Below are 144179 nucleotides of genomic sequence, written 5' to 3'. Positions count from 1 at the left end.
AGGCAAAATGGTCCAGAACTTTAGCTAAAATATGGCTTTGCCTTCATAATCCAGAACTTTAATCAACATTTGCCAACTTCTCGACAGCCAAGCTCATGAAAGTAGCTTCTCCAATTTCCTTCAGTATTGTTATACATTTATGTCACACAAAATCACTCTGCTCCCATTTTGCTATGCACGAGTCTGCCTTCATAGCTTTCACCTTAATAATGGCTACAGTAACTGGTCAAAGGTGAGTAGAAAATTGACCTTTCTTACTTGGGTGTTACTCACTAATAATATATTACTGTATGCACGTGTGGTGCACAATTGCCATATTTAATTATATACATCACTATGTGCAGAATACTATCCTATACTTTTCAAGTAGTCCATGAACTGCTACTGTACTTTCAAGGCTATATTCCAACTAGAAGCTTGTGAAATTTCAGTGTTCGGGCTTCTAAAATGTATGATCTAAATTTACATTTTACAGTTATACAAATTCATTCTAAATTAAAGCCTCTGGAGACACATTTGTAAAATATAGCTTTAATATTTCTTACTTAGAATTCTGATATATTTCAATGTAAAAATTAAGTTTACAATCTTTGAGGAATGCAATAGGTCTTAAAGCCGTGTGTGTGTGTGTGTGTGTGTGTGTGTGCTTTTAAAATAGTTTACCAGTTCGAGTGATATCGCAAACATATATAGCAATGTGGCATCATGTCGCAGACATGTAACATTATGTCCCACCCGGTCACATTATCCAGACACCAGGCTGATCAGTCCTAACACTAACCTCTTAACGCTGATCACCTATTGAGGCTGCTGCTAGTACAAAATTTTTAAGTCTGTGATATGACTCGGCTCGGGTTAGAACCCGCTACGTCCCGCATCCGAGGTGGACGCTCTAACCACTTAGGGCATTGGAGTGGTCATCTTAAAGTATACAAGTCTAGGTGAATTTAATTTTCAAATGTATTCAGAAATTACAAATATCTAATGGAATCAATTTTAGTAATTTTATATTCAACAAACAATGTCAACAGATTATGTTCACAACAGCTAACTCAAGTTGTTATTAGTATTGTAACACAGATACTCGACTCTCACTTTACTTGATCTTTACCCGACAGTGCCCATGAGCAGATTTGAAATCTATCTGATCTTACGCCACATTCAGCCGGTTCCCTTACACAGCCAAGATCAGTATCTTAATTTTCTGCCACTCATAATTATACAAGCTTTACTAAAACCAACTAACTAATAACAAAGTCTCTTTGATTGATATATACGCTTCATAGTCAGACACAATGATTAATGGTTATGACAAAAAATACATTATCCCCTACCAAGAACTCAAATAATCTGCATTCAGTGAGGTGTTAATTAAACAATGACCTCTCAGCTCCGGGGACATGATCACATTGAAAATGCCAGTAAACAGTTAAAAATATGCCCATGGCCAATAATTATATCTAAATGCACATGCATAACTTTAAAATATAAACTCAAAAGCAATGTTGGATGCGGTACGTGATCCTTATGCGATATTATTCTAGATTACTTTGTTCCAAAATTAAATACATTGTAAATTAAATGAAGGAAACAGAACAAGCATTTGATCTATGATATGTGTAAAAACTTATTTAATTTTCAACTTTTCAGATCGGCTACTTCTCTTTCTTCCCCCTCGAATCATTTTGTCCACCATGCGCAAATCTTTGTGTTATTCGATTAGACACTTGAGGAATTTGTCGAATGCAAGACGTCACTAATTTTGGAGCACTCCCGAAAAAGAATGTAACTACGAGCGACTTCAGCAACTAAATTAAGAGGTGCACCTTTCAAATCGAAACTGACTAACTGAACGTTATTTAAAGCTAAGATATTGGTTGTTTCAAAATAACGATTAATATCAGAGAGTTATTTTTAACAAAACATCTGTTTGAATTCAAACCATATTTAGATTAGAAGAATTGTAAAATTTATGAAAAACGGCGGCACTGGAACTTTAATGCAAGTCCAAAGAACATCTCTTACGGTTAAATCCCTGTAACTACATCAGTCTGTGCATTCGTCGAACATTTGAAGATGAAAGGCGTCCAGGTCTATTCTTGTAGAATAAGTTTTAGATAATAAATCTTGGGGTAATATTGCTTTAATTAAATGTAAAGTCCACCCCTCATCTACTGCCTCACCTTCCCCTACCGGTATACTGGTGAGGAGTCAATCTCAAAATGGGGTTTAGAACCTCTCTCAATTCATCAGAACCGTTTTAAACATCCTTCCAGCGCTCTTTTCCAGATACACCACGAATCTGATCGAATACCATTTCCTCATAGTCGGCATGGAAGGCTTTTCTTTCGTTTCCTTTGGCGGTGCCTCTTGCAAAATTGTAATATACAAGTTTAGGCATCCAACCCTCTTCACTGCCGTCAACCAACGGCTCCAATTTAAACCTTTAATTTTGTGTATTTGATACTCCAATGGCGAAACAAGTTTTTCAAATAAGACTGCACTTTGGCTCGAGGGCGTCTTTGGGACAGTAATTAAAAGGCCAATTAGAGGTTTAATCCATCCCAGGCTAAGCTGAGATCTTCAGTTACAAATGTCGATTATTTCGAATATCCCTTTTGCTGCTGGGGATTATTTCAAAACACCCCTTGTTGGTCTAACATATACTGGCAGGAAATGTAACATTATGAACTTATTTTATCTTCTGTAGTGAGTTTAGAGATATGGTGCTTGCAAGGACAAATGAAGACAAGCATGGAATTACTGAGGAATACAAGTATATGTCCTAGCTAAATCGGATAAGTCGGTTCCAGACCTTTGTTTAGATCCATGGGTTACATGGTTGCCATTGACTTTTGGAAATTCTGATAGAAACTCAGTGCATCATATGACCATCCAATATACTTAATCATCGATTTCGTTTATTTTTTTGTCTCTAAATGCAGACTTAAGAAAAAGTGATACATAGTTCTATTCGATGTTTTGGCAGTTGTCCAGTATGGAGACGTGACATTTTTTTTAAAGGTTTGTTATATTTTGAGCTATAATAGCTGAAGTTGCTTTAAACTGTAACTCTAGTTCTAGTAATTCCTGTCTATACATCTATTTCTAATGCTAGAGTTCAATTCTAAACATTTTTACGTACGTCAAATTAGCCAGCGTTATGATGTCGCCATCTATACCGATTGCGCCAACGATACAAACCTCAAAAGGTTATGTATATTTAATTTGTTATGTGTAATTAACCTTTGTCCATAATTGAGGGTAGGAGTTGGGCCTAACTGATTAGTGTCGTTTTTTATAAACAACATATTGCATGGATAACCTTTATACATGATAGTAGATTATATATGAAGATTATTATTATTTGAAGGTAAAAAAGTTTTATTTGGTTTTGAGTTCTAGATACAGCTTTGATTATGAACATATAATATTATAGAAACGAATTTCATTTACAGTCCGATGGAAATATCCAATAAGATGACCATCAATCTGTAGTGTACATATTCAAGTGAACGTCTGAGTGAAGGGTGAGTTTGGCATGGTATGTAGTACATAACCTTTGATTATTTTTATTGTTGTTGTTCATACTACATTCAACATTTGGTTAAATGAATGGCATATTATTAAATTGCAATGTTTTAGTGGTGTGTACATAAAAGTTACTAAACACACTTATAATATATTTGTTTCCTTCGTCGTTCAGCAAACAGTAAACGGAGTTTATGGTACAACGGATAGTTTATTTCCTTTTCCTGGATATAATGAGTCTAGTATAATCTTTTCTTGATTTGGAGAATGTGCGCATTCTGGACCTCTCCCTCCCTCCTTCCCAAAAAATCAACAAATTGCATACAGATTACACATTTTCTTCTTAATACGGAATGATTTCAACCTTATTATAAGATTATTTTGACATTTATCTACATATGTTATTTGAAGCTACAATCTGAAACTTCCCAGTAAGCTTCGTTTCTGTCTTGTGCACATGAAGATTCATATTGCAAATACATCTCAGAAACTATTTGAAGATGACATCTACACTCCTTGTTATATATAGATGCGTGTACAGACAGATGCTATATAGCGTTATTTAAGTACAAAATAGAATGCCAAGTAACAGAAAATTGATTCTAATGTGGACCAATTAATCTGTACAGCAAATCAAAAAGTGGTCCTAGAGGTTGGATAGAGTTTTGAAATCCATTTTAAATCCTTATGTGAAAGTATATTAAAGTTGTCAGTATTTACTATGAATGTAACAACTATACATACATACACAGGTACGTATAAAGGTACACGGATACATAACGCATATATACCCGCTCATAAAAGTCATCTTATATGATTTTTCTTTTCGTTTTTATATGACATTTCGGAATTAATGGTATGTCAACCAACTGACAAAATGACAGACTTTCGTTTTTGTGCATAAAAAGTATAGAACATTACTATAGTGTTCATTTCCAGTTTCGTTTACTTGCAAATATTTGCATATACATACCCAATTTAAAACCATAAATAAATATAAAGATCAAAAACAATAAAAGCAAACTTCGCACTGGAAGCATGTGCAATAGTACTAATACCGCTCTGGTGGCCTTGAGGTTAGAGCGTCCGCCTCGGATGCGGAAGGTCGTGGGTTCGATACCCGGCCGAGTCATACCAAAGACTTACAAAAATGGTACTTACAGGTGCCTCGCTTGGCGCTCATCATTAAGAGATTAGTGTTAGGACTGGTTGGCCTGGTGTTAGGATAATGTTCTACATGTCTGCGGCATGATGCCACAGTCCATAAGCTATGAACTCACACTGACGACATCGTAGCAATATGACTGAAAAATCGTTAAACTACGTAAAAAATCAAACACACACACAATAACACTAATAATATTAATAATAATCATATTAATAACAATAACCACAACAACAACAGCAAAATAGAAAAAGGTTAATAAACCATATTTTTCTCAGGATATGAAAACATAATGGAACTAATTAATTTGCATGAGAATTATGCAGAAAATATATTACTCTGATTTGTCATTCATTTATTTTGATCTGTAATTTATGGTATTGTTATCATTACTTCTGACTATTAAGACATGCATAATTCTAAATTACCATTACCTCATGCTAGATCCTTGGTGGGCAAAGGCAGTGAATATGCCTTGCTATGTAAACGATACTAACATACCATTATGATTTTGCAATTTTGAAATTCCTATGCTTGGTCTGGAAACTGCATTCGATATATCATCTATCCCTTTTCTTTAATGTTTCGTAGCCTTGGTTTATACGTATTAGATTGTTCAGTGTTTAAATTCTTCTTTCTTTCTTCTCTTTTTTATGCCTGCAGAATATAATCATATCATAATACGAATGCATTAGAGTCTAGTTTATATCTGAGAATTATAATTACAATATTTAATTTTGAATGATACAGGCTTTGAAAATGCCTAGTAACATATCATATCTCACACTAGAGCTGGGCATCACAAATTATTTTGTACCGCGCTATTTCTTAACATACGGCGATACGTAGAACAGAGAACCACAATCATATTAAGGACCAGCGATTTAATATTTTCTTCAGGATCCTCGGATTTGTTTGAGTATATTTACTGCTCTCAAAATAACTGAAACACTTATGTTGCTCTGATTTAAAGCCAAATAACATCATATTATATACATTATATTGTTTTAAGAAGAACAAATTATCTTGAGATAAAAGAAAACAAAATATCTCGGCTAGAAATATCATCGCAGCTTACCCACCCACTTCTGGAAAATTAAATTGTCAGTTTGTTATTGTAAATGACCTTTCTATGTGATTGTTAATTGTGTATACTTTGTCACCTAAACACTATAACAAAATGGAGACGATTAAGTTTACACCATAATTCTCACCTTATAAATGACTGTGTTGACGATAGAGCTTTTTGATAAAAATATAAATTGCTTATACGGAAACCAATAATTTACTAGCTATTATATTGATATAGTAGGTTGGGAAACTTGAAATGTGATGTCAACACCCGGGCATGATAGTTATCAGAGAGGACCAGTAAACATAAATCACACTGTCTCAACAAACGAGAAATTTGTTAGTGGACTAGAAAAATTCTTAAAATTCAAACAGAAAACAAGTGATCTGATGAAAGCTATGGGTTATTATAGGTCTTTAAAAGGAATGCATGTACTTCACACACCAAAAAAAAAAAAGATATTAATTCCTATTTTTAAGGTCCGAAATAATTCCAAAATTTGGATATGGTCCGAATATCTTTTGAAACATCACTTGCGGTAGCCACGTTGTCACACGTGATTCGTGTCAAACATGTCATTAAAGGTTCATAAGTAAAATTATATTTGTTATATTCAAAATTAATGTGAGTCAAATGTAACTGTTTTGCAAAAATGTTTTAATATTTTGGAATCATTTTGTCCTGAGAAATGAAACCATGCTTTGAATATAATGAAATTTGTAGCAAGATCACTCACTAATTTCCGTACATTTCTTGTTGACGGAATCGACCGAGGTTCCACTACAGTGAAAACGTAACATGGTACCTACCATTGGAAAAAAGAAAATATTCCGCGTTAGACTGGTATACAGGTAATACGGCAAACCTCGATCTCACACAGTTATTAAGAATATTGAGAGCGCACCTATGATACCAACACACCATGTACATGCTTGCATACAGCTGACACTTTACACCACATACTATCGAAGAGGACCCACTTATGTGTCTTAAACAACTGTAATACTACCCTATGATTGAAAAATCGATAAAACGATCGTGTATTAAACTTCATTTATACTAATTCGAATATAGAGAGTAAAATAAGAGAGGTAATGAAAACTAAATCACTTTGAACACGTTCAAATACACGATAATGTCATTAACGGATTTTCCTGATTTAATTGAGATAAATTGAACGTCGATCATTTAAGAAATATATATGCATAACATTATTATTATTATTATTTAAAAGTGTAAGTAATTAAAATTTCTTCTGCAAGATTTTTATCTCAGGGAAAGGATAAAAGTTTCATTCTTTTTTGCTCGAAGAATGAGAAAGTAATGATGTTACAGGGATTTTACCGTAATCGATTATACTTAGACTTCCATATAACGAGGAAGTATTAAAATGGTAGCAAGCCTTACGGCAATTTCAAACAAGCGCTACAATAAATAATAGATAAAGAAATAAAAATATAATAATCCACTACGTTGCGGGGACCCTGGAACAATTGTTCTATTTATTTTGCGTTTAATCCGGTATCGCATTCAATTCTCTCTATATTTGTAGTCATTTTAATGATCTGGTGCTCTTTAACGAACAGTAGAGAATATTCAATTGTTGGAAATAAGGTAATCTAATCCATACATCATTATATGTTTTAATAGGCCTCGACATGAGACAGGTATAACATATACCACTTTAGGTACCGATGCAATAAATACCAGTCGAGGGATTACATATTTTCATTTGGTATACTGCGCTAAGAACAGACAGAACGTACCGCTGACAATAGGATTCCTCTGAGTCGGTGCCAGTTCCGACAATGATTATATTTGTCTTTTGTTTTTTCATACATGGAACATCATACGAATTCAATTTATTTCTAGCGTTAAGAACCGACTATTTAGCAAAGATAGTTTGGGATTTTGTTTGGACCAAATTTTTTTTCGCTTCATTGGCTTCAAGATAAACTATTGTTTTCTTCAACAATTATATATGATATATAAGTTCTTGTTTTCTAAACAGCAGAACAAGAAAATTATTTTGAAGCTATTTGGAGGCCTAAAGGTTTTCCCAAGAAAAAAAAATAGAACGCCCTACCTCCCTCCCAAGTTAAAATATAAGTTCAGTAGACCCTCTTATTTTTGATATATGTCTTCGGCATAATTTGTCGTGAAACTGACATTGTCAGGCCGTCACCTTGCTGATTGTCAATTAAATAATATAGCCAACATTTGAGACCTAGCAGCACGTGTTTCTCATGCTGAGCCTGAGACAAGCTACCAATCCAAGTCAAGAAAAAAAGTGAAAATGTCGCAATAACGAGGGACGAATGTGTCCTACTGTTGAAACAAGGAAATCCCAGTCTGGGAGTTAGATTAATTATATTTTGATTGACAGAATCACGTTAAAGATGAATATTAAATTGTGAATTCATTTTCCTTGTCACAATGTCGACTATGATATTACTGTCGTAGCAATTACCCCCGCAGCCACCATAACTGTACGGCCTAACTGGGGAATAAAATTCCAATCTAACTACTTAATTTCATGGCGGAGGAGTGGGGGGGGGGGGCTAATTAAGTGTTGTTAGAGCCGGGAGTGGATTCATTTCGTGCTACCCTATTTCATAACTTAGATCATATCACCGATTTGTCATTTGTGATGCTAATTCATGTTAATTAGTGCTAGTTCCCAGCACAATATATATATATAGTGCTGGGAACTAATAACACGCACATATCTATCTATCTATCTCTCTCTCTCTCTCTCTCTCTCTCTCTCTCTCTCTATATATATATATATATATATATATATATATATATATATATAATCAAGCCATTCAGTTGAGTTCTGTAATTAAATTAACAGCTATTGGAGGAAACTTTTCAGGACTAGAAGAGCGAAACAAATGACTTGAATCGAGATAAATTAAAAAGAAAAAAGAAAAAGAAAATCGACACAAGGTAAAGTTAGACGTAGCAATTGGCGAGATTCTTTAGTCACATGGGAAAGAAATTGAGTTTTTACCATTAATTCCACAGTTCCTTATATCTACCTTTAGAGCTAAATCACAATTATTTCTTGATAGTTATACTGTTGTTTTTAATTGTAGTGTTTTATTGTTAGACGCCCGGCTTGCACAGCAGTCACATATTCGTATTCCATAGAAACAGAGAGAGAGAGAGAGAGAGAGAGAGAGAGAGAAAGAGAGAGAGAGAGAGAGAATAAATATAAGATATAAATGACAATATTTGTGGCACTAGTTTCGTTACTGACGATCGCCCTGCCCTCCCCATAAAAACACGTTAAGTTCATATTAAATTATGATCGATACATTTTACAAATATTTTAAAGATATCTGGTCAACAGTGCCAGGAAACTGCAAAAGAAAGGAAGATCTCAGAAAACATGAGATTAAACATCACAGTTCAGTTGATGCCTGTTATATTGGATCCCATGATCGAATTTTCGCGGATACAGGTACAATTTGTAATCAGTTCCAGTTACGATTTACTGCGATCTTCCAGTAATAGTTGTTGTTGTTGTTGTGGGGTTTAACGCCATTTTTCAGCACACGATAGGCTATACATGGCGGCCAGTATTAATGGTGGAGGAAGAACCCGCGAAAACCCCGGAAAGAACCACCGACCCACGAGAATCCAGTAATAGTAACACGCTGACAAATTCAGGTACACTGTATGAAGGTTTTGACTGATGAGTCACATAAACAACTGATAGCATATTGTGCCTTTGAAATGTCCCTTTAATCCTTCCATTTTGTTTAAATAATTACTTCGCATAAGGAATTGACCGGCGCTCTCATGAATACCAGTGTTTAAGATTTAGTGGATAAGATGTAAGGTGATTCTACTCAAAGCAAACTTTGGTCCATTGCTTGTAAACACAACATTTCACAGAGTTGAAAGGATTTATGAAACTGATTTATTTGTATTAACTGTATTTGTTGAACATACTTTTTGTTGAAGTGCAAATAAGTAAAGAACTAGTCATGCTCTTTTATTAATAAACTTGATAATATGATTTGACCCATTAAGGCATATTTCTGAGATTGGGTGGGATTGATCTGCGAGAAATATATAAAATGTACTCTCAGACAGAATTCACTTTTAAATGAGCTCCAAGAATGGTTATATCAGGTGTGACACGTGTTTTGTTTAAGAGCAAAATATATATTTAGGCAATCAGATTTTGTTGATGGCTCATACAAAGTTTTGCATGGTCCATTGTTTCTAGTAATTGTGTTGTATTAAAGTGGGGAAGTGGGCAATTTAACAATTATGAAGACTCATTTATTTTCATAACTGTAAAGATCTCAGTTCTATTTATCAATACTTCATCTAGCAGTATTTGTTTTTCTTAACCTTGATGCAGTTAAATTGTAAGGTTATGTATCTTGGTTGATGTACCTCCTACACAATTTATAATATTTAATTAATTTGTCACTTAGTAATTCAGAATACTCTAAATGTCGAGTACAACTACAGACAACAATGACCCTGATGTGCAATCACCTAATTCGCTGTCAGATCCGTTTCTTTGTTGTTTGTTGTACTTATTACTGTCCAGGATCTGTCTGTTCATGATTGGAAGGCAGATATGGTTCTGGGTATTTGTGGTTGGACTGGACTAATGAGCCAGAGCATATTGTAAATGTTTCTTCTTTATTTGTTTTACGTGTTTCCCTTCAAAGATGTATATAAACTTGAGCTTGAACTGAAGTATCTCATTGTTCGTTTGTTTTAAACAATTCAAAATACATTTCCGTGTAACTAAACTGATGATTTGTTTCTCAATTACATTTGAGAGAAAAGATGTAAAAATGTTATATTTACTTTAAAAATGTAATCATAGTTCATTATTATTTATAAAAGGGAGTTTTAGAAATCGTTAATTCTCGGTCACTCTGTTAGGAAATGTAGCCTCTCTCCTCATCCTTGTTTTGTCATTTAATAGTACTTGCTGGGCTGTCCTCAATGTGGTCTGTAAAGGCTATGATTATTTACTCATTGGTATGATTTGTTAGATACGTTAGATAGATTCAGATTGTGATATAGATGTTAAGTCAGGTGCACAAGTTATGCCACGACGTTTTAATATTGTTTGCATCTGTTGATCATTTCTCTCCCCCACCATAATATTTGTGGTGGACATATTGCTATACATGTATTCATTCGTTGGTCCTCTGACGTTTTGCATTAGGTCACTCTTGTATGACCGTAATGGGGCACCTATGTTCCATGAACACTTTGCCAGATTCGGTAAAATATTAATCTTGAGGACATAATGTAGTTGTTATGACATTTTTGAAGTGTGTCGAAAAATTCGCTTAGTAAAAACAAATTGAATTATATAGATCATGTAAAGTTCATTCTCATGATTGGATCACAAAGGACAGAACCAAGTGGCTGCAGTTTAGAAAATAAAAGGTGTGCTCATGCAGGTTCACCGTTTCTTTCTGTAGAAGCTTTGCATCAGTTTCACATCAAATATACAACCTTTTATGTCTACAACTTGTAAAAGACTTAATGTAGCACAGGAGCCATCAGTGTTTACAGAGCTGCACTTAAAACCAAATTGGTGTGGCTTTAAATCCCACCGTCGGATCAGTTGGGGTCCACTATCATACATTGTGAGATTTACATTATTTGTATGAATCTGAAAATATATGGTTTGCTAACTTTCTTTGCTTAGAACAGAGTGAAGTAGGATATTTGTTATATTGGAAATAAAATATTGTGTGTATCACAGCCAGATTTATATCATATCACAATCAGATGGGTATTTCTAAACACCGTAGGCATATATCAATTGAAGGAAAGCAAATTCCAGGAGGTTTTCGTACATTTTGTATAACATGTAATTGCGGAGAATATCCAAGCAAGTAAGTGACATATTTCTCTTATGTTTGTGTGTGTGTGTGGGTGCGCTTTTGTGTGTGTGTGTGTGTGTGTGTGTGTGTGTGTGATTTGGATTTTTAACATAGCTTTAACAGTTTTGCAGTCACTTCGCTTCGATGTCTACAGTGTGACATTTTATAGTGATGTCAGGCACTGGCGGATCATGCCACAGACATGTTGCATCATGTCCCACTCAGTCACAATATCCTGACACTAGGCCGACCAGTCATAACACAAATCTCTTAATGCTGAGCGCCAAGCGCAACCTTCCCTATCCGAGGTGGACGCTCTGAGCACGTAAGCCAGCGGAGCGATCATCAAAACATATTCAGAAATTATAAATATATGAAGAAAATATTTTAATAATTTTATATTCAGCAAACACTATCAAGAGATTATTTTCACAACAGCTAACTCAAGTTGTTATTAGTATTGTAAAACATTTCTTTCTCACTTTATTTGATCTTCACCATTAAATGCCCATGAGCAGACTTGCAATCTATCTGATCTTACGCCACATTCTACCGGTTCCTTTACACAACCAGGATCAGTGTCTCAATTGTCTTCCACTCGTTCTTATACACGATTTGCTAAAACCAGCTAACTAATAACAAAGTCCCTTTGATTTAAATGCACGCTTCGTAGTGGTTCTGACAAATATTGGCATCACTCCCTATTAGGATCCCAAAAATACTGCATTCCAAGAATTGTCAGTTGCACAATGTCCTCTCATCTCTGGGGTCAATCACACCTTTGAATACCAGTATACAGTCAAGAATATGCCCATGGCCAATAATTATATCCAAATATACATGTATACTTTTAAAATAGAAACACAAAAGCTATCACTTCGCTTCGTGGTATTGCTCACCATTACTTTATTCCAAATATAAATAAATTGTAACTTAAATGAAAGAAAAAGATCAAGGATTTTGTTTATGATATGTGTTCAAACTTATTTAACTTCAACCTTTTCAGATCCGCTTAAGAAGAGGGCATACTTCTCTTCCTTCTCTCTGGAATCAATTTGTCCCTCACTAGCGGAATTTGCCGAATGCATGACGTCACTAATTTTCAATCCCTCCCGAAAAAGAATGGGACTATGAGCGTCTTCGGTGACTGAATTAAGAGGTGGCACTTAATTTTACACTGAACATTTGAACATATTTTAAACCTAAGATACTGATTATTTCAAAGAAAGGTTAATGTCAGATAGCTATGTTTAAAGAAATTATTGTTTTGGCTTCCGAACTTTCATTAGATTGGAAAAATCTAAATATTTATTAAAAACGGCGGCATAGGGTCTTTAACGCAAGTGCAAATACCGTGGCTTACGGGTATATCCCTGTGACATCATCAGTGTGGCATTCGTCGATCATTTGAAGATGAAAGGAACAGAAGCTTATTCATGTAGAATACGTTTTAAATAATTAATCCTGTAGTAATATTACTTTAATTAAATGTAATGTTCACCCTCATCTACTGCCTTACCTCCCCCTTACATGAATACTGGTGAGGTGACAATATCACAATATGATTTCGGACCTACCTCAATTCTGCAGAACCCTTTTGAACATCCTTCTGGCTCTCTGACACTGCTAATCTGATTGAATGCCCTTTCCTCATAATCGGCATTGGAACGCTTCTCCTTCGTTTGCTCTCGAGGCGCCTATTGCAAACTTTAGCACACAAGTTTTGGCATCCAATAGTCTTCCCTACAATCAACCAACGTCTCCAATTTAAAACGCTAATTTTGTGTATTTTGTACTCAAACGGCGAAACAATTCTTTCAAACAAAACTGCACGCTGGCTGGGGGGGGGGGGGGCCTGTTGGACAACAATTATAACGCTCCTTAGAATATCAACTCAACCCGGGGGGAAGGGTTACGCTGAGATCTTCATACATAATACTCGATTACTTCGAACACACTTATTTCAACTGGGGGTTATTTCAAAACTCCCCCTTTAGGTCTACTATATACCAGCATGGAATGGTGATTTTAAAGATGTGTTGCTTGCAAGGACAAATGTAGATAAGCATTAAATTACTGAAAAATAAAAGCATTCGTCTTAGCTAAATCGGATAAGTCTGTTCCAAACCATTGTTTAGATCCAGAGGATACACAGTTGCCAGTGGTGTTTGGAAACTGTAATAGCAACTCAGTGCATAATATGACCGTTCAATATAGTTAATCATTGAGGTTGTTTATTTTTTCTAAATGTTGACTTTACGAAAAAAATACATAATCGGGAATCAGTCCAGAAAATTAGAGTTAATAAGCCACAATTTGATATCATTTGTGATAAAATGTAAATGCACACGTTTATCTACCTGTTTATCTTTCTTGCTGGAACGGATTAAAGCCAAACCTTTAATGTAAATAATCAATAATATAATATGTGTAACAAAGGAAAAGAGGTCTTTTCTCGGTTTGAAAGTATTTATAATTTTCATATCTGCATACACAATAGTCTATTATACAAATTATTTATAATATTCTAAAGGTTACAAAGATGGCAATTTAAGCAATAGTCCCTATTATAACAAATTCATTGGCTTCGTCTGAATAAGGAATTATTTCAACCTATTATGAAATTTCCCGGTATGTTTCATTTCTATGTCTGTTCCACATTAAGATAAATATTGCGAATATATCTCATAGACTATTTGAAGATGACCGCTGCAATCCTTGTTATATAGATATGTTATCTATAGGCTCTTAAGTATAGCGTTATTTAGATACAAAATTAAATGTCAAGTAACAGAAAATTGATTCTAATTTGGGACAATTAATATGTACAGCAAATCAAAAAGTTGTCCTAGAGGTTGGATAGAGTTTGAAAATAATTTACATCCTTAAGTGAAAGTTTAATAAAGTTGTAAGTATTTACTACGTACGTAACGAATGTACATGCATACACAGGTATTTATAGATGGACACGGATACATAGGTGATACATAAACAGATTGAAGGTCTACAACATTAAGTTTTTATTAAAGATGTCGTGATAGACAGGTATTGTTTTTATAAGTCATGTAAGTGAATAAGGTTTGCTAGGTTAGTGCTGCTCTACTATAGAAAATAATTTTCGTTTAAAACCGAGTATCATTATCTTTATTAAGATGACTATGCTTCGTATTTAAAATGTGTTTAATTTGATGTTAAGCTCATACAAGAGAGAGAGAGAGAGAGAGAGAGAGAGAGAGAGAGAGATATCTACATGTTTTGTGTGTGCGTGTGTGTGCAATGATATATGTCAAAATTGCTAGAAGTGAAGTGTTCTATTTTTTATTTTATTCAGGCAACCTATACCTAAAATATTTTTTGGAAATGGAAAGAGGAGAGAATTATCATGGTCTAAAAAGCTATACTGTTTTTGGTGTTTTAAATTCTTTTTTGTCGTGACAGTTTGCAGTAAGATTGAGAACTTTACATTGGGTTTTGTCGCAACATAAAATATAATGGAATAGTTTAAACGGGACTTGTTTCTGATTGCCACGCACACATATACATCTCCTCAGTTTTTTATCTTTAATTTGTGCAAGTCCGAACACGTTTCATTAGGTGATTATTATAAATTCATACCAAGTCTGTCTACCTCTTTGTGCCAATATAATTATGTTTTGTTGACAAAATAAAGCACTTATTTTCTTTTCGTTTAAGGTTTAAATACGAAACGGTTCTCACAGTTGTTTTGCATAAATTACTTGTCATGTAATGAGTGAATAAAAATAATAAGACAATACGTTGTAAATTTTGAATTTACTTATCAAATTCTTTCTTCTATGTACTTAACTGTCAATTGCAGCACGCTATTCGCAACTATTTTGTAAGAGATTTTCATTAAGCCACAAGAGTCAGGATGTTTATTAAAGGCACACTAATCATCATAAGAAAATGAAGTTACTAGCGTTAAGATTGTATATATAATAGGTTGGCACTAAAGGTTTGTCAGTTGATGCCACTAAAACACTTGTATGTTCATTAGTATTTTCAAGACTGGACTATGGTATCAATTCTGTCTGGTTCATCTCAATATCTACTCCAGAAACTTCAAAAAGTTCAAAACACAGCTGCTCGGATCATATTTAGAGTACCACGATCAGAGCACACCTCCCCGATGCTCTATACCCTACACTGGCTATCCATTCGATCCCAAATCAAACACAAAATTTGTTCTCTGTGCTACGTTTCACTGACGGACTCCAGTCCAACATACCTATCCGAACTCACCCATGTGTACAAACCAGCAAGATACTTACGCTCCTCTTCTGACAATCGTATTCTCATTATTCACACTATGAAAACAAGGTCATATGGACAGAGTCCTTTTGCATACCAGGGCCCAGCAACGTGGAATGATTACCCACTGAACTTAGGCACAAAGACACAGTGAACCCATTCAAGAGTGCTCTTAAAACTCACTTATGTCGAGTGCAAGAACAAACTTTAAGACCTAATAATGTTTCCTACCTTAAATATTTTCAGCATGTTTTTTATGTTTTCTAATTTCATGGTGTTTGTTTTTTGTAATGATATCATTATAAATGTTCTTTTTTATGTTATGTGTGTTGTCTAATGTTGTAAAATTCTTTGAGCTTCTAAAGATTAGGCGCTATACATAGTCCTCATTATTATTATTATTATTATTGTCGGCCACAAGTAACTGCACTCACAGTTTCCATGTCCTGTACACGACAGACCACCCTCTGCCCTAAGCATGCCACTGATACTTTCGCTGGATTAGCCAGATAAACGTTTGACTGTAAGGCAATAACGAAGTGTTGCATCCCACGAGGTGTTTGATCTTCAATCAATTTTTCTAATGTTGAAGACATCCGGTAATGTATTTGATAGAGAAAGGAAAGTTTTTAATAAATTATATGGCTATGAAAATGCTTACCAGATCCCATTATCAATCCCTTCCTCCCATCCCGCAAATCCGAGCTTGCTGTTACAGGTTTCGCTCACTTTTAAATTGCTTATATCTGGTATACAATTGATCACCTAGTGGAAACAGGAGGAAATCTGGAAGACTTAAATCCCTGTTTCTATATGATCCATAGAAAGGTATTTTTCATCTCTTACGATCAGCTTGATTATGAGGTAACAGAGAGTAATGTCTGACTAATAATATGATCAGGTAAGTATTTTTAGGACAATTTGCTAAAATGTTTCCTAAGTATGTTATTTCAATCAGATATCCCTTACAATATTTCACATGGTCCGTCATTTAGGCTTATACAGAACGTACCGTTTTGAACATTTATTGATGGAATTAAGATTTCAAGCAAAAAATAGAAAGGACATAGTTTTTGTATAGAAAATGGAGCAAAATTTCTGCATCAAAATGTAACATAAATTCCCGTAAAGTTATATGACAAGACCTATCAGACCCTTCTTATTTGAGAACGACAAGTCAATTGTCTGCAGCTATGAAACCACTTGACTTCCACGCAAGAATAAAAGCACACCTCATGGATATTCGTGATAATGAGACTTGATTGTCTAAAGACCTTATACAACCTTACAACAACATACATTGTGTTCCATATCAGATAACAGAAACTACCCCGCCTGACCCAGTACAATCAGATAGAGAACTTGTTTTTATCTACACCAATTACATGCTCTACGACAAGTATGGAGCAATATCTCTGTTCAAATGGGAGTCCAGGCATTTCAAACTTAATTTATTGTTTTTCCTCGCAGAATAATACAGGTGCTCAGGCCCCAAAGTCTTTTGCTGGAAGTAAGCTGTCTTTTGAGGAAACAGTTTCCTCCAAGTACCAACCTTGCTTTAGAATGCTTAGGTCATGTACCATAACATGATTTTTCTACATCACAACTGCTACACATAATAATGAATAATCATGTGCCATATGTGAAACAATGTATAAACATAGCCAGTTTGTAGAGCCACATATACATATTATTAAAATAGATTTACAAATGTCTCCCCGACAGTGCCAGAAAACCTGCAAAAGGAAGGAAGATATCAGAAAACACTAACATTAACATCACAGTTCAAGTGGATCCCTCTTGTCTAGGATCCCAATATATAATTGTTATGTATGCAGGTACAATTTGTAATCCATTCCAGTTATATTATACTGTGTCTGATATTTCAGGCACTGTGCAAATCAGCTTTGACGAATGATTCTCTTGTGATTACATAAAGAGTTCTACAAAAACATAATGCCATTTTTAACAATTTACCTGATTTGGCCTCTGTATCCCCCAAACTGTTGCGGGAAAGGAGGTACCCACATTCATCGATTTATAAATCGTAAATAATCTCATGATCCCACCAGGATTGGTATTACATAAATATCATACTATTCCAGCAGACACAAAAAACAGCCACAAACCTATATAATACCATGACAGCTCTATATGTTTATTTACAGATAAAATTTCAAAATAGTTGTCCAGCGATATTATTTTAACTCCTATATTTACGAAAAGGTTAGTTTGGTTCTTATGTTCTACTGGTTTTAAGTCAGTCACGGCTGCATGAAACAATAATGTCATTTAAAAATCGGTTACATTAAACATTAATAAGGTTCGAGAAAGATCAAATCGGTTGCAACAATAGGTTGTGATAATATGAGACACTAAAATTGTAGAAAGCAACCGTTACATGATCCAAAAAGGGGCGGCACCGCGGCAGTTGGGGTATACGTAAGCCAACAAGACAACCGTGTTCAGCTGAACAAATGATTAAACAAGATGAATTCCTTTTGATGATTTACAAAGATTCTGAAGCCAGTCAGGGACTGAGGGTGACTGGACCACCACAGCATATTCCAGGGGATTCCTCCACATCCTATCAGACAGTACTTCCTTTCTGATTTTGGGTTTAAAGTTCAGTGTAGAGAGATTCACAAATTTATCTGGAATATGTAAACCAAACATCATACTATTTATACTGTTATTTTTTTGTTCATCAATGTTAGCTAAATTAAATGTGTTGCTGTGCTGTAAAACACCAGAGCAAACAATATCTACTCTGAGCTGTCTGTAACCATCTCTTAAACTGTGAGGTGGAAGTTCAACTAACTTAGTAAATAGGTGGATCTTATTGCAATTCTTTTTAAGAAGTGTATTCTTTATTGGTATCTCCCCTTGTTCATGTGATGGGGTCCGAGATATAAAAAACGTTGGGTCATTGTTGAGGTGGAAGGGGTAAAAGGGAGATGGTGTCAGGACATTCTTGTATGTGGGGATATTCATACAATAGAATGGAAATTTGCTGTGAAAGTTGCCCTAGATTTGTTTGCAAATATCAATCCAATCAGGGTTTTATACGTGGATGTCAATCAAAGTGTAGTCAAATTCCGGCTCAGATGTATCCACGTTATCCACACTGTCAAGATAAATGTTTCAAGTCAGATATATACATGGTCATTATGGCCCAGCAGTCATTTAATTCATTTTTTATCAGTGATTTATAAAACTTAAGAAACAACCATATTGTTTTGAAGAATTACAAATGAAATAGCTAAACCTAGTTGTAATCAATACAACGTTTGCTTGATGGAAACAAACAGTACCGGTTATTACACATGAACATGGTTCAACGTTTTGGAAAGTAACGTAAGGAACATGTCATGTAACTTATGATCAACAGCAAGTAATAAAATTAGAAAAAGGTTTACCAAATATGTTATATTGAAATTGAGTACAGGGACAATAGTTTGAGTTCAGTAAATGCTGAACTTGAGTGTTCTAAAAGCACTATGTATTTTAATCACCTAAAAAATTATTTACATACTTTTAAGTTCAAATAAGGAGGATTATGTTTGCACTTTGAAATTCATATTGATATGGATTCTTCGCCAGAAGACCTCTTTTGATGTCTCTTGGAGATAAATGAAGAGTTTACTAATCTAGCATCCAGCATAACATAGAGCGCAACCAGCTGAAAAATCATATCATCATTGCATCTGAACAGAAAGTCATACTGAGACAGATATTTCACCAGAAGAGGGAGTATACATCCATACCAAATGATACGCCACCATCCATCCCATCCAACCGTGAGTTCAAGTCAAGGAATATAAAAGAGTCTGTAATTTTGCACCATCTAACCGCTCACTAATCTGCATGCGTATCATTTACGAATTTAGTGGGAGTCATTTGTACCAACGCAACAAATGTTTAATGTACTCATGTTGCTCTACAAAAGGCAACAACAGTTTGCAAATTAAGAATTTTCACCAAATTGAACCTTTAACTAATGGCATTTATAATCGCAATGATGTCATATAATTAAGATTGTATTATTGTTACTACATAATTTCATCTTTTATGAGACTTTTAAGCTTCAATTACAATTTTTTCAAAACCGAAAGTTAAGCAAATTATCAAGCGCATTTGGAGGCTTAATGACTTTCAGAAAAATCAGTTATCTACACTTGTACAGTCATTGCATCATAATACTTTATAAAATGTTCTTGTTAATGTGCTTAGTTCATACATACAATATATTCAAGATTTTATACATTAGATGTAAGGTGGTCCTACTTTGATCCATTACGTTGCTTTTGGGCCTAAAAATCGCACAATGGTTTCTTTACTCAGCTGTAGTCTTTGGTTTCTTTCGTACCTTTAAAGCCAGACTGGGTGGCATCTTTGCTACATTGCTTGTTCTTAGAAACATTAGTTGCTAAATAATGACGTAAAAAGTATGATAATAAGGAGAACATTTTCATTTTAAAATTCTATTATTTCAAGACAGTCTTATTATTATAATTACCTTCTAAAAGTCCATGACATTTAGAAATCTCAAAATAGCATCGTCGCATTTCATCGTCGCATTTCCATTAACGATAGACTGTTAATTTGAAATTATAATCATCGGAATATTAAATGCACTCACACTAAGAAAATGTGCACATATAAGAAATCACTAAAATATGAAGTGGCTTGTCATTGAAGCTAGAGATAGCACCCCTTCACTGTGGTCTTTCAATATTACCATAGTGGTAGCAGTTTGAATAGTCCTGGTCCTGACATTATTAATGCAAAACACGTCTGTAGTACACACATGTATTGTATCCTTCCAATCCATCGCTAAATATCCACCAGTTCTACTTCTTTAACACCCCAACTCTACTACGTGAAGAATTTGTAAATGTTCATAACGTATATGTGAGACACAACTGAAAAATTGCTTTTAATAAGATTGAAGCAGTAGTACCCATAGTTATGTATTAGTTGTTCTAACAGTGCACATGCATATATTACCGCTATTATTAAAAATGCTAGATTAATGGATAGCTTTCAGTAATAGTAATCAATAATTTGAACCTATGCCCATCAGAGTGAGTTTTGAAGTTTGTGAAAACATTATGATGATTATGCATATCTTTGTATAATATTAAAATGACTTCTTAGTATTAATTTCACAAATGCCATAAAAATAAAATTTACCATGAGGCGTTTGGTCCATTAGCCATTGTTTAGTTAACTAGGCATCATTTTATTCAGATTCCTTCATATATCTTCTTTCACTTGACAGATTGGATAGGAAATCCATAAGACTTTATATAAATTTGAGTTGCACTTTCAAAATCTGAAAATCACACAATGACCTTATACTCCTTGGATATAATGATACCACGGTCATACCACTGTAACTTTAGTGGCAGTCGCTGATGTGAGGAGAGGCCAGTTGGAGGCAGAGAAACGTGAGAGAAAGAAAAGCGCGGCAGCAACCCTAGCAACTCAGGCTTCCCAGTATATCTGCACCAACTGCAATAGGGACTGTCACTTACACATAGGCCTGCACAGCCACAGCAGACGATGCCAAAACCCCAGAGACAGGTAACGCTCCAAGGGCGCTACTCGCATGATCTCTCGATACTGAGCTGCCAATGATGATGGTGATGAATAACCACAGTTTTTCTGAATACGCAGACAAAGCCAGAAAGAGTGCGATCATTTCCGCCACTGTTTCTCTCCGCAGAAGCCACCATATTTAAAATCACATCATTTTCAAAATACCCCTATCATAGAGCCCTTAAGGCATGCTCAATTCCTTTACTGCCCGAAAAGATTTGCTATTACGACCTTTTGACCCGACAAGTGGTTTGCGAGGGAGTGGGTATCACGTTCAGAGCACATCCTCACCTACAATCTCGGAAAACTATCAAACTCAATGAACTCATTTCCACCCTGGTTGACAATGGTTTTAAATGGCCTCCACTGGATAGATTACGCAATCACTGTGGACTTGCAAAATGCGTGGCTTGATATCCCAATCACGAAGCTTCCGGGATTTTTTTTTCGACTCGCCCACAAAGACTACATTCTTCAAAAATAGGGGTTGAGTTATACCTTGGAGCAAGAGATGACATTTCCTGTTGCTGTACTTCTCTACCCCGGCTTGCGTTCAATAAAGATATCTCCGACCTTGTAACATCTGAAGAGTCTGTTTATTTATGTCTAGCGTTCAACACGCAAGTAAAGACGGTATGTCTCCCTCAGGGACAATCCACCCGCCGAAGAATTCTTTCACCTGCTGGGCTTGATCAATGCGGTAGCAGGATGTCTTAGTCCTACGTTACTTCTTATGCACTCATACAAGTGAGTATGTTGTCCAAATGGAGGCGGAGCCTTTTCCCATTAGATCAAGTTCTCCCAATCTGTACCTATTGACGTTCCAGATCGAAGCTAAAGAAACCTCACTTGAGTCACGAAATCACAGTCTGTATGGATTGAGAAAAGAACACTGGCGACACGCCTCATTCCGTCATTCAGACAACCTAGTTGAGTGTGGCCCTCCTCGGGATCGTCATTTACATATCAACATTCTAATGATGAATACCATTTCAAAAGCTATTCATTTGTGGCAGGAGAATCAACATACCATTATTTCAGAAAAGTCCACTGTTTGGTTGATCTCAAACGGCAAGTTGGAACCGAATTCTCGGACCTTTGCAGTCTTGTTTGACATTTTCTAAGTAGTACCATCAACGCCAAACTCAATGTCCATGTTTGTCATATTCTTGGCTGACGAAAGGTAATTGCGGACCCGTTTCGGAAGAACCAACTAATATAAATTGACTGGTCTCTTCTTCGCTAGGTTTTCACGCAATATATGCCCGATAGTATCAATCAATGGTGGACTTATCTGCAACAAGACAGAATGCCAGACTACCATCCTTTATCTCAAAAGTCTCGTATAAGAGGGCCTGGATAGATAATACCTTTTCTATATATTTGATCGTCCTGGACGTATCCAGAGGCGATACAGAAAGCAAGAGAATCGGAATGTTATCTCATCCTGATTGATCCGCTCAACTGTGATAAATATTGGATGGACGACCCGATGAATCATGCAACAGAATCATCAGGTAAATCGAGATATACTCAAGTAACCATGACTCTTGATATTTTATCCCAGTCCAGAGTTGCTGAACCTGCACGTCTTGGTCTTATGTAACAAGCCTTCGGGAACAATGAGTTCTCGTAGTCAATGGTGGAGCAATCGCTCAAGCGATATGACTCTCCAGTTTAAAGGCAAAAGAAGACAAATGGAATATCGTCAGTGGTGGGCACAACAACACTGTATACCACTGCAAGTATCAGTACCTATGTAGCTACCTTCCTACAATGCCACTGTCGGACGAGAAAACGATAATGTTAATTACATCTACCGTTCCATGATCACTGGTACCCTCCATCAGACAGAGACGATGTGTCAAATGAGATCACTCATCTTCTCACCTTTCCCCTCCCCCTCATACGGAGGGACAGGACAGAATAATAACATGGTCACTTTCGCTCTGGATAAGGTGAGTTATTCGTTCTGCATATCGGAAAAGAACACACATCAAAGGAATTTGCTGCCTATATTGGCTCAAGGAGTTAGGCGGTCGCTACAAACATTACATATGAGTGAAACTGTTCTGTAACTGGTATTATCCATTACTTGGGACGAGAATCATTTTATCCAGATTTTATCTCAGAGATCCACTTTAGAAGATCAATTCGATCTGATAGGACACTTAGCCGTGGAGCAACAGCCTACCTTCCCTGGTCGTCCTCTGAAACGGAAATATATCCACAGCAGTGGATACGTTAGATCAGTAAAATGCAAACCTCTTGCAACAACGAAAGCCGAACAGTAGCCAGTTAGAGTTGAATGTATAGCTGTGTAAATATTGCTCAACATTTTGCGGGCTTGACACAAATTCTTTGTTGCCTGGATTCACTTCTTTTCACTTCCATTAATGAATTTTTAATGACATAAAAGCAGACGTTGCATTATAGTCGAAGATGCATGTTTCTAGACTAAAACAGCTTTTCAGAGTTATAGCCAGCCCTGATCAGTATCTCCTATTCATGAGTCTCGGTGTCAAAGATAGAAATTTTACATTTTTTATTTCTGGTGTGATTTTAAATTTAATACAAACAAATCCACCATGCTTAACTGCGCTGCCAGGGAGCAATCTTCGTTAAAACAAAACTCTTCTCCATGAGCTACCAGATACTCGTATACATTGCCAAACAATGTGAAACCTAAAATAAAAGGAAGAAAACGGATCATCCACCCCGGCTAGATTTCAAGTTAAATGACAACATTTAACGTTTTAAATTCGTTGAATCTGACATAATTATAATTTCAAAATATGAAATAAACGTTAAATGACAGATCAACATTATATTTTTAGGTACGTCAATATTTATAAAATAGCATTCGATAGTGCATCTAAACAAATTGACACGAACTTAATAAATATAAATATGTTCATGTCATTCTGATCCGTTTTTCATTACCCAAGTTGGGGAAATGACAAGTAAAACATGCACACCTTGGGCACAGTAATGATTGATGTTGTTTTGCTTTCACAAAAAAATATCCAAGTCTCCTTGATTGTCCCTTGATTTCCTGGCATCAAAACAAATACATCTGCTTCATTCATCCTCCTGAACCTCACATTTATTACACACACTCATCTTAAGTGCACCTCGACCAATAATTCAAAATAGTTTATATGAATAAAATACACTTTTTTCTCGAACGGTCATCTGATGTGTTTCCAACAATTTCAAGACACCCATTTATTCTTTATCATTCGCAGACGTCGTGTCACACCGTCTTGTTTATGTATCACGTTCTTTACATAGAAACTCTTACATTCTACTGTAAAGTTATATGTGTAAATTAGAAAATCTGCAATCTATCGTGCTTATGAATCTGAGTTATAAATTTTACGTTCTCAAAAGATTTGTAGTATAAGGTAGTACTATGAGTTTGGAGTGTATTCTGTCATGTCTTGCTTATTAGCGATATTTATGAATCTTGATAATCAACGGCGCTGTCTGCATCTATTTTGCGTAAATCCGGCACACATGCGCAGCTCTGGGCAGAAACACATAATAAGCCCATTTCGTATACGATACGTTTTAATTTTGTTCTTATTCGTAAGCATGGGCCTTATATATTTGTCATAGATAGGTGAACTGACAATGGGATTCTTGATTCTCTGCATCCTTTTTTCCACATTGCCCTCGTTAACTGATGAGAGAACACAGTTTCCGAAAAACAGATCTGGAATAAAAATTGCGTTCAAACAGAGGGAAAAATTGAAAGCAAATTTGGCAATGGCTGGTAACACGTGAATATCTTTCATAGGCATTCCAGTGTAAGAAGTGTCTGTTTGCTTATCTGCCTAGAATATCATATGATCCTCTTCAGCGTTGGCTAAGTAAGCAGTGTCCATTTTTCTGCTCTTTTTAACAGTATAATATCTGTATAAGTACACACATATTCTATCAATCAAAACAATATGCCAACTGACAACACATGCAAAAAGTCTTAAGTACCTGGTAGAGTTGACCCTGCTGTCACTAATTCCATGTACGAACTGATCTATCACATCACCAGTGATTGCTGATAAAACCGCATTAACCACACAAACCGTAGACATTTAAAAAAACTGTCCGTGTTTCACTTAAATTATATACTACTTTTGAATCATAGAATCTTTAAGAAAACATTAAGGTCCAAGTGTCATGAAATATATAAAATAAACTGAATGTCCTCGGCATTATCGTCAATAAAAATATTATATAAAAATGTTTGACATATAAAGCACGAATATGGCAGTGAAGGAGATGCTAGCACAACGACTTATGACATAGCGTTGAAAGCCTCCCAGCTGTGAGGAAAGTGGCACTGATAAACATAAGCAGGAGCAGATGGGTGAAGTTTGAATATGACTGAGGTTCATATTACAAGCTATATAGAAAAGGTGGCACAAGCATTATCGAGTTTAACTCTATGAGTAATGGTTCAGGATTCAACGTGCATAGCTTCCAGGTCCAGTTCCAGGTGGCAAAATGTCCTTTGGAGGAAACCATATTCTTTGATAACAGAATTACATTTAGTTTAGATTATATGAGCTACAATTACATTTTTGTATATTAAGCCTTTTGTTCAAACTTGAAAGATCATACGTAGAAGGAAGTGTCATGAACTATTTACTTATATTGGTGGAGCACCGGGATGTTGATGTTGACGGTTGCTCGATCCTGACGTCAGAGTAGATCTGTAACATTAATGTTAAGCGCGTCTAAGCTATTATGTACAATCTGCTTCTCTTTCAGTTGTTTTTGATTGGATTTGAGACCGTAATACGAAAAGTAAGGTAGGATCTAGCCAATACGCGAATGTACTGGTGAACAGGGAATATGGATCAAAATTAAGATTATGCAGTCGTCAGAACAAACGTATTTCAGCGAAATAATGTGAAAGGGTGAGAGCTGTCTACAGCAAATTAATGTGGCTGTCTGCCATCCCGAATCTGCTAATTTCGGCATATTATAACGGGAATCTACAACTCACAGATTTTTCAATTTTGTGAGATGTATGTACATATTGTTTAACAACACCTCAGCACAATATTGGCTATATGGTTATAATTCAAAGTAAAGTTCTAACAATGTACCGACGAAAAACGGCATGAACAATTTAGGAAGATCAGCCCTTCCAAATGACTTGTAGTATAAAGTACAAGATACCATTTGAAAGTAAAAATTCTTAAAAAGTCCATGAGAAGTATATACCATAAAACATGTACTATCATAATGTGCAAAATATTTACCGAATATACTCGCCTGCAGATCATGGTATATGTTGTTCTTTCTGCTGATTGCTCCGTACAAACTGCAATGACATATATGGGTCTTTGCAGTTAGAAAGACGTACAAGGCAGTATATATTGCATATAAACGGCATGACCCCTAAACTTTAGGATTTATTCCGCTGGTGCGTCATAATAAGCTGTATTGGGTGGGGTTCAAATAAAAATGTTTCTGTCTTACCAGGTGGAAGTCTATACTCGACCAGAATATGCTTTACTGTCTGTGGACATTGGCAGGGTAATAACTCTGGTCGAGGTTCACCCTACATGAAGTGTACAAAGTTCAGATATGTGGATTGAAAAGGGGAGGATTTGTAGAAGACTGTTTAACTGGCAAACACCAAATATTAAACCTAGCGGATTTAAAGCGATGCTTTTAGAAAATAGAACTTTACGGCATTTCCAACAATAAAATGTGATTGCTGTTTCTAAGACTGGATAAATTTGCATGCCAAACAGTGGAATGAATTTTGGTTCTGAGAGCAACGTCTGGTATGTTTTCCTAAAGTTGATATCTCATGCGGGATTAGATTTATTATAAGATAGTTCGGTATTGCATTAAAGTCTCACTTCTGCTCGTCGGAGGTAAAGCAAGTGACCGTTTACTTCAACATGATATTTTCTCAAGGGAAAGTTATGAATCCACACATAGTATAACTTACTGATTGTGTATTTCATCAAGCATATGCAAGAAAGATTTACAAGCTGGTTTGCAAACAATCAAGCCATAGTCAAATTTAGACCTTACTAAAACCTTATGGTCTGCTCCTCAACCTGAGTTTCCCACAACTCATACTAAATCTTGGTTTTGGTTTTGTTGTGTTTTTGGAATTTTTTGGTTTGTTTTCTTTTATTCCCGACGTTTCTAATATAGTGACAATCTTCAGATTCGTAATTTCCATAATATTAGGTTGTAAAAAAATAATTTTCTAGGTTTTCCTCAATGGTTATACTCGTTATTTAAAAAATCTTGTATATCCTAAGTTATAAAACAACCTTATGGAGATAGTCATAACTGAAAACAATAAATTTATTGTAATTTGGGAATTTTTTGGTTTAATATTTGGTGTTTGCCAGTTAAACAGTCTTCTACAAATCCTCCCCTTTTCAATCCACATATCTGAACTTTGTACACTTCATGTAGGGTGAACCTCGACCAGAGTTATTACCCTGCCAATGTCCACAGACAGTAAAGCACATTCTGGTCGAGTATAGACTTCCACCTGGTAAGACAGAAACATTTTTATTTGAACCCCACCCAATACAGCTTATTATGACGCACCAGCGGAATAAATCCTAAAGTTTAGGGGTCATGCCGTTTATATGCAAAAAGAACATTTAATTAGCTTCATTATTGATGCATGATTGATGGTTGTAATTTGGTTATGGAAGATACAGCTTGTCCTTACTTCAACGTTGCATCTACGCAAAAAAAGCTGCTAGCTTCGCTTGGTCATTTTCATTAACAGTTCAATGCATTAGTAATAAAAAACCGAGAAAGTTTGCACATTACTCTGGTGCAGAAGGGTTTCAGTTTAAAATATACAAAAAGAAATTTATAGTATCAAAGCTAAAATATATTTCTTAGAAACCAAAATATTCAACATTTTTCAAGCACGGAGGTTCTGTATAAGATGTCAATAGTTTGACGTAAATGACAAAGGGTAGAGATGCTGAAACCATTCTACTTTTGAGCCTTAAAACAGTAAATGATGTACGACTTTGATACTTTTGATCGCCCCTACTACGAGAACGCTACTAATGCGAATATGGTATCTCGCATGTAGAGTTACTTTTACTTGCACCGACCCTCCAAATTCACATCGATCGCACATATATATTGCAGCCTCTTCAGCCTCAGTGGCCAAAATAGTGGACGCCAGAGTGAATTAATTAGAAATCTTTTCGTGGGGTAATAATTTTGAGACAAGGTTTGCGAAGTGCCCCAATTCATCCTGAAGACGGTTATCAAGTATCTGGATAGGAGAGGTGGCCTAAACACATGCTGTAGAGACCAGGGACATCCTTTGCACATCGCAGGTGAAAGTCACACATTACTATGGAGAGGTGACAATAGTCTACATGAGTAAGGACACGTTTATGTAAGACCTGACGAAGAGCACGAGGCTTCAGTCAAACAAATTTTAGCAAGCTCAAGCTCAAAGCATTGTCCACTTGTTGCGGCTGGGATCGCATTTTATATTAAAACGTACAATAATTACATGTTATAAAATATTCCCTATTACAATAAATTTATTGTTTTCAGTTATGACTATCTCCATAAGGTTGTTTTATAACTTTCCTCTTTAACACGAATGTAGCGTAAATATTGTTTTAAAAAGAAGAGAAAAAGTAGTATAGAAGATTGGGAATTCAAACACAGATGACCCAACGAGACTGCTGCAAGGGAAAACAAGGGCTTGGGGGGAGCAATGAGAAACCAAGTAGAATGAAAAAATAAGAAAACTAGATGGATATACAAGGAGACCTAGATTAAGGAAAACCATGGGGGAAATGAGAGGAAATCAAGAAGGAAATCGATGTTGGAAACAACTAGGACAACTATGGGAAAGTGTGAGATCTGATGCTGCGATGGGAAAACAGGTGATTTGTATGTATGAGAAACCAAGTATTAGAGAAACGGATATAAATATATACATATAAAAGATGCACCAGACAAAGATGTACGAGTGCTATCGAACTGTTGCTGAAGCTGAACAATCATTGGTCCGAGATGGGAAATTTACATCGAAACCGATTGTGCAATGTGGGCGAGAATTTCATGTGTGGAACGGAGAGTTCACCGAACGAGAATTCAATGAGTGCTATCGCGGAAAGACATTTGTCAATGAAATCATTCCGAGATGCTGTCGACGGCGGCTAGTTGTTGATCTCGATGAAAAGAAACCAACGTTGGAAGTCAAGGCGATGTTCGCGGTGGAATATCCGGGGAAGAGAATCGAAATTGCTACGACGACGAAAGGCCATCATGTCGTTGTGCCTGAAATCATCGTTGGTTACCAGCGGCATAAAAACATATTGGAAATGCTGGCGAGGAAATATGGCGAGAAATATGTTGATGCCAACGCGGGGTTAAACAGTTTGAAACTGATGACAACGAAATCTGGGAAGGCAGGCAGTGTATGCAAAACATCATTGGACGGAGTATCGGCGTGGGACTCATTGGTGACCGTGCATGAAGAAGTAGATTATGTTGACTGGCGAGCTGAGCGAGTTATTGACACGGAAAAAATCGATCGGGATGACATTGAGCTGATATCTGCGGCGTTGACTGGCGAGCGAGGGCAAATAACTGGGATGATTGGGACGAGTGGACGATCGCTGGTATATTCGAAACGACCAGGGCATTATTGTGAAATTTGTAAACGGAGACACGGATACGAAGGAAACTATATCGCGGATAAATGTGATAATTGTATGATCTACGTTTACGATGATTGCTACAGAGTGAGATGCTGCAGAAATGGCACAGGAAAATATGTAACTGTTAATCGGCTGGAAACTGGCGCTGGAAAAAAGCAAATATGAGAAATACGTGCGAGGCTGGTCGAAATATCCTGGGGAATTTACGTCGAGAACACCTGATGAGGAATACAGTGAACCGCCAGCACATGAATCCGGGAAAGGTTGCAAACGAATAGATGACAGAGACTACATCGATGGATCTTACTGAGGTATGGGAAAATCTGAGGCAGCATGGGATGTTATTCACGCGAATGAATCAGCGGTGATATTCACGTATAGAAAAACACTGTCGAGCAAGATCGCCGCAGACAATAAGTGTGAACACTATCGGGATATTATCGGTGATATAAAATTTAAACCAGGCAGTAATAGACGAGTTGTGGTACAAATAGAATCAATTGGGCGAATAAGTGGAATTCCTGATAACGTTTATGTGGATGAACTTCACGGAATTTACAGGCATATCTTTGCGAAACGGGCTAGTGAGAGCCGCCGAATATGGGATGGATTTAAGACACTTGTAATGCTGGCAAAACAATTTATAGCGCTAGGTGTTGATGCTGATGATGTTGATGCTAAGATATTTCGGTCAATGGGAAGGAATGTGACATTTGTAATCAATAAATATAAACCAGACCACGGGAAGAAGTTTATTGTAATAAATTCGCATCAAGACAACATCGATGCGATGTGGAAATATCTAGAAGATAATCTAGAGGCGAAAATAGTTGTATTTGCTCATCGGAAACATAAAAATAAATTCTCTGTAGAGGAAATTGCTAAGGAAGCACAACGACGAAGAATAACAGTGAAGTATTATCACGGAGACACAAATAGGGCACAAAAACACGCTGATTTCAGTGACACCACGCGGGCTTTTGATGAGGCAAGAATTGTAATTTACAATCACACGCTGGAAGCCGGAGTAAGTATCGTAAACGAGAAATTTAATCGGTGTTATGTGTTTTCCAGCGAGATGAATTCGGCCGAGGCAACAAAACAAGCTATTCATAGATTCAGAAATGTAAGTGAAATATATTATTCGTCAGCACGAACAGGACCAAAATCGGGATATTTGGATCTGACCGAGCAGGATATCATCGCGCGAATTGTACAAAATGAGGAAATGATGCCAGTGGAAAAAAGAAACATAAGAATACCAAGAATCGCAGACATCGAAGGCAGTTATGGAATGGCCTTTATCAAGACGATGATAGAGCTGAACAACTCACGGAAATACTTCACTGCGAGATTAATCAAGATGATGGCGGAAACGGGATATGAGAACATAGAAACACCGCCAGACAGTTATGAGGTTTGGCTGGAAAAACAAAATGCCGCTAAATACAAAAAAAAATGTTTGGTGACTGGCAAGATGATATCAACGTTGACCCGTGGCTGTTAAAATCTGTAGGGGAACGAATAAAAGATTCCATGAGCCCAAAAACGGATGAGGAATTGACGCGATATGACGCTGATGACGAATATGATATTTTAGAGGATCTTGACAACTACGTTGAGCCACAGGAGAAAATTGGATATTACAGGTATAATCCAGAAAAAAGGTATGATGATCCGTATCAGGACAAGCATATGTTTCTGTGTTACTTTTATCAACGGAATATCGACAAAGATTCGCCGGAAAAGATTGAGAAAATGTATAAGGAAACTAGCATCGTAACAAGAAAACGTAATAAAAGGATTTCCGAATACACGGGCAACGATGACATTTATGACCCGGAAGATGATCATAGTGTAAAGCTCTATACAGGAGCCATAAATAAATTAGTCAAGAAAGTGCTCGATGATTGTGGACTTCCCGACGAGATAAGTTGCGGCCAAGAGAGTGTGAAAATTGACCTTGATAATGCGGCGAAAAAGATAATCAGTGAACCCGCGGATTATCAGCAGTTAATAAAATATAGAATCATCCCACGAAGAAATATAATGTTAACGGTGAATTCTGTTCGTGGCGGACTGAAGCAACTATACAAGTATTACGGCGGAAAGGTCATCGGGGAAAGAATCGATCATAAAAGCGCCGCAGACTACACGTTATACTATATACGCGAGCAAAAACCAGATTGTTTTGATATGAAACTCTAGCGAGAAACTCTCATCGAGGACGACACGGGAAAGGCAGGAAAAGACATAATTGCTGTTGATGACGAGACCGCATGGTTAAAGTTTTATATCTGGATGGCCAATAAGTGGTTTCAACAATATGATGATGACAGAGAAGGGTTTGTTTATTAAAATAATATCGGGGAAAAGTGCTAAAATTAATATTTTTTATAGAATTTTACACTTTTCCCCAAGGGTCTGACGGTGAAACTGACCCTTCGTTGATCGCCGAGAAATACATCGCGAGGTGACAAACAAAAATATGTTGATGACGCGGACAGCAACGCTGTCAATGACGAATAGACACTTCGTTGGCCATTGATGACTCCGGGAAGTGAATGTTTGTCGAAATCGGGGAAAAGTGCTAAAATTAATATTTTTTTATAGAATTTTACACTTTTCCCCTTTTATGTGATAACTCTAATACTTGTGGTGTTCTGAGGCCGTTATGTCGGCGGAATTCCTCGATGAAATGTCGCGAGGTAACAAGCAAATAACCCTTCGTCGTTGTTGACGTCGCGAGGTAATGTGTGTTGATTAAAATAAAGCGGGGCAAAGTCGCAGAAATGCAACATATATATGTTTTGCGACTTTCGCCACTTTGATAGAGGCCTTATCGCGGTGTTCTGACACCGTTATCACGGCCGATGACGTCATCAAACTGGCGTCGTCGCAGTGTTCTGACGCAACGATGACTGCTGGCGGCGGTGAGAGAATCATTTATGAAATTACCTCGCGGTCGTCGCCGTTGTTGTAATTAGATATCACATGTAATATAAGAGATAATGATGAACCCAGCACACCTCATTGTTCATCGACCAGGTGAAATCCCGCATGAAATTCACAGCAATCTTAGCGGCTATGATTTGTCTCATGTGAAAATAAATAAAGATTCTCGAGACGGCCCCGTCGCTGAAAGAAAAATACCCGATGGTGGAAAACTCAATTTCTATCCTGTCGTTGACAGATCGGTAGAAGCAAGAAAAAGACTGGCGTGGAAGAATTATGTAAAAAATCTCAGTTGCGTCGACGACAAGGACAAATATCGAAATAGTGTTCCTGATGATAAAATGTTTCTCATGTTTCGATTTAACGTTGATGGGTCTTGTATTTTAACTTATGAACCCGCACCGTGGATACCCAAGCATCAGCGCGCGCTATGGACGAGTGAATATCGCAATTTCATTACGCGATGTTTAGCGGCGCGAGGCTAAAAAAAACAAAATCGCGCGAAGATTAATGAGCAACAATTTCAACTTGTTGCTGTTGTGTTTTTTTTTCGGCCGATAATTCGCGAGGAACTCTTCCACGGTCGGTGTTTTCGTGTTCCAGTCAAGTGATCTCAATTTTCTGTTGCTGTAATAAGTAAGCGCTGCCCGGTAAGCATGACGACCACAGCCGCCACAAATTGGTATTTTGCCGCGGACTCCAATCCCGCATTTCAAGCATGGTTTCGCGCCGGCGTTAGCTCCCGTTCTCATCGAATATGCGTGAATCGCACAATATTCATTGACGCATGGTTTTTCACATACAACTGTCGAACCCACAAATAGCCATTTACATCTGTTTTCAGGCATCCTTTATAATAACTGTTATATATATTTAATAAGAAATATGGTATAATAATTATTCACTATATTTCCGAAGCAACTATTGCCGAGGTAAATGCAATTCTAGATCAGCAAAATATCCCGTGACGACCTTACATTGGGAACTTTTTGTTGGTGATGCTGTGTTGTCGTTGATAGCACTATTCGCTATCCGATCTGATGGATCAAATAGATATTTGAAAAATGATAAAATTCCATTTGAATAATAGTATAACATATAATATAGAATGTCAAGTGGAATCAAGGCAGCAATGCAACGTCGCCGTGACGCCGTAAATGCACTATCAAACCTTATTCCTGGTAAACCCGAGTGGCCAAAATCAAATGCCCAACTTGCAGAAATGCTGGCCAAGATAGAATTTCTCAGAAAACAACGCCGTGTTGTGGCCGAATTCAAACATCAAGAGCAACACAGACTTGATAAATTTCAACTCAAACAATCATTCAGTGGTCTGGATCAATCTTTTAAGTTTATTCCTGATTCGGCGAAATATAACAGATTCGACAAGCGAGATCTTCGAAAGATCATCAAGACTGTGCTACCTCCGGTGCTGAAGAAGCATCCAGTGATAAAAGTCAGTGTCACTTACGACGTTGAAATGCGAGCGCTAAGTGATCCGACAAAGAAGATACAACGAGATCTTAACGCGAATGGTCAAACCGTTTATTCAGCAAGTGATCTTGATCGCGTTGCTGACGTGTTTCATCACAAGATTGAAAGACGATTTGAGCAACATCAAATACCAGGATCTGGTTGGGCTGTCGACGAAGTCAACAGTATTAACGTTACCACGTCTGCGTTTAGTATGACCCGTGTTGGAAGTTATTTGCCGTTACCAGATGTTATAATTGCAAAACGAGCCTGCGTGAACGTGAAGAACAGCGACCAGAAGTGTGTGATGTGGGCACTTTTATCTGCGCTATTTCCCGCGGCGAAAAATGCTAATCGCGTCAGCAAATATGTGCAACATCAGCACGTGCTTGATTTGACAGGAATTAAATTTCCGACGCCTGTAGAACAAGTCAAACAAATCGAAGCACAAAATCAGAAGTTATTTCCCAGTGGTATAAACGTTTATACCCTTAGTGAGTCGCTGAAACCAGTTCCGTACGATATTTCTCCTACGGCCAAGCATGTCATTGATGACTCGGCGATTAATCTACTGTTGTGGAACAATCATTACTGCTGGATAAAAGATTTTAGTCGATTTGCAAGTTCATCAGTGACAGCTCATCACGGTAAGATGTATTTCTGTTATAGTTGCTTGACAGGACATGCCAGTCCGCAGAAACTTGCCGAACATAACAAATACTGTTATGAACAACCCGCAGTGGCTACTCCGCCAGTCAACAACAATATTCTATGTTTTCGACGACAACAGCGCGAGATCAAAATGCCATTTATCATCTATGGCGACTTTGAATCGTTTATTGTCCCGGTGAATTCCAACCGCAGGTCGCGATATACTAGACGCGTTCAACAACATATTCCTGCGAGTTATTGTCTGAATACAGTCTGCGTCGACGACAAATACTCAGCGCTATCTCCTGCTTATCGTGTCAATCACGGCCACGATTTGCCGCCAGAAGTGCATATGTTGAAATATCTGTTTGCGGAACAGGCGCGAATACAAAAGATACTTGACGTCGGCGAAAAGTATCGCAAATTTGGATCATACAAATCTGCAAATACGTGTTATTGCTGCAGAAAACTATTGGCGGCAGCAGAGAAAGTTCCTCTTGCTGATGTTTTCGCGGACAAATATATCGGAGCTGTTCATGAGCGCTGTAGGCAATTTCAAAAGTTCATTCCCGTTGTATTTCATAATCTGCGAGGTTATGACGGACACTTCATTCTTCGCGCGCTTGGTCATGTTGAGACAATCAAATACTGCAACGACAACAACATCAAGATTAGTTGTATTCCAAACAATTCTGAGAAATTGTTATCGCTGACCATTGGCAAGTTAAGATTCATTGACAGTATACAATTCCTGAATTCTTCGTTGGATAATCTGGCGCGAAACTGTAGTAATTTGCGATACACCAAGAAGTATTTTCCTGAGCAATTCTGCGACGAAAAGATCTTCAAGGGAATATTCCCTTATGAGCATTTCACTGGACCTTGGATCTTCCACGAGCGTTCACTTCCGCCGCGACTAGCATTTTATTCTTCGCTGTACAACAGTGATATCACCGACGAACAGTATCAACGAGCACTTACCACGTGGGACAATTTTCACTGCGAGAACTTCGGCGATTATCACGACGCTTATCTGCAGTTGGACGTGTTGTTGTTGACTGACGTTTTCGAGGAATTCAGGGTAACATCAGCGACGCAGTACCGACTTGATCCCGCGTATTATTTCTCTGCGCCTGGACTTTCTTGGGACGCAGCGCTGAAACACTCGCAGGTCAAGCTTGAGCTGCTCACAGATCCTGACATGTACTTGTTCATCGAGAAAGGGACTCGCGGGGGAATTTCCGTGATAACAAAGAAATATTCCTGCGCCAACAACAAATACCTGCACGACTTTGATCCTGCCAGCGACAGCAAATATATTTGTTACATAGACACGAATAATCTTTACGAAGCTGCTATGTCGGCGCCGTTGCCATACGGCGGTTTCAAATGGATCACCCCGGAAGAATTTAATGCCGCGACGAAAGATGATCCCGACGTTGGTTATTTCGTTGAGGTCGACGTTGAATATCCGGCCACGCTATATGATTATCATAATTGTTATCCATTTTTGCCAGAACATCTTGTAATACGAGATGATATGTTGTCGCGGCAACAATTGGCGCTGCGAACAAATGGAGGTTGCCCGTATAACAAATTAGTCCCGAGTTTATTCGATAAGCGCAATTACATTTGCCATTGGGCGTTGTTGAAACAGGCACTAGACGCTGGTCTTGTTCTGAAGAAAGTTCATCGTGTGCTGCAGTTTAATCAGCGTTGTTGGCTGAAATCTTATATTGACGCGAATACCGCGCGAAGAACTGCGGCGAAGACAGACTTCGAAAAAGACTTCTTCAAGCTGATGAACAATTCTGTGTTCGGGAAGACCATGGAAAACGTGCACAGGCGAGTCAACGTCGAGATCGTAAATAACGTTGTCAGGCGCAATAAACTAGTTCGTGACAACAGTTTTCAGCACACGAAGATAATATCTGATGGACTGACGCTGATCACAAGAAAACAACGGACAGTAAATCTGAACAAACCGATTTATGTTGGCGCGGCGATACTAGATCTGTCAAAGACAATTATGTATGATTTTCACTATGGATTTTTCAAGAAGCAGTTTCCGGCGTCAACGTTGTTAATGACAGACACTGATTCACTCGTGTATGAGGTTGTCTGTGACGATCTTTATCAAGAAATATTTGACTGTCGCGAGTTGTTTGATTTGTCAGACGTGAACGGGAAATTTCATGATGCAACAAATAAGAAAGTAATTGGTAAATTCAAAGATGAGCTTGCGTTTAGACCAATTCGCGAATTCTGCGGACTCAGGTCAAAAATGTATGCGATTGTCACGGAAAATTCGCCGGATTTTCGCGGTGATGCCGTCGTGAAGAAGGCAAAAGGAGTAAATAACTTCTATGTCAAAACCAAACTAACTTTCGATGATTACTTGGACGCGTTGGCGAGAACTCCTGGTGCTGCATTACAAACTGTAACGACGCGAGGTTTCAGATCATATCGTCATGAAGTCGTCACCGACGAAATTACAAAAGTTGGACTAAATAACTTTGACGACAAGAGATTTACCCGCGACGGAATTAACACAACTGGGCCATTATGGCAACGCTGAAACAACTCCCAAAACGCCGACATAACGGCCTCAGAACACCAAAATAACAAAAGGGGCAAAGTGGCAAAAACATATATATAATGAATTTCTCCAACTTTGTCCCGCTTTATTTTAATCAACAAACACTTCCATGGCGCGCTAATTCATCATTGCCTGGCTCTGATCTATCAACGTCCACGTCAGAATATCCTCGATTGATTCTTTTATTAGCACCTGTTGTTGTGTTCGCTGTTTCCAATGAAGGTCATCAATAAATTTCTGATTTTCTGCGATTATTTTTTCTCCGTCGTTGATTTTTATTGCTTGCTTTTCAATAATTCCCCGCAGTTTACCGATACGACTTTTATTCGCCGTTTTCTGCTGAAGAAGATTCGCAATTTCATCATTACTTCGGTCAATATCGCCGCGGATAACATTAATCTCGTCGCGTTTCTCATGTGATATCTGCGTTAACCGATCAAATTGAGCCGTGTTATCGATGAGATCCTCTTGTTGTTGCGCTATCTTCGTGGTCAGCGCAGTCATCCGTGTGTTTAGTTCATCCGCGGTTGATTCACTGTCACGAACCCGTTGTTGTAACGCAGCAAGTTCCTCAATGGCGCTCTTGGCCGCAGTTAATTCACGCGCTACTTGTTCTCGGTCGATGTTAAGTTGTTCAAGTTCGTTGATTGTAATTTCTCGCACAGCAATGTTATTCTCCAACGCGACCTTGCGCAAGTTCATCGCGGCAAGTTTTGACTGTTGCAGCGACAATATTTCATCAAGGGAATTAATGGCATCTTTGGCCGCATTGGCTCGTTCGCTGCCGCCTCCGGTAATCCCTTTCTACGCAGCAGGAAATTCAACAACGCTGTTATCGCGCGCCCATATTTCGTAGCATCGTCGCGTCCCAATATGATAGCGCCTACAAATGTCCATAACTTTGCATTTGCCGCGCAGTTGAAATATTTCAAGCTCTTGTTTCGGTGATAGATATGTTGCTCGGGCAGGCATTATAAAAATCATAAGAAAAATTATGACAAAAATTACGGCAACATCAACAACGATGAAAATTATCGGCGTTTGTTAATCACGTTGGAAAAATCATGGAAATATTATGAAATAATCATGTGGAAAATTATAGCGAAAACATGACGGCAACGGCAATTATGGAGTTGTGAATAAAACCAGTGTTTCACGGAAAACCAGGTTTTTCATCAACGACGATAAAACACTGGAAATACTTCGACGCGCTATAATTTCCGAGGATTCTATTGTTTTCGCCGATTCCAAGATTTATGCTATAATCTCATCACCGCGCGATATATAACTCAGAATAAGAAAAACCAATTAACGATATAAATCCCCGCGCGAGAAATTATTATTGTTATTTCAATTAATGCCGCGATTATCATAAAATGCCCTTTCGTGTGCTGTTAAATCAAGATGATATCAACGATATCATAGCAAGCAAAAATAAAATTTCAATATCGACAATCGCCCGTAAATATAAAATCAGTTTTGATCGGATTTATCAAATTTGGAAATCTTCTGTGGATCCTCCTGTCGCCGAAAACACAACTGAGGCCGACTTACGACGAGAACCTGCCGAGAGCAAAGCAATAATCGCAGCGAATAAATCATCGTTGGATGCCATCGATGAACTCATCGAGGCGTTAAAATACTTGTCAGCGGAAAATGAGAAACTGCGGGAGCTAACGCCGGCGCGAAACCATGCTTGAAATGCGGGATTGGAGTCCGCGGCAAAATACCAATTTGTAGCGGTTGTGGTCGTCATGCTTACCGGGCAGCGCTTACTTATTACAGCAACAGAAAATTGAGATCACTTGACTGGAACACGAAAACACCGACCGTGGAAGAGTTCCTCGCGAATTATCGGCCGAAAAAAAAACACAACAGCAACAAGTTGAAATTGTTGCTCATTAATCTTCGCGCGATTTTGTTTTTTTTAGCCTCGCGCCGCTAAACATCGCGTAATGAAATTGCGATATTCACTCGTCCATAGCGCGCGCTGATGCTTGGGTATCCACGGTGCGGGTTCATAAGTTAAAATACAAGACCCATCAACGTTAAATCGAAACATGAGAAACATTTTATCATCAGGAACACTATTTCGATATTTGTCCTTGTCGTCGGCGCAATTGAGATTTTTTACATAATTCTTCCATGCCAGTCTTTTTCTTGCTTCTACCGATCTGTCAACGACAGGATAGAAATTGAGTTTTCCACCATCGGGTATTTTTCTTTCAGCGACGGGGCCGTCTCGAGAATCTTTATTTATTTTCACATGAGACAAATCATAGCCGCTAAGATTGCTGTGAATTTCATGCGGGATTTCACCTGGTCGATGAACAATGAGGTGTGCTGGGTTCATCATTATCTCTTATATTACATGTGATATCTAATTACAACAACGGCGACGACCGCGAGGTAATTTCATAAATGATTCTCTCACCGCCGCCAGCAGTCATCGTTGCGTCAGAACACCGCGACGACGCCAGTTTGATGACGTCATCGGCCGTGATAACGGTGTCAGAACACCGCGATAAGGCCTCTATCAAAGTGGCGAAAGTCGCAAAACATATATATGTTGCATTTCTGCGACTTTGCCCCGCTTTATTTTAATCAACACACATTACCTCGCGACGTCAACAACGACGAAGGGTTATTTGCTTGTTACCTCGCGACATTTCATCGAGGAATTCCGCCGACATAACGGCCTCAGAACACCACAAGTATTAGAGTTATCACATAAAAGGGGAAAAGTGTAAAATTCTATAAAAAAATATTAATTTTAGCACTTTTCCCCGATTTCGACAAACATTCACTTCCCGGAGTCATCAATGGCCAACGAAGTGTCTATTCGTCATTGACAGCGTTGCTGTCCGCGTCATCAACATATTTTTGTTTGTCACCTCGCGATGTATTTCTCGGCGATCAACGAAGGGTCAGTTTCACCGTCAGACCCTTGGGGAAAAGTGTAAAATTCTATAAAAAATATTAATTTTAGCACTTTTCCCCGATATTATTTTAATAAACAAACCTTTCTATGTCATCATCATATTGTTGAAACCACTTATTGGCCATCCAGATATAAAACTTTAACCATGCGGTCTCGTCATCAACAGCAATTATGTCTTTTCCTGCCTGTCGTCCTCGATGAGAGTTTCTCGCCAGAGTTTCATATCAAAACAATCTGGTTTTTGCTCGCGTATATAGTATAACGTGTAGTCTGCGGCGCTTTTATGATCGATTCTTTCCCCGATGACCTTTCCGCCGTAATACTTGTATAGTTGCTTCAGTCCGCCACGAACAGAATTCACCGTTAACATTTTATTTCTTCGTGGGATGATTCTATATTTTATTAACTGCTGATAATCCGCGGGTTCACTGATTATCTTTTTCGCCGCATTATCAAGGTCAATTTTCACACTCTCTTGGCCGCAACTTATCTCGTCGGGAAGTCCACAATCATCGAGCACTTTCTTGACTAATTTATTTATGGCTCCTGTATAGAGCTTTACACTATGATCATCTTCCGGGTCATAAATGTCATCGTTGTCCGTGTATTCGGAAATCCTTTTATTACGTTTTCTTGTTACGATGCTAGTTTCCTTATACATTTTCTCAATCTTTTCCGGCGAATCTTTGTCGATATTCCGTTGATAAAAGTAACACAGAAACATATGCTTGTCCTGATACGGATCATCATACCTTTTTTCTGGATTATACCTGTAATATCCAATTTTCTCCTGTGGCTCAACGTAGTTGTCAAGATCCTCTAAAATATCATATTCGTCGTCATCGTCATATCGCGTCAATTCCTCATCCGTTTTTGGGCTCATGGAATATTTTATTCGTTCCCCTACAGATTTTAACAGCCACGGGTCAACGTTGATATCATCTTGCCAGTCACCAAACATTTTTTGTATTTAGCGGCATTTTGTTTTTCCAGCCAAACCTCATAACTGTCTGGCGGTGTTTCTATGATCTCATATCCCGTTTCCGCCATCATCTTGATTAATCTCGCAGTGAAGTATTTCCGTGAGTTGTTCAGCTCTATCATCGTCTTGATAAAGGCGATTCCATAACTGCCTTCGATGTCTGCGATTCTTGGTATTCTTATGTTTCTTTTTTCCACTGGCATCATTTCCTCATTTTGTACAATTCGCGCGATGATATCCTGCTCGGTCAGATCCAAATATCCCGATTTTGGTCCTGTTCGTGCTGACGAATAATATATTTCACTTACATTTCTGAATCTATGAATAGCTTGTTTTGTTGCCTCGGCCGAATTCATCTCGCTGGAAAACACATAACACCGATTAAATTTCTCGTTTACGATACTTACTCCGGCTTCCAGCGTGTGATTGTAAATTACAATTCTTGCCTCATCAAAAGCCCGCGTGGTGTCACTGAAATCAGCGTGTTTTTGTGCCCTATTTGTGTCTCCGTGATAATACTTCACTGTTATTCTTCGTCGTTGTGCTTCCTTAGCAATTTCCTCTACAGAGAATTTATTTTTATGTTTCCGATGAGCAAATACAACTATTTTCGCCTCTAGATTATCTTCTAGATATTTCCACATCGCATCGATGTTGTCTTGATGCGAATTTATTACAATAAACTTCTTCCCGTGGTCTGGTTTATATTTATTGATTACAAATGTCACATTCCTTCCCATTGACCGAAATATCTTAGCATCAACATCATCAGCATCAGCATCTAGCGCTATAAATTGTTTTGCCAGCATTACAAGTGTCTTAAATCCATCCCATATTCGGCGGCTCTCACTAGCCCGTTTCGCAAAGATATGCCTGTAAATTCCGTGAAGTTCATCCACATAAACGTTATCAGGAATTCCACTTATTCGCCCAATTGATTCTATTTGTACCACAACTCGTCTATTACTGCCTGGTTTAAATTTTATATCACCGATAATATCCCGATAGTGTTCACACTTATTGTCTGCGGCGATCTTGCTCGACAGTGTTTTTCTATACGTGAATATCACCGCTGATTCATTCGCGTGAATAACATCCCATGCTGCCTCAGATTTTCCCATACCTCAGTAAGATCCATCGATGTAGTCTCTGTCATATATTCGTTTGCAACCTTTCCCGGATTCATGTGCTGGCGGTTCACTGTATTCCTCATCAGGTGTTCTCGACGTAAATTCCCCAGGATATTTCGACCAGCCTCGCACGTATTTCTCATATTTGCTTTTTTCCAGCGTCAGTTTCCAGCCGATTAACAGTTACATATTTTCCTGTGCCATTTCTGCAGCATCTCACTCTGTAGCAATCATCGTAAACGTAGATCATACAATTATCACATTTATCCGCGATATAGTTTCCTTCGTATCCGTGTCTCCGTTTACAAATTTCACAATAATGCCCTGGTCGTTTCGAATATACCAGCGCTCGTCCACTCGTCCCAATCATCCCAGTTATTTGCCCTCGCTCGCCAGTCAACGCCGCAGATATCAGCTCAATGTCATCCCGATCGATTTCCTCCGTGTCAATAACTCGCTCAGCTCGCCAGTCAACATAATCTACTTCTTCATGCACGGTCACCAATGAGTCCCACGCCGATACTCCGTCCAATAATGTTTTGCATACACTGCCTGCCTTCCCAGATTTCGTTGTCATCAGTTTCAAACTGTTTAACCCCGCGTTGGCATCAACATATTTCTCGCCATATTTCCTCGCCAGCATTTCCAATATGTTTTTATGCCGCTGGTAACCAACGATGATTTCCGGCACAACGACATGATGGCCTTTCGTCGTCGTAGCAATTTCGATTCTCTTCCCCGGATATTCCACCGCGAACATCGCCTTGACTTCCAACGTTGGTTTCTTTTCATCGAGATCAACAACTAGCCGCCGTCGACAGCATCTCGGAATGATTTCATTGACAAATGTCTTTCCGCGATAGCACTCATTGAATTCTCGTTCGGTGAACTCTCCGTTCCACACATGAAATTCTCGCCCACATTGCACAATCGGTTTCGATGTAAATTTCCCATCTCGGACCAATGATTGTTCAGCTTCAGCAACAGTTCGATAGCACTCGTACATCTTTGTCTGGTGCATCTTTTATATTTATATATTTATATCCGTTTCTCTAATACTTGGTTTCTCATACATACAAATCACCTGTTTTCCCATCGCAGCATCAGATCTCACTTTCCCGTAGTTGTCCTAGTTGTTTCCAACATCGATTTCCTTCTTGATTTCCTCTCATTTCCCCCACGGTTTTCCTTAATCTAGGTCTCCTTGTATATCCATCTAGTTTTCTTATTTTTTCATTCTACTTGGTTTCTCATTGCTCCCCCCAAGCCCTTGTTTTCCCTTGCAGCAGTCTCGTTGGGTCATCTGTGTTTGAATTCCCAATCTTCTATACTACTGAAAAAGAAATGCTTACACCAAAGTGGTTTGCAACTCTAAACTAATTTTGTGGAACCAATTAATCTGTACCGATATGTACCGGTGTGATATATAAATTATACAGTTATTATGTTCTCCAGTTCATGATGTTATACTATGACTTATGGACATTATAGAAACCATTAATCTGAAATACACGAACCACAGCCGCAGTTGGCAAATGGAGTGAATAGACCTTGATCAATAAAGACAAAATTGCGTAAACTGCAACTGGCCTATCACCCATCCCTTTTCTTGTATTTACCTCGCCCTTGTTACTACATCTTACAACGTTTTTTTTTTAGGTTTTTTTTATTTTTAATCTCTTTTACATTGTATTAATGAAACCTCAAAGTTACAGTTACATCCTCAAGATAACTAAAGCAAGGTCTAGTGTATATTGAAGAATTATTTGCACATAGTTTCATTTTCAAATATGAATGCGTGAAAGAACAGATGTAGTACAGCTACAATATGTTGATACGACTGAAAAAATCGATAAATAGATCATATTAGTAGACTTCATGCTTCATTTCTACGAATTCGAAGGTATAGACTATAGTGGAAAGGAAGGCTATCTCAGTTTTTTATCACGCTCCAATACATGCCAATTTCCTGATTTAATTCATGTAAACGTAACGTCGGTCTTTTAAGAAAAAAAAAATGTGATAAACGGTAATTTGTAGACATCCGATTTACAATTTCCTCACAATCCATGGTGACGAGGCATCGTGAATCTTGATTCAAATTAAATATGAAATTATGGAAAAGTAATTATGCTCTCAACTATGATGAATGTGAATAAATCAAGATTATGCTACTTGAGGCAATGGTAGAAACAGTTGATGTGTAATGAAAAGAAGAGAACAGAGAAAATGATAAACGTTATTGAAAGAACGATACTAATGTCATATATGTATATCATGCGAGTCAGAAATAATTAACGTTATATTATATGGAAAGTTATCATAGTAAAATATAAATGAGAGAGGGAGAGAGGGAGAGGTAATGAGTATCGAAACATAATATTGCCAGTAAGTATAATGAATTGGCCCTTTCAAATGCTTAGTGTGATGTGTATACAAAACTAATATGAATAATTTAAACGGAAAATATTTAATATTTGAATAATATACTAACATATAAATGTTTCAGTTCAAATATAAAATTAGCATATCTAGTTATAGAGACCTATATTTAGCTCTAATTTGCTCATAAATTGTTATTTACTAATACACATTCTAAAGATTTTCACTATTACTGATTTTAATTAGATGTGGATATTCTGCTATATTGGAATGTATGTAAAATAAGTCTTATCAAATTCATTCTAAACTCATTTAAAAATAGGCCTATCACATTCAGAGCGGTAAATGTGTTCGTCCCCTGTAATGTGCGTTTATTATAGATCTTCAAGCTCCCTGGTGGAAACTAAAACAACCAAGAAAACCAGAATTTATCAGAATGCCTACAGCATAACTAGAAAATTAGATAAAGATGAGGTTTTATTTTCCTAAAAGAAGTGTGTTGACGTGGCCCGTCTGACGCAGCAAAGCACGTTCATAACAAATCTAGTTAGGACATCGACAATTAATTTTTATCCGAAATGTATTTTGTCATATCAAAAGGATTAATTAAGTTGTTTGTAAATGGCGTTATTTTGAAAATAAAAGTTGTGAAAGGAAAAGAGACATTACTAAACGTTTTGTTTGGTTATGACAAAATGTTCAATAATGGGACTGCTAAGTTTTATATAATATATTTTCTGATCCTAATCTTTCATACAGGTTTATACGAAACAGCAACAGGTATACTCTAAGCAGCATGAGAAATTTACTTTACTAAATATAACGTAAACTCTTCCTCTGACGTAACCACCTTGTTTTTGTCGAGTAATCCTGTTCATGATTGTGTTACTTATTAGATTCGTTTAATACAAATTGTGCCGTACATGTACAGGTAGGTTCCCGGTTCACGTTCATATGTTTTGCATGGTGCGTAGAATATTTACAGCATTTGATTACGGGCATATGTACTTGAGGGTGCAAAAAGACGTACATATTAAACAGCACATTGAATGGTACTTCCCCAAAACATATGTATCTACTCCAAAGAGAGAGAGAGAGAGAGAGAGAGAGAGAGAGAGAGAGAGAGTGAAAATTAGTTAGGTTATAGTGGATGCAGTAAAGTCTCTCAGTAGCGACAGCTAAAAAGTTCAAATCACTTTCAACCGTTAATTCTAAACATTAACATGTACATTAGTAACAGGACTGATAGTTTTAAATTAGCGAAACAAACTAGAAAAGCAAACCAAAAAGGAGCTTTATGTTCGGATTGATGGTGTTGAATGGGCAGACAGAAAGTTAACCTGAGTAATAGAGAGTTTGATACGCTGAGAGAAAAAAAATGTTGGGACCATGTAGATCCCGAAACTTAAACTTCATGAAAAATATAGAACAATGATAACTGGTTGGTCCTACAGGGACTTTACCAAACAATAATATTTCTTACATAATTGCTTGATTGCTTTAATATTAGGTATCTGAACTGATATACCAGATAAAAGATCAGACTAACCGTATTATTGCTGTATAATATATACATTTCTCGCGTTTCACCTTTTGCTGGATAGGGTTTTCCTGTGTAGAAATATTTCAATCTTTCATCACATGACTGATGTCTTTCATGATGTGATCTTATACTGCGATCATAAGTGCTTATAAACCTGCAAACATTTTCTGATCTCTACCAACCAAACCTAACTTTGTAAAACGTGAAGGGTTGAACTAGTGTCACGCAAAGAGGACGTTTTGCACTGATGGACCAGCTACATGTAGATAATCATATTGTCCGACATCGAGTCGAAAAGGCCGTTGTTGAAACTTATTTATTTCTTAAATAGCATCTCATTAGTATTTATCAAATTAATTATAGATCAAAGGTCACATTTCTATCATCGCACAATTTAGTATCAGTTCACAAAGAAAATCAAATTCGAACCACCTCGGTTACTTATGTGTACAGCCCAAATTTCAAGCAAGTAATACATTTTGAAGTGTTTTGTTATTACCTGCTTGAAGAATGTACACTGATGATATCACAGGGATTTACCTGTAAACAATGGTACTTAGACTGGAATTAAGGTGATTGTCCAGAAGTCCAGGACCCCCCGAAAAAAAGGAAAATAGACAAAAAGTATTTGTATAATAAGAAAAGAATAACATTTCACTGCTTTGCCATACCTAGAAGGAACTATTCCACTGGCTTCTTCGTTAATGCGGCCATGCATATAGCCCCGAATACTAGTTATACATTTAATGTTCTTTAGCGGACAAAGACGATAACATAAGTCTACTCAATAAAGTATTATACATTCTCAGTGAACCTGACATAAGATACGTATAATATATGTTAGTTTTGGCACCAAGACAAGGCACTCCCATTCAAGGAGTTATATAATTTGTATTTTGGTATGTTCTGCTCAGCAAAAAGCAGAATACACCGCTCTGAATAGGATTCCCTTTACTCGCTACAACCCTGTACAATGATAATATGTATCACGTTCTTATTGCTTTCCTTATTATCATTGTATGAACCAGTCATATGAACTCGTTCTATATCCATTGTTAGGGGTCGATCATTTAATTTGGGTTTTGGTTTGGTTTTGTAGGCTTAATTCAATTTATCATTAAAAGCTAGTCTATATATAGCGCCCAATATAGATGTTTGAGAAAGAACCAGACCATGGGGATAATTGCCGACACATGGGAAGCTAATGATGAGATATGTGACTGATCTGTAAAGGAAAGACCATGAGACCACTTCGTAACACCGGTAGCAATTTTCAAGTGACCAAGATATTGTTTTCTTTTTACTTCGTCTCAAGATAATATTTTTTTCGTAAATTAATTTAAAGAGTATAATAAGTTCTTGTTTTCTAAAATCAGAGGAAGAAATTGTTTTCATGCTATTGGGTTGGAGGTGGGGGCGGACTTAAAAATATACTAAAACAAAACAAAAAAGCCCAGAATCCCCCCACTGAATTGGTAATTCCCGTAATGCTTTTAATTGCTGACATTGCACAACGGCATCATTTTTCATGAAACTGAAATGTAGATATCCCAGGCAGCCTTTTATCAGTTGCATAATATAATCGACAACTGCGACTTATCATGACGTGCTGCTCACGCGAAGACTAAACCAAGATACCGAACCAAGGCAAAAGGTAACGGTCTCAATCTCAAATGATTGTTCTGTCAAATGGAAGATACTATGATATCCTATTCTCTGAGCTAAATTACTTGTATTATTATGTATATATATCTTGTGAGTTTAACTTTTTTCCGTGATTGTAGATTTGAATGATTGTTTGTAAACAACATATTAGACAGCTATTTTGTATCCTTGATTGTAGATTATGTTTTAATATCTTAATGATTTGTAAGCAGCGTGTTTACTTGAATTTTGGAAAAGCATTGGTCTAACTTCATAGTAATCATTGGTCTAGAACTTGAGCAAGATACTGTCGATTTTTGTGTGTAGAATGGCCCGTTTATCGTAATAGCGCACTGTAATATGCCCCTAGTATAGGCCATTCATGCAGAACTTTCTCACGTCGATAATTGCCTGCCCGGTGCAGACAGGCTGACCACGTTTTACGAGGTCGTTTGTACAATTAACAGCAAAACGTTTTCCGAGTCATTAACGCTGGGTCTGATTTCACGCGGCGCAGCTGTTCTTCCCTATCCTAAGGCATCTAAAAATCCACCCCAATTCAATTCTGCGGTCACTCCATGGTCTTTTCAAAGACGGAGTTGTTCATGAGTCTGAGTATTCGTTTTCAAGATTCGACGTCGCCCTGGTCACCAGGTCAGAATCATCTTGATTCCGTGGGCCATCAATTATTACCTTTATGAAGACGAGCTCAAGCCTCGAGTACAGGCGGACGTTGCAGTTGTGAACCACATATCGTTGCTTATTACGCATGCATGAGACTAGTTTGCTGAACTCACTGAACTTACCCATCCACCAAGTTGGCTCACTGGACCACTGCCGGTAGCCTAGCTAATCCTCTGGCGACCAACGCTACCGCGGTCAGATGATAAAAGCTGTGCGCATCGTATAACAACTCTGGATATTTCAGGCCGACTCTGATATGGAGCTCTTCGGGCGGTCCACTAGAATAGCGTCTATTGAGAGTGCTGTAAAGTTGTCTACACACTTAAAATCAACAGTTGGAAGGCTCTGCATCATGGTCCAATCATAAAGGTGTTGAGATAGGTGATCCATCTTGTGGACCTTCTTCTTTCATAATTGGGCACTTCGGGTTGTTTGCCCTCGCCTGGCGCCTGCTCAATAAAGGAGTTCCGCGATTGATTCCATTTTCAATAAAACGGTGTATGTCGATGTCCCTTAGAAGCTAGAGTTGAGTGAGTTGAGGCTTCCATGCACAGCTTTAGAAGGCCGAGTATTTGCAATAAGTTGCAAGAGCTGTGTCTCGAAACGCCTTGGAAACATCCTATAGCGGCGGTTTTGAGTTGGTGTTGATTGCCCATGTCATGGCCACCAGCATGCTAACTAAACGGTCCTGGCGTGCCTGTAGTCTTCTTTGTTCATGCTCGCACGTCGATCCGGCTGTACAATGTTTATGTTGAAAGCAGCTGCGTTTCGTCGATGACATTCCACTTCCTAGCTGCCGATCTTCTCGTATCGGCGTCGAGCACTGTGTGCATCGTTGTGATATGAAACGACCCATGTGTTATCTTTTTGACCAGGTCTACCGGGCTGCTGTTCATAAACTTCTCGTCATTGCAAAGATTCTCCACATATATGGCAGTCAGTTTATTTCTGGAAAGCATTGATGTCATCTCCATGTACAATAACGTCAACCAAATTTTGAAACACCTATTAGATGTCATACAACTCGCCAGCAAAGCTCCTGATGAAAGCGGTGTTAACCGTATTTGCACTGCAATATGGAGGTTTAGTGTCAGAGGATGATTTGTTGCATTAGCAGTAGGTCTGCAGTGTGTTGCCTGGCTTCTTCGTTATTACTCAGGAGATATAGGCCATTTTTCCATCCAAGTAAGTTAACTGCATTAGATTCGTTGTGGTGTTCAAACTTGCTAACAAAACTGCATCTAAAGTCAAGCTCGCCAAGGTGTTGGCGGTACATGCCAAACCAATAATCATTGTTGACTGCTGAGTAGAGAGCCGATAGGATAGGCAGTGAGCACTTTGGTGTTGGAATGTAACCTCAAGAACAAAATGGAAGGCACTGCAACACAAAGAGGTCAAGCATAAAAACGCATCCAAACATATCGCGCATATTTTTCAAGTGTGCTTCAATATGTCTATGTTAGCTTGGGCAGCCAACTGCTGTCATCAGTTCCCAGTATGACGCCTGGATCACTACGAATGTAGGCTGGTTTCATTTATGATCTATTGTTCTTCTTGTTCGTCGTCGACGCTTTGCTAGCCTAGTACGGCTTCCTCCATTTGCGCATTTTGAACGAGACTTAATTAAGTCAGCTCAATTCCCTAATGTTGTCTGGAGGTCCTTTTGCTATAGTATTGCGAAGTGCAAAGGTATTAATTTTCAGTATAATAGTTCTGACATGGTGGCGCAATATTTTTTACAACCTCTTCAACTCTGTCCTGACGACATCCAAAGTCGGGCAGGACTGGAACACAATGTTCAACACGCCGACCCGTCTGTATTGGAGTAGGAACTGTATTTGGTCCATGAATGCGATGGTTAATACAGCCCTTAGATGCAGAAAAGTTCAAGCTTGCGCCCGGGAATAGGAACTGGCTGATGGTATCTACTCGCGAGTAATGCGTTCAGCCAATTCTGTATTATAGAAGCCACTCATTGAAACGTGCGATAACAGGCACAGTGATTAATATGCTCCCAGGGAAATATTACTCGAAATCAACTTACAACCCACTCCTCAATTACGGCCTCACCTTTCCCTGACCCGTATACCAGTGGGGAGACAACCTCAAAATCAGGTTTCGTACCTTCCTTATTTGCTGAAGTACTTATACAGATACCAATATAAAATGTTAAAATTTCTGATAAAAACGGGCACAAAGGTTTATATATTTGTGTATATATATTGTTCGAGATGTATTAAGGCCAGTATTCATTTAATACAAATAATCAAGAGCATCATGTGTGAAAAGAAAGCAGATAAGATATGTTCCCATGATGAATTAATGATATAACAGTTTTCGCATTTTAATACAAAGTAGCCGAATATAAGAATCCTAAGCAGTATTCTAAAATGTACAATGTATAAGATGTAATTACTTTAATCATGTTTTCTCCATAACATCGTGTTATGACTTTCCTTATTGTCAGATATGTAGCGAACATTTTTAACAAGACAGTACAGAGTATGGTATTGCAAAAGAAATATGATCAATCTAGACATTTTGTTAAGTTTAGATAAGGGCTAAGTTTTGTAAAGATTAGATTATTTTACAAATATAACAGCGGATGCTATAGTAAATAGTAACTCTAGTTTTAGTCATTCCTTTTTATATATCTATCCCTATTGCCATGTACCTAAGTCACCTTGGCCTAGCATTGTGACGTTCGGCGTGGATACCGAAAGCGTCCACAAAACATACAGTAAACGGTTGATCAAATGGTGTTAATATCAACACACATATGCACATATATGTATCACTCTATCTCTAACATTTTACTACCTAACCTTGCAAAGTTATTGATTTCATGTTTGAATAGTTGCCAAAAAGTCTCAAAACTAAATTAAAGAGACATGGATATATACTGTCTTTCCAATGACGTATTATGAATACATTATGTAACAGTCTGCTTATCTACATTTAAAGATATTTACAGCATTTATATCATACCTGGAGGCGACATTAATATACCATTAAGCATTCACAGATTCACCTAATTCGGATAGTTGCCTGTAGTATTTTCAAGTGAAGGTCTTATCGTCTGATTGAAGAGTGAATTTGACAAGGTATGTATTATATGACTATCTTTTTGGTCTTACTGCACTAAATATTTACGAAAATGAATATCACTATATTAAATTGTAATGTGTTAGTGGTGAATGTAAAGTGGTACAAAATACACTTTCTGAACCATTATGATAGTAACAAATTAGCCTGTGTAATATATTATACTTGTTTTCAATTTTCATCCAAGAAAACGTAAACTGAGTCTATGAAACAATGGAAAGATTGCCAGTCTGGAAAAATCCCAAACAAATAGGTTACGTCTTTTTCCTAATAAGGAATAATTTCAATCTTGTTCTGAGAATATTTTAACATTGCAATGGCTCCATGCAAATACAATTTTAAACTTCCCACTAAGTATTGTTTCTGGCTCGCCTCAACGTTATAACACAATATTCCTAAAGTCAAAAATGTTATGGTCTCATTATTGGCATGAATGAAGTTCAAAAAAGAATGCAAAGTTAACGCAATTTGGCACCGATGAGTCTTAATTAATAAGTACAGCAATTCAAACCGTGATTAGAGTTTTAAATTGCATTTAAATCATAAGATAGTTAAATAACGTTCATTGAAACCCATGATGACTCCGTGCGGTGATGTCTTATTCTTTTCAAAACCCATCTAACCCTTTTAATCCATAATGTGGGGAAACCTAGGTTAGCCACGAAATGTGTGAGTAATACGACATTGCTGTAGGAAGTTTCTTAAGAAATACATTCTTCAAAATGATTAAGAGATTATTTACGCTCATTTCTTTAACTTTTGACTGCTCTTTTGCTTCCACAGATTTTTCTTTTATAACTCAAACTATCTTATGTGCAAACTGCTTTTGACATTTATCACCCTGATGACAGAGAAATCTACCTATATTGCTAACCTTACTTTTGGTATCTCAATCTGGTTGTTTCAGTCAGGTCATCTCAGTTACGGCGTCCACGCTCTAGGAACTACGTTTGAAAAGAAGAAATCCGTGTTGTTTTCTGCTGTGCCTGACGGAGTAGTTATAAAATCAAAGAACAACAACATATATATAACAACAATAAATTCACTCATAAAACAACTTAAGGTCTCCAACTTTTATAACACGCCCTACAAAACATTTTGAGAGAGACAGACACATGCGTAGAAATTGTATTTGGAGTCGACTGGTTACTCCACTGACCTCAGTAATATATTTTTATTAATGTGAGTTTACAAACATCAGCACGTGGCTGGAGATACACATGATGCAATAATCGCATCGCGTAACAATAATAACTTGTTATTGTTTCCTTGATAACTTGCTACTGTTTCTTTTGTCGTTTCTAATATATATATATATATATATATATATATATATATATATATATATATATATATATATATATATATATATATATATATATATATATATATATATATATATATATATATATATATATATATATATATATATTACTTAGACAATTATTCAGATATTTATAAGAGTGCAGGACCTAATGACCTATATACAAAGTGAGAGACAATAGTAAGTGATTAATACTAAATGTTCTGAAGCTGCTAACTATATAGCGAAAAATCAGGTTTATTTTAAGTGAAAAAAATGGGTGAGAAAAGTAGTCTAGGTCGATGTTTGTACCAAGACAAGGGAATCCCTATCGCAGTGTTACATTGTTTGTCTCAGAGCAAACCCCAGTATTGATTCTATTGATCTCCTAACACTTTCTGCGCCTTGCTTTACACGTCTTTAAGTATGTTTTCCATTTTAGCAGCAGAGAGGGCGAACAGACTCTAATTGACTCACCTACGAATTGGAAAAATAAGCCTTCCTGAAAATCGCAAATAAATCACTATGGGGGGTGATCGCGGTGACTTGATGCCGAGTAGGAGATTTCGCCCTCTCTGCTGCTATTAATTAAAATCATTGTTATAACAAATAATAGTTTATCCGGAATCTTACACTGCACGTCTAGCACGAGAGCGACTAGAAGCAATTAAGAAATTTCTTTCCGCGAGAGATTATATCAGAAAAAACTACAAGAACGGCAAGAAGTCCAAGTTGAATACGCTACAGGCACATAACAATTATTTAAGCCTATCACAACAGTTCCTGAAGAGTCGCAATGGCTACTGAAGGTCTACTTGCGCCAGTACAACAAACTCTGAGAAAACTGAAAAAAATAGCGGCGAGAACTAAACTAACAAAAAAGATTTTATGAGCACTTCCAACTGAAATAGCTGCAGCTCAACCTCATGCAGGTGAAGAAACACCTATTGCCGGCATACAACAAGAACTTTCTCCTAAATCCAAAGTAAAAAAAGAAAATATTGAATTAATTTAAAAATTTAAGGAGGGTGTTATTGAAGATATCAAAAATACTAAAGAACGTGATTTACCTAAAAAAATGTTACTTGGCGTGTATGATAAATCTAGAATATTAAACCGCGGTTATAAATGATGACAATTTTATTAAATGTTAAATACGATGCACTTGTTGAAGAAATAAGAAGACTTGATACAGAACTGAACAAACAACCACAACCTTCTCGACCTTCTTCTCCATCACCACTGCAGCAACAAATAGAAGAACAACAATCTTCTTCACCGCAGCACAGGTTGATGTCGGAACTTGAAAGGTCTAGAGAACTGCTTAAGAAAGCAGAAGTAGAAAGATCATCCTTAAGACTATTTAAGAAAAGCGCGGAAAACAACAAGGGATGAGGAAGGATCAATCGGAAGTGGTTTTACTGGCAGTGGTCTTGTTACTTCATGCCTTAACAATATTCTTTCTGATGTACGCCGACTAGAAGTTCTCATAGGAGGAAAACGTGCTGGTAATAATTCTCCAGAAATAATTAGTGAAGCAGCTGATATTTGTCAACGATTACTCACAGATGGTATCATGGATATTAGCATTTACCGGGAACTTATTGATGAACTCGTAGACGACCTTGACTAAGTGACTAGTTGTCACAATGATTAGATAAATGGCAAGTAAAATAAGATGATCGTACACAATAGTCAACGTGGACCTGTAATGGTCAGAGTAATAAACTCACGATTACCAACCTACAGAGCGATTTACGGAGATGGACTTGATGTTGTTCAGGGATTATTCAGAAGGTTAGCTCCAAAAGTAGCACCTGTTGCAAAACAATTATCAATGAAAGCTCTTGACGTTGTTCCTGAAAAAGCTCCTGGTGCAATCGTCTACGTTGCTGGTAAAGCATTCTCGGCAATTAAAGAAAGACTAATACGATTAATACGACGAAAATCACAAACAGTGAAATTACCAAGCACTGAATTTATGCCTGCAAATGTCAGTAAAATAATAAATCAAGCTGCAAATAAAAAACTGGTATCGCTAGTAGAGCAAGGACCCAGTGAAGCAGGACGTAATATTTCAAGTTTAATATAAGGAAGCGAAGTTTTCCGAAGGCGGTAATCCTCGTGTTAGATGAAAAAATTATAATAAAAATGTTTAAGCGCATACCCGACACAGCATCTAATACCGAAGCACCAGTCCTTAACGATGAGTCTGAACGTGATTATCATTTGTATTCTCACGGCGCACGACTATCAAATCAGCGTGGAAGAATTGAATTACAAATCTGTTATACAAGCATATACATTTTACCCGCTGAGGCTTTTAGTGAGGTAGAAGAAGAAATTACAAAAACAGATGATAATGTATATGCAAATGAGGTACGATTTGGTTTTGTCAACAACGGCATCATGACATTGTTTGATAGCGCCACCTATACGATCGATGGAAAATACATCGAGACAATTCAGAAAGATGTTGACGTTGCTACAACAATAATAGAATTGGCAAGATACTCTGATGATAATACAAAATCAGCAGGCCCCACAATGATGACAGACAATTCTGATAGCCCCAACGACGATCAGTATGTTACAAGACGACAAAATAAAAACAAAAACAATGCAAATAACGCTGACGCTGATGTGTGGCCGGTGGTTCATGGTAGTAATCCAGAATTTAACCAAGGATTTGCAACACGCCGTGCAATGTTGGAGCAAGGTCGTCATATATCTTTGAATATTGCAGAAATGTTAGAAAAGTTAACTTTGGAGCTAAACACACGGTTGCTCTTGCGAGAAAGGCTATCGACAACGATGCTATATGGAGAGCTCTTGGTCCTGGTAAGGTAATACTGATAAAACTTTCGTTGTGGATGTCAATAATGACTCCAACGATCGCAGAAGAACAGCGACTATTATCTTTTATGGACACAGGTGGTATATCACTAATGTCATGGTTGACAACAACCCCGGATAGTATACAAACTGATATCAACGGTCAATTTACAAGGCAAATAGCATCACAGCAAAGTGTTTCTGCGCCACGACATATACTAGTTGCATTTCAGAATTATGATCGATTGAACTCACAAACTCACCCCCATACGATATTTGACAGACTGGGTGTTAACGAGGTTTCTTTACGGATAAACGGACAACAAGAACCAACAGAAACATACTAATGAATTATGAACAAACTCGTATAGCACGTGCATACCATCGGTTAATAACGTTTATGGGACGTGATCAAAACATAGATACTGGTTTACAGATCTCACAGCATAATTTTAAAACTCGATATGCGATCTATTACTTTCGCTGGAGCATCTGTATCCAAACACTGCAAAGCCAGCGTGAATACAGGTGGTGGTCTTAATTACAGAGCAATCACGGTCATACTCAGTGACAAAGCAATATCCTTTGAAGGTAGTAGTGGTCGAATGAGACTCGTTGATGCACCAGTGGAAAATCTTAATGTGTTACCTTAATCGACGTTATTTAGAAACACGAGTATTTTATAAAATGTCATCATATCATCTTGTTAGTGTCAGTCTGACTCCTGGTCAGATCAAGAAGCTACAAACCGCATCAGCAAAAAAAATGTGAGACCACAATAACGGTAAAACACAAATCACAGGCGGTGAAAATAAACTGTCGTTGACGGAAAGTCAGCGCAAACATTTTGATAAAGCTAAACAATCCGAGACTGGAATACGACTTAAACTTTCTGCCGGTACCATTAAAGATATTGCTAAGACAGGCGGTATATTCCCACTTCTTGGAGCAATACCAGCACTGATAGCTGCTGCAGCACCAGCCGTTACAAAAGCAGCCGCGTTAGGTGCTGTTGGAACAGCTGCTGAAATGGCATTAAAACAATCAACGGGAAAGGGCTTAAGACTTCCCGGAACTCATCGAAGAAAAGGTCTAAGACTTCCGTGAACACTTCGTTGATGGGACTGCTAGTGATCCTACCGATGTCAAATTTTGATTTACTTGATGCTGCTAAACAAATAAAAATAATTTGTTTAGAGGTGTTTTTATGCGAGATCAATTACCACAACGACCAAACAATATTGAAACCGGTATTATTAATCTCGATAACAGCACTGGACCTGGAACTCATTGGGTAGCATACGCGATTGATCCCCGTGGAATTGTTTATTTCGATTCGTATGGGTTAGCTCCACTGCAGGAATTTATCAACAATGTCACGCCGTACAAAGTCGTACACAGAGTTCCAATCTTTTACTCAACGCTACCAACATAAACAGTAACCGATCCACCAATATGCGTCAGTGAAGCAATTGCTCTACTTAACGCTGTGTCAGCGACGCCATCATTGCCACCTCACACAGTTGTGCACAATTATACAAGTCAACAGTTTGAGAAATCATTGACTTAGATCAGAAAGAGAAGAATAATGGTAGATATTTAAGGAAGATCCCGCGGTGATAATACTAAGAGTTTAAAAAATTCGACGAAATAGATTTGTCAAATTACGCGACTAAATACGAAGTCGCTGATATCATGAACTTCTATGGGGTTGACCGAGACGAGGTTGTTGTTTTTCAGGATAAATACGGCGTTTTGAAAACGAGCAATATCAAATGGAATGATATAATTCGTAGAGTTCTCGGTGTCACCACGGATAGCATCCCTGTGTTTACTGACGGCGGTAGAATCAGAGATTCAAATATATCGTTTATAACCATCAGAGATGAAATTGCAAGAAAAGTTGCTAATCGTTTGAAGAATACCGGCGACACAGGTGAACTCAGCATGAACGGAAACAAAATAGTAGTGCTCAGACATTCAACATCCGACGAAGATGCCTCAACAAAAAAATATGTAGACGTTAACTAGTAGTAGATAGTAAATTTTCCACGTTGCGGGCCGAGTATGATGTTCATGTAAGTCCTTTTACTAAACTCCGTAGAAACCATAGAAAACTTAATGAAATCGCAGATCATTTCTTTGGCACCCCTTGGACCGCTGACGTGAAACTCTCTGATTTCAAGACGAGCATTGAAACAATTAAAAAACACTAGAAGGTATCGTTAACAAAATTAATCTGATTAAAATTCCTCACAAACAGATTACCAATGTAGTATCCAGTGTCTTCCGGATTCTCAACATGGTCACAGCACAATAATGCTATCAAACATACGGCAGAAATCACTGGTGTGTACAGGCTGTCTGTGTTCAGCGCTGCAAAATTTAGTTTATACACTACATATCCCTGGCGGCATTCAACCGATAAGTTTAGCGGGGTTGTGTCTGTTGTCTTAAATAGCGGCAACAAATAAACATTTATACTGGAAGCAACTGATAAGAAATTAACCGCAACATCTTACTGGTGGTGTCTGGAATTTGTTGCTGAAACGCCTCAATTGGTTACTGTGTAAAGTATAATGAACGTTCAAAAATTTAGATATGATTAAGTACGTGAATGGCAAACAGCAGTAAAACCATCGTTGTCAAGTATACAACGAAGGTATAAAAAATATACCGAAGACGTGTATGTGCCATCGATGTTATTGTGTACTCGGTATCTGCACTCGTTGTGCCCACTTGCGTAGTGTTATCAGGCTAACACCATTAACGGTAGCAATAGCGACGATATGTGTTTCATCATCGGCGGCCATCGCTGGGGTTTTTAATATTATCGCGAAAAAGATATCCACGTGCACGAGTACAAAATTGCACGACTATGTTGTAAAATTACACACGGCAACAAACGCGTACTTTAAATTATCGTTGCTGATATCATCAAGTCTTGATGATACTTGATATCAGATTATGAATTTGATATAATGGTTAAGACATAAAATGAAGTAATTGATTTAGATAACCCCCTCTTGGAAAATGGAAATTTAAATAATGACATAACTACTTCAGCAGATAGTCGCAAATACAAGTCCATTGAGAACCACGATGATATCAACGAGTTCAACAAACCTGTATTCAGTATTAATTTTCCAACCGCGATTCCAGTAAACGAAATCGCCTTTGCGCAGTTGCGAGTATAGTACAGTTGGCCAAATATCAGGTCAAGATCATTCGGCGATCTACAATCGAATAATTCGTTGGTATTTGCACAATAAAAAAATGAACCAGATGGAACACCTGACTGGGTAGTTGTCAGAATACTGAAAGTCAGTTATCAAATCGAACAGATCAATGATGAATTCCAGCGCAGAATAAAATATATTACCGAGAAAGTATCCAAGATAACAATAACAGTTCATGAACCAACAATGTGCACCGTGATATAGATAAATTCTCCGGATTACGTCGTTGATATCTATCAGTCATTGATCAAATCAGTTCTAGGATGGTCTGAAGCTTCCCCGGAGGCACCACAGTGAATACCTGAACCAACCCGAGCTGAATTTACTTTGGATAAAAGCTCGTACTGGGGAACTCTTCCAGAATATTACCTAAAAACTTATTATAAAGCAATAATTAATGATTCTGATGGTAACGGTAAATTATTGTTCAGTGAGAGGAATTTAGATTGGGAGTACATTACCATTGACGGTAGCACCAATAGAGCGGGTGGTGGTATTTCAAGTTTTGACTTCTTATTCGGTGTAATTAAAGAAAAACACCAACAATATCAAGAAAAAATATGAGAGTCTTACAGAATATCTTCTTGATTTGTCATCGCCGAGAAAATAAATCATCAAACAGATAGAAATATCAAATCTAATTTTATTTGATTTTAAATTTATTCACGAAAGCCTTGTGAAAACTGTAGTTAAGTCAGAAAAAAACCCAAGCTAGAATTTCTTAAAGGTCACCGGTCATACTCCAACATTTTCCTATTTATATCAGATTTGCATTACATGATTCAAAATAGTTATACTCGCACAAAATTAACAAAAAAAAATATCAAGTGTAAAGCATAAATAATAGAAGTATAGAACGCTGTTACTTCCCCTTAGTTACGATTTCCCACCTATAGATGACGCAACCGGAAATGACGTACACTTATCCCTACAAGACGAAATGCAATGCTTCTTGTTGTCAAAAATTAAACACTATAAACTACGGATAGGGAATATTTTAGATGAAACTAATGAAAACTAATTTACTGTTCAGCCTTATATTGGTATGCGTGCACGACGTACTAGATTGAATCGCTTTCAAAATTGTTCCATTGTTACAATTTATTTTCAAAATTCCAGTTAATACAGGTAAAATGAATCAATCCTGGATTCCCTGTGTCGGCAGACTTTAAAAAAAAAAAAAAATGAAAGAAATCGGTAAAGAATCCAAAGGAACCAGACTTGACTTATTTTTGTCGGCCGACTTCAGAAGAAAAAATCGACACACTAAAAAGATACCAAAGTCAAATTTCTGAGGCTGGTTTGCATTGTAATAAAATAACCTATGTATCTGTCGGTAAGTTTAAACAATGAGTTTATTGCTCCCTGCCAGGTGTGTTTCTATTTGTTTGCCATATGTAATCATAATTGATGTTTGCAGGGCAAATAGTATACACAATAATAACTTGCTTTAATAATACTTTTGTAACTCATGCTAGCAAAAAGATTATTATTTGCACTTACAATGAATGTATTTTAAAATAATGATTTTTTTATTTGCGAGATACGGACTTATAGTTCACCTGGATATAATACAATCTGGATCAGTTTGCATTAAGTAACTTATCATGCGTAAATGGCAGGTGCCTTCAAGCAATTGGGTGATACTTTTGTCTCATTTGCGATTTTGTTATTTGACATAAGCGATACACTAAGGATGCATACGCAAGCTGGCATCAGCTACATATACGGAGTTCGTGGATATATGTTTTAAAAAAATAATTTTCGCATGATGAAAAAAGAAGGAATATATGATAACAATGCAAGGTTAATTTCTTTCATTTTATTTTCAAACAAATGTATGTTGTATGTTTATCCATTTATTTTGTACCGTGAGTGTGTTTGTGTGTGTGTGTGTGTGTGTGTGTGTGTGTGTGTGTGTGTGTGTGGAGGGGCACAAATTAAACACAAAATTATTTCCTTTCTAACTTGCACGGAATAATGGAGCAAATATGATTGACGATATTGATCAGTAATGACAAGCTTTTAATTTACGCGCGCAAACACTAAGACAAGTTGAAAAAGAAAAACAAACAATAAAATTAACTGGTAAGAGGTTCGTATTGAAGCAACTAAATACTGACAAAATTCTCAACATTATTTTCTCTCTCATGTGTAATCTAGTTTGTTTTGTATGCAGCTGTGTTACAACGTGAAACCTAAAATTAAGGATATTTGTTATAATATCTCTTGTACACTACCCTTACCAACATTTATACGTATTCTGTAGAATATTATCTGTTACGTATTTTTGTTTTATAAATGATTATTGATAATCTGACCGGAGGACTTAAATTGAGAATGTCGTTGTGCAGATGCATATATTTTTTAGCATAACAAAATGTATATAAATATTTTAATTAGAACAAGCAATTTATGTCAGTTTGTGTTTTCTCTCATAAATATGTACGTTACGAAGTATGATTATTTTCTTTCAAAGAATATCAAAATAGTTGGCTTAAATTTAGTTTTTTCCCCTAAAACCTATCTTACGTAGCATCTACTTTCTTTGTTGTTGAAGAAAAAGAACGTACAAACTATTGTTAAGTTTGGCAGAATTGCATTTCGAGTTGGGCTGAATTGTCTTTGGGCCAAATTAACTATAATCCGGCATAAATGATACAACTTTCCCATCCCTCCCCTATTCGATCCCACAGTTTAAATACACTTTTTTCTGATAATCATGGTTTTTCAGAAAAAGAAAGAACGCTTTTTCCCATCATCACTCTTTTGGTTACATCCATATGCAACACAGTGCACCATATTTGCTGTAAAAAAGCACGATCTACCGAATTTTAAACTTCCCTGGTATAACCCAGACGAGTTAAAAAATCAGTCAATAATATCGTCGATGTGTTTTTCCCTAAAATACTCGCCGAGTGCAGAAAGATAACACCACCCCAGGATAACATTCTCAGATACAACAATGGACAACACGGGCCGTCATATTTCTCCGGGAATCGTAAATATAACCTTGGTGATCGCGGTCAATCTTGTATGTGACGTAATTGATGACAGCTATCAGACAAACACAGACATATCAGCGCAGGCACAGCAAAGATATATTCTTTATACTTTTACTTTACGTTTCCGTCTGCCAACACGATCTGAATTTCTCGAAGACCTACAACTAAGTTGCTGTGAATACGGACACGGTGGATTGTGGAATACTAAGTATAATTACAGCGAAGTTATCTCAGTTGATATGGTCGCGTGTTATCCGGGAAGTTTTCTTGGTTACGGAGAATGTTCTAGATATTTTAAAAGATTTGGACACCCCACACACGAGATGACTAGAGTATCGATTAATGGACCACTACCTGAGTTTACTCTGACTGGATTCTCTCGTATTGTATCATTCGAGTTTGCTATAATTATTCATCCTATTTGTTAATGTTTGGTTTGGTAGGCACTGTTCAGAAAAACGCTGGGTACTAATAGTGCTGTTACGATATATGTTTGATTGTAAAATATTAATATCGTTGACTGTAAGTGAAGCAATTATATCATATCGGAAGCAGACCAAAGTTTGGTTATCACTACCTGATGATAAAACCGCAAAAGATCTCGGTAGAAGAATAATCGGTAAATTACTCAAGGTGGGGCATATGATCATAAACGACATTATGCACGATTAATCATAGACGATGTTGCATATGATTTTATAATCGCCAATGCAACGAAGAGAGACATATTTGCCAGTCGGGAAAATGCCTACTTTTCTAACGTAACACGATTATATACAATTGTTGGTTATATGATGGTGAGTCACCTCAGTTTACTCATTTAAGATCTTGAATGCTCGCTTATGTTTCTATAAATGTATTATCGATGATAATAAGATTCCCTACCACTGCAGTCAGAGTTCGTACGGATTCATTTTATATCGAAAAAATATACAGAATTGCTGACACAATTTACAACCACTGATGCATCATGGGGGAATGGAGAATAAAACAAGAAATGTTATATAATTATTCTGAATCCGCATATTTTACGATTAAAGATATTTATTACAAAATAACCAGACATCAGAACTATCGTCTGCGTCATCTGTGTATGATCCAGTATACAAACACAAGACTGTCTATCTAAACGGACCGGGAGGTCAAATTATTTCGGCAGAGTTCGGATGATATGGTTGTTTTAACACCTACACACAGACTGGCAAGAGCAATGAAACAACGATGAGTGCAATCATGTACTTATCATAGCTGTTTTCGATACAAGGGTGACACATGGACTCCTGACCGAATGGGGGAGAAATATATTCCAAAAATTGTTTTTTGGGATGAAGTATGCACATTGTCGCTTGATACATTACAAATGTTTCTCGATTGGTTGTTATTGAAAAATACAGCTGTGATCATGTGCGGCGATCATGGTTAACCACCGCCGTTTGTTGGGTTGTCTCCGCACGGGTGGTTAAACAATTTAGTGGATTATTACGAGGAGATCACTGATGATCATACATATCTTGATGTAGAATTAAGGGAATTCAAAACAAGAATCAGACTACAACTGAATACAATTCAATGTGAAGTAATGCGTAAAATAATTTCAGAAACTTCTATGAATGATTGTCTGCAAACGTGGAGACCAAATGATTTAATAGTGGCAAGTAGTAAGATAGTTCGTGATACACTTCAACAGCGGTTATTTCAGTTGCATAAAGAAAAGTTTTTAGATCTACGTGTATCATTGTGTTATAGACCAGCTGATAGACGACGACAGCGCAAACATTTTGACAGAATATCGACGTTGAAATACCAGGACAGACTGAAAAACAGAATCAATTATTAAATGATGTTGTCGCAGTTGATGCCAGTGTTGTTGTGGATGCGCTGAGTACGGATAAATATCCATGGACGTTAGGATATGCAATAACAATTCACTCATCACAGGCGTTAACCATCTCTGATACGGATGGGTTTGGATTGTCGATGATCGTGTCGAATGGTCAAGCTTAGTTTATCTCGCAGTGTCTCGAGTCAGAAGAACACCTCAGCTGCGGCGAATTGTCATAGACTCTACAGAAACCATCAATGATGTCCTCGATGAGAGTGATATAGTAAGAAAAAAATAGTTGGTTATAAATAAAGTGACCAAAAAACCCCAACAAACGCGACTTTGATCTCGATGTTAAATTTGTCATAATGCTAAAACAACAACAAAAAATCATCATTGTGCAAGTTGTAATTGTATAATGTTGTGGCAGTACTCGAGTAATAATCCAAAACAATTAACCGTAAATAGAAAAGATAGTAGTCTTGGCCATACGCGCGAAAATGTGATGCTGACCTGTCTTGAATGTAATCGACGTAGGGGTGCTAGTTAAGTGATCGCGGTGGTAACTGTGTATCTTCAGGAATTACTTGTAAATGTTCACGTGTAAATCTACGTTGAGGAGCAGTTGAATCTAGTCTGTAGATTGCGGATCTACCCGTGGATCTTGTCACGCTGGAAAGTTCATGTGTGATAATACTCCAGATAGGACCACTCGCTCTTTTTGTACCACCTTTAAGTTCACAGGTTTATATAAATACCTGACAGTCACATTACCCAATACCGGTTGTGTTGAAAAATCACTTCGTTGTACAGGTATATGTTCTTTTGATTTTTTTAAATAGTTTCCATGGCAGTTGTTCAAATAATTTCATTATTTAATGCAGCTATCACATTTGGTAATCTTGCAACCCATTCCCGAGATCTTTTGTCTTGGATTATTTCCTTAGCGTATTGATATCCAAATAACCGCTCAGCAAGTGTTTGATTAAGTCGCTCAACAATTGCCTGATCACAATGAATTGCAGTATGTCCTCGTCTGATTTTGACATTATTTTTTTTCATCAGCGATGATACTACGCCCTGAATTTCTCTGTCATGATCAGCTTGTAGCAGCTGTGGCCATTGCAAAAGTCCACGTCGATAAATTCGCTAAAACGCAGAAGCTACTTCAGTCGCTGTTTTTGTTGATAACGGATCTGCTTCCTTGTATCTACTTGCAACATCAACGACAGTTAATGCATATATGTACGTTAATCGACGTCTTCCAATTTTGATAGCATCATGATGTAAAAATAAAATATTAGCCTGATGAACTTCATTTGGCACGCTAACATGAAAATGTGCATATTCTATTGTTTTGGGTGGTGGTAAATAAAATTTGCCATATTGCCTGACGTGCTAACCATTTTTCAGCAACAACACGTTCGACACCTGCTGCTTCAGCGAATTTAATAATCGCTGCTCTACCCCTCCACTATCCTCTTGGGCTATAATAAATCGACTCCATTATAATAATAATCGGTTTATTAATTACAAACTCCTAATACAAGCTTACCCTTCATCGCAGATCCCACCAACCAATTAGCTAATGAGTCTTTGAAAGATTTGTTTTTATGGAATTTAACGCATGAATTAATTTTACATCTGCAATATGTCTATCTTGTAAGTTTTTACTTTTATAAGCTACATCATGAGCGTGACACGCTTTATCAATAGCGTTAATTGGATACTCACCGGGTTTTGGTTGATCTTGGCTGTCAAGTCGGATATCAAGTCGAGTACCAAGACCACAATACTTATATCATGGAAGGTGTTTTTCTCCTGGGTATTTCCCCCATGGAGTTCCTAGTAACATCGTTAACTGGGCGGCAATATCACCTCCTCTTTTTATATTGTTTGGATTAGAAATAAATTTAAATTATTTTGTACCACATTGTTCACACTTACCTGTAACTGCTGATCTGTTATTTTTTGTTGTAATATTTGTTAGTCCACTTGTGGGAGTACGCACCCTGCATTTCACGCAATATAAATCCATATTATTTATTATACTTCTACAACATGGATGTAATTGATTTTTCAGCGACAAGAAAACAAGAGTCTGTCAAGCATCATTCTGCGTTACCAAATTCTATCCGAATGATTATCATAGGTCCACCTGGAAGTGGTAAAACACAACTGCTGCTTAATTTGATAATGAGGTGGTTGAAATGGGATACGTTGTATTTAGTAGCTCCACCTGCAGATGATCAGCGATGCTACGAAGCGATAAAGAATTTAATGAGCGCGCAAAGTTGTTAAATGAAAACGGTAATGATGTAATTAAATTTATTACTGATATTAATGAAGCGCCATCTGTAGATGATATTGATATTAATAATTTAGTTGTATACGACGATGTAATGGTGGACAAACAGTCCAATCCAGCTAGAATATTTTCACGCGGTAGACATAAAAACGCATACGTGATTTATGGTACTCAGCGGTATACTCAAATATCAAAAGTGATCAGAGATAACTGCAATATTTTAGCGGTATTCAACGGAGTTGATACACATCCTCTGCGAAATATTCATCAAACTTGGTGTAGCGGTAATATGGATTATAATCAGTTTAAAAATTTATTTAGTCAGGCTCAGTTATCCCCACATGGTTTCATAACAATAAACTTGTATGATCCACGGTCACGATATCATATAAGTCTTGATACAATTTATAATTAATAGCAGCAGAGAAGACGAAGTCTCCTACTCGGCACCCAATCACCGCGACCCCCCTCCCCCGCGATTATTTTTTTGATTTTCAGGAAGGCTTATTTTTGAAATTCGAATGTGAGTAAATTAGAGTCTGTTCGCCCTCTGCTGCTATTTTTTAATATTCAATATTTCTAGAATGAATACTAAAGATTATAATTACATCTTGTCTACAACGTTCTCATTTATATTTTGAGAATTATAACTACATGATTTCATTTTGGAAACAATTGAGCTTGGAAAATACCGACTAACATCTTAAATCTCACACAGCTATGAAGAATATTGCTAATGCAGCTATGTAACGCAACCCAGCACGTTGCATTCTATTAGAGAGCATCCGGTTCGGTGAGTGGCCCAAATATTACAGTACTACCATATATCTGAACCTCCCCCCGAAAAAAAGCGGACACATGGATCGTGTATAAGACTTCATTTTTATAAATTCAAATGTATAGAGTAGATTACGGGTGGCGATGAAGACTAAGACACGCTGAACACACTCAAATGCATGTAACACATTCTCTTCTCTCCTATTGAAAATCTCAATAAGTAAAGACCATTTCACGTGAGGTTATTGTGCAAACGGTTTCTATATGATGAACTGAACAAACCTGTTTTGAAAAATCATACTAATGCATTACCCGTACAGGATCTATATCAAGATCAAAGTCCTACATATAGTAAGTCAGTAGAGAGAGAGAGAGAGAGAGAGAGAGAGAGAGAGAGAGAGAGAGAGAGAGAGAGAAATGTACTATCGAATTATCATATACCTTAGATGTATGTAGAGAAAATGAACTTCACCTGTCCATGCTCAGTCTGATTGATATACAAAACTAATATCAGCAATTTAAACCCAAAATTCATCGATATATTTCATTTCATATAATAATTATCTTAGTGCATCCAGCATAGCTTGACAATGGAATACATTTAACTTGTTGTTTTTGTTTTAAACGAAGTCTCATTATCAGGTAGTCCGACGGATGGAAACCCTTTCCTAACAACATACCAATGACTACCACAATTAGCTTCTTTTATCATTTAATTCGGGTTGTCCCTATTAACTAAAATGACACATTGTTTGTAAATGACATGATGTTGCAAAAATCATATTGTGAAAGAACAAGAGATATTACTAAACAGTTGGTTTGGTAATGACCTGATGTTAAATACTGGGATTGCCGAGTTTGATTCGATTGATACTGATCCTAAACCTGCAAAACGGTACATACGAACCAGCATAATACATTTACCATACTCGATATAAGGTAAACACTTCCTATGTCATAGCCACCTTGTTGTTTTCGATTATGTCTGAACATAGTAGCATTACTTATAGGGGAGGTTCTAATGCAAGTTTAGAGGTATTAGTACATGTTGGTTTCAATTCATATCCATAGGTTTTGCATGGTGTGCAGACTGATTAGAGCATTCGATTACACGCACTTGTACTTGAAAGTGCTTCATACGTACCTATTGAACAGCACACAAATTGGGACTTCCGAGAAAAGTCTATATGGACACCAAAGAGAAAATGCCAACATACGGACAGACAGGCAGACATACAAACATGATCATTGAATAAGGTTATAGTGTATCCTGTAAAATTAAAATCACTTTCAAACGTCAACTCAAGATTTCAAGATGTATAATATTAACAGGACAGGTTGATGGAATGAAATAAACAATTAATGAAACAAAAGACAAGAGCAAACCCAACAAAAACTGAAGTTTCTGTACGGACTGATAATGTCGGATGGACAGAAAGTTAATCTAAGTTATAGAGACTTTGTTATTTCAAGAGGCACACATGTTGAGGTAATGTAGGTCTTGAATCATACAATTCATTTGTATGAATTTACAGAACAATGACAGCTAGTAGGTCATTCAGTGGCTCTATCAGGCCTGTATGTGTCTTACATAATTGCTCCATTGCTGTTGAATTGTTTATCTGAGCTTATGTGTCAAATACTATATCAGAATATCCAGAGCGATGTTATGAAATATAGAAATTTCTCACATTTCAACGACTGTATTAAAACAGGGAAAACAATTTTGAAAGAACAGGTAATACCAGCCTCTCAAATGCAACGACTGGATTACAATTTACGTTTGAAGTCAAGGAAGTGAAAAAGACCAAGCAGTGCTTGTCGTGTTTTTGAGATGGGGACATCTGAAGTGAGGCAAAGCTGTATACTCTATAACATAAATTATGCCCATCAAATCATAAACAGAATTATGTTAATTAACTGTTCCTTTAATACTATCTAAGATATGCAAGGTCTTTTGTTTTAAAATAGCTACGATAGCCATTGAGGAGAACCGAAAAAATTACTTTTGTTTAAAAAAAATTAAGCGCTATGCAAAGTACGAAATTGTGAAGAGCACTTTCAGTAAAGGAAGACAATCTCATTCGAACCACCACGGCTAATTCTTTCGTTGATTGGCAGATTAACCGAAAAGTTTTGGAAATATGTTTGAACATTATTTACGCTCTATCTTAGGGTGTGTAAATTTACAGAGAGTGTTTTACTTGTTTCAAAGTTGCATCATTATTCACTGTTTTGACTTTGGACAAGAAAAATCTGCATTTTGTATACGATGTATAAGTCTTTGGTGTAAGTTTCCTATCCAACACTGATGCATATAAATGATTCCTTTCTCCCACCTGATAATATCAAGAATTATATCGTTGTTATCATTTTTACTGGGCAAGTATAACATTTATTCGTTATAAAATGTTTATGCCATCAATACTAATACTAATACTAATAATAATGTGTTTATTTGCAATACAGGTCACTGGCCCCTTATAGAAATCCATACATCATGCGGTACAATAAGATGTTTAAGTGAGTAACAAAAGAACATCATATATGTTGGAAGTGATATTTATGAAAGTGATCATTATTTCATGTTTCGAATTGGATGGGATACAAGAATATATTACACAGTCATCACATAGGGGAACCAGTAGAACCTGCATGGAGCAAGGTTTTGAAATTGATCTAGAATCGCCCCCCACATCATATCGCACCCCCTTCTAAAAATAAATAAAGAAACAAGCAAATAAATACATAAATAAATAAATAAATAAATAAATAAATAAACAAAATAAATAAATAAAAGGGGGGCTGACCAAAATATAATGAAAATAAAATAACCAACACATTACTTCATTGTGGAACCTATAACAGTTGCTCCATTTGCTCCTCCTTTAATGAAGCCGTGATGATAACCTTTCCTATTAGCAATCCGTTTAATGATCTCGTAGTATTTAATGGACAGTGTGAAATATTATATTGTTAAGACACTAACATAAGTCTAGTCCATGTAAAAGTATAAGTTTTCATAGGACTCGACATAAGACAGGTATGATCTAAGTAAGGTTTGGCAAAAATACGAGTAAATCCCATTCGAGTAGTTATCTAATTTGCCTTTTGGTATGATCTGCTGAGCAATAGGCATACTGTACAGCTAATAATAGAATTCCCTTGACTCGGTTCCAAACCTAACATTGATTATATTTGTTACCCATTTTCTATCAATTTATGATTTATTGTTGCATGAAACAGACATATAAATTCACTTTATTTCTTCCTTTAGGAAGCGATCATTTAATTTTTTCAGAGGGATGTGGGGTGGGTTTGGATTTTTCTTAGGATGTTTAACGCCATTCGTTCAGAACATGATAGGCTATACATAGCGGCCAGCATATTGGGTGCAGAAAGAACCGGCACAAACTTGGGAGGTACCACCAACCCACCGGAAACTACTGGCAAACTTTCTCACATTTCCACGTGGGTCGAGCAGTGACTGGAACCTAGGCGGAGAGAGGAGAGAAGTGTGAGTGATCTGTACACTCGAGACAGTTGATGTAGCTTGGAATTTTCTTTTGAGAAGGAGCGCTTTATTTTTCATGACAATTCACGTGTTAATAAATAAGTTCTTGTTTTCAGCAAATAGAGAAGTAATTTTTAAAGCTATTTGGAGGCCTGAATTGCAGAAAAAAACGCCCATTTTTATCTCCAAACGGAAAATTAAATGATCCTAAATGTTTCCAATTGCTGACATGCAAATCGGCATCGGTGTTCAAGAAACTGACGTCAGGTTCTCAGGCGATGGTTTGTTAATTACATAATAGCCTGCATCAGAAAATATCAGCACACGCTGTTCACGCGTCGACCGAGAAAAGCTACTAATCCAAAGGAAGAAGGAAGTAAGGGAGTCAATTTCTTCATATGGATGATACAAGGAAATCATATTATAGGGGATTCGTCGTTTGTCTTTTGGTTAGCAGAAACACGCATAAGATTATTCTCAGATTGGGATTTTAGTTTCAACAGTTATATAAGTCATATTTTGTTACCCATTAATTATTAGTAAAAGGGATAGATTTTTGAATCGGTGTTATAAACTGTTGGCATACAATCGATGCATTGTTTCGTGAAATTGAAATGATCAAGCTCTTAGAGCTGAAATTGGATGTCACAAATGTAGTATTTTGCTGGAACTTAGAACGTTGGTATCTCGAGGAGGTCGACACAAGTGACCTGAAATAACCGACCCAACAGAAACAAGAAATAAACCTCTTCAAGTGTTACCTAAATTACTCTAACGTCACGACCAATGATGAAGTGTGAAAAATACGACAATGAAAAAGATGAGGACAATTGTGCCATTTATAAACTAAATTGTTATTCGGTAGTTTTTAATGGATTTAAATATATTTCAAGTAAATGGGACCCGTGGTTGCTTTTACATTATTTCACACTATTCATTTGTATATATATATATATATATATATATATATATATATATATATATATATATATATATATATATATATATATATCAATGTTACATCAGCTTAGTTTGAATAATAATTGTCAACACAAAAGCCATGTACATTCTTGACTAATACACTTATAGGCATTTATTTCCTGCACACACACACACAGATATATATATATATATATATATATATATATATATATATATATATATATATATATATATATATATATATATATATATATATATATATATATATATATATATATATATATATATATATATATATATATATATATATATATATATTAGTCATAATTTCACACTAACAGGGGAATGACAACTCAAATGTCTTTGAGATTATGAGGAAAAACCATTGGCATAACATTTATTAATATTTTTGTTGTTATAATTGGCTTTTCCTTGACGCGTTCGATGTAATAAAACTATAATTGATGGAAGAAAATCAATACAAATTGTATTAGCTGTATTCTTCCACTTGTAAAGTTGTATTTAACTTGCAGAGTTGACAACGGAGTGCAAAGGAAATCATACAGAGATCACTGAACATATGCTGTTATTTCATTTAATGGTTTTGATCGTTTTCGTCAGAGATGCTGATATAAAATGTTAAACGATCTTATGCACGGATACAACTTTTAAAGATTTTATCAGGGAATGTCCTGGCATAGCCTTTATAATATATAACATGCAGGAGGATTTGTCAGGAATAGTTGTCTGCCCTGCGATAAGGGGGCTGTCTTTTAAAATTGGATTATGATTGCAGTATCGTATCAGCTATATGTTTGTCAACACAAATGCATATCATCTTTCATAAGAGTTCATGAAACCGTTCACAAAGATTTGCAAGTGATATATGTTGTTAAATATGCAACATACAATTGAATGATACTACTACTACTACCACTACATCTGTATTATCAATCTTTTTGTAACTCCTCGTACATCATTTTATCTAATTTGTATAATTCTTATTCATTGCTGTAATGTATACAGAATATGTTTAGTTGTCTGGACTACGTGACTTGAGTATACTATTGCCTAGGACTTATAAATATATGTTTTACCTATATGTTGAAAATTAGCAATAATAAACCTTAATAATAAACTTAAAATGACGCCTATGGCGTAGCTTCTCAGTGACTGATGGGATATCCATGTTTTGAGAATAATTATGTGGCTTCCCACTGGTTGTGCTTGGTCACGTGAATATTCCTGTTTCGACGTACAATCAATAGTGTAAGTCGTCACGTGGGGTCTACAGCTAAGCACAGTCTCAATATACGGCGTATATAAAGGGAAAGATAAACAATCAGATTCATTCCAATTTATCATTCACATTTATTGTGTTCCAGTTGTAGGTCTGCAGACGTATTTTATGTTATACCTATTTATTATTCGAGAGTAAAAAAAATAAAAAAATAAAAAAATAAGAAATTGTTTGGTCTGTTTAGTGGAAATAGAAAGTGCTCATTATTTTGACTATAATAATATTCTGGAACTGTTATGAATTTATCGAAGGAATTCTAGACAATGCCATCTTGACAAAGTCACAGTTCTTGGAGGACCAGTACTTTCCAGTATTGAAATTCATAAGGACGTTTACATTCATTTATGACTTTCATAGACCTTTAACGTTCCTCTACCATTTTTGATTTATAACTTTGATAATTAAAGTTTTATTAAGTTTTATAAAGTCTTATTTGTTTTGCTTCTTTTCTGTTTCTTAAGTTTGTGACCATAGAGTCGTAACACATCTAATAATAATAATAATAATAATAATAATAATAATAATAATAATAATAACATTAATAATAATAATAATAATAATAATAATAATAATAATAATAATAATAACAATATTCTTATTATTGTTGTCATTATTATTATTATTATTATTATTATTATTATTATTATTATTATTATTACTATTATTATTATTATTATTAGTAGTAGTATTACTTGCAATATCCATAAGGAAATGAATTCAGATTATATACAACGTTACTGCATAAAAGCCGGCAACGTTTCAATCAAGTGGATAGATTATGCAAGATACATAGTCTATATGGCGATATGTTCATTGCAAGGCACCTGTTATCAATAAAGTCATTTGCTCTTAACTGTCATCCGAAATTTTTAACTAAACCGGTGGATTCTTAGTCTCAGTGTAGTTATGTTTTAGTTGTAAAGCTATATTCCAATTAATACAAATACACGGAAAACAGTTTAGGACTTACTACGTTTAATAAAATTTGACAAAAATTACAATGCTGTTAAAAACGATGATATTTCGGGTAAAATAAACAACTCAGGCAAATAAAATTATATTAGATGCTCTAATGCAATTGTTAATGATGAGCTTAATATAGTTTTGCTGAGCTCATGATCTAGAAGCATGGTCTAAATACATTGTATACCGAATTTATATTTTGAAAGACCATACTATTTATTTTGTAGGGCGTTCATCATGTATAAAGTATTCTTTCGAGATGTTATATCTTATTTTTAACGATATATTTCCTATTCATGAATGTTTACTCTGCTAGGTATAGCTGTTGAACACAAAGTACAAAACATTCAATGAAGGATTATATAATAAGAACTATGATATTGATTTTATCCCTTGCAGGTTTTGGTATGTGCGTAGTCTTGTCAGATTTGAGAACATACTTAATCCAGTCAAGTTCTTGTAAACAACAAGATCAATATAGAGAAATAACAGAGCTAACACGAATAACAATATAATAAACATTTATTACATATTGCATTTATGACCATATTTTTAAATTTGCAAATAGCCTGAGTCCTCAACTTGTGTAAGCATTGCAAGAAGAACCTATGTCTACGCACTTTTACAACATGAGATTTAATGATATACAGAGAGCAAAGTAAACAAGTAGAAACATTAAAACAGGAGTGATATCAATAATTCTATTATTGCTATTGATGTCGAGTGAATTTCCTTTCTATCCTTCTGACAAATACATGAGTTTCTAAGACCTTCCTGTATATATTGTTGGTCCAACATTTCATGAACATAACATATAACAACAGGCAATATCTGTTGTTATTTACTTTTTCATTTCTTATAACAAAAAAAATTGTTAAAGACTTTTTAAAAATAGAGCATGGATTATTATTACATTTTATTCCATCGTCTTCGTTATATAAATAAACTAGGTGGAAATTTTCTATCTACTGGACACTTTATCCCATCTCGTATAAACAAACAGGAAGTTCAGCCAATGGAATGTAATATCATGTCAGATAAGACTCTTATCGAGTTATGCTAATTACATAGGGTGATAGAGACAGTTCCAGTGAACAAATTTGGTGCCATGTTCAAAGGTCTAAAATAAAAGTAAAAAACATAAAAATGAACAATAAAGTACCTTAATAATGTCAAAAAGGACTATAAATTTGGAAAGCTTCAATAAATCAAAATATGTCTATATAATATTTTTGCCTTGAAAAAGTCAATGGAAGCTAATTGAAAGAGAAGTTTACCACAGCCCCATGTTTTCACACGCATTTCATGGCCGAAAGTCATTTGTGACAGACAACTATGCTTACAGTGCAAATGCAATCAACTTTTATCTATGATAAAACATATTGTGTCTGAAACAGCATCCTGCAATTCAAAATTGATTTTTATCCGGATCGTATTCGAGATATTCAACTTGATTTACACCCACATATATGTTGTTATAGAGGTGCTTAGCTCCGCTTTCTCGACGTCTACTGGTATCTCACTCTCTAGATACTTTAGAAAAAACTATGCAAGGTGTACATGCCCAACATCGTTGTCGAGTACAACATAAGCCTAAGACACTTAATTCACAAATATGTCAATATCTTCATTATTATACAATAATAGCGAAAGAAGTCACAAGATCGCCTTAATTTAAGAAATTTGATAGGTACTAATTTACGAATCTATGCATTTGTACTATATTCCAGTTGAGAATGTCGGTATTATTACACAAAGTCATATACACAATCAGATTTTACCCAATTTCTACACTGGAGCATCCACATATCAAGCAGATAATCTCTCTATATCTTATTATTTATGGTGGTTGCTTCAAGCATCAAAACTAATACAAAGATTCTTACGTTTTGTTACGACTCTAAAGTCTTAAACTAAATAATACATGAAAGGGGAAAACAACAACTTTTGTGCATTCAACAAATAATTTCTTTCTATAGTTTAGAGAAAGTTGAAATTTAAAAAGAACTTGCAGATTAGCGAATTGAAATCCCAAACAGTCCAAAACGTTCTATGAAGAGTCCTAATTAATACAGTTCTAGTTAAATTCCAAAGGTATTCGAAATAAGATCCAGCGCTGAATGTGTTGATTTGCTTGTAGTCTTGGATTATTAGCGTACCAGTGGCCTGAAGTGTCATGATGTGATAACAATCTTCTAATTAACAAGAGTTGTATAATTCAAGATGTCCTCGTCTGAATTCACTATAATTCTAATTAATATTTCTGTCCATGAATATTATTGAGCACCTTGTAATTTCAGAGAATAATAATACTTCCACCCAAATAAAAATACAACAATACAAATAATTCTGCTTCTGATGTTATCGCATGAATGAATAATTTTTCAAGGTAACAAGGTTATATAAAGTATAAGACACAAAAGGAGAGCCAGGTTATGTGTCCAAAGGTAATTTTTAGAAAATTCTAAATATTAAACATATACAATCTGTTACTAAAACTATAATAAAAACACGTGAATCGTCATGTACAACATCCCTGGGGAATACCCAATAACCTCAACACAGACGAAAATAAGCATGTTTACCTCTATTGATAATTGGCTAATATTTAACTCACACTCGTAGGGAGGTATTAACTATGTATTATTTGATTAAAAAATATATAAAAAATTAGTGTCCCTAGTAAGGTACACAATAAAGTTAATTTTGGAAATCATGGGGGAAAAATCTAAAAAATAATACAAATTAGATGTACATGACAGATTGTAACACTGAAGAACACTTAATATGAACACTTAATATTGGTATGAAAACGTATCCTGTATCTTTTTCAAAAGTGGAAGTATGTCTCATTTCTGAGAAAATTACCTTTTGGCTAGGCCGCCCCTAGCCCCCCAACGGATAAACATAACAGCACATTGATCGACACCTATAAGCTGATTCCTACGGTATGTGGTGTGTAGGAATAGCATATGAAATAAGGTAAATAGAAGGTAAACTGGAGATAGAAATAGCTCTCTGCTGATATGTACATGATAATGAAAAGCAGTATGCGAGTGCAGAAAGTGTATTGTGCGTTTTAAATGTGTATAAATTAGCAATTAGAGTTAAAATCTTAGCAATGATGGAATGAACGAAGCACATCATTTACGTGTTTAGATTTTGCAAAATTTAGAATGGAATAGCAGAAAACGAGATGGAAAATTTACCAAATAAATGAAGAGCTATATGATTTGTAACAATATCAATACGCGGCCCAAATATGTACATACTATTTCCCACATACATTTTCCTAATATGACATAAAAGACCTCATAATATAATTTGTCATTTTCACTTATCTAACTCTAATACCCAATTATTATGTATGGCTAAGTCGGTGGTTTCAATGTGTTAAGACAGCGGTATGCTAATTATTCAAGCTGGATACGTAGTCTGGTACAGCGTTTATTCATACGCCTAATTCTGTAAATCAAATCTGCCTTTCAAAGGTATTTACTTTAGGTGTCCTTGGGACTGTCCGTCTAATGGTGTTTGCAAAAATGTTAATTGTCATGGGCGGCCAGATGTAACCTGAGACGCAAAATATTGTAGGCATCAATATTCTCCGAAAGGGAAGTCTTACACAACTAAGCAACGAATTTATTTAGCAAAACTTAAGATAAAACCGACAAACGTTTGCAACACACGGGCAGATGTAACACATATAGAAGCAGCTGCTTTAATTGTGAGACTAATCTAGAAGAATTAAATTAGATCAAATATTGTTGAGACTTTTTAATCGCTTGTAGTTTTGCTTTTAATTTCTTGCGACGGTCCAAGTAGAAAATTAAGAGAAGAAAGCAGAACGCTATTGTTTAGAATTTTCTTTTAAATGGATTTAAAAAAATAAAATAAGCTAGACGGCTTGCTGGAAAGGAGCGAATCTTCGTCTTATCAAAAAATATATGCTTTAATTATCACGATTAAATTCAATGCATAAACAAATCCTTGTATTAAATAAATGCATAAAGCTAGAACGGTTGAAATTATTGTAAATTAGTGATTTTTCTGTATAAAATTTAATGTATTTAATTATTGTTTTTCTTTGAAATTTGCCAGAAATTTGCTAGACTGTACAGTGTATTCAGTAGGTATGGTGTAAGAAACAGGATCTCTTGTTGGTTCAAAATTATGCTGCAATTGAAACGTAAGGAAAATATCCTTAGTTTCATGTGTTCTATACAGCATTTTTAAAAATTCAAAGCCGGATAGTAAATAAACATATACAAGACAGACCGATGATGCAAGTACGCAGCATTGATCTAGACATAGCCCCGGTTACGCACATAAGATATTTCAGAGGTTTGTACAATATCCTTCATAAAATGCCAAATTCTTAATTCATTCTTTCGAAAAGTATTCATTAACAAAAAGAATGTGTGAATACAAAGGGGATAGGATATCAATAAGTAAGGGGAAATAACTCGTTGGTATGGCCTCGGAACATACAACTCGGAGCAAAACACACGTGTACCTTTTGTCTCTATGCTACGTAACACTTTGCGTTTCCAGTGCATCTCAAGCACAAAATCAATGTTCGCATAATTACCAATGTAACACACACACACAAATATATATAAATAACACGGTGGCATTAAAGTCGAATAGAAATTATATTAATCTCTTCTTGCCCAAACTTTCGTAAAATGGAACTCAAACTTTGACTTGATTTGACTCAATGGTTACTGTACAAACCGCATTGTTTCCTGCTGAGAAACACCGCCTTGAAAATTTGTTTTAGATTTCTATCATTATTGGAACAATTTTAATTACTGTCCTCTTCATGCTCATGCACTTTTTATAGGCTATCATAATGGAAATCTCATTGTCGAGGGAGATTGTCTTTCTAGCTTAAACTCCTAAGCATCGTGTAGGCAATGTTACAAATGGTCGATATTAATGTTTTGTAATTACTGTTTTTAGACTAATACTAACTACTTGGATTATTATCGATTGCTGTTTTCAGTTTATCATATTATAGGTTTATTGTTTTCGTTATCAGCATCCAACTAGTCAAAATTGTATTTGAATCTGCACATTGAAAATTGTTTGAATGACATTTATATTATCTGTCGGTTTATGCACCAAAGACATCTTTAACATATTTGATTGTTCTGGAAAGGATTTGTAGTTATAACGGTGTTAGACACGTATTACTGGTGCAGGCGTTGTTGCTTATCTCTCTTCACGACTTATTAGACTATAAATTCAGTGTTAATTCGACAAATGCGAAATTTAAACAAGAACAAAAACAATAACAAAGCAAACAAAAGAACAACAAACAAAAGAAGAAAAGCCACCCTAAATAATAAACCATTAAACAAATGTGACATTCTTAAAGATCTTGCATTAGCTTCTGTGGAAGCGTACATTTGCCTCTGTTTAAGCGTGCATTCACCTCTCTGCAAAGCCTCCATCTGCATATGATAAGGCAACGAAACTATAACAATGGCGACTGCCTATTTGCTAATCATTTTGAAGCATCATCCATATTTTGATTAAAAAACGCATCAGAAAGTCAATATTTTTTAAATCACAAAAATACACACTATACTCAGATGTAGGCATAACTGAATAATCATATATTTTGTGTTTTATTTTGTTTTAGGAGACATGAACTAGTAATATAGCAGTACTTCCAGGTGTTCACTGGTTCCTCCTGAATCGATCTTTATCTTTGTACACTACACATCCGTAGTATATGAGAAATGTCTGCAATCGGCAATAAATCAACAAAGCATCTTTCTAGAAATTATTCAATCTATCTCATGCTCTATTATATTATTATTATTGTGTTGATATTCACCCTTCTTATGCATTCGGATAAATTCCTTGTATATACTAATACGTCTCGAATGCTTGATTGTTAATTTTATATCCTGGCACATACATTTGAGCAGAACTCGAACCAAATAAGGTATATTCTGCACATGAAAGATTCACGTTTTGATACCTTGAGCACGTATCTAAGGGGATAACGCTCATGAATTTAGTTGTACCACACATACTACAGACTTCCGGTGTCCCCCTGTATATCATGTGTGTATATATTATAAAGACAGTTAAGTTCTACATCCACTTGGTATATGAAGCACACATCAATCGATTCATCAGAGTTTGATAACAGCCTTGACGACTAGATGTTCTGTTGGATTTATTTGATTCACGTGCTGTTAGAACATGAAGCCGCTTGTCTGCACATAAGAATAAACCTCGAGTTCAAATGGTACTTTGTCATTGGAAACTTAAGTAGAGGATATCAAAATAAAAGCAGATATTTTGTTGTCAAATATGTTACATACACTTAAGTTATAAACTTACGAGTGGAAAAAAATAGAATCCATTTACTAGCCAATTGGTACATGTGAAAATATTTAGTACCAAGTTTATTCGTAGACCAGTCGACTGGTTCTCTTGCTGTAAAACAATTAGTGATCAGATACCTATAATAAACATCAATTTTTACATGTATGGGAATTGACAACTTTGGACACCAAGTATGTACTATACTAATAATGGCGGTAATTTAAAAAAGCTAAATTATAATAATTAACACATATGTAATTCCGAAAGATGACAGGAATAACAATTTATTTCCAGAAATGTCTAACATTTTCAGACACTATAAATGATGTACACAACCGAATGAATGCATTGATTTAAATCGTTTGTCTCATGTTGTTCTTTAATTTCCTGTGTGTATGCTATTCAGATGAGCATGCTGGATGTGCACATATGGGATATACTCAGTACGTGCTATCAAATTATATAACGTATGTTTGCAAAAATATCTGGCGATAAGTGGATATCTTGGATGCCTAAAATGATCTTTGAGTTTTAGTTTTCATCAGTCATGTATATAGAAATGTTTATTGCAGCTAAGAGGTTCATTATGCTCTGCGTCACTTGTCACGTGAGTCTGGAAAGAACATTAGCTGATGGTATCTTCCCAGAAGCAGCATAATAAAATGCGGCATTCACATTTGGAAGCCAAATCATAATTACCGTAACATTACAGCGTCAGCTATTCCAAAAGTTTAAAAGAAAAACAAAGGTTATTGTAATATAAAACATTTTAAAGCAGGAAATATTTCTCACAACTATGATGTAACAATTCATGAACTTGTATAAAGATGGATATCACAAAATTAACATATAAGACTTTTTCTGGGAAAGTATAATTTTGTTACAAAAATAACAACAACCGGAAATAGCAATAACATCAACAACAGAACAAAGAGGTACACACCCTAGTACTGATAATGAGAAAAGTTTGGTACAGTACAAGTTCCGAAGGCTGAATGATACCAAAGATATATAGTTGATCTGCATTCTAGTGACGTCATTGAAAGGAGATAAATTGAAATTAATAATTATTTAAACTCACAAAATCTATCATTCAATTTATCTGTTTCACACACACACACACACACACACACTCATATATATATATATATATATATATATATATATATATATATATATATATATATATATATATATATTGTTATGTATATTTGATTTAATTCAATTGTTTGTAAGTTTTAAAATATTTTTAGTTTTTAATTTCATTACATGTCAAAGTAATGTAATTTCGTTCACTAGGAATTTGATATTTTCTAGAAATTAGTTTAACCTGATTGTTTAGTCGCAAACACCGAACTTTGTATCTTTTACTGACCTAGTTCCTGGTCTTAATAGATAATCAAGTAAATAAAATTTTTATATTCATTTTTAATGTGTGAATGATAATAGTTAAATTTAGGCTGCACTAGAATACGTGCTCTTAGACATGTAAATAAATCCTAAAATGTTCTGGAATGTGGTCCGTGGATATCCATACATCATGTAATATTTTCTTGCATTATAGATAAATAAAGATGTTCGACACGCTACATTGTGGTTTGATCTTACTGATAGCTTTACATTCCGGATCTTCTTCAGGTATGTACTGTTACTACATGTACCTGTTGATGTTTAGTTTTAAAGACAAATGGTTATGATCTGTTACGTAATCCAGGAGTTACATGAGCACCAAAGAGAAACGCCTTTAAAAATTTATATACGACAGACTTTGATTTGCATGAATAGAAAATAGAGACAGCACTGTCCACGTTCGAAGCGGAATCCGTGACTTGTAAGTGTTAAATTTTCTCTTTTCAAAGATAAAGGAAACGATTATGAAAAAGTACCGCAACTACCCAAAAAGGCAAGAAGCAAATAACGAGGAGGGAAAGAAAAAGAATGAACTGGAACTGACAAAGAATATCGTGACGTTCGAGAACTAGATGAACATCATATCAGTGTTCCTGAAGACTTTCCATAATATACAATGTTTTTATCCCTTCTTCATCCAGGTCTCGAGGGATGGTAACGGAGCGTTCTTTTTAAAAATAGAACTAAATACATGTTCAAGAATGTACTGCAGAGCATTATACATATAAACGCTAAGGCGGGATCTTGATGTGGCCAATTTCTGCACTTGATGCATGGTGCATAGAATAATATTGAAATTAAGTTCCTAATCGGGAATTTGTTTTAAAAGAAAATTGTCTGGATAACAGTCTAATTAGGATTGCACTGGTTTGGTTTGATTTATGTGACTTTGACATATTAGTTTGTGATTTAGGATTGTAATACAATGGATATAAATAGTGTTATTTGTTTCATAAGTTTGTCAGAAATGAAGGAATTAGGTCAGACGTTAGCATTGCTATGTATGGAAATAACACTTTACGCGTAACTTAAACATTTATCAACTTGAAAGTGAATACGAATATATTGCTTGGTTGACAGTTTCAGGTAATGTTGCAAACCTTTAGCATGAATTAATTTTCGGTGTTGTATGTTACATGAATACTGGTTGTTGAGTGCAGAAGAAGACTTATTTAACGTAATTGAAAGGGAATTTACAAATTATAGAGTTATGTATCCAAATAACAGGTTAAAGTCACATATTTCTAACCGGAATAACATTAGAATGTCCTCAGTTATGTACACTATTTTATGTATTTTTCGTTGCTTTTGCCGGAATCTTTCTTCAAAGGGCAGAGAATGTTAAGGGAATTAAAAGATTAGTGCGACAACTGAAATCTAAAAGAAAAGCATCGAGATGATTAATATCGTAGGTTTTAGAATAGATGATATAGACAGGTTCTGACGATTGGGCATTTGTTGATAACCCCTATATAGGCGCCATCATATAAGTACACAGTATCCATTATATAAAAAACAGACATCGTAAAGGATATGTGTCTAAAACCTTTCGCTGCACAAGAATAGAAAGCTATTTATGGACTGAAGGTAATTTTAAACCATTTTTTGTAAGCTGTCCGAATAATTTGTATAGCACCAATTTTGTGTTATAAGGAAGACGTTTGGACGTTTTGACAAAGCAAATGAAATGGAATGCAGATCCGTCGTTTTGTTAATATGTTACTGACATTAAGAAATACAGTACAGATGTTTTTTTTCTGCAACTCAATATGGTAGAATGGCAATACAATTTGCAAGATATAATATAATACGTATGTAGTGGTTCAAATTACTAAAGATGACTAATGATAGATCTTCCAAAACAAGGTTACAATCCAGTTGACTTCGAGCGAGCACTGTGAAGGTAGAGAATCAGGTTAAAAATGTCATATTTAAAAACAAAGTGAGGAACATTAGGAAAAACGATCATTATATTTAAACAACGATTTAAAGATATTCTTCAGCAATAACTAAATGTACGCTTACAATCGGTGGGTACATGACGGTTAATCAAGGAAACCAGAAAAGACTTTATTAGTCAGTATAGATTGTTCGAATTATTCATACCTATTGTTCGTTTACTGTGTATGTATAGAATTGACCGTTCCTTATAAAGGCAAACATAAGTAGACTTCAAAATACTCCTATGTTGAGAGATTGTGTCCGTTTCTGCTGGTAGAAAAAACGATTTTAACTTTCTTCTTTAGTGTCACATATATAATAATTTGAGAAATGCTTATTTGACTTCGAATATTTACAGTAATGCAAACTAAATTAAGTTACATACCTTTGCGCAGAGAACAAGCAGTATTAATCTCTTACGTAATTTCCCTGTATATATCAAAATATTTTAAAGAAATATTCCATGTATTGGTGCTAAATTGTTGTTTTGTTTAGTTGTACCATATTTTCATACATGTATGTAAATTACAGTAATTGCTATTTTTATTAGTAGTAGATGTACTTTAGATGGTGTATAACAGGCTAATTTTAAATATGGGATGTATGATTATCCCTTTCAGTTTCAGGTACAGAAAACGTTTCTATATCCTGTTGCCAAGGGAGTTCCATTCAGCTCTTTGTAAACACTACATTTAACGACACCGGACCAGTGAACCTTTACTTAAATGGCATCGGACAAACGCTGATTGCCACTTGGGAGTCTACCCAAAATCCTATAATTCTACCAGAATACAATGAAACGTTACATCAAGACGCAAATGGAACCCTATGGATACGAAATATTCAACCTTTGCACGAAGGGAACTATATCCTTAGTTACAAAATGAATAACTCGATCGTGAAATCCCAAGTGCATATAGAAGTAATGGGTATGTAATCATAATTGTTTGTTTTGTTCTGGTATATAACTACTTACGCTGGTATGATGATAAACGCACTTTGGTATTTCCAGCATTCAATCTGTTTCATACATTTCTCAAAAGAAATTCCTCGAAGAAATAACTGATCCTAAATATAGTTGTATAAGCTAAGTAACAAATGTCCTGAGCATTACAACGTTGCCAAACCTCCTGGTTAACTCAGTGGCAAGATTTATGCAGTAACATGCAAATATTGAACCATAACAGACAATATCATAAATTTAACAACCATAAGATTAGTCTCGAGGGCAAAATCATGACACGATTTGTTTTATCACTGCCATACAGGAAAAACGTACATATTATTGGAAAGCTTTACAAGTTAATCCACGGGAAGGCAGTGCCTGTCGTCTTCCAGTTCAACACGTGGCAGGACAACATACGAGACATTATTATATTTTACTACATATCTCAGGGTACAACCATAGCTATATTAAAATAATGCATTTAACTTAGAAATATGTATGTTGCGACCCCAAATATGTATCTGAAGCAGCCCAAAGGAATATATATGACATAAATCTCTTTTTTAATTTCTTGTGTAGTAAGTCGATAGTGTTCGGTTGGCTATTATTTCCCTTCAATGAGTTTCTTATTTTCTATTTGCTATCCACCCCATTGTTGCACACATGTGACTGATATTTCTGTAAGCATCATGACTGTCTTGATATTAATTACGTCTCAAATGCTGTTAACAAATATGCACTATCTCTTGATGCCGCAACTGATGACTTGTTTAAATCAGGAAACAATACTATCACTTCCCTAACATCTATTGAGTTGAACAAAAAAGTGTGTGCCATTATTTACAGTGTAAGCAGTTTTCTCTGTTTACAGATTGGCCTAGACACGATTAGAAAATATTGTTCTGATTTGTGTTAATTTACCGTGTTTCTGCTATTTCTTATTAGATTAGCTGAGAAATAATACCATCGAGACATTAAGTAGTTCTTCCACTGGACTTACAAATTTGATTAATTGAATAATATTAATGTGTTCAATACGTGTGTGTTAGTATGAAATGGGAAACGGTGCTGGATGTCACGAGAATATCTATATGGGTTTATATATGGAGGTTCTGTCTGAGACGGATATCTGTATGTGATCTTCAGTTGAAGGTGTATTTAAGTTTGAAACAGATCTATTTTGCTTTTAGCAACTGACATAACAATACATATTCCAGCAATGCCACTCACTAAAATTTTGTAAATTTGTTTAAAATAATACCGAAAATATACGAATGAAAAACATTTTCGTTATGAAATAGAGCGGTGAACAGTAAAACTATATTTGAAGCAGACATGTTTGTTTAACACAATCTTACCTGCATCAACATTAAGCTTTTGCAACCAAAATAATTTATTTTACAAATTACCAGTTGCACCAAAAAAGGAATGCAAACCGAAGATCAAGAAAACGGACAAATTTTTGATTGCCTGTCTCGAAACAAAAGAATGTGGCAGACCTGCAGCATATGTGGATTGGCGAAACCAGTCTGGTACTTCTATAATAGTAAGTATAATGAACGAATCCTTTATCTATGAATTCTACAATCAAACATTTATTTTAGTTATGGGTATTTGTTTTCAATGACAAACTCTGTTTGCATAATTGATGTATTAGGAAGATACATTCGTTGCAACACATTGATGATTGACCAGCATCGCTTGCTGAAATCCAGTGTTAATCTGCGTTGAACGGGTACAACTCACATCTGTCCAAAACAGATCATTTACTACTGAACCTGTCCTAACTACATACTATGATGAAGATGCTGCGATCATTTTCAAGTAAGAAACACTAAGATTAGATAAGTTTGGTATCTATGTTTCTATATATTGTTGTCTCAAACACACATGCTAAAGCATGAGGACTCGAAGTATTATAGTCAATATATCATCACGATGAAATTATCATTTTGCAGCGGTTTATCGAGGAAAATAAACTCTCGAATATTATTATATGACTCATAATTATCAATGCTAGTCATCCTTGCTCAATTTATTTTATTGTGCTCTGGTCTTTGTTATCTCCAGTATCTCTCCTGTGCTTAGTTTTGCATCATTTATCTATATTCCTTAATGAACCCACTGACCAACAGGTACGAACATCAAGACGTAGCGAAATTAAGCTAAGTGCTTTTCAGGAATTGCGTTACTTAAATGTAATAAAAAAATGAACTTACGGTTTTATAGAATCAAATTAAAAATAATCAGAGAATTAAAATTAGGTTCCCATTGTATTGACAAGAGTATTTTATGTCTTGGTAGGTTTCATCCTTTATAAATCTTGTATGAAGTTCAAAGGGGGAACGGACTTCCACTTATCCTAAGTTTAATCATTGAACATTAATACTTATTACAGTTGCAGGATGTTTTATTTCAAACATACGGAGGATCAAGTCACGGAAATTTTCTTTCATTAGTTTCTGAAGAACATTGTCATGTTGCTTAGTTGTCCTAACCTTGGCTTACAATTTTGGCACATGTCACAATGGAATAACTGCGTAAGAGGAATAAAACATTTTCTGCTTGGCTGTTGCAAAATATATCTAATTTTTTCCCCATTTATTTGATAAATATATGAACAGAAATTACAAGGATTTGGGGTAACATGGATACATTTCATGTTACAAATAATCATATTTTAGGCATCATGCAGCCTTCGGGTGTCAAGGTGGGAACTCCTATGCTGAAAATGTTTGTAGGTTTAATAGTATAGGTCTCTAATTCATATTAATGACGATGATAGTGCATCATTGTTAATTGTAGTTGACCTGAAATGGAAGCCTAAGACAAATTACTATAGATATTCATGGTGCTATGCAGGGGTAAATATAATTATGTTGGTAACAACTTTGATTGAAATTGTCGAAGGGTTGGGATATAACCACAGGAATCCCTTTTCTGATTTCAGACAACATAAATACACGAGTACTGCCTCTTAAGATATACTAAACACTATATTAATTTAAGCGACAGTTTAATCACTACACACATTTTATGCGCGTACTTGGAAACAACTTTAAATGCTCGTTTCATGAACATGAACCAATAACATCGTTCATCGTGACAAAGGCAGTAATCCTAATTATTTCAGAAGATGCAGCGGAAGAGTTTTGTGGGAATAATGACGGTTTCCTGATATATATATATATATATATATATATATATATATATATATATATATATATATATATATATATATATATATATATATATATATAAAGATATCGTTGTTCAGTTGACGGAACTCTTCTGGTTTTGAAATAGTCAAGCGGAACATGGAGTAGTGACATTTAGTCACTCTCTTTGTTACAAATACATTTGCACATCGTGTTATTATGGATTTTCGGTTTAAAAGATAATAGACTGAATTATACAATGCCCTGCAATTGACCATTTCTTCGAGCGATGCAATACATCACATAAATATCAAGGGACATTATATTTTTAGTGTCCATAGTTTCGTTCAATTTACTTTTCTTACGGTAGGTATTTAAATGTACAATCTGTAACAATCTCTGTGTTTAGTAGGGATATGTTAATACTAATTAAAAATCATAATTCGTTCTCTGTTGGAAATTGAAACGTCTACACCGGCAACTGTTGACTTCAAACGATCTATAGTTTTTATTTATAGGTTATAAATAAGTTGAGTTGGAAGAAAATGCTAGATGAAGCAATATGAAATTTCGCAGTTGGAGAAGGCAGGTAGGAGGGTCATGTAAATCTGTCGTTATTGTAGGAGGCCACTAACAAGGGTCAGTTGGCGAAAAAGAATTCACACATAAATAATCACGGTTAACGGAGTCTCAGGCTGGGACATTAGAGACAGAACTCTCAAACTGGATTCAACTTAACGCTATAGAAGTTAGAAAGAAAAGAGAAACGGAAGATCACGAAAGCTGAGATGGGGAGAGAATAGATACACTATTGGAATTTATTAAGAGACGTCCAAAAACAAACTATTTGTAAGAGACAAAGGATACTCCTTGTATCAAACCCACCCTAAATGATCGCATAGTCAATATTTTCAATCAATTGAGCTTTCGATCGATATTTGACGGTGCAAGTAGTCAAGGTAAAGCAACTGACAGTACATTTGAGCATCCTTTAATGGATAAAGGTTTAGAAGTATATGCCAACTTTCACAAGGATAATCAATTGATGATCATTGTATAAACGAAGCTTTGCATATAATTTCTCACAGTGTATTTAAAAAAGTGTCTGTCCAGCCCCAAGATTTATAAACTTTCTTTTCCCCTGTTTATTGTTCTGCTCACGAGGAATCAGGTTGTTCACTGTAACTGTGTAAAAATGTACATGTTCTCTCAGCACATTTTGTAGTGGTCAGCTTGAAAAGTAACAACTAACGTTGACGGGCTAGGATCGCAATAAATCTCTACCTGCGGAGGATGAAATATGCTCTGGTTTGAGGGCTTGGTTGGTTTTTAATTAGGACCAGCTAGGATAACGGTTAGAGACATAGAGATGGTGAGGTTAACGTTGGGTTAAGTAGTGGTAAATGACAAAGCTGAGACAAGGCAGAGACGATTTTGGGTCATTGGAATTAAGCGTCATATAACATTAGTATGAATTTGTTCAAATTTATATGAAAGAGAACGGAGGTTCAATCAACGGTCGGTTGATGACTTTATGATTAACTACTGGGTTACAAGAACTGTGGCATGAACAACCAGTTCTCTATCTTTCCTGTATGTCATGGAAATGAGAGTACGAGATCACTGTCACATGTCAGGTAAAGGTCACCGTCGCTCATGAAACATGAAAAAAATGATACAAAATTGCGGTAAAATGGTCGATAAATCTATATCCGGAAACATCATAAGTGGATAAAGTCAATGGCAACAATATTTGAAGACAGTACATTTAACGAAACAAATGATAAAAACATACAAGAAACGGGTACGCGAAAAATATGTAGCAGTCTCTTGCATTCATGATGATGATGATGATGATGTTGATGATGATGATGATGATCACGATCATCATCATCATAATGAATACAAAGTTCGTTCTTGACAAGCCAAAGAACAACAATGAATATAGTAGTGGAAGAAAGGGGAAGATGATGACACAATAAATCATATTTTACCGATTCTTTCTCAAATGCGGTTGCAATCATTAATGATACTGTTTATATAGTTCTTTGGGGGTAATTGTGTGTCTTTTGAAAATACAAGTGCATATTGATATGTCCACAGCGTCGTAATCACATTCTTAGGGTGGCCTCTCTCTCTCTCTCTCTGTCTCTCTCAACCACTGACACACAACGCATTTATTTTGACGTTAGGTGGATACAAATTTTACCAGTCGTATCTTATTTTACGTGATGTCAAGAGGGAAAGGACGTACTCCTACTATTACATTTACCAACTAAACGCCTCCTTCCTTTGATGCAGTCAGAAAATAATATATACAAAATTTCATACTCCACCGCAGCAGAATAATGATGATTCTCAATGCTGAGATCCATTGTTGTCGACACTAGGACTCGAGAAACGGAACAACCGATGTTGTATATCACCAAGGGGATATGCTGATATGTTTATTAAAACTGAAATATCTCGACAATCGTTTATTGTAACGAATCGAAACTGTACATATATTGCATAAATCATCATTGAAACATACTTGTTCGGAGCTACAGAGGTTATAGTCTGTATTACCAGAGAGGGAACATTAGTCTAGTATTTGTACATCGCATATTCGTGGATTAACTTTTTTTCATGAAATGACACTTTACTTATGATCTGAACATCCGTTTCAGTTCAGGCAGTTTAAATGGTCAAACATATATTGTAGCGTAATCGAAAATGCATGTTATTTAATCACTTTTTATTGGTTTTTGCGATTTATAAAAACATAAAACAAGGCACATATACGGGTTGCACGAATCAAATATATATCATTTCGTCGTACATGTATTCTTGAATTCGAAGTTGAGAATGTATGTGACAATAAGATATTTAGAAATTTGGAAAGAACGCTTGTTTGGTTGATGTTATATGTTATCTCTGTCTGTCTCTCTGTCTCTGTGTGTGTGTATATATATATATATATATATATATATATATATATATATATATATATATATATATATATATATATATATATATATAAACAAGTGGTCAAATACACAATTACGCCAGTCATGAACAAAGTACACAAAAAACAATTATGGGCCAGTGGTGCGGAACAAGCAGGTAGCTGGTAAAATCACGGTGCAGCGGTATGGAACCAATGGTGTAATCATGAATCGTATTTGACCAATCATGGGTTACTGAAGTGAGGTTTGTAACTCAACTACGCCAACCATGAAAACAAAATACACATTATATGCCTGTGATACGGAAAAAGCAGGTAAACACAGAGTCCGATGGAATAGAAGTAGTTGGTGGAAAACAGGCCATATTTGACTAATCTGAAAATCGTATGTCACTGTAGTGAGGTTCCGAACCTAATTACGCCAATAATGAAAGCAATAGAGAGAAAAAGAAACACAGTCCAGTAATGTTGAAGCAACTAGTGGAAGCAGAACCCAGTGATACAGATAATGCAACAATAGCTGGAAATGTCTTAACTGTGTGCCAAGGAAACAGGGAAGAATGATTTTTTTGATGCTGAAATGAAATAATGCATGAAACTATGAAAATATATTCATATATACCTTTACTGTTGTTATTGTGTTGGTCGGTCTAATGTTTCTCAGCCTCAGTAATAACAACTTTGAGCGATTTGTATTAATGGTATCGACCTCTGTTCGACAAATGAATGCCTTCCCCACTAAAAGTTGGTTGCAAATTCTCGACTCCTCAGACGACGTTATACGTGTGTCACTTAGCTTGCTGCGCTGCCTTAAAATGCGGCAACAGGGCACAGATGACTATCTTTCTGACCTCGTACTTACGCTGCAAGAAAGATGCTTATCTGAAATATTTTAAGCAACTTCCAATGGTGAAGTCGAACCATCCTGCTTATAATCGTTGATACCAACCAAACGAACAACTATGTCAGCTTAACTTTACTTACAACCGAAAAACAGCGCCTGATAATTTTTTCCACAGCCCTGAACATAAATTCTAGTCCGACGAAGCATATTAAAATCGGAGCGCTATCCAGATTTTGTTTCCGATTAAAAATGACTGTGTAATTCATTGCAGATGGAATTGTCCAGTATAACTGTGGCGTAACAAATATAAAGGTAACAACAAATTTGGAATACCAAAGGAGAATATAAATAAATACTCAACTTTCAGGGCGATATGTCAAGGAAGAAATTCAGAGAAAGGAAGAAAAGCTGTCGTCTAGAAACGAACACATCCATAAAGAATAGTTACTGCACAAATAGACAATAGGTTCAATTTAGAGAGAGAGAGAGAGAGAGAATCGTTCCTCGCGAAGCTTGTGCGAAACCATGGTGATAGGATTTTCAGGTCATTAGATCCAAAATTGAACTATATTGAATTATTGGCCCATAACAGCGGGATACACGCAAAATCATCTTGCGGAAACATGTGGACCCAATCATTTCTCCCATAAATGTCCTTACTCGAACGTTGAAAGCTTTAGAGATGATTTTAATTGTAATCAGCAGATTTAACTTAAATGATCTTCAGATTTTCAGATACTTAGTATCCTTCGAATTCGCAAGGTAAAACTACTAAGTTATCAATCCACGTGTAGATAAGTAGAGGCATATGAATTATTAGGTTATAATGTACCTTGAACATAAGTGACGCATGCATCTCCTGTTATTTACATTCAAATTAATATGTTCAAGACAGATAGTGTTGATGATTAGATGCCTAATTTGTCTCGCGTACAATAATCTATAACTGATCTTGAATTTACAACAAACAAACACATAAACAGACATCCATACTGATTGTATGTTCGACTATGGATCGTATCAGTGTATAAAAGAGCTAGAGACTGAAAAGAAATAAAGATTTAAAGGAGAAGCAAGAAAAAGAAATGATGCAGTCTCATAGTAGTACTGAGCGTGCAATTTTCCCAGAAAGAATGTGTACATGTTAAAATGTACATTCCATTTTCAATTACTATAATGCTGATATCAAGATGTGTAAAATTGAAAATTTGCACATAAGCAACAATAAGAAAACGAAGTCTTAGTAAATATTTTATTTTGCAGGAAAAAAATGTCTTAAAGCTACCTCCTGAAAACGAAATTGGTACTTATTCTGCTTGCGCTGAGACTCCGGCCCTGAATTGTGTGGAAACCTTAAATCTATCTGACTACTGTACGACCTTCACAGTAGAAGGAGGTAATGCATATACTGTATCTCAAAGGTTGTTTCACTTTGAAGGCATTTCGCATTGTCCAAGTGCTAATAACTAAAATAACTTTGTTAAATTCCCCATAAGGCCTCAAGAGCTTGTGGTACGGTGCAATTTCTCTTCGTGATTATGGCTCCTGCTTAGCTTTATAATGTTTTCGTTGTTGTTGTACAAAGCAATGTCATTGACCAAACTAAAATAAACATACAAAGTAAAGGAATCATAAAGATCCGTCGTGCTAAACACATTGAGCGTAGTGTGTTGTCTGTTCTTAGAGACAAATTTTTGTTTAAGAATAATCGTTTGTAAAATATCTGAAGCATCAAAACGTTTATAGACAAGTGAAACATTAGGCCCAGAAAGAATATTGCATCCAAAATAATTGAAAATGATGTTCTGTCACTTTAATGTCCATAAAATGAAGAATGTAGTAATATTTAAAATATCGTGAAAATCATAATAATTAAGAATCATGATTTAAATTTGATGAAATACATGTGGATAATTTATAGAGAATATTTCTCTTTGATTCACGCATTACAATCCTGAAACGGCAGGACCAGGAATCTAGATGACGATAGGTCGGTAATCTCAAAAGCTTCCCTTCGTGTCGCATAAGTTTTATTTAATTTTATGCTTTCATATACAATCATTGCAATTACTGTTGTGGTAAACTAACATTGCAACGACTATCGTACTGAGTCGAAGTTATGCAGATAAAGAAAACAAAGGAAATTAAGACGTTCATTTTTCCTAAGCGACTGACCTAATTATCACATAAACTTAGATTCAATGTTCGGCACTGTTTATAACTTTACTAACAAAAACTTGATATCCTAATGATCTATTACCATAGTCACGCAAATTACGCTATAATAGAAATTACTGCGAATTTGTTATTATTCCTGGGATAGCCATTTTTTTGACTTCCTTTGTTTGCTGTTGTTAATGCCAAGAATATTTCTACTGCTAATAAATATGTTAGGATACGAATAAAAAAGACAAGAAACAATATAATATGTGCATCTACAATTTAATTCCAAGGCAAAATCACGTGAATATGAGACGTTTAATAATGTAATGAAGATACTTTATGCAAATCATGAAAGGTAAATAACGTACGGTTTGTTTCATTGTCTGCTCCTGAAAATGTATTTGTCCATTTTTGTGAACTTGTTCAAACTGTACTAAAATTTGGATACATATGAAAACACTTAATATAATAAAGCTCAATAAAGTTATATTTTCATCAGAGTTGGCAGACTTTCTTAAGCTTACAAATCCTTAATAATGTTAAACATTATTTATACATGAAGCTATCAAATTTATTATATGGTTAGAGAAAGCAGTGCATTATATTACTGTTAAACAGTGTTCAACATCGAATAGACATTTTAATGCTAATGTAATTTCCATGTTTGACGCAAACATTAGTCGTTTGATAAACAATAAAATGGGTTTCGTTGCGTTTGTTATTTCTATATCACTAGTATCATGAAGAATATTACTGCGCAAACAGAAAACAGTGGTTTATTGTTGCTACCAAATACCCCTTAGCACATATAACTAACGGCTGCTATCAACAGATCGATATAGAATTGTAGAAGCAAATTCAAACCACGTCCATCGGATGTTATCTTGTATTATTTGTTGAGTACACTTTGCCTAAAGTGGTATATGTTTATCTTTTGCTAGGTCAATATTGAGCATATCGAGAATAAATAAGACACAAAGAAATCTGTTTAATTTTAAAATATTTTGTTCCAAAATTTTGTCGGATGCAAATGCAAACATATGATTTTGGTGATTCAAAATATATCATTACAGAAGTTGCAATATATATATATATATATATATATATATATATATATATATATATATATATATATATATATATATATATATATATATATATATATATATATATATATATATATATATATATATTCCGGGAATAGTTTACTAAAATGTTTCACTGAAGATGGCGTGAAAGGTTGTGATTTTATGGACTACTTAAATCGTTTGTTCATTATGATTATATTCGTTTTGTAGAGACATGCATTTTTGTATGTTGTGTTTCTATGGAGCACATAGGGTTATCAAAAACAAAGTTTCAATTGTGAGAAAAAAAGGAGTGCATACAATATGCACCCTCTCAAATTAAAATAGCTTAGACGGCCTAAATGAAAGTGTTAGTTATCTTTATTTTTATACAGAATTTGGCATAAAGTGGTGCTCTCAAAACTGTTAAGCATTTGCAAACTGAGCATTTGGACAACTGGAAGAAGAATAATATGGTGCTGAAGCATCAAGAAAAAGAAAAAAGACAAGCTTAACTTTCCTTTAGTAGTGATCCATCCAAGTAACCTTGTCAGGTCAAATACCTAACATTATTGTGTACAATCAAACTCCCTCTGGATGCTGATTGATTTTTTTGAGATCGCTAGACACACCAAAATTGATCTGATTTGATAATTGAATAATGCCACAAAATAAACCATAATCACTGAACTCATTAAAGACCATCTATCTTTGTAAAACTTAATGTGCTATTTATCTTTTTTGAGGAAGGCCGTGTCGTATATATTGGTTCTACGAATAGCAGTTAAACTAGTATTCCATGAACTATGCAATATACTACACTTCACGATGGAGACCAAATAAGTCAACGTTTTACGTTAATAGGACATTATATACTGACGACTTTGTCTAATTTAACCCGATAGACCGAGAAAGTATCATTGCTATTTCTTACAATAGTATCATTGATGCAGCATTTTAATGGATCAGGTTATCTATTGGCATGATAAGAACGGTGAATAAAATAAAAGCTACTACGTTGATCAAATTCTTGTTAAATGGTTAAAGGTATGACCATTTTTTCTGAATATCCATGTTACAGATCTAGTTAACAAGCAATACTGTCTGGTTTGTTCCTCGTAGTCTGAAGAAGCAGAAGGAGTTATGTAATCTTTGCCAAGAACAAACCTCATCAGTAATAAACTAATATTATACGAGACTTACTGATATACCAATTAAATCTAATTTGGCTTAATAATGTTGGAATAACTTTCACAACTATTTTTACTATTGTAGCAAAGGTCATGGATGCCCGTGAAAATTTTTACGTATTTCTTTTTAAAAATGAAGGATGTTGATAAATACAGTATCTGCAGATCTAATGGGTTTATCGAAAGTTTTCATCTGTGTAATATCTTCTAATTCTTGAATAATCTAGTATATTTAATTGTCAGAAAGTATATTTAGTGTATTTTAAACATAGTAAGTTATTCAAACACGTGAATACAATTCTTTTCTGAATTTAAAGTTTCTAAAGTCATTTATCGATACCCACACGCTTTTATGGTTGGTATTTTACCTTTATTACCAGGTTTTCTTCACTGCCTCATCTCCATGCACTTAATTCAAAGACTACGCTTGTAATTCTTCAAATTTAATAGTTTTTTTACCACTGCAGAAGTGTCAAGACAACGGCCAGAAGTTGCAGTTGGAAATGATAAAGGTATCTTAGTGTGTCAAATTGTTTGGTGTTGCTAATCTTTGACTAATACGCCTTAAGACAAGCAGCTGCCTTTGAGCATTTCTGCAAATATTGTTAACGTGCGTATCATATTGAAGTTGATAACAATTATTATTTCATAGCAGTTTGATAGTTTCTTCACAGTTTATAACAGTAGTGCGTATGTTAAGTGCATGCTTTATTTGCACTGTATTTGAACAATCAGTCACAGTTTTTCAGTAATGGCGTGCGTTGTGTTCACAGCGAACGTGTCCGTAGGAACAATGGCTTATTTGTCAGTCTCTGACAGGCCCTTTCTTTTATCCATCCATAAGAGCTTCCAGAATATAAAAGTAATTTCTTTCTTATCCTCTGTAAGTGAGTTTTAAACTTTTGTACACACAATATCAGGTTTAATAAGAAGAAGCACAAAACGTTTTAAAGTGAATCGTGTATTAGTAGTAAAGGTAGTTGTCTGTTACACCGTTAATACCCAAACATATGTAGTAACATTACCCTACTTCCATGTGCTGATGTTGTGATCTCCAAAACCTGATGTACTAAAATAAAGCATATCTATCCCTCTATCCCCCAAAACCAATTAGGTAATATAACAATTATTTCCAGGCACTGATTTAATGAACCCACAAACCTGATGTAGTAACAATACGACATTGCTTTCTCTTTAGCCTCCAACCCCGTGTAGTTACATTACCCTATTTCATGGAACTGATTTTGCAACTCCATAACATCATGAAATAACAATACTTCATGGCTATCCCCCAAAACCCATGTAATAACATTACCCTATTTCCAGGCACTGATTTTGACATCTACACAACCTAATATAGTAAAAATACTACATTGTTTATTACCAAATCCATGTAGTAATATTGCTACCTTGATCTCAAAACCCTTGTAGTCATAATATTATATTTCCAGGTGATAAAGCCTGATGTAGTGACATTACTACATAGCTATCCCCCAAACACATGTAGTAACATTTCCTGGTGACTGCAAACAATTCATTTTGTGATCTCCAAAATCCTGATTTAGTGATAATACTATGTAACTATCCCTCAAATACATGTAATAAAACTATCCTATTTTCGGATAACAGTGTACAACTTATTTTTATAACTAAAACCAGATTTAGTAACAATACAATATATTGTAGCTAGCCACAAACCCATGTAGTAACATTACTGTATTTCCAGGTCGCAGTGTAAAAGTCTTTTTGCAATCATCAAAACCTGATGTAGCAACAGTAACACAATGCTGATCACTAAACCAAGATAAAAACATTGTCCTATTCACAGATAACAGTGATTTTGTGATCTCGAAACCATACTGTAATTTAAATACTACGTATGTAAACACCAAAACCATGTAGTCATATTTTCCTATTACATTGTAAAAGTGTAGCATTCATTTTGTGATCTCCAAAAACCTGATGTAGTAACGACACGACATCAATAATCACTGAACAAGTTGGTACTATTATATTATTGCAAATGCAACAGTGTAAAACTGTTTTTGTGACCTCCAAACCTGATATAGTGATAATAATAGCTTGCCCAAAATCCATGTTGTGCATGACCCTGTAATTTACAGGCGAGAATGGAACACTGATTTTGTCTTCTGAAGCGCCTGGTGTAGGAGTATTGCTCTCAGAAGGAAGTTTAATGATATGAGCTAATGTTGTTTATTCATATAGTAACATTACTACATTACCGATGTTGTCTTGATTTGATATTACTTGCTGATGATGCTTTACATCTTTGTTAATATCAAAACCACTACTTTGTTAATATTATAACGCTTGTAATAATATTACCCTATTTAAAAGATAATAGTTTAGATGAATTGTTTTGATCCCCAAAACTATTAATATGTGCTGCTACTACATGTCCGAAGTTTACAGGTATGACATATTATTACTTGCTAATGAAGCATTTCTACATTGATAATCGCAAGTCCATTTTGTAATTATGCCCTGTTTCCAATGAAAAATGTAAGAAAATTAGAATTTGGGAAGCTCAGTAATAACAATACGCATTAAAATGAAATTGTGGACGAAGCTTTTGGATACTTCGGGATTATATCAAGCAATAAGTGTACACAACTTTCTACAACCTTCTCTCCCGTAGACCTTCTAGACCTATTTGCAAATTTCATCCTTGGCAAAGTTTAATCCATTTAGAGATAAGCTTGACAATACAGTTATAATAAACCCATTGCCTCCATACAGTTGTAATACAGCCATGACTTATAAATATTAACAGTACTTATGGAGAATTTACACAGGAGAATTCCCATCATTTATCCAATCTGAAACTGTAAAGCCTCTGTTGAAGAAACCATCACTTGATCCTAATCATTTAAAGACCTATTGCTCTGTTTATAACCTCTCATTCATTTAAAAAATCTTAGAACACGTTTTTCTGTACCAGCATATATCTCATCAGAATTCAGTATCATTTTTAGCAATGTACAGTCTGCTTATCGCTTTTGCTATAGTACTATATACTCCTAGGACAGGCCCCAGGTCTGAATATCTCTAGATTCTGTTGCTTGCGTGCCAGTGTTTGCTTTATCTGTCATCACCTTGTTATCAGCAAGTGTGACTTTCACTCATGTCAAATATAATTGCTTTTAGACTCCCAGCTAACTGTCCAGTTATAATGCCCCTATTTCAGTTCCCTGTGTTTGAAAGCTAGCTTTAAATATGGGATTTCTATATTTATTGTATTGGGCATAATAAATGGTAGGTCTATATTTTGTACCAAAATAAGATTAGCTGACTGTTGTTGTGATGTATTTGATTGACAGATGCTTCAAATACATTGTCTAAATAGTTTTGTGACTTTTTACAAGAATACTTACAGTTTTATCTTGAAGACACGGAGTATGTAATATCATCAAGAATTTGAAGAGGAAGAAATGGTAAGAATTCTATATTACCTGCATTCAGTAATTTGTATTATCACTTAGTGTATCACATACATAAACTTTCTATTGTGAGTTTCTTTCCATTTGAGATACTTTATATATATATATATATATATATATATATATATATATATATATATATATATATATATATATATATATATATATATATATATATATATATATATATATATATATATATATATATATATATATATATATATATATATATATATATATATATATATATATATATATATATATATATATATATATGTATATGTATATATATATATATATATATATATATATATATATATATATATATATATATATATATGTATATATATATATAGATATATATATACATATACATATATATATATATATATGTATATACATATATATATACATATACATATATGTATATATATGTATACATATGTATATACATATACATATATATATATATATATATATATATATATATATATATATATATATATATATATATATATATATATATATATATATATGTATATATGGAATTGTAGAAATATAATAGCCTTATACCACGGTCATTTGCAAAAGTTTATAGAATTAATGTATCAATCCAGTTTAAGTTCATTGACAGTTCAATAATAATAAGTTAAGTTCAATCTCCAAAATCCACAAAATCAAGAAACCCAGAGTTCATGTCGCTTTAATTCTCATGTTGGTCATTTATTTGTCTAATTGCAGCAAGAAGTAATTAAGGCATAACATTGTCTATGTCGGTAAATTAGAAGTGTATCATCATTAGATAGTAGTACTTTTTTGCCTAATGTATATTATAAGTAGCATAGATAGAGACTATGGTAATTAGCATATATGTTTGTAAATGATCATGGAAGTGTATAAAGCCTTTAATCATACATTGGATCATAACTGACACCAGCCTTGTGTAAATAGTATTCAGGCAACAAATTGAAGCAATTGATATATGGTCATATGTGTTTGTAGTTTATATTTCTATCCATCTCTCATATCACTGATCAATCATACTTGTAATCTTTTATCTTCCAATACATAAAATCTAGTACCAAAATTCTAACTTTATATTTTATTATCTAGTTTGACAGAATTGTTGACATCAGATAGTTAAATAATTTCATTCTTCAACAGGTTTCCATCTGTATACCATCACTCGAGTCTCTACCTTTCAATAAAATCGAAGATGGAACTTTCATAGCCATAGATGATCTTGTAAAGTTCCTTAAATCTAACCATTCGATTCATGACAAGAAAAAAATTGTGAAGAAAGAAAATATTGTACAAGAATTACAGCGACATGATACTGGGATAATCCAGAGAGAAGAAAAGAATTTGGTTTCTTTGTCGTCTTTCTTTCGATATATGTTCCATCACTATGATGACTTCCAGGTTTGCAATGTGGTATGTGATGAACTCTTAGAAAAACAAACACAGTCTATATCTTCAAACAAATGGAATAAATCAACATGGAACCTTTATCAACAACTAGCGTCTGTTGAAATTTTAAGTTTGGGTCTGTATGAAGAAACAATTAATAAGCTACAACTTGAAGGGCTGAAGATTCCATCTTTAATTATTGATTATAAAACACAGTTCACCGACAGCGAATGGAATAAAATTCAATTGTTCGAATGGCATTATAGTTCCTTTTGTAAGAAAGAAGCATCAGACTATGAAGATGAGCAGGAAAGTAAATGGGAATTCTTTAGATTATGTAAAGAGTTGGCAGAAAAAGGACAAGAACTGAATCAGTTGTGCTTGAAGGTATGTCAGCGGAATGTTGCTCGAAAGTTTGCTGCTGATGCAATAAATGGAATTACTATCCATCTTGAAAGTATCCATCGACCTGAGAAAATAGAAACCGACACAGAAAATGCTCTTAGAGACATACCTGCTCCTCAGTTTCAAAATATTATTTGTTTTCAGTGCACAAATGTGTGTGCACATAAAGCAGGAGTACACATTGGTATCGAATTGCAGGAATTGCAACATAATGTTGAAATGTATGATGATATGTCTCTGATAGTTCGTGCCTCTCTGAAGAAAAGTCACATTGTTTATGTGCCTGTCATACTCTTCTTTCCCAAAGGCTGCCTTCCGCCTGGTGAGCGTTTTCTTGCAAGAAGTCATCTAAAATCTGGAAAACTCCAACCCCATTATGTGTCACTTTCATCTTGTCTGGATGACCAAGATCTCCCAGAGGAATATAGAATTCTTGACTCCTTTTGCTTTCAATGTTTTAAAGAGGAGAAACATTGGCTTGCTGATCCCTTAGATATGAACCACTTTCAAATAATGAGAGAATGGCGCTTGCACGTTCCTTTACCATTCCAGTGTTTATTAGAACAAACACTACTGAACAAAGACAGCCTCAGGCGTCGATCATCAGATGATTTCTACACATCAAAACTATCCTCTTTATATTGCCATTTCGATTCATCACTGAACATACTTAACAGAAGTTACAGTGGTCTCATACAATATATTGTCACAGATGAGTTGTTCATCAACTGCTATAACATCACATCTGTTTTTTCCATCACATCAGCTACCAATATGAGTCAAAGTCTACGAAATGGAGACAGACGTCTTAAGAAAGCTGCAGATCCAGAACTTTGTCACTTTAAAACGTATCTGAAACCATATCCACTTTGCTATATAAAAGCAAGTGATGTCTCATCTTCTGAACATTTGGTTTGTCTCAGAGACTGCCATCTTATATTTTTCATGGACAATCTGGTCCAGCTCACCATGAAAACTGACCCACAACCTGGTGAAAGGAGAATAAATCAACTATGCACCCTGCCCATTACAATCAAAGACATTCCAAAAGATTGAAACGATGTATTAACATGGCATCTTCCACTGTGTGAAGAAAAAGAAGATTGTGCATGCAAGGAAGCACCACCGCTGGAAAAAGAAGATCTAGAATGGGTTATACTAAAGATGACCTCTGATGAAGAGTGTGCTTTTGAACGTTTTCAGCAGCAAGCCAAATGGGGCCTGAAATACATATGGACAAGACTTACAACATTACAGCCCTTCACAAACATTCTAGGCAAAGCGGCTTCGATGGAAAATTCAGAATTTCAGGAAGAAAACATGGATCTAGATGAAAGCTTTTCATCCTTGGCCATTCATGATTTGGAGAAAATGGATAAAATTAGTAATAATGATAGAACTGAAAACTTCCCACTAAACATCTCCAGTGAAGATATGGAGAGCATTAATGGAGCCATTACCTCCATTACATCCATTGACAGTAATGGGGATACAGTCGAGGATATGAAAAACATCCAGGATGATCCAAACGTATCTTGTGATTTGTTACCATATATTGATGTCAGTGATATAGATGAGGAGGATGTACATCCAATGTATAAAGATAAAATGAATAAAAAAAGAGGACAAGAAGACGAAGAGGAGGAGGAAGAATATTCAAATATTAGGATAAAAGTTGGTGCTAATAAAGATATTCTCCAAGATGTTCAAGCCCTCCTTGAAGAAATACAGATACCATTTATGACAAACAAAGATGAAACTGTTGTCTGCAGTACTGATAGTAGCATACTAGAGTATCAGGATCTAAACAACACACCATCACCGCCACTATTATGCCGCCATCCTCCACCCTCCAGTGGTAGAGATGACGACATAACCACATTGAAAGTGGTTCTCGATGATTTTTTGGAGAAGGCTGAGCTGAGTGAAACAAATGATAAGGTTCTGTTTGCACCTGACTACAAGATTGCCAGAAATCTTTTTAAGCTTATAGATGGGAACAAAACGTATGCAACATTTCTTCCAGAATTTCCAGTACTGCACTTGAGAAAGTCTAAAATCATGAATTTAATATCAGCTTATGAAACATCAGGCCTCATTCATATACTGAAATATATGAGAGATGATGATATTGAAAAAGACTGCAGTAAATTGGTAAGTATCGAGAACATCGAGACAGCCACGCGAAATGTTTGGCGATTGTCAGCAGCTTTGCATATCTCGGTTATCATCACGTTTATCAACTCGCTACCACATTCACATGCAGAGGAGCTGGAAAAAAATTTGTGTGATCAGGAGTTATCCGTCAGCCAGCTTGAATTGAGATGGGGACAAATGTTGAAAGAATTCATTAAGAAAACATCCACTGAGAATAAAAATTTTCCCTGCATATTGATATAATGAGGCATTGTGACGAAATTGTAGCCATCGCCGTTGCTGAAAGACTAGGAGGAAAAGATGGATACAACTTACTACTGGCCGGTGTGAAGTCTTCACTTCCGTTCTCATTCTTAAATGGAGCTTCCAGTTATGCTGGATTTTGCACACGGCTTTTGATAGACCATTACAAATCAAGTCACTTTCACAGACAAATGAAACATACTCTATTCAGTACCTCTCACAATGGTAGTATTGTCAGGTTTGGATTAGACACTGCTCGAGAGATTGACCACAGAGATGCAAAGAAATGTATTCGACCAGGGGCCACACTAAGCAATGTAATGATAAGGATGTCCACAGTAGACGAGCAGAGACAAGTCCATAAAGTAATCCAGTCTGTCATCTCAGGAGAGGATTCTTCAAAGATTAAGCAAGATGAGAAAAAAGATGAAGAGATAGCATCCAAGATTTGATCCCATTCTAAGAAATGTATATCACAAGGAGAATCCAGAGGTTCAGCAAGAGATGTTAGATTCAACCACAGAAGAGATAGGAACATTCATGATTCACAGATATGCAGCAAGAGAGTGTCTATTGGGTATGACACTTAGTGATTGTCCTAACATTGAATTGATAAACGGACCCAAACATCTCATTAACAGAATAAAAAGATCAAAAAGGTCAACAATCAAGAGGACTAAAGGCGTACCAAAAAATACATCATGTAAGAGCATGAAAGAAAAAAGCGAGGAGAAAAGAAAAAGGACAGTAAAGAAGATGACAACGATTGTGGTCTGTCTAAGCTCTTCCATGAATACTTGTCAGTCAATCTTTAAGCCAGATGGGACAAAATCATCCACAAATAAATCAGCTGGTGTGAAAAGAGCTCTTCTCGAGTTGATGAAGAAAATATCTGATACCAGAGCTACAAGTGAGCAAAAGGACGATTTGCCAGACTTAGATGAGTTCATCCTGACAGCTTTCAAAGCTGTTCCACCGACCATAAAGGAACAAACGAAAGCTTCAGTTGTAGAATTTGCCGGTGTGAAGTTCAAGACATCAGTTTCGACTGGAGACCAGTACTTAGAGTACGTATCAAAGGCAATTCTTCACAAGCTGATAGGACACCTTCCAAATTTACGTCACATTGTTATATGTGAGGAAAAATATTCCTTCACACCAGACACACTAAAAGCACATACAAGAAAAATGCGGGATTCTAAAGGAAAAATATCTATCTTACATTTGAAGGAAGAAAAAGAGGTGATCAGTGAAGATACATTTCACAAGCCCTCTGTTGTGGGAACAGCGACCGGCAAGAAACTTGTAAGTTCCTATTTAGGCAATCACATTGATCAGCTTCTTCTTAAGCAAAATATTATACTGGATATAGACAGTGAAGCTCTGCTGACAGCATGTCATTGCCAAGAGGTCCCCTGCACATGTTGTCCTTTCACAACACCACTGAGAGTTCGATTTACTTCCGAATCAGGAATTGTTGGTATGGAGAAGCTGTCTAACATCAGGCAGAGAAAGGGGGAAGCAGAAATGGCTCAACTTGATTGGATGAAGGAGCTTGATGCTGAGTTGTCTGATGGAGAATCTGTTGTCAACTTTGTATCATCAGCTGATATCGACACAGTCCTAATTCACCTATTTGGTATCAGTCTCCACTGGAAAAGAAACCAAACTGGAACCTTTACACGCCCTGTTTATGTTTGGCTACAGAAACAAAAGCCTGAGCTGTACAGCATTTCCAAAATCATAGAAAGTATTGAAAGATACTTCAATAAGAAGTATTCGGCGGCTCTGATTGCCATCATTTTGTGCATGGGAGGAAATGACTTTTTGCCACGACATTATGGAATTTCACACGAAAAGATTTTAATGAAAGCCATTGACAATCAAGGTCTTGAGCTTTTCAAACTCTTTCACATGGAAATCCATGAGACAGATGAGTCAATTTCATCCATAATGCTAAATATTGATGCATACATTTCCTTTTTAAAGGATTTGTACTGTCCAAAGACCTACAATGCAGCTGCATTGTCCTTTGAAGAAGTAAGGCAAATGACAATCAAAATGCCTGGGAAAGAATTCCGACATCCACAAACATGGATGCCCCCGGAAAGTGCCCTGAGGAATTTAGGAAGCCTTATTCAAGTTCAGATAGATTATTTATTGACTATATGGTGTCACGAGGCCGCTTTGCCAGATCTTCTTCGATACTGTTGTATTTCCATGTGTCCAGACGGTGAAGTTTATTACAGTTTTGGAGATGATGTTCATGTATCTGACAAAGAACAATTATTATCAATACCAGAGGAGCTACTCCAGGAGAACATTAATTGTGCGAAACAAACTAGAGTACGAACATCAAAGAAACGTGCCTTGCATGATACACCATGCAAACAGAATCCGAGAAAACGACAGCCTCTAATGTCAACTCCAAGGTAAGCATACAAACATTTTTAACTCAACAAATTTCTTTTTTCTCTCTTTCTCTTTCTTTTTGGGTTCTCTATGAACAAGCTGTGCAGTTGAATTTGAATTGTAATTAAGCACACCACACATGCATACATGTACATTGCCGTTATACACAGTTTAAATTATTCTATTTGATCATAAAATGCTTCAGTAAGGTTTATCAGATAGCTATTCATAAAATAAACAAAATTATTTTTGACCATTTTAAATGTATAGCTACTTCTCATAGATTTCTGCTTCTCATTTTTCCTGGCAACATCTTTGAAAGAAAACCTGTTAACTTAACCGCTAAATATGGGGAAAATTTGTACTGGACTGTTTTGGTCAAACGTCACATATCAAATGGCCAATTGTAGATCAATTTACATTTTATCAACATCAGTACTTATTTTCCTCAGTAGATACATTCTTCTTGGGACAAAAACTTTGCATGCATCTATGTGTTAATTATCCGTATTAAACTGATTTATATACCTTACTGTGGTGCATCTATATATACAGTTTTGAGGAACCCATAAATCGCATTCCATCAAGATCTATTTTTGAACCTAAGTTTCATTGTTTACCATACAGCAGTGTACTTGGATGAATTTGTGTTCTTTTCCAGAAAGATGAAGTTTTCCTAGCGATCAGCAACCAGACGTAAAACACAACAAATAATGTACTACAGGACTTAGAAAGGAATGATGAAAATATTGAATGGCCATTAAAGTCCAATGCAATTCAGATAGGATAACGACTCATACCTTAAAAAGGAATTCATATAAAATGGAAATAACACACAATGTGGACAGTGTACCCCATAGGGTAGCATTTTGAACAGTTGTAAATACTATGCTCAAATAATTCTAGGATCTTGTAATAAGCATGGATAGACGCATAGTTGATATCGTACCATAGATGTTACCTCTGATGTGTTCTGGTTCGGATTTATGAAATGTTTATGTAAACTTTGACAATACTTTTAATTTACATATCATCATTTGAAAAATAAATATCAGATTCGTTCATTGGACTCATTAATTTACAGTGCAGTCTGCAATAGATGTTAAACATATTTTGTACAAAAGTGTTACAGTAGAAGAGTCATATGTAAAAATGGGGCATATCAAATGATTTTTTCATAAGTTCATGTGTTTACCATCTTAGAATTTCTAAAAGTATTATGTGATTTTTTTTTTTTAAAATGCACATTCATTGAAATTAAAAAAGCAGGTGCATTATTCTTTGTGGGATGTAACAACATTTATATGGACTATTCATAAAACCATATAGAATGTTTCTATGTGGCTGGAAGAAAAAAATCATATGAAGTAATAAGCCTTTATAGTACAGTAATGAAATGCATATAAAACGACACTCATTATATTGTCCAAACACTTGCTTCAATTGCAATATTTGGAGGTTCTGTGAACTAATAACCGGGTTCATACAGTAGTTTACACCAGCCTGGAAGAACTCATCAGGTTCACACAGGCATGGGCTTGGGATGTTAATAGCAGAGGGCCATTCAGCTGGGGTGTCATATTACCTTGGATAGAAACTATCCAAATTTTTGGGGCCTGTCCTATGAGTATATAACTGTTATACTGAGAGTGGATAATGACCTTCCTGCCACCAAGGAAAGTGGAAAGATTACTTTCTTTGACTTGGCTACAACATTTGACACAATAGACCATGTTATAGTCCGTCACTGTCTCCGGCATCTTTTTTGTATTGATGTAAGAGTCTTAAGTCATACTTAGTCAACAGGACACAAATTGTGTTTATAAATGAAAAACATCCATGCCCAGTTTATCTATATTTTGGTATTCCACACGGCTCTCTGTTCTCCTCATTCTATACACTCAGCCACTCTTAAGTGTCATAAGTTGGTAATTTGTTTCGTGTTTCTTTTTGTCGTCTTGTCGTTGTCTATGTTTTTGTAAGTTATTTAATACTGTTACACACTTAGAAAAGGCAGTTCTATGCGAAATGTGTTAGATACCAGTGTGTTGTTTTCAACATTTTGCTTTCTTCTACAGGATCGAAAAATATATTTCGACATGTATAATTCATGAAAGGTATATGTCAAACTCTTCTGATATATTTACAGATATCGGTCCACCAGTATCGTCAGAAATGTCGGACACAAAGATACTTACCTTGGTGATGATCGTTGCTTTTGTGACGTTTAGCATTGTCTTCATCGTGTTGCTAGTTGTGGCCATCATCTTAATACGCAGGAGAAAAAGTAAATTTTAATCCAGTTAACGTTTTTGTCGTATGCTTCAGTGTTATTTGTAAGATATGTAACCTTATGTAAACATTATCATCTTTTTCACAAGAGAGATATAAGACCACGCTTGGAAAGAAACAGCTGAAGTACATATAATTCATTCGTACAGAACGTTCCACTAAAATAAAGTAGGCATTCAACTCAGACATGAATTAAGTTTCATAATGCCACAGCAATGGTGTCGAATTCGTGCAACAGGTGTTTCTTACAAAGGGATGGACTACTCACAAAATTATAAACCAATTTTCCGCAACGTATAACGCATGCAGTCTTTTTGTCAAGTGTAATTTTATAGATCAACTGGACACTGTCAGTTTCTTTTACGTTGAGGTGTATTGAGACCTTTATTCAGCTAATTTCTGCTCCAACGAAACAGGTGATGGATGCATGGAGGTTACCTCTTTGAAATATTTGCTCAGTTGATTTTCATAGAATTGCTAATGAAATCACAATAAAATAATGGTGAAAAGTACAGACAAAGAAAGATAATATTCTTTACACGTAAACGGATACAATCCTAAATAATGTCCAATATCGTTATAATTCTGAACAAGGTATAGACTCATATGTCTACCGGTTTGTCATTATGGATGCGTGTATGTATATAGATAGCTAGGTAGTTTGTTTGGTGGGGTTCTGTGCTTGTTTTTCCCTTATCGTTGGAATCACAATATGAACCCATATGTTAAGCAATGATGTAATAATTAAAGATTATGTAATAAGAACAGATACTCAAATATAGTTTTAACTCGTAACATAATCAGACTTTACTTGAAATATAATTAATGCCATTAACCTGTATTGAGTTCTAATTTTAACCTTTAAATGAAGAGACATATTAACTATGTTTAATAAGACGTACCTGTTTGATTCAAGCTGATTAAATCCTTTCTGGCAACATCTCAACGTCAGAGCTGCTTTTATAATTTTGCTATAATGTTTTCGTCCTTTAACCATGCAGTTATTCAATTGTTCTGTTAAAGCATGTGAAAAATGAAAAGAGTTTGTTAAAACATACGTAAATTCTGAACTACACATGCAACGAATACAACTTTAAAAAAGCAAATCATTAGTGATCGTTTTAGTATTATTTATGACAAAGCTAGTGTAAAGTAGATATAGTTCTCATATTTCTTTAACATGCCACCTCGTCTTCAGCTTGAAAATGGTACTATTAATATTATTTTGGACCTTTAAAAACATTTAAATAAGCTCAATAGGTAAAATGACTCATGTCAGAAAAAGTAAATTGTATAAGCTGTAATTATCACCTCTGAGAATGCTAAAGTTATTTTATTCAGAACAATGAATACCAGATGGAATTCTTTTTCTTCTCTGACATTTGTTGCTGTGCTACATGAACGTTTAAAATTAAATGGTGTTTACAGGGACACGAATTAGTCTATTATGCGTGACTTCAGAATCACTATTACATTACCTTTACAGACTATGTTAGTATCTTATTATCGGTAATGGGAATACTCATTTGCTGTTTTCTTTTAAATACAAATACAAACATTATGAGATTAATGTACAAGCGATCTATATAGTTTTGTAAGAGATGCTTATTAGTTTTCTCTTTTTATAAAAGAGCTGATACGGTCTGTTTCATTATTGGGAAGTAATCAAAGGCCTTACAGGTGCAATCTATAACCTTTTAATGGATTTAGGCTAGTATCAATACAAGATGCAGACAATGCATATTCCTTTATGTTTGTCCTGGAAACCGTCGTTTTCAATTAATCACTGATGGAGAAATCGTAATGGAGAAATTCTAAGGACAAACATTAAATGATTAGTGTTTTAAATAGTTTTCACATCTTTTAAAATCCATATTTTCTGTTAACAATTTCTCTAAAGAAAAAAAGAAACATTAGTTGAGGAACGAGAAAAGTGAATTTCTGTATGCCCTCCAGAAGATGAGGGAAATATGCTTTATATCGATGGAGGGGAAAAAAGCACTGAATCAAAAGTAAAAAGAAACACTATAGAATTCTGGTTATAAACTGATTGTTTCATTACGTTTTGTCATATATTATAAGTCTTATGCCAAACAAAAACCGAATTTGAGTCCAGTTGAATAGCTTACAGATCATAACTGCAATTGCTTGCCACTATGGTGTCCACCACTAACTATCACTGGTTTTATTGCATGCTGATATCCGATGCATTAATGACGCCAATTTTTAATTTATGTTATAAATGGATTTATACATAATTTTGAAAGAAATGTCACAGTCCAGAAGTATGAGGCAGGCTGAAGGGAGGAAGAGATAAAATATCCAAAACAATGTGAGGACATTTGCGTGACGAGTCAAGGAAGTATTTATTGTTGATTGAGGAATCCAAAGAGCAAGTTTAGATCCACGCGCGTTTTTCGTATATGATTGTATTAGTAGTATTCGAGTTTACTGTAGTCGGGTTGCTGGAATCCGCAATAATATAGTCACAAAATGAACTAGTCAGGCTTTTTATGTCTTCATATACGTCTTTTTATAAATGGTAATATTTTTTTTTCTCAGATCGGCGTAATGCGATGTTGAGAGATCCCAAAGAGAACGACGGTAATCTACTGCATTTTATCCAGTTATGTTATAGAGGCACATGATTATCTGACTGCATCTTTAAGCACAATTTGATATCAAGATTATATCAACAATATTTTGAAAGAAATAATATTCGTTGACAAGTCCTTTGCAAGACAATGAATATGTTTTCGGATCAATATATATATATATATATATATATATATATATATATATATATATATATATATATATATATATATATATATATATATATATATATATATATATGTACATATATATATATGTATATATGTATATATATATGTATATATGTATATATATATATATATATATATATATATATATATATATATATATATATATATATATATATATATATATATATCAGTATGTATTGATAACATGTTGCATCGTAGAAACCTTAAGCAAGCAAGTATATAAATAATAGATATATAGATAATGTATTGAACAACATGACAAACAATTATTATGCTGTGATTTATGAACAATATTTATTTTTGACATTGATTTTAGACAATGAAATTACAAATATGTTAATGTAGATGCTTATAATTGTGTCTCATGAAGATTTTGAATATAATGAAACCATATTTCTGTCACTGAACTTTTAATAACTGAAAATCGAGTGGAACTATAATTATTTTCGGATTATACAATACACCCAACATCTACCGTACCAGTTATTTACGCATTAAATACTCGTGATCAAAACATTCTAAATACTTAGTCTTTTGCTGCTGCATACAACACATATTTTAAAGACCAATAACCAGGTATGTATATAGTTATAACACCAACATTTGAATTTCACCGGCCTTGTGCTTTTACTGGTATAATTATTTATGAATTTCAGTGACCTATGTGTCCACAATATTCTTCTTAAACCAACTAATTCAAAAGTTAGCGGCCAAAGGTTTTATAATAAACTAGTAAAAATTTAGCCGCCTTAGGTCACTGGTGAATCAGCAATTAGTCAAGTTCGTCGTGAATGGTAACATATTTTTGTCCACGATTGTGACTGATATAACCATTTAATTTGATGGTCAATTGCCTCTGTTGGTCTGCGCTTTTATAAAAAATTGAAGGCGAGTGACCTGTTCATAGAGCTTGAGGTTGCAAACGCATGTCAAGATGGAAGGTCAGAGCTTTCTCACATTTCAACCTACTTTTTTTTCTCTAATTGAAGCTCATGCGCATTGGTAACATCTACGCCTCTTCGCCTATGATCTGAAACAACTAGTCACTTCTTTCGTAATCGACTGAACCTGCTTTTTGAGTTGTGCTAAATTTGACAATCTTCCTGAATATTACATGTTCGACCAAAATTAATTAAGTTTAGTTTGCATCATAATTTTTCTTCAACCTTTGGAACATTTACATTAAGATACAAAACCTCGGTCTCGTATGTTTGTCACAATCTCACATTGACCTAGGACTATTGAAAATGATCTTGACTAGTTATCTATGGAATTGCAAATGATAAATAAGGGATGAAAAACTAAGTGATAGTGCAAGGGAAAATTGTTCATGCTAGAAGTTATGTATGACTTGTACATAATTTATATATCAATCATTTTAGCCGTCTGATGACTACAGTACTGTCCCCTTCCCTAAGTCACGTGACATCACCTTCGCGTCGGAAGCCGTAAAAACGCCCCAATATATTCACATTAAAATATTATCATTGTGCCAAAACGCATAACAGTTTGCTTGCAATATTTATTAGGCAAATCTTCACGACAGTCGGTTGGAGAAAGGCAATTCATTTATATCATGTTGTACACGCACATTGTATCCATATTGATATATTGCGATGGATTAATTAAGGTAGAAAACACAGCAAACTCATGTACTCACGTTAAGGTAACTCAGAAATATGAACTGAACTAAATCCAGTCAAGCCCTAAATGGCATTGTGTTCTTTCGTTTGCAAAGTTGAACTTTCAGGGAAATTGGTGGAGGTCATGTGTGGTACAAATGGTACGTTAAGGGTATCTATATCTTGAGATGTGATGTAGATTTAAGGAGAACCAGATTTCATATGCAGCAACAGGAAAGTCTATGTTGATTAACTAAATTATCTAGAACAAGTTTCATGCTGAATTACAAAGACATATCATTTAGTGTTCTTCTGCAGAACGTTTTAGAACAGTTTGCCCTCTACTATATTAGGAAAAGTTACTTTCGTTTCTAATTGAATGATATATTTTGAGCCAGTACTGCTAGGCTTCCGCAACATACTGTTGACATCTGCTGGTTTGGTTACTAGGCATGACAGTTATTTTAGATGTACTTTTGGAATCTTGTATCATGTTGTACTTTGAATGCAGTCGCTAATCGGAGTCAATAGAATATGAACACACCATAATTTATCCTTCCCTAATAACATACATACAACTTTCAACTTGATCGCTAGATTATATCGGATTTGCGAGTAATCTATAGTATTTAAAAAACTTAGTATGTAATGTTCATGTGGAACGGCATATACTGTCTGGGTAATGAACGAGAATGATGATCTGATATTCCTTAATACTCCGCTCTGTATGCTAACAAACAGACAACCATTGTCGGGAAGGTTGTATGTTATATCACTTGTTCCCACTCTCCACTCAACAAACCTACTTGTGTACTGTGTGTACTATCCGACGCAAAATTACATTGTACATCTGCATTTAGAGTATACAGAGAACATAACTTTATAGGGAATATCAAATCAAGGGTATTAATTTAACAGTCTAAAATATTTTCCAAATATTTATCATAATGTTGGTTATGGATATGATTTATTATTTAAGAAACTTAATAAGTCAAACTGGGGAATGGAGATATATAATAACGTTATAAATACTTGAAACCAAAAATGTTACGTGTATCTTATGAACTTTGTTTCAAAACTTACTTACAAAGAGAATATGCAGAACACGAATCTCTTAAGTGTAATGTTTTGGAACAAAATTATTTACTTGTCGATTTTGAATTAGTTACATAAAGATATAAACAATTACTAGTGAAGTAAAATGGACTTATTTGCCAAATAATAATTAAAGGTACAGGATGCAACGTAACAAAGAAATGTATAGTAAAATTATGTTGTTCTTGTAAAAATGCACACGTTGTAATTATAAAGAGGTAAATCTGATCATTATTGACGACAACTCCATATGAACATTTACATCGCAATTCAGCATTAAAAACAGCATTATTGGTGGTTATGTCCACTGTGAATTACATTGATATAATATTTTGAGCTGTTGACTTAATGCCAACCGTGGCTGGCATTTATTTCGCTACATTAGTAAGTAATGATCTTCGCGAGTGATTTAACGATTGAAAATTGAGATTTAGTTAAATGGATTTTCTTCATAGAATATATCTCTGTTACAATTGACAAATAACAATGATATGATTTTCCATAACTTGTTCTATCCATATGAAATGGCTTTGATCAATGTTAACAGACATTATGGACAAGATGTCACTGAAAGATACGTTCTCTCGAGAGTTAAGAATGTATGACACTACGTCAGGATAAGAGATGTCTCGATAAGTGAAAACACAAACTTATTGGTGCATCTGTAGGATGTAATTAAATAGTAGCAAGATTAAGATGATTAATCTAGATGAATTATTTTATTATAAACTAAGCAGAATGAATTTCATATCGTTGACGGATGGTACACGTCTGCATACAATCGGCTTAAGTTGTATGAAAATTAAAAGTGCAACTAACATAACTTGCGCATATACAATAGAAATAAATCAATCTAGGATGAGTTATGAATATTTCAATTTAAAATCCATTCTATATTAATGCCTGTGATAGCAGGAATATTTTTAATTATATGCCGCAATTGTTAGACAAATATGATGACAAAGTCCCGAAAAAGCGACTCCCCATTTCTTACAACTCTTTCTATCACATAAATGCAGAGAAGTCAGATTTCTTTTATCAAAAATTTGGTTCACATTTGGTCCTTCACAACAGTGCAGTGCTTTTTAAATAAAATCCATTTTAAAAATGAAAGGATTTCCCAAAATCCAGCAGCAACAATAAAGCATGGATATTCTCCGTTGCAGCTTTTGATGATACGTCATATATTACCCACATGTATTCCTCAATTAAACGATAATTAATAGTGAAATATAATAACAATTAATGCGTATAACACAGTGCCAGTAGTAGTAGCATTAAAAACTAGGAAAGTCATAATTTTGGATGTTAGTATGCTTTATATACTATATTTTATCTTTCCCGAAAACCTATTTCCTATTGGAGAAGACCATAATGACGTTTTATGATTGCTTTGTTGCAAAAGTCCCGAAAGGGTAATACAAGTGTTAATTAACTTTTCAATTTCCTATAATGGTCTTAGAGTATAAGAATATTTATTGTATAAAAATGGTAATGACATTTATTTTCTTATTTCTACAGGAGAGACGGATCACCTAACAATGGGTAAAGGCTTAACTGATCTTCCTGTTTACTGACATATGAGTTATAATTCATAACATATTCTGATTGTGCATCGGCACACTTTCATTTTACTGCTTTTCGTGCGTAGCTTACACACAGGCTTAACGACCAAGTAACTAACAGTCATCTGTTTAATGTATATTTATCTTTCAAATGTTACGACTCCATGTCATAAAATTAATAACACTTAGCAATCTAATTATCAAGTTATACGAAGAACATTAAGAAGGACTTACAGTATTATGAATTGAATCCAAAATACATTTAAAGAATTTTACACAAAATAATATAATGTTTCGAAAGAATAAGATATCCTTAATTATACTGGTCTGCAAATAGTCCAGGGAAAAAATGGTATTGTTTAGAAAGTCTTTGAATAATACCACAATTGTCCCAGAATAATAGTTTAGTCCAGGGAACAGTGCAGTCCAAAGTTAATAAAATAAAATGTCCCAGATTATATCTGAAAAACAACATTAGTCACATATTCAGACTGATACTAGTACAAGCCGATAATCCGAATTAGGAATGAATTAGTTGCACATATCGCTTCTTATAGCCAAGAGTATATTACGATTACTTGTCGCAATATAACCCCATCTGACAGATTTCACTACTTAATCCTACAGTTCAGTTGGCATAACTAGGGAACCATACTTAAATTCAAATTTCTAAACAGGCTTAGCATTATAAACTTGTCAAATCTTATGTATATATCCTATAGAATCTACGTGCCATAATGTACAACACACTAAAATAGTTACAGATATGTACAACCATTACTCACATAATATATATATTACGTGATTGATTTCTAACTATCTATATATATATATCTATCCATCTATCACAATATATATATATATATATATATATATATATATATATATATATATATATATATATATATATATATATATATATATATATATATATATATATATATATATATATATATATCTATATATATATATATAAACTGGTGTTGAAGATGGCCGCTATCGCTTCACGGGCTTGAATTAGCTGTTCCGTTGTTTGTGCCGTTTTCATGATATATGTGCTTGTTGCCTGTCTTCGTTTACGTTATTGTGTTCTTCATGTATTAGCTGTTCAGTTCGTATGTGTTTCGTCATCTCCTTGTTGACGAAACGAGAATAATTAGACTTTTTCTCAGCTGTCTTGGTCCACTGCTACAACTACCCATGTTGTTGAACAATTCGCCATCACATGATACTCGCCAGTCAACCCGTTTATGCTATCATGGACCCTCATTTTTGTTTTAAATGACCACTCCTTGGCTTTCCACACTACAATGTACTCTAGATTAAACGAACTGGGATTACATTTATCATTACTTAAATGTAAAGAGAACAGAAAAAAGAAACGCTGTTTCAAAGCTGGCTGACGTAGAACAGAAAGAAGAATAACAGTTATCTCCCTTATGCCCTTTCCGACTCAACAATTTAAAAATTCGATAATTTAGATAACCTATTTCCAATCCCTATTAAATGGTCAATCTTTGTGTCAACTATCCAATATATACCTCTGCGTATTGCATTATTCAATGTCCAATCAGTAGGACCACCGAAAAAGCGCACAGAAATAGCTAATTTTTTCAACGACTAGAATATCGACGTCTTTTTTCTGACACAAACATGGCTAAAAACATCAAGCGATCTAACACCCACTGGTTACTCCATCAAGTCGTTCCCCCATAACTCTCGCGGAGGTGGAATTGCTGGCATTACAAAGAAATTCATGATCAAACGTCTTAACCACACCACAACATTCAATTTCGATCACACATCGTTTGAACTAGTCAAAAGCACACTCACACTGGATCAAAGGTCAGTCCATTTTTTGTATCTATACAGCCCTCCTCATAGTAGAAAAAAACAGGCTGACTGAGACTCTCTTTTTGGAAAAGTTTCCGAATCTCCTGGAGTATGGAATTTCGATAGGTGGCAACCTGATTATTTTTTGAGATTTCAACTTTCACTTTGACTGGTATGGAAACCCAAACGCATCAAAACTCCTTGATTCCATTAATGTTTTCAACCTCAAACAGTCAGTTCACCAACCCACCCATAAACATGGTCATATTTTAGACTGGATTCTTCATAGACCTGATGATAACATTCTACGGTTCTCCCTGGTATCCCACGAACTTGCGTCAGATCACCTCTGCATTATATGCCATCTTGACGTATCAGTCCCTAATCCTCCACCTTTATCTGCTACTAATGGAAACCTCCGTATGATACATAGAATCAAACTAATGCATGACATCCAAGCAAACTTAACAACTTGCTTATCTCCTACAGCAGAACAACTCGATAACTGCCTGCGTTCATTGCTCGACAAACATGCCCCAGCGACCAAGTGCAGAGTGTCAATTCAAAAGTGTTCTCCATGGCATAGCCGTGCTAGGGACCATCTTCGCACTGCTAAAAGAGACCGCCGTAAAGCTGAGAGGCTTTGGCTTTCCACCAGACTCATTATTCATAAACAAATCTATGAAGCCGCTAAGAAGAATGTCACAAATATAGTCCATGCAGCGAAATCAGCCTATTACAGTACTTATATCACGGAAAGTTCCAGCTGCAAAGAGCTCTTCGAGATTACTAATAAGCGAATGTCAAGGAAAACATGTACACCACTTCCAACTACCTTCTCTCCAGTCGATCTTCCGAATATATTTGCTAATTACTTCCGTGACAAAGTAAAAACCATTAGAGATAAGCAGAGATACAGTTGGAATACAGAATTTCAGCGGCAACAATTTCGAACATACAATCCTGATGAAGAGTGCACCAAAGTCATGTGAACTCAAACAGTCTTTCTAGCAATGTACAATCTGCATATCGCCTTTGACACAGTACTGAAACTACTTATTCTTTCTGCTTTGGATAGCGGAACGTTTACAGTTCTCACCCTCCTTGATTTGTCTGCAGCATTTGACACAATAGACCATGATATATTACTTCACCGTCTCCATCACGTATTTGGCATTCATAATACAGCTTTACTGTGGTTCAAGTCCTACTTGGTCAACCGGACACAAATTGTGTCTGCAAATGGAATACTTTCCAGCCCAGTTAATCTATGTTGTGGTGTTCCACAGTGGTCTGTTCTTGGACCTGTTATCTTCATTCTATACACTCAGCCGCTCTCAAGTGTCATAGATCATCATCCAGTGTCTCACAAATTGTACGCTGATGACACTCAAATATACAAAATCTAGCCACCCAGCTGAAGTTGATGCTACCATCCAAGGTGTAGAGAGGTGCATTTCTGATGTGAAATCATGAATGACATGTAACAAGCTGCAGATGAATGATGACAAAACCGAGGCCATTCTGAGCACAAAACAAAGACTTTCTCATTCACATCCTTTACCTCAAATAATAAATATCAGCAACACCAACATTAAATTCACACAGTCAGTACGAAACCTAGGTTTAACTCTGGACAGTTATCTCACATTGCACCAACATGTCATGAACATATGCAAGGCTGTATATCTTGAGCTTAGACGCATCAGCTCCATTCGCAAATATCTTTCAATTGATGCCACTAATACACTTGTGTGTTCATTAGTACTTTCAAGACTGGACTATTATTACTCAAATTTGTCTGGTTCATCTCAATGTATACTCCAGAAACTTCAAAAAGTTCAAAACACAGCTGCTCGGATCAGACTTAGAGTACCACGATCAGAGCACACCTCCCCGCTGCTCTGAATTATTTCCGAAATATGCAGAATGAACGCTTTACAAAGTTTTCATCAAATCCACAATTGGGTAGTAGAATACATAGTTTAGTAAATAATCAGTGATGACGTATTATTATGCAAGCAGAGTAGAATACAAGCATACCTAAATTGTATACATAGCTCTTCAAGGGTGCACCTTGACCACGTAACATATTAGTGTAGTGGATCTGATGCGCTGAAGGTTGCGTCTTTTGAACCTGTTGCGCAATGTATCATCGAAACAGCTTGCAAAACTTATCTTTAATTTGTGCAATATAGATGTGATTCCCTTAAGGCCTTAGAACATGAATATATATGTTCTTCTGGCAGTTCCTCTTACGGTACAGATACAGGTCTACTTCCTTGCTTCTGAGCTGATTCTCTATGACTGAAATCAAGATAAAGATAGCAACAAAATCGGTTAAGTGATAAATATTCTCCATCTCGATAAAAAAGGCAAAAAAAAAAAAAATTGGTCTCTATGACAGCTTCTCTAAAAATCGGTTCAAGTCACTCATGATGGTATATTGTGGTAATCAGGATTCTTACTCCACAGTGAACGTCTTATAGAAGTTTATTGGATTTAGAATAGAAGATGAGTCTTATCATTTATCATTCATTTCATGGTTATGCAAATACAGTGCTTTCCTAATAGGGACTGTTAGTTTGAAAGATTGGTATGGTAGTTTCCGAATGTTAATACGGTATTAACATTTACTCTCACCAAGACTGCGTGAAATCAGTTTCCAATTCTTTGGAAACTGATTAGCGGTATATTGAGAGCTGAATTAGGTGCTCCAAAATTTTCTATTAGGTCGCATTGTCTTTGAAACTATCATCAGGAGATCGTTGTACCTTAGAGCAGGCTGTTGTCCGTGGCTTGTTCAACATCACATGAACGTATTCACCATCCTTAATACATGCATCATGGAAACACAACAAACTTAAGAAAATAAGTCAAACACTTGTGGTGTAACATCCCTCGTACAGAATAAATTACAAAGCAGTTGGTATTTTGCCTACCAGGAAGTGGAAAATTGCTGCTGCATCTCGGTCGCGTCGCTGGGGACCCACTCGGTGAGGGACTACTGCCATATCAAAATAAATACCATTGCGTCGAACACAGAACTTAAGAAATGGAAATACCCATTGTCATTTATAACCTGCATGACTACAAAGGTCACTGATGCTGTGGGCATTGCTTATCTGGAGAACATCACCGCCATCCAGATATCAAAGGAAACCTGAAAGGAGTTTCGCTTGGGTAGTTTAGTGATTGCCTCTATTTTATGAACAACAGACTTGACACCATAGCAGACAAAATATGCAACATTAGGGTCATTTACTGACAATTCGTTCCAGTGATGGGAAGATAACTTTCTTAAATAGCAGAATGAGTTTTATTAGATTAGAATAAAAAACAAATCTATCATGTCACAAGACACGGCTCCATTAATATAAGTTAATTTAATTTTCGTGTACGTAACAAAAAATAGATTTAGTGCCAACCCAGTCTTAAATGATGACGGCTTAAGAGTCAATTTACATTAAAGTGTCACCATTCATTTTAAGGGTTCAACCTATTTGCTGTTCTATGGGTCGCTCGAAATGAAAGAACAAGACAAAATAAAGCATCATAAACAGAATAATGCTGGGACAGAGGTGTGATTATTCTAGAAGGAAACATTAAGGACATCTACGTTGAAAGGAATCTTCAAACCCTTCAACCTACATAGAGGGTTAGAGCTCAGCATTTATGTTTGACCGGAAGCAAATAGAATATATGATGTGCAGGAGAAACATAAGTGTGCAACTCTAAGATGTTATAGTCCCTAATGACTCACAATTTTCTTGCATGTGTTTTTATTGACTCTGCCTGCTGAACCATTCTCTTTTTCAGCTCATATTGAGGCTGGCATCAGACGGATCTTACTCAGTAATTTCACACTTGCACATTTTTGACTATATTGTCTAATCATGTTTTCCGTGACTATGATAATGGGATCGACATTTTATACGGGACTGATGGCAAGATCTTAAATCTGAAGAAACTGGAGACGATGTCCTACGTTATAGGAAGAAACTGTCCTTTATCTCAAATTAGCTGACGACTGATCCCTACATGCCAAATTAACGTTTGATATGGAGCACATGTATATATAAATCCTCTTCAGAATCAAGAAAACAGAGATGATGCACCAACTTCTACATGAGAAGTTTTGCGTAGAAGCCACGTTCAAAGTAAATGACCAAAACCATAGAGACAGTGAACAATTTCGCAATTAATGTTTGCATCATAATCCTGGAAGGTGTAAAGTTGCCTTGCTAAGAAGATGAATCATTTTCATAATGGCTACCAGGGAAACTGATGACGATAAGAGGCCATGATAGGTAATCTGAACGTTTTACACAGTCGGGCATTTAAAAAATCCACACTCTGTTGATGGAATCAAAGTTGAGATGGACAGGGAATTCTACCAGAATATCAGCAGACAGGCCGATAACAAATGTTATGTGAAGTCAAGGAAGGAAATCGATCGTAGGGTGATCAGAAGAGACGCTTTAACGATTCCTTCTAGTCATCACTGAAACACTTTGACATTGACACTGAGTCTTTAGATAATCGCACAATGTATAGCTCCATCTGGAGGTGTCTCATCCTTACTGCAGCAACTAAAATTAAACCGAAGAGAACTGCAGGGGCAGTGCCTACGGTCAAGGAGCGGAAATCTCAGAACTGCAGCACGCACGTCTTTATGACTGAAGCAACCCCGAGTGGCATCTTCTTTCAAGTGCAACAGGGACAGTTGAGAGCACATGTTAGCTTTGGCAGCCATTCACATACTCACAGAAACTAAACCAGTTAGCGATTCTTGAACGAGAGAAAGGAACAAAACACTATATTCTAATGTCCAGAAAATTGTATGCAAAATCTTGTGCTCCGCTATCGTGGAACCCAACGCCGAATGCAGTGATGAGCAAGGCCTTAATTAGAGACAGGAACCCCTTTGGTACAATGCAAACAATATTAATATCTGATAGCATATTCTGATCTTCTAGTACGTCCCGTTCTGTGGCCGATTTGAAAGTACGAATACGATCGCTAAGTCTAGTCAATTATATAACCAAAGCCGTTTTTACAGTTTTTATCAACCGTTTTATTGATGCGAAACCAATCGACCTAGCAGTGTTTTCCAAATTCGACAAAAGCCTGATATAATACCTAGCGCATATCGATTTCTAACGCCGGTAGTAAACTGAGAGATGTTGTGCACCTTTCTGCAGGTCTTTAGACATTTAAATTACACGGGCTTGTGTTTTTAAAGTACGTGATCCTAACCAGTCACATAATACTGTCACATAGAGATATGTCGATGGTACAAGCGCGCTCAATGTTTTTGAAGTTGGTGAAGCACGACGGGTATCTTGGATATGATCTACAGCAAGACGTAGACGTGAAACATCTCGAGACAAAGACGTGGTTACCAAATGCGTAAATAACTGTATGGTCAAAACCGATCTTAGACGTCTCAGAAACCTTATAAATAACGACATTTTCTCACTTAGAGCAAGATCTATGATCCACAATCACTCAGCATTACATGCATTTCACCCATATCTTTATGAATGGTTCGCCCATTTATGAACACAATAGTAAATGGGCGTGTGTACATGTTCTCCTCAAAGTTTAGATATGGAGAATCATCGTGCACTCGTGGTATCTCTTTAGACGTTTGAGAAGGTCATCATGTCGAGAATCCAGTTAAACGATGGTGAGAGATTCTGTATAAGTTGGTTACTGGGCTTATCGTCACAGAGCTGAGTACGAATGTCATCAACCCTTATGCTTACTGCTTGTAGTGCCTTGACTGACTTGCATCAAGTCAGATAGGTATTAATTTGCGAGACAAACACTTAACATGTCGTTATTATCTTTTTGTGCAAATGTATCAGACCAGTAAATAAATGTATAAGTGATGTTATACACGTACACCAGAAACAGAGAACTATATTTGGTGTCTTGGCCGAGTATGTCAAAATAAATGTACGCTCGAGTTCCTAGAAACAAGTTGTACAGTCCTCATAATACGTTGCCTGTAATTACATTTTTATCCATATAACATTATTAATATAAACAAGTGTGAACTGTTTTAAAAATTGTATTTTTTCTTCCCTGTCGGACTCACAACTATTTGATTTATTTTCATTCTTTTCATGCTAATATATATCGTAGCGTACTTTGATGAAGGCACAAAACAAACCCCGTAACATGTTTTTTTATGTTAAATTTCCATTTGCAATAAACAATACACATGACGCATGTAGTCATATTAGGATAACAGATAATATGTTCAATGTGTATTGGCTTACGAGTTTTTGTAACAGTCCAGAAGTGTGAGGTACGGTCATGAGAGTAGAAGTGCGAATATGCAGAAAAATCGTGTGGGTCTTTGCATTAGCGCATTATGAAGGTTGTTCATGTCGATTGGAAAGTTCCAAGACCTATTTCATATCCACGCGCTTTTCATATAAGATGTTCCTTCTACTATTCTAATGTATTGTCATCAGATCGATCGATTCGCAATACAATAGTCACCAAAAGGAACTAATCAGGCATTGAAATGCAAAGCATAATGATCTTGATGTCTTCATGCACCCAATTTCTTTAACTGGTAATATTTCGTTCGTTTCAGAACAGCCTAGTGAGATGTTAAAGAATCCCGAAAAGAGCGAAGGTAAACTTAAAGCATTGTTCTCCATTTAATTTTCTCATACGTTATGCACGAAAAAGAAGCAATTATGTGCGACAAACATAACAAAGCCATTCAAATAATTCAAAGGACACTTAATCTCACAAATTGGTTTGAATATACTTTTGTTAATCAGTAAAAAACTAAAATGTAAAAATCTAAAATGACAAAATCTACTTTTTTTAAAACGTAATAAACCACTAATAATGATGTTGTATGCATTTGGAATTGGGAGCTCCATAATTGCACTATTTACATAACTATAAAAAAATAATATACACCTGGTTAATATAACTTACAGTAGAACACCACAGATTAAATCTTTGAGAGTTGTACATTACGATTAAAGGTTAGACGATGGAAATCATTTACCCGAACTCAGTCTACTTTTTCTGTGACATCATTACATGTTCCGTGCAGGTCAATACAATTTAGCATTATTTTGTATCGCCCCGAAATTTGAAATTATTAATAACCAGATTAAGTGCAATCATCTTAAAAATATAATAATATTAGATGTATGAAATGTAGTAGTAGTAATAGTATTAGCAGTAGTAGCAGTTGTTGTTGTTGTTGTTATAGAAGATAAGTAATCTTGTTTCATATGTGTTTGTTTTATGTCCTACATTTTAGACTTGCCATTTGTGTTCTAGTTTTGAAATTCATAGTGCTTTTGTTATGTCGTGTTGCTAAATGATTGTAAATTAACCTTTAAATGTATGGTGCAGTGGTATCAGATTATGTGTCGACGTAAATAAGATTTACAAACGGTGATTCTATTTATTTTCTTCTTTTTCAGTGGAGATGAAGATGTACCCACTTGGTAATGTTTAACGTATGCTTCTTTTTACTGATATACAAGTTATAATCCATAATCTATTCTGATCCTATGTCAGCACACTAATACAGTATTGCAATTCGTGCGTAGCTGACAGGCAAACAATTCGATCTAGAAAAAAAAACATCATCTAGTTGGTATATATTTACATTTCTATATAATAGTCACAATATAAGTTGTTTTCCGCTTCAGGAATCCAGAGTGACTGTACTTATACGAGAAATAATTATTGCGTATACATTTATATATTTAAAGAATGTAAATCATATAATAATATACATCCTTTGCTTACAATAAATGTAACTAACCGTTAAGTTAAGTTTATATAGCAGAGTAAACCTTAAAGAAATGTTGAACTGAATATAAATGGAAATTTCTTCACTTCTCTATCCAAACTGATTAGTCCACTAAAATCATTCGACAACTTGATTTCTAATGGTTTGCACGTATTACAGCAGAAATTAGAGAAACAGTCTGGAAGGTCGGATGGAGAGAAGGCTGTTTTCATTAGTGTGCTTTAATTCCTTAAATTACTGGTTTGTAATACATTAGAGCTCTTTGCAGCTTGAACGTACAATGATCTTAGAGTTTTTCGCTGCATGAACTATGTCTGTGACATGCTTCTTGTCAGCTTCATATATTTGCCTGTGCGTGGTAAGACCGGATTAAAGCCCAAGGCTTTCAGCCTTAATGAATTTTTTTAGCAATAAGCAACTTGTCCCGATCACTGATATACCACTGAGAACAATTCCGAAATGGGTTAGGTTTGTCGAGCAATGTAGATAAGCACATACCAAAGTGTTCAATTGTAGGACATAACAAAGTTGTTAGTTTTGCTCAGTGTTATGCACTAATTAGTTCTGTTTATCATACAAAGGTTTATCTTAATAGCAAGCAAAGTCGTGAAATGACGGCTGACACAAGGTATTACGCGCAGATGATCTGGGGCATATTATAGAGACATTAATCAAGACTGTAAACAATCAACTTCAGGAATATGAAGAATCCGGTATATGGACAAGTGTATAAGCAGGCTGATTAACTAACCGTGAGGGGTTAAAATCGTGGATTAAATATAAGAGATTTATATGTGTTTCAAGATCCAAAGTGGAATATAAAATCACGAAGAACAACCAGGTTTCCGCTAATCAAATTTTATATTTAAAGTGGCTATAAAAATGTTATATAAATAGAGCGTCGGTCAGCCTGAAATTTTTACTAGGATGAGATCTGTTCAGGCATTAAAACGAGATAACTTTGTTACATTGTGAGGGTCGTTTTGGCGAATTCAAACAATGTATGGTCCAAATTCAAGGTATCATAGTAGTGCTGTATGTTATTATTTGCTATGACATTAATTCCGCCTCCACAGGTAAAATAAATCGTTACAACCATTTTCAAATGGGAAAAAATTGTTGATGAGTGACATATTTATTTGTTTATTTATGTTATGTATTTTTTAGATTTATGGCATACATAGTGTATACAGTTTGATAGATGCATCTTGTCAATAATTGAATTGAACAATTATGAAGCTTCACTTCTCGAAAATGTCATACTGTTTAATAATCAATGTAATGTTGTAGGTCGCAATATTAGGTCCATTGAGCATCAATCCAGTACCGCTTCAGCAACTACGAGCGACATCCAGGAACTGCGTCAAACTGTTGCTTGTAAAATGTGCCATATCAACAAAATGACCATGTATTATTTGCTGTGTGACCATATAGCGAAGTTGTATATGGTGTCGTCGTATTTACCGATATGTGACAAATGCATTCGTTCTTTGCCTCAGTGTGCACAATGTGGAAGATCCAATATAGCAAAGAGCAACGATGAAACGCTTTGGACGAATATGTAGACGATCCAAAACATTTAACATTTTCCTAGACTGAATTCTATGTAATTAGTGAGACACAGAAATCAAAACATTTTAAACTCAAGCAAGCAGTCATAATTCATCCGCAACAAGACTATGTCTCAATTCGTATCGAATAATCTAATCATAGGTTAAAATGTTACTCTTCGCAAAAGCAAAACAATTAAACATGGAAAAGTAAAACAAAACTCAAAGTACATTAGTATTGTTAGACAAATTTACAAAACTTTTGCATTGATATGGATCTATTCATACAAATTTCAAGTTGGCTTTTAAGATTAAGAGTAGAATTTTGAAAGGTACTATTACCTGCTTGAGTGTAAGTTTCACTGGCTAAAGTCCAAGTTGGCATCTTTTTAGGTCATGTGACATCATCCGACGTGCTTCAAGTGTCGTCCTCATGTCCATCAATACTTGTTTATGTACATTTTAAAGGTATCATTCTGTATTATACTGAAATCAGGAGAGACTGATTATGAACAGCAGATATTAATGAGCACATAGTACTTCTGATTATCGGAGTTTGCAAACACTAATGACCAAATATCTGATCATGTTCATAGGAAAGTTTATGCAAGTTTATATCATCAAAATATCAGATGAGTTTTATTATTCACATTATTCATGCATATTAATTTGCATCTAATTTTCAAATATTTTATGGATGAGATTATACACACTCAATAAACCATATTTCGGACAAAACTTGATTACAACCGATATACATTTGAATATGAATTTTTTTGATGTTTTAATTATCAGCAGATTCAACGCATATTAACGAAGATACATGTTGATTATATACTGGGAATCAAACCAGCAACCGTATCGTCATAAGTGTAATGGCTTCACCATTGAGCCTCTGCAACTGCCTTGATCGTATGAATCATTTGAATGGTTTCCAAGATATGGCGCCATGAGTGTCCAATGACTGTAATGGAAGATGCAATAATATATGCTGACCGCGAAGCTTAACTCTCCTTAACTCATATAGGTGTATATCCTTCAGGATAGGTTATAAAGAACTTCTTAGTTTTGAAGCAGAACATATTCTATGGGGACGGTATAAAGCAGGGACCATACTAGGTTATAACATGGCTTGTCCTGTTTAAGTCAAGGAAGTAATTATATGTGACTATTAAAAGACAAATGACACAACCATTACTATATAGAGCAGCAACCAAGGTGTTTCCACTCTGCGGTTTCAAATGTGAATATGCATTCAGAGACTAATGTCAATCAGAAAGGTGAGCGAAATTGCGCCCATGTGGGTGTGTTGGTAATATATTATTCTATACAGAATATTACTTCAGATTAGTACAGATAAAGATGGTGATTTCTACTTGGACTGTATCTGTTGATTAAACAATCTAGTTCAATCAACCTTTAAAAATAAATTTTAATGTTATCTTGCTAATACCGAAGTTTGTTTCCACCATGGACTGTCTGGCTATTGTTTCTTTATTTTGCTTGTTATGTGTCAAAATGAGCTTTTTTATTTCCATTCCATAACCTTCGTTATAATGAAAACGATGCTTAAATTCGTATATTTCAGATATTAATAATCTTGCTGTGTGTGACATTTAGTTATTTAAATGAGTTTTCAGTTTCACAACTTGTTGTGTTGCTTATTTTTTTTTTTTCTACAAAGAACTAGTGACTTATTTTCTTTAGATTTGGAATAGTTTGTACAGAACAATTTTCCACCTTCACTGTATATATATTAAGTGTGACTCAGTATTCGTAAAAGTTATGTAATCTTGTCATACTGACTCCTTACAATGTTTAAGTTTCACATTTTGTACAAAAATGTTTAACATTTTTTGTTGTAAAATTATATTTTGATTCCGTCTGTTATAAATTCGTTTATAATGAATAATCTATGTTCAAATATAGAATAAATTTTCACGTTTAATTGTTAAAATATTTATTTTCCTCATACGAAACAGATATATATACAAGTACAGTATTTCTTTCCAACAGTGTCCATCGTGGATAACTTAACTAATAAGATGATTAATGATGAATATGACAAGAATACGTAGACTATGCAAAAAGATAAATATTTGTCTAAACTGCATTCCCATTATAAGTGAGACACAAAATAATTGGAAAAAAAACTTTATAGGCCTGACAAGCCTTCCTGATCGCGCTGTAAATAGAATGTGACTTCGCTACCGATTGAAGTATTAAATTAGTGGCCATATTTCAAACTTCGGAAAGCAAAACAATTAAAACATGCGAACGTAAATGACTATCACATCACATTATTATTGGTAGACATGGTGTATGCACGTAAAGCAAATATATATATATATATATATATATATATATATATATATATATATATATATATATGAATATGGCTAATTTATGCGTATAAAAAGTTAGATAGTTCATATATATTAAAAGGGTGACCACTTAGCCACCGCGGCTATATTTGGTGTGAATTTGATTGCGTTTCCCAGTAATGTGGCCTAAGGGTGTAAAGCTACACACAAAATTCTCTGCTAACTGCGCATAGTACTTCAGCTTGCATTTTCAGGCATGCTCGTGTAATTTCAGGACGAGATTATGAACTATTCCTTAGATGTGAGTCAGGACCTAGACTGTGTGTCAGGGATAAATCTGGGCACCATGCGTGTTTCTTTTGGTAACTTTTTTGTAGGAAAAAAACAATGCCACCAGCATGAATAGACAATGTAGCAACAATTTGCTGTAACTGTTCTTTTGTCATATACAGTTACAATATTAGTGGGACCATCCAATCACAGGCATATGTGACTATCCGAATGAATGGTATTAGGCCAGCTTGGGCGTCTTGTTAACATATGCTTTTTATCAAAAATACTTTTTCAAATAAGGACAGCTAATACTAACCAGGTCAGCTTCACCTATGTCTAAATGATTTGGCTTGTAACAACCATTTATTTATTACATTTTAGGCAAATGATGGTAATACAGATCTTGTTGTGGCTCTATATTTGCTATATTTCTATAACATGTCATGTATGTCTCTTGTTTGTTATTTTTTTTTCAAAATGTGTTAGCTTGCATATTTTTAATTTCCATATGAAAACTTATATTATGCAGAGTTGCTTAATATCGTTGGTAAAAAATATAGCATGCAATACTCAACAAGGATTTTAGCAAGAGGGATTTTTCAGTTGTTCACATTTATTGCTAATTGAATTACAGCTTTTGTTTTGCAATGAAACATCGGCAAACATTAAGTTATAAATATTAATTGTTGACTCCTATGAACAGTTATCTATGTTTTGGAACTAAATCTTAATATACAACTGAACGGTCTAAACGATAGAAGAACATGTTTCCAACATAAGTGTAAATTTATTGAATACTTTGTGGAGGCGAATATGAATAAAAGATACACATTGCTTGAAATCTAAGCAAAAGTTTGAAATCTATGGTGTTCATGCCTATTCCAAATCGTCTCAGATCCATAACTCTGTACAATCTCATTACATTGTGCTATCTTTAAATTGGTTCAACTCATTTCTACAACGAAGCCTTGTAGCAAATATGGATGAAATCAAAACAACAAACGTGAATGCTAGATTGTTCACATAGAAATAAATTGCTAATCGCCTGTTGTTAAATGGCTGTAAGTCACAACCAGAATGGCATTTATATGATCATTATTGAGCTCACATGAGCTCTGTATGAGTTTAAGTTTGACAGAAAATGCGCTTTAAAGCAAACAACAAATATGAAATCTAGAGTTTTCACTATCAGCAAAAATGTCAGCTTAAATCAATTATTTATTTGTAGGAGAACAATTTCTCTCGGATAGCGGTTACGCACTTTTATGAAGTATCTATTTACAGTGAAAATTTCATATATGTTTCGTAAACAGTGCACGCATTTACAAAGAGATTGACTAGTGGTAAGTCTGTAACTATTCCATTTTCACAGCTTTGGTATAATTAAAATATGAGAGGCTCACCCTTTTTTTCGCAACGATATTACACCTGTGAGCATTAAAATTTTAATATAAAATCAAGCAATGGTTCATTATGTAGTTTTGTGTAAATGATATGGTTGACTGGAGAAAAAATAAAATATATTTAGTAACATTACTCTGTATCCTGGCGCTGATTTAGTGATCTCCACATCCTGATGTAGTAACAGTGTTAACTGATGTAGTAACAATACTACTAAGCTACTTACCCCCCAACTCATGTGGTAACATTACCCTATGCCCAGGCACTAATTTTGTGATCTCCAAAACCGGATGTACTAACAGTACTACAACTGACGTAGTAACAATACTACAAAGCTGTCCCCCAAGCCCATGTAGTAACATTACCCTATGAAATCAGGCATTAATTACGTGATCTCCAAAACCTGATGTAGTAACAGTACTACAACTGACGTAGTAACAATACTACAAAGCTATCCTCCCAAATCAATGTAGTAACATTACCCTATTTCCAGGCACTAACGTTATGATCTCCAAAACCTGATGTAGTAGCAATATTACAACTGACGTAGCAACAATACTTCATAGCTCTAACGTTATCCCCCAAACCCATGTAGTAACATTACCCTATTTCCAAGCACTGATTTTGTGATCTCCAAAACTTGATGTAATAACAATATTACAACTGATGTAGTAACAATACTTCATAGCTCTAACGTTATCCCCCAAACCCATGTAGTAACATTACCCTATTTCCAATCACTGATTTTGTGATCTCCAAAACCTGATGTAGTAACAATCCTACAAAGCTATCCCCCAAACCTAGTAGTTATATTACTCTATTTCCAGACTCTCATATTTTGAGAACCAAAACATTATGTAATCAGAATGCTACATAGCGAACCCACCAACCCATATACATGTAGTAAAACTACCATATTTCCAGGCACTGACATTTCTATCTCCAAGACCTGATGTAGTAGCAGTACTACAACTGATGAAGTAACAATATCATATAGCTCTCATGCTTTCCCCCAACCCACGAAGTAACATTACTCTGCTTCTATGGCAACAAACTATCATTCATTTTGTCATTTAAAAGTATGATGTAGTAAGATTATTACAACTATGCCTCATACTCCCTCCAGAATATAAGAGAAAATTCAGTGTTGTCTTTCGTTTAGGATATTATCTTTGTATTTAATATTAAATATCAGTACTAGTTGCAAAGCTCTTCTTCATGCGCCGAGTGTTTAATGCCAAGTTGTAATCCCAAGGATGGAATTTTCAATTCTACACTTAAGCACATTGTTGGATATTTTTTCTCACATTTCTGTGCTAAAATGGGTAGTCCAGGTCAAAAAGACATACTGTGAATACTGCTGTAACTTTCAAGCTGCAAAGCAATTACTGAAAAATTCCTTGCCATAACATAAAGCAAAATTGTTAGATTTATTCTGAAATATTAAGTGTAACTTTCAGTGACATTTAAACAAATTTCAGCTTTCAAGGAATAGTACCAGTAGTTAAAATGGCTATTGTGATTGCAATGCATAGTGTCTGAATTGTGTACTGAATATAGCTTGTGTAAAGATACAGCTATCAACAGATCACAAGATGATGTCCACTTTTATTGATAAAATTAATCAAGACAGACAGTTAATAACAACAGAGTTCTCGATACAACTTTGAGCAAGAATTGATTTAAACTTGAGAAAAAATACCGAGGCTATACATTTTTTAAAACAGAAATCAATTACAACAACATCTTTTTCAACTCAGAATTGGATGATGAATGCTGTTCATGTAACTAGGTCGATCAGTATGAAACATGTTTGTGGAACTTAAACCACTGCTCAGTTTAATATGTAAATATGGTGCAAATAATTTTTAATTTGTTTATTGGGAAACGAATTTCAAGCGATGATGCAAACAAGTGTTTGATATTTTGTATGCACTATGCTCCCAGGATATTGTCAATATGTTCAAAAGTCATGATAAAGACCAGGTGTGAAGCGTTAGCAAAGCAGTCTTGCACTAGTTTTCTAAAGTGGAAAATACAACCATACACATATGAATATGGGAATATTACTATATTGGCAGATGGAGTCATCTCAGGTGATTAGGATGCATGCAGTCTAAAATAAGATTACTTTCTTCATTCTGGGATCAGCCTGGCATAGATAAGCTGAGATCAGCCAAAGATGCACTCAAATACTGGGATCAGCCTAGCTTAGATTGGAAATCATCATAATAAAAAAACTGTTTTATTCAGAGTCATGCTCATGTGTTACCCCCACATAGAGAGAGGCAAGGCTTTTTTTAAAGTAGTGAGGTTACTTTATATATATATATATATATATATATATATATATATATATATATATATATATATATATATATATATATATATATGTGATATGGATTTCTAAATTGTTAACATATCTGCAATGTCTGCTGTTTGGCAGTTTATTATGTTGTCTAGCACTGGGGCATCATGCCGCAAACATGCAGCATGAGCGCCAAACGAGGCAGCTGGTAGTATCATTTTTATAAGCCTTTGGTATGACGCGGCCGGGATTCAACACCCCGACCTCCCATATCCGGAGCAGAAGCTCTAACCACTATACCACCGGAGTGGTTTCATATTTTATTCGTGCTGGTATATGACATCACACACAATATGTATCCATGCTAGTTATTTTTATACTCGATAGCACCATCACTCAGTGAACCATAATAAACCAATTAGAGGACACAGTCCTCTCACCGTGATAGAACATAAAGCGACGAAGACATTATGCGGCGTTTCTGAATTCCGTGTGAGTGATTTTTAATTGCCTGTCCATGTTAGGATAGACTCGATTGTTGAATCTTGCCTTGCAGTGGCTCACTTGGGATAAATTATGTTTGTTTGCACCATCCGCGAGCGATCAATCGTGTTACGATATAATTTGCGAAACTGGATAATTGCGTCTCAGTCGAGACTAATAAGGACATCGCTGGCATAACATGAATGATCTTCTCAACGAATATTTTCATGGGGATGTCGTCAAGCACAAGTCTCAGTGTTACGCGAATGTACTTAAAAATATCTACGACACCGTGAAGATGTTTCTGATAATTAATGTACATTTACGTGTACAGATCGTCAAGTACGTACTGAACATCATGTGCCTCCGCCATCACATGGAACGCGTTTATTATTTTTGTCATGCGCATAATAAATCGCGCGCGGTTCATTAAATCCTCATGATTTGTTACAGTTCATTTAAAGAACACTCAAGACCTTGGCATTATTTGTTTAGATACCATATGGGATTGACAAATGATTTTGACACATACGTGATATAAAATGCATGTAATGAATCGAGTCAGTATAACTTTTAATACATGTATCAATTCGGTATATCTTTGATTAATATGTAATTATATTGCGGTCACTGATCGAATCAAGGATGTGATTGACGCGAAACAAACCGCAAGAACCTCGTGCTTATTTAGAACAATCGTTCGTGTAAGTAATCACACCTACGAATGAGATTGCTACATCAGCCTCCACTTTGATTAAATGGGAACAGTGCCTAGCTCAATCTTGAAGAGGACAAAAACATCAACATACTTGAAAACAAATTAAACAATCCTAGTACACGTACTACTGAGAGTACCAAGGACAACCTCTGCAAATGTGGGTATGTAACTTCCATCCAACCCATACGTATAATCATGTATGTAAGTATGGATGTATGGATGGGGATTCATTGCAGATATGCATGGCTATAACTATATGGCCTAAATTGAGTAACGGAAAAGAGCGAAAACCAACATAGTTTGTAAAATACAACAAATAATGTATTTCTATCGTGCATTAAATCCTAAAAATGGTCCTAAATGTTATATCGCAGATCCAAATGTATCAGGTTGCAATTGAATTTCAGTGGTATTCCTAATGAATTCCGATATTGAATGTCTTGGTGTACCTTTAGTCTCGAGCGGACTAGGGTGTGGCGATGGGTTAATAGTCCTTGGATGTATCATAATAAGATAATCCAAAATGTCACTGTTTGAATTCACTATCATTCCAAATAAATGTTAAAGTCCAAGAATAGTATTAAGCACTCAGTCATTCCAGTGAAAAAACGATTTAAATAAATCAATTCAACCAAATTAAAAACTGAACACAACATTTAGACTGATTCCGATTTAGATATTAATTCAAGAATGATGAAGTTTTCAAGTTCACAGCATTACTATAAACAGCTATAACACCATCCTGGAGCCGGATGTAGAGCAGTTTCCTTTATAAAACAATCAAAGTTGTCAACACGTTTAGACATTTCCAGGTGAACAACTTTATGTTTTAGACTCAGGTTCAATTAACATATTAAATATTAATAATGGTCTGAATATTTAATCCACACTTATAGATAAATATTAGCTCGTATGACGTCAATCAAATTGGCTACTCCTCTTTGACATGCTACTGTAGCAATATTTAAGGTGCAAACTATAAAGGGATGACTCTTGTGTACTAAAATGTTGGGCAGGGTGTGTGTGCTGTGACATAAATACATAATAGTACTTAGATGAATTAGAAAAGCTGGACGATCGAGTCATATGCAATCTTCGTTTCAAGTTCTAGATTATGAAAGCTTAGCCATGTTTTAATTAAAGTTCTAGACCATTATGTGTAAGCCTCATTTTGGCTAAATGTCTTGAATATTGAGTAGTTGTGGTTTCTCTTTCTCCCACAACACCATAAGTTAAGAACTCTCCATGTACGACTATAATCCATGAAAGAGGAGAAACAGACACAGACATACAGAGAGAAAGACAGAGAGATTGTTTGGATCCATTCGGATGTCAGCGCAATAACAGAGTAAACACGGGTAATATGACTAAGGACATAAATGATTCCAGCAAAAGCACTGAGTGCACTGAAAGGCCTCGGCCTGATAATAAACGTAGGATGGAGCTTAAGAAACCAGAAATAGAAAACAACTGTTTTCCTAATATGGTAAACGAATATTAACCAAGTCAGATGTCCACAGTGACCATGGAGAGCAAGATCACAAGCACACAGTGAGCGACTAATGCAGACCCAGCAGTCGAGTGTTCAAAGCAAACGTACCCAAGATGAAGATAGGGGCACAATCTGCACGATCAACCAACCACCAATCCCGCCTACAACTAAGAATGTGGAAGTTAGGAAGCAGATTCCATTAATTCCCCCACTAAATTCATCGACATAGTGGAGAGGAAGGGGAAGGAGGATAGAGAAGAAGGAGGAGGGAACAAAGAAGTAAGTATGTCAAGAGGGACCCCGAAACTAAACCTGAATAGAATAACCACAACCACCACGAGCAGTACCAAAACCACAGGAGGTAGTCAAAACTCCAGGAAAACAGGTGGGCATAGCACATTAAGCGGCAGCATGTAAAATTCTCCCAACTTCTCTCAAAGTCAAAATCACAATCGGGGACAAGTGGGGCAGGATATGATACTGTACGTAATTAAGTAATACGCATGCAAGTAGCAAAACAGTACCTCCTAGAACAAACACTTGACCTGGGATTGATAACGTGGTGGGGGACAGCGACAAGGCTGAGTGGCACATAGAGGATATCTTATTAACAGCGAAAACTAAACTGGCGTGTGCGGCCAGATATCCCGAAACCTGAAAGACAGCACCAAAACAACAGGAAACATTAGAAAATAGTAGTTGCCAAAACCACCTGGCCGTGCTGATATTAATTCATATAATAAAGGTAACAAAGTTTCAAGGAAACGCATCATGCTCTGGCCTCCGATGAGCGACTATACGATAGCTGAACTCAATAACCCAACCGAGGCCAAAAGAGATGGAAATTCGAGCCGCCCAACGCCCAGAGAGGGATTACCTCAGCCCTTGTACGGATTAAAAACAGAGAATAGTCTAGGGGTTTGCGTTTTGGCTTGAAAATCCATTTCAGTAAAAGAAAATCTTATAATACAATAATAGGATCCACTCTCCCACCGTTCGAGAATACTCTCCGTTTGTACATAGTTTTGATTATCAAAATATAATTGGTCACACAGATCTTGTATTTTGAGTATGTTTATTTCGGAAGATTATGTCCACTACGTTCAATAAATTCTAAAATAACAAATAGGAATATTCATAACTGGATTAGCTTGATCCTAATTAAAACATGTGGCTTACACACAATTAAATGTAGCAAACAGTCCGAAATTAGATAAATGGACAAAATTTGATAGTACATCTACGGCGCTTCAGAGAGGTTCATATGACGTATGGGGATTCCGGCCAGATTTAACCATTCTCACGCCAAGACATCCATGTAGAATACGTTGCATGCAGTAATGCGTTGAATGGTTATTTGCTACTCATTGTGTGAGTAATTAACTAGCGCTCTGTGCGAGCACATAATCCATCAATGGCTTGCGAAATTAAATGTGGTCTATACTAGTTTCATTTTACATTGTTTCAGGCAGAACGTTATTCAGAGCCCTATTGAACGAAATAGTGATATGTTCTTGAAAATTGCGCAGAACTGCTTCAAGAGATTTTGCGTGAATACATCATAAAAGAGTGGAGGAGAGGCGGAGACTACCGCAGGGTAGACAGCAAGAAGGTTGATATAAGCATCACTGGAGCTAGGCTACCTACTTAGATAAAAGGGGAGAATTTCATCAATAGTTCATGTATGACGTTTCAGAAAGTGTTCGCTGACGCTCTTGGACTCCTCCGTTTGCGCGACCATACATGCCAATCAAGGGACATTCAATAAATAGTCGAGTGTTTTAGCCTGTTTCCCACTCGATGCGTAAATTAATCCCAAAGGTGCCTGTTTGCGCACAGCCTGGGTGTTGTCTGTTGTTGTGATCCTTTACCCCAACCGACATATTATTAAGAACTATGCTGTCCATATTTTTAAGTGTTAAGCGGCAGCACGTGTTTGCTTACCACTTGTCGCGCAATTGAGAAGCCTGCTTTTCAGAAATTAAATAGTCGCACAAGACTGAATGGCCATACGCCACTTTATTACATGCGTTGTACCATTAGTCGTCAACGAACGAACGTCATCTGTTCAAGAACATTGTAATTTGTTACAGTAAGAGGAAGGAGTGAATTTGATGGTGGGTTTTTGGAGCAGCTCCGAAGACAAGTAGAGGCTCAATTGTACACGCTTCGACATGTTCGTCTAAAAGCACTTCAAATCGCCAAGAGCCTTCTCAAAGAAGTGATAGCAGAAGAAGCAAGGGAGACTAGATTTCAAGGAGGAAAGAAAATAAACAGAGGAGCATCAAAGGAAAGAAGAGAACCTCAGCGCTGCAATACCAACTGATAAAGGTCCATCTACATTTCCCAGCAGCAGAGGAGGTGAATAGACCTTTTGCTAGAACGTTATTTTTGAAAAATTAAAGCCTCTTACAAAAATGAAAATATAAGTGTAATAACGCCAAACCAAAGCTTCTAAGTTGCCGAGAGTTTCTCTTATTGGGTTAGTTTTGTTTAGTTACTTTATCTTTGTCGTTCGTGTTTTTCTCAATTTGTATGTGCGTTTTGTTTACCCGCCGGACGTTTCGTTGAGGTCGCACCTTCTCTGCTGCTATAAATGCATGAGTAATTAAATCATTAATATATCAATAATGGAATCGAATACTAGTAGATTAGCTAGAGAAAGATTAGACTCAAATATAAGAGATCTGCCTGTTCGTTACTCTCTTAAACAAAAACTGCAGAAATAAGAAAAAGTACAAGTGGATTATAAACAAGTTAAAGAACGGTTTTTTTAAATCTATTACAAAGGTTACTAAAAGAGTTGCAGAAGCTACTGAAAAGACAGCAAAACGAACCAAACAGACAAAAAAGATTTTAAGAGATGTTCCAACTGAAGTAGCTGTCGCTCCTCCTCCTCCTACACAGCCTGAAGGCGCTTGTGGTGAAGAACCAAACCAAAAACAAAAAGAAGTTAAATTGCTTGATAAATTTACTGACGAAACTGTCAATGAAATAAAACACCCAGGAAGCAGCAGCATATTTAGCTATATTTGCCGTTGCGAGTTATAATAATAGAGATAAATATTTACAATCTGAATATGTTGATAAGCCGGTGTCAAGAGACGCTTGGAACAGTTGGATATTTCGAGCATACAACGGAAGTAAGCAAGCTAGGACAGGAGCTTTTGATTATAATGCATATACAAGTGCAATAAATAAAATATTAATCATAGGGCAACAACTTAGAAAAAAAAACCCTAAAAAATCTAAACCTGAATTTGCTCTTCAAGACAAGTTGACGTAAAACGGTTTTAAGGCTATTGCGGATGCAAAATCTCGAAGACGTTTATAATATTGCTGCAAAAGATAAAAATAAGGCTACATATGTAAAAAAGAAATATGTTGATTCTAGGACAAAGGATGATTGGGTTTGAGATGTATATCTCATATCTACTAACCAAAGTTCTGTCAAAGCTGATGATCCTAATTTTCAAAAATTAGAAGAAGTAAGAAAAAGAGAACAACCTAAACAATTACAAATCGTACCTGAAGCTCAACCACAATCTCCTCGTCGACAACTTCCTCGACTTCCTCAACGACAATTACAACGACAACAACAATAAAAACAAAAACAATCGCCTCAACCGCAACCTTACAGTGCTGAAATTGAAGCTGAAAATAAATTTACAACTGAAGGTTTAAAGACTCTCATGACTGTGGATTATCCTCAAACATTAGATATTGCTGCAAAATATAAAGAAAAGGAGAGATATTTAAAAACTGAATATAGATCTTTGACAAAAGATGATTGGATTTATAATGTAGCTTTAATTACATTTGGTTCTAAAAGAGAACGAGAAGATAAATTACATCAAGAAGAAGACGTTGAAAATGTTCTTACTGAACTGATTGGAAAACCCCCAAAAATCGGAAGTGGATTAAGAAATTGTTCTGATATTGTTCTTGCCGATATTGAAATTGTGATCGGACGAAAACGCTAAGGAAATGATTCTCCAGAAATTTTTAATCAAATATCTGATATTTGCCCAAGATTTACAGGTGGTGTTATGGATCGTAACATTTATGATTCTCTTATTAATTAAATTGCAGATGATTATTACAGCGACTGAAAACAATTAATTAATTTAAAAATGACTATACACAATGCTCAACGTGGACCTGTAATAGTTAAGGTAGTAAAGTAACGATTGCCAACTTACAACGCAATTTACGGAGATGGACTTGGTGGTGTTGTTCAGGGTTTATTTTAGAGAGTAGCTCCAAAAGCAATACCGATTGCAAATCAATTAGGAATGAAAGCTATTGACGCTATTCGCGATACAGATGTTGGTACTATTGGTAATGTTGCTGGTAAAGCATTTTCAGCAATCGAAGATAGATTAGCTCGATTAGTACGAAGAAAACCATAGTCAGTAAAATTACCCAGTACTGAAATTATGCCTGCAAATATCAGTAAAATAATAAATCAAGCTGCAAATCAAAAACTTGCAGAGTTGGCTAATATATCCCAGCCAGAAAATGAAAATACCTGTAACGGCAAGTTTAATAGCAGGAAGTGGTCTTCGTTTTAGACGATAACATATGTAATAAAATGTTCAAACGTGTAGTCAGCTTGGTCGAATAGAATTACATGTTCAAGATACAATCATGTTATTTCTTACTTGCTGAAGAATTTATCGTAGTAGAAGGAAGACTTTTGAAAGCAGAAGATACGACGTACGGAATGGGTGATTAGTTGATGATCCAGTTGGTTTTGTTAATAATGGTGTCATGACATTATTTAACAGTGCCATATTCATGACTGACGGAAAAGAATATTGAATCGTGTCTCGAAAATGTTGATATTGCTACGCCGATATTGGGTCTGACAAGATACAGCACTGATTACTCTAGGTCAGCTGGTCCGTCAATGATGTTTGCAAAGGATACCATTGATCTACCCGAGAGTAGCAACGTTAGACTAAATGCAGATGGGGACACAACTGTATCAATGAACGAAAATTTCACCTTAGGATTTGCCGCACGCAGATCGATGTTAAATGGAGACGAAAAATTTTCAAGCAGAATTCCATTATCACATATCTTTGGATTTTGTAGAAATGTTAGAAAAGTTATATTTGGAGCTAAACAAACCGTGGTACTTGTAAGAAATGCCAATGACAATGATCAATCTGGCGACCTAACGCTGTTAATTATAAAGTAATACTAACAAAACCGCCACTGTAGATGCCGGTAATGTCTCCGTCGCTTGCTGAAGAAGAAAAACTAATTGCTTTTATAAATTCAGGTGGTAAATCATTGTTATTATGGTTGACAATGACTACAGATAAAATTCAGAGTAATGTGGCTGGTTTATTTACGTGGCAAATAGCAACACAGCAAAGAGTTTCTGCACGACGACATATACTCATCGCATTTCAGGCAAATGCCAGAGTAGATTGGCAGGAAAGAAATCCAATGGTTTTGACACACTTGGAGTTTCTGAAGTTGCTTTGAAGATAAACAGACATCAACAACCTGCTGAAGAAGTTTTGTTAAATGTTGACCAAAATGGTGCTGCACGTGCGTTTCATCAGTTGATGACATTTATGGGGCGTGATCGAAATGTTGACACAGGTTTACAGATATCTCAGCGGGATTTGACAACATTATATCCAGTCTATTACTTTTCGTTGGAACATTTAGATATATTCAGACAATCTATCGTTGATACACATTTTTGAGCCAATGTAGCTAGACTGCCTGCTGGTGGTTACAGAGCAATTGCAGTTATACTCAGCGAAAAAGCAATGCTACTTGAATGTACTGGTGGACGAATGTGAGTCAATGATGCACTGATAGAAAGCATGTAACTAAATCGTTCAAAATATTTATAATGGCGTATCATCATGTTGGTGTTAGTCTGGCTCCAGGTCAGATTTAAAAACATCAATCAAGATCAGATCTCAGGTGGTCAAAATATATGATCATTGTCAGAACATAAGCTCAGACATTTAAATAGCGCCAAACAATCAAAACCAGGCGTTAAACTCAATCTTTATGCTGCTGCGGATGAAGACTCAATTAAAACAGGCGGTATATTTCCACTTCTTGTAGCTATACCAGCATTAATAGCCGCCGCAACTCCAGCTGTAGCAAAAGCAGCTGCATTTGGTGTTGTTGGAACTGCTGCTGGGATGGCATTGAAGAAAGCAACTGGACAAGGATTTTAAAAAATGGAAGGGGCCAAAGGCTTCCAGGAACCCCTTATCGATACGGAAAATGTCTGAGACTTCCAGGAACACTTGGGTAATTCTTCCAATGTCAAATTTTAATTTACGTGATGCTGCTAAAAAATTAAATATCAAACATTTTAGAGGTGTTTTATGAGTGATCAATTATCAGAACCAGCAAAACAATATTGAAACCGGCATTATTAATCTTGATAATAGTTCTGGTCCAGGTACTCATTGGGTTGCATACGCAATTGATCCAGGTGGAATTGTTTATTTTTATTCATATGGGTTGGCTCCACCAAAATAATTTATATGTTACGTCAAATTAAAAAAACAACTCCTGTCTGATATTCAACATTACCAACACAGACAATAACAGATCCGCCAATATGCGGACGTGAAGTAATTGCTGTACTCGACGCTATGTCTTCATCAACATTACCGCCTCATAAAGTCGTGCATGATGACACAAGTAGCTGTTAATCGTTTTAAACAGACCATAACATATAGTGATAGATATTTACGGAAGATCTTCTTTCAAAGACAAAAAAAGAAAAGTTCATGCTAATTTGTCAAATTACGCGACGAAAGATGAACTTGCCAATATTATGAAACTCTCTGGAGTTGACCGAGATGAAGTTATTATTTTTCAGGATAAATACAGTGTTTTAAAGACTAGAAACATTAAATGGAATGACATAGTTTGTAGATTTCTCGGTGCTACTACGGATAACATTCCAGAATTTATTGACGGCGGTAGAATCAGAGACTCAAATATATCAATTACAACTATTAGGAATGAAATTGCAAAAAGTACTGCTAATCGTTTAGGATGTAACGGTGATATTATGACAGGTGAACTCAGCATGAATATAAATAAAATATTTGCTTTAAGAGATCCAACATCTGATGAGGATGCCGCAACAAAAAAATATGGTGACAATAATTATAATAAAGTAGATACTAAATTAACCAAGCTGCGAGTTGAGTATGACACTCACGTAATTATCTTTTCAAAACTTCGTAGAAACTTTCGAAAACCTAATGAAATCGCAGATGATTTCTTTGGATATCCGTTGACTGTTGACGTAAAACTCTCTGCAATTAATACAAAACTCGGCCATATTAAAACAGCTATGTCAAACATTGAAACGATTAGAAAAACCTAGAAGATGTTATAAGTGGAATTCCTGATATCGTTGAAAAATTAATCTGATTAAAATTCCCCACAAGCATATTACCAACGTGGTACACACTGTCATCAGGATTCTCAACATGGTCACAGCAAAATAACACTATCAAACGTACTGAATAAGTCACTCATGGGTAGAGACTGTCCGTGGTCAGCAGTGCAAAATTTAGTATGTTTACTACGTATCCTTGGCGTCATTCAATCGATAACTTTTCTGGAACCGTGATTATTGTGTTAAATAAAGGAGACGAAGAACCGTTTATGCTGGAATCATTTGATAAAACATTAACAACAGCGTCTTACTTGTGAGTCTGGAATTTGTGGCTGAACACATTAATTGATTACTAAATAATTAAAATGTAATGAGCATTACGATCAACGTTCGACGTTTCAAATATAATTCAGCAGGTGAATGGCAAACACAACTAAAAATATCGTTGACGAGTATACAATAAAAGTAAAAAAGTATCGCAGACGTGTAGTTGTCGTTCGCATAATTGTTTATTCAACGTCTGCTGTGATTGCTGGAACCGGTGTATAATTATCAATAATAACACCATCGCTAGTGATGGCACCAGCAGCTGTAACAATTTGTGTTTCAGCTGCAACAACAATTGCCGGTATTCTTAATATCATCGCAAGAAAATTTAATCCAAAACAGCTATAACAGTTCACGAACCAACTTTATTAGACTTGATATAAATAAATTCTCAAGATTATGTAGTAGATATTTATCAATCATCAATCCAAAGTGTGTCAGGATGGCCTGACATTTCATCACCAA

The 144179-nt window shown here is 35.5% G+C and overlaps 2 protein-coding genes across 2 annotated transcripts; both read left to right on the top strand.

The window, feature by feature from the left end:
* The first annotated feature begins 86399 nt into the window (after positions 1–86399).
* Positions 86400–131119, top strand: LOC149793217 (uncharacterized). Its single transcript, XM_089967180.1, has 9 exons — positions 86400–86507; positions 93174–93306; positions 96798–96842; positions 108568–108705; positions 111273–111314; positions 115756–115779; positions 124246–124287; positions 125102–125125; positions 126727–131119. The coding sequence occupies exons 4-9, from the start codon at positions 108594–108596 to the stop codon at positions 126999–127001; spliced, it is 519 nt and encodes a 172-aa protein (XP_089823306.1). The 5' UTR covers positions 86400–86507; positions 93174–93306; positions 96798–96842; positions 108568–108593; the 3' UTR covers positions 127002–131119.
* Positions 105058–107365, top strand: LOC149793218 (uncharacterized). Its single transcript, XM_089966325.1, has 2 exons — positions 105058–106438; positions 107080–107365. Exons 1-2 carry the CDS (start codon positions 105195–105197, stop codon positions 107096–107098), a joined length of 1263 nt encoding a protein of 420 aa, XP_089822451.1. The 5' UTR covers positions 105058–105194; the 3' UTR covers positions 107099–107365.
* Positions 131120–144179: the final 13060 nt, after the last annotated feature.

The sequence above is a fragment of the Sinohyriopsis cumingii genome, chromosome 8, assembly GCF_028554795.1.
Source record: "Sinohyriopsis cumingii isolate HCF-2022 chromosome 8, ASM2855479v2, whole genome shotgun sequence".
In the NCBI taxonomy this organism is placed as follows: Eukaryota; Metazoa; Mollusca; class Bivalvia; order Unionida; family Unionidae; genus Sinohyriopsis; species Sinohyriopsis cumingii.
Note: the sequence above shows the minus strand (reverse complement) of the source record. Positions and strands in the feature narration are given on the sequence as shown.

What these genes read in the sequence shown, in the direction of transcription:
- LOC149793218 (XM_089966325.1), top strand. Translation starts at nt 105,195, where the DNA reads ATGCGGGATTCTAAAGGAAAAATATCTATCTTACATTTGAAGGAAGAA.
- LOC149793217 (XM_089967180.1), top strand. Translation starts at nt 108,594, where the DNA reads ATGTCGGACACAAAGATACTTACCTTGGTGATGATCGTTGCTTTTGTG. An exon ending in AGATCCCAAAGAGAACGACG is followed by an intron (nt 111,315 to 115,755) that starts GTAATCTACTGC and finishes TTATTTCTACAG; the next exon opens with GAGAGACGGATCACCTAACA. An exon ending in GAATCCCGAAAAGAGCGAAG is followed by an intron (nt 124,288 to 125,101) that starts GTAAACTTAAAG and finishes CTTCTTTTTCAG; the next exon opens with TGGAGATGAAGATGTACCCA.